The sequence below is a fragment of the Megalobrama amblycephala genome, linkage group LG12 (genome assembly GCF_018812025.1).
Source record: "Megalobrama amblycephala isolate DHTTF-2021 linkage group LG12, ASM1881202v1, whole genome shotgun sequence".
NCBI classification, from domain to species: domain Eukaryota; kingdom Metazoa; phylum Chordata; class Actinopteri; order Cypriniformes; family Xenocyprididae; genus Megalobrama; species Megalobrama amblycephala.
This window is the reverse complement of record NC_063055.1, coordinates 37,285,940-37,430,118: the sequence shown is the minus strand read 5'-3', so window position 1 is coordinate 37,430,118 and position 144,179 is coordinate 37,285,940. Positions and strand designations below refer to the sequence as shown.

At 36.7% G+C, this 144,179-nt stretch overlaps 1 protein-coding gene across 1 annotated transcript; it reads left to right on the top strand.

Moving 5' to 3' along the window:
• The first annotated feature begins 45,266 nt into the window (after positions 1–45,266).
• tcf7l1b (transcription factor 7 like 1b) lies at positions 45,267–117,862 on the top strand. The gene is made up of 12 exons (XM_048210977.1): positions 45,267–46,085; positions 46,191–46,263; positions 48,063–48,190; positions 95,422–95,505; positions 106,908–107,040; positions 107,124–107,226; positions 108,647–108,730; positions 113,367–113,507; positions 113,747–113,906; positions 114,608–114,715; positions 115,557–115,608; positions 116,962–117,862. The coding sequence occupies exons 1-12, from the start codon at positions 45,900–45,902 to the stop codon at positions 117,426–117,428; spliced, it is 1,719 nt and encodes a 572-aa protein (XP_048066934.1). The 5' UTR covers positions 45,267–45,899; the 3' UTR covers positions 117,429–117,862.
• Positions 117,863–144,179: the final 26,317 nt, after the last annotated feature.

Genomic DNA, 144,179 nt, shown 5'->3' with positions numbered 1-144,179 from the left:
AGCCATTATATATTAGCCATTTTATATCAAACATAATATAGGCTACTGCTTTGTATAAGCTGTTTTGCAGCGCTTTTTTATTAGCCATTATGTATAAGCCATTTTTATTAGCCATTGGGTTTCATCTGTTTATTATTGCTATTTTGTTTTTCATTTGCAATCATTATATATTAGCTGTTTTTATCAGCCATAATATGTTAACCATTACATATTAGCTGTTTTGTATTAACTGTTTTGTAGCAGTTTGTTATTATCCATATTAGCCATTTGTATTAGCCATTTATATTAGCTGTTTTGCTGTAAAATGGTCACAAGTTGGAAGACGTGAGTCGGAAAGTCATAACTATGTTAATTTCAACATGGCGTGAATGCACCTTTTATTAGATAATATATATTAGCTATTTTGAATCAGCTGTTTTGTAGCAGTTGTTATATAATAGCCTTTTGTTTTAGCTTTATATATGTATTAGCCGTTTTGTTTTGCTGTTTTGTTTTTCATTAGCCATTATGTGTTGGTTAATATATTATAGCCCTTTTGTATTAATTGTTTTGTAGCTGTGTTTTATTAGCCATTATGTGTTAGCCATTTTGTATTAACCATTATAATAGCTGTTTTATATTAGCTGTTTTGTAGCTGGTTGTTAGGCCTGTTAACCATTATACATTAGCCGTTTTGTATTGCTGTTTTATTTTCATTAGCCATTATCTGTCAGCCATTTTGTATTAGCTGTATTGTAACTATTTTTTTATTATGTTTTAGTTAGACATGTGCCAATATTCAGTAATACGATGCACGATATTGTTATTGTGGGAACTTCAAAATACCGTGAATAATTATTATTATGAATTATTAAGATTTTATAATACATTTTAAGAATACTTTACCCATCAACCATATAAAATGCACAAAACCGCTGTGTGGTCAAGCTCGAGGTGCAAGAGAAGCACATGGCGGAACGAGTGAAGGAGACGCGCTGAATGAAAGTGCACGTTCACTCTCTGACAGCAGAGGGCGCTGATCGAACAGCAGAAATGCAGCGGTTACCCCGGAAACAACACAAACAAAGCAGCTGCTACTGAACAGTAATTAAAATGCTTCAAACAGCCATTCACTTTTTTGTATTCGCAATGTTGTTGAACACATCACCAAATACTTAATACTTAAAGACTTAATAGGCTATTTACTTTCAAACTTAAACATTTTTATATTTTAATCTGGACAACATGCCCTATAATGATTGAAAACGTTCTTATTATTTATTGTTCGGTAACAATTAGTGACATAAAGCTTCATTAGTTAACATGTTAATTCATTATTACCAAACTGACAATGAAAAATACTTATAAAGCAATTATTAATGTTAATTTCTTAGTTAAAGTTTAATAACATTACTAAAATCAAAAGTTGTTGCTATTGTTTAATGAACCTGAGAAAAAACTAACAATGATCAGTTTTATTTTTTAACTAACATTAAAACACTAACTAACAGTTAATGCATTAACTAACGTTAAATATTGAGATCTCATTGTAAAGTGTTACCTGTTGTTCTTTATAAATCTTTTGCACTTTAATCTGTTTGAAACATTTTATTGTATTTAAATGTTCAGAGTTCTTTTTGTTATAAGAAAAAGAATTCTTAAACCTGTTATAGTATGACAACATTGCAACTTATTTCAATATCGTGATACTACCGTATACCGTAATAAAAGCTTCAGCAATTACCGCAACATGAAAATTTGTTAAAAAAAGTTTTAGCCACTATATATATATATATATATATATATATATATATATATATATATATTAGCCGTTTTGTATTAGTCATTATATATTAGCTACTTTGTATTAGCTGTTCTATAGCTGGTTTTTAGTAGCCGTTTTTTATTAGATGTTTTTATTAGCCATTTTGTACTAGCCATTATATATCAGTCGTTTTGTAGCTTGATATTAGCTGTTTTGCTTGTGAATGTGTATTTTGATGTGTGTGTGTGTAAGAGAGGTCTTCTCTTCTCATCCTGTCTCACAGTAAACAGTTGCTTTCCCATGAGCACCCTCGTGTTCCTGTTGTTGGCCAGGTTTGCGCACACTGGGAAACATCCCGGTCCCTATTGTCCTAAAGGCCAAAGGTCAGAGAGTTTTTCTAAAGCGTTCAATGAGTGAGGTGAGAGGTGGATGCAAGTCATGATAAAGAGGCCTGTCCAGCCCCCCATGGAAAAAATCACATTAAATGTATTCTTTTTCTCTCTAGTCTTTCCCTCTTTTCTTTCTCCTTCATTGATTATCAGATTCTGCTCTTTCAAGAGGATGCTAGGGTGGGGTCCTGGTGGAGGACAAAAACAGGGGGTCCTCTGACACAATAGCACAACTCACCAATTCACCATAAACTTCCTGACGGGCCACAGAATGTTTTCCCTCTCCTCGCATTCCGGTTGGATGTCTTTATTATAAAAAATAGGATGGACTTCAGCTTTCCCACTGAGGAACATGAAGAGTACTTTGACCTGTACTTTAGGAGTATCAGAAGTTCAACTAAAACATCTCCACCCCTCACTGATGTTCTGTCAGAGGACACCACCAACAAATAATCACTTTATTTGAATATATGCATATGAATTCGTAAATAATGCCCCAAAACGAATCCAATCTCTTTCATGTAAATGAGTTTTTGTCATAACCAGCCATGATTATGACAAGTAATGAGTGACGGCACATTTACACACTCTCGTGGCAATTCAAAACTGTTTTATGTTTTGGAGAATTCGTTCAATCTTATTTATTCGTTTCTTTATGATCTGCTTACATCAAACTGAGGGTTAGGTTTAGGTTTACTTATTTATAAGTTGAAAATTGTGTTTTCACTACCAGTTCGGCAACAGTGAAGACTGGCTCAGACTTTAGGCAACTATTTTTGACTCGTAAAACATTAACGTTTGTTTTTGGCAATGCTGTTCTGAACGTGAGCATGCCGTTTTAAATAGACTTAGTGATTGTAGAAATCCGGTGTGGAGAGAAATCGAGCCCATTTTGAAATGTCATGCCAAATATTGGCTCATTTTGGATTTCATGAGAGCTACACATTCCAAAAAAGTTGGGACAGGTAGCAATAAGAGGCTGGAAAAGTTAAATGTACATATAAGGAACAGCTAGAGGACCAATTTGCAACTTATTAGGTCAATTGGCAACATGATTGGGTATAAAAAGAGCCTCTCAGAGTGGCAGTGTCTCTCAGAAGTCAAGATGGGCAGAGGATCACCAATTCCCCCAATGCTGCGGCGAAAAATAGTGGAGCAATATCAGAAAGGAGTTTCTCAGAGAAAAATTGCAAGGAGTTTGAAGTTATCATCATCTACAGTGCATAATATCATCCAAAGATTCAGAGAATCTGGAACAATCTCTGTGCGTACGGGTCAAGGCCAGAAAACCATACTGGATGCCCGTGATCTTCGGGCTCTTAGACGGCACTGCATCACATACAGGAATGCTACTGTAATGGAAATCACAACATGGGCTCAGGAATACTTCCAGAAAACATTGTCGGTGAACACAATCCACCGTGCCATTCGCCGTTGCCGGCTAAATCTCTACAGGTCAAAAAAGAAGCCATATCTAAACATGATCCAGAAGCGCAGGCGTTTTCTCTGGGCCAAGGCTCATTTAAAATGGACTGTGGCAAAGTGGAAAACTGTTCTGTGGTCAGACGAATCAAAATTTGAAGTTCTTTTTGGAAAACTGGGACGCCATGTCATCCGGACTAAAGAGGACAAGGACAACCCAAGTTGTTATCAGCGCTCAGTTCAGAAGCCTGCATCTCTGATGGTATGGGGTTGCATGAGTGCGTGTGGCATGGGCAGCTTACACATCTGGAAAGGCACCATCAATGCTGAAAGGTATATCCAAGTTCTAGAACAACATATGCTCCCATCCAGACGTCGTCTCTTTCAGGGAAGACCTTGCATTTTCCAACATGACAATACCAGACCACATACTGCATCAATTACAACATCATGGCTGCGTAGAAGAAGGATCCGGGTACTGAAATGGCCAGCCTGCAGTCCAGATCTTTCACCCATAGAAAACATTTGGCGCATCATAAAGAGGAAGATGCGACAAAGAAGACCTAAGACAGTTGAGCAACTAGAAGCCTGTATTAGACAAGAATGGGACAACATTCCTATTCCTAAACTTGAGCAACTTGTCTCCTCAGTCCTCAGACGTTTGCAGACTGTTATAAAAAGAAGAGGGGATGCCACACAGTGGTAAACATGGCCTTGTCCCAACTTTTTTGAGATGTGTCGATGCCATGAAATTTAAAATCAACTTATTTTTCCCTTAAAATGATACATTTTCTCAGTTTAAACATTTGATATGTCATCTATGTTGTATTCTGAATAAAATATTGAAATTTGAAACTTCCACATCATTGCATTCTGTTTTTATTCACAATTTGTACAGCGTCCCAACTTTTTTGGAATCCGGTTTGTAGACTAAACTAAAAGAGAAACAACAAATGTGGCAAACTAACAGATTTATGAATCAAACTTAAGGAATGGGATTCTTCTTTCCTGGCCTCAATGTTAAAGGCAATGTGGTTTCTCTATTGGCCTTTCAAAGCGTCTTCCATCATAGTCATGAACAGACCAGATCATCATTTATTACCCTTGCCATGAATGTTGTCAATGTTGAAATTTACTGCTGGAGTGTGTTCATCAATCTGTCTTAAGCTTAAACACACACACACACACACACACAGCTGGTTATGGTAAAACACACACACCAGAACAAATGCTATGAAACAGGACTATATGATAAAGTGCTCTATGTGAACTTTACTCATTTTAAAGTAAATAAATATTTGAATTATTAAATAGAATGAATCACACACAGAATGTACAGTGGCACTGATTGACAGGCAAATAATTCTCCAGCATGACTGTAAACGGGAGACTGCTGGGACCTTTTGCTCTAGTTCTGACACTAGTCAAAGCCATTGTGTGTGTGTGTGTGTGTGTGTGTGTGTGTGTGTGTGTGTGTGGGCCTCTCTACTACTGTAGAGTGTTAGTAGATGCCTGTGGAGTTTCACAGAGCTGCACAATGCAGTGCCACATTTACTACAGAGAGAGAGAGACAGGTAGAGAGACAACCGCAACTCAACATGTGTCTAACCCTCAGCACTGGGAGCATTTTAAGAGCTATGTTTATTCCCTGTTATTGTAAAACACTTTTTCTTGCAGTCTGTACCTGTTTTCGTTCTTTCTGTTGCTTAGAGGTTGATCTTTCATAGCTCAGGAGAGTTTTAGGCCAAGGCTATTATTTTTAACTGAACTAAAGCCATAAAAAAAACATTTTTGTTGCTTTAAATAAACTTAATAGGTTAGTTCACCCAAAAATGAAATTTCTGTCATTTATTACTCACCCTCATGTCGTTCCACACCCGTAAGACCTTCGTTAATCTTCAGAACACAAATTAAGATATTTTTGATGAAATCAAACCGAGAGGTTTTTTTATCCCATTGAAAGAAATGTAATTACCACATTCAAGGTTCAGAAAGGTACTAAAGACATCGTTAAAATAGTTCATGTGACTACAGTGCTTCAACCTTAATATTATGAAGTGACAAGAACAGTGTGCAAAAACAAAAATAACGACTTTATTCAACAATTTGAACTGTTGTCATACGCAGTTGACACTGTGAGCGCAGTGCAGAGCTTCCATGTTTATATCCGAATGCCGGCATCAGAAGCTTTACGCCAAGTTTGGATACCAATGTTGTCCTACGGAAATCTTCAAAATACTCAATTTTTCATTTTTCCTCATAAACAATCTTACAAAATGAATCACAAAATAACATAATTAGATGCCTTTAGCACCATAAATAGAATCATCTCACATCTGCATGGTGAACTCTTCAATATTTTAACTGGACTTTATTTATGTTCGTGACCGTGAACAGACATACATGGTTTACTTATAATGGAGCATATTCAGTTGACTCAAACTGTTTGTGTTCCCAGTTGGTGTAGGTTATCGATTGCTAGAGAAGTTATTTTTGAGAATAATCTGAGATTTCAGTTACTATTTTAGTTCATTTGTGGAACGGACCGTTCAATTTTGCATTGCATTTTCCAGGTCAAATGCATAAAATGCGAGAATGATCTTTTGCTCATGATTTTGTGAAGATGCTCTTCAGAAGATAAGAGCTGAGACAGCCTGGGTTTTAAAGACACTTCTCAAGGCCAATGGAAATACTTTAAAGAGATAAACATCTTTTCACGGCTCATTTTGATGCACACTTTAAAGACTAGGAAGAGGTCATTCGGCACATTGCATCTATGGCAAAAAGTCCAAATTGGCAAAACTGGAAATACATGTTTGTCTTCATACAGTGAAGATATGTAGAAGTGTGAATAAGTGCTGATGACATCATTTTTATTTTACTGTTTAGGTAAGTACTGCTCGGTTTGCAGTTTAGGTGTATTTTAAAGTTTAGGAAAGTACAGAGCATTCAATCCCAGAAGAAAACTCTCAAGCAGCTGAACCTTCAGAATCAGCATGAACCAAACCAAACCTCCTATAGACATGTTGGAGTTTCATGATCCCTGAGGACGGTGAGCTCAGCGCCTCGCTCTGTCTGCTCGCTTCAATATGGACATTCTCAAAGCCCCATTTATCTTTTTTATGGCAGAGGGCTGTTTGATTTCCAGATGGGCCGTTTTTTAACAGGGGAGATTGGGAGCTTCCTGTAAGGCGGACCCTTGGACTGGATGTTCGTTGGCTGACGCAACAGGCACCCTGATTTGTTAAGTTGTATTTCATAGTGTGGGAGTCTTTTCATTTTTGTTGAAAACGTAAACTTGTTTTTTTTCATCTAGTTGCTCAACATTTCACATTCAAACAATTCGCTAATGTTGCTGTTGCCTTAATGACTATAACTCGACCGGTGGTGTTGTGAAATGAGGCGGCAAAGTCCTCGCGTATTTTATAAATCAAATGTAAATTCATGTCCCAGTTACACTTAAAGGTGCAGTAGGAGATCTGGGAAATTCTAACGTTAGCCTGATAGCATTGAAAGCGTACAATCCCACCCTCACTGATAAACGAGTCAAAAGCCACGCCTCCTCCAAAACACAGCAATGCACCATAGACTGTAGAACAAATATGGACGACGCACTTCCACTCTCTTCCAATGTAGAAAAGTGAAGCCGATGTAGTGACAAATTGAGTCTCCATTATGACCCCAAGTGATCCCATTGGTTCAGATTGCTTTAAATAGGTACTCTCTTTAGTGCCTGATTACAATTCCTACAAAATCATGTTACAACAAATGCTGATTAAGTTACATTATAATGACTAGGGGTGGGAATCTTTAGGCACCTTATGATCCGATCCGATTCCGATTCTGATTCTGGGAGTCATGATCCGATTCCAAATGATTCTTGATCAACTTTGTTTCATAACCTTATTTTTTTGTTTATTTAATACATAGTCTATGTAATTATAAATACTTTTTAAATAATTAGTTTAAAAAAATAATAAAATTACATGTTAAGATTTTTCCTTTCCTATTAACAGCTTCAAAACATAAAAGCAAGTAATCTAATAAATAATAATAAAGAGGAACAACGAAACATTACAAGCAACAAAGAGTGCTCTCAGTATTTAAGAGTATCTGAACATCTTCCATTCAAAAGCTGTGAGGGATTTTTCTCTTTCTCAGCTTTACGGTTGTTTGATTATTACTGATCATCATCTGAAAATTATTTCTGTAGAGAATCTCCTATTGCAGTGGTTCCCAAACTTTTTAGCTTGGAGTACCCCCTGAAGGGATTACATCCTTCTGCATACCCCCTCTCTTCCACTTCGACTGCAGTCACACCATTACTATTAAGGGACAATATTTGCCCCCTAAATTGATTTTCCAGTGCATTTTTTTTACCTTTATGAATAACTTTAGAAAATAAATAATGTTTTAAATAAAAAATGTCCAATAGAGAAATATGCAATGATGGTAAAACGAAGTAAAACTTTTAAATATTAAACTAAAACCGCCAGTAGGTGGCAGCAAGTCACTGTTTTTATGAGTGAGTCATCGAGTCATTCATTCAGTAACGAAGCAAGTGGCTGTGAATGAATCATTGAATCATTGACTCTCACGATTCGTTCAAAGCCGCAGAATTGTTCGTGAAAACAGACGTGTGTTGTAGTTCTGCTGTGGTTTTCGTTAGAACTATTATTTCATTGCAAAATAGTAAATACTGACAGTACTGTGTTTAAAATGCACATTTTATTTTTTGACCTGTTGTATAATAATGTCATGTTTGCAGTCATGTGGATATTTGGGAACAATTGCATTCTTACTCGTTATCATCATTAAATACAAGAACTCACTCAAGGTATGTTTTTGTATCGGAGAAAGTTTAAATCGAAAATTAATCCATTATCTGTGTCTATATTTGTTCTTCATGCAAGTAAGTGCCAAATCCCCACCTTTACAAAGGTGCATTGTCGAGAACGACAGTAATTTAGCGCGATTTAAAGGTCCCGTTTTTCGTGGTTTTTTGAAGCTTTGATTGTGTTTATAGTGTGCAATATAACATGTGTTCATATTTCGTGTGTAAAAAAACACAGTATTTTTCACATAATTTACTTATCTGTATACCGCTGTTTCCACTGTCATAAAAACGGGCTGATGACTTCCTTGTTCTATGAAGTCCCTCCTTCAGAAATACGTAACGAGTTCTGATTGTGCCAGCGGTTCCTGTGTTGTGATTCGACAGCAGTTTAGCGCATCTTGCCCGGAAAGGTCACGCCTCTTACCATAACGTGGAGATGCACGCGCTCAGTGTTATTGTAAACATGTCTTTAATTTTACCCTATCAATTTGAGCCGGAATCAGACCCGGTGATTGGACTGCGGGATGAAAATAACAGCGTTTCGACGTCGTGGCGACAAACACACTCTACAAACGCAACTCTTGTGTATTCCTGTGGGCGGAGGTTAGTCAAAAAACTGTTTTAGTGACGTCATTAAAGAAGGAAGTAGAGGGATGTAGTCCAAACTGGCCGTTCGATGTAGGCGACTTCTGTTAAATAAAATATCTCGCTTGGCATTGAACTTTGAGCTTTAAAATTTTACTGATTTTATTTATACTCTAACAACAACATTACACACTAACTAAAGTTTGAAACGTGGGATCACGAAGAACGGGACCTTTAAGGCAGCAGAATCTGCATTTCCTGCATGTGATCTATCATATGCATGCTGCTTGTGTGGATACAATCATTTTTGACTGCAAATGATGAGGTAATTTGATTAAATGTACTGGATTTACGACATTTTGGCAGTTAGAAATACATACTCGATTTTAATATTATTTTAAGTTAGAATTAAATGCTACTCAGCATTCGCGTACCCCCTTTTGTCACCTCACGTACCCCAGTTTTGGAACCCCTGTCCTGTTGCACCTTTAATGTTGTCACATTTTCCTGGTTAAATATTAAATTGCATCAAAAAAGGCTACATATTGCATTATAATTATATTAAACTGTACTATAAATTGTGGTAACTTGCAATTGTTACTTTAAAGATGTATTTTCACCTGATCTAATGCATAAAAATTAGTTTTGTTGGTACAAATGAATATATTTAAGTGAATTCAGTGATGTTAAATAATATTTTTGACTAATATTTAATATTTTTAATCTAAATTAGATTTTTAGTTTATCATTTTTTTAGTGTACACTGTAAATCTTTTAACATTGTTGTTTCATTCTTTTTTTGTTTGACTCCAACAGTTTTACCCAACAAAATAAGCAAATAAATATTTACATAAATATTTTTTTCAGTGCTGCATTCATTCACCATCATGGAAATGCCAACAAATGCCAGTTCTCGCTATATCTGGTGTTGTTTAGTCTTCCCCAGTGCTGGACTTTTCTGTTCCACTGCTCATTTTCAAAAAGGAGGCAGGAGTTAATGCAGAATAAACCCAGTACAAATACAAGTCACCTTCATCATCAGACCATCACAAATCACAAACACAGACCTTATAGGAGACGCGTGCATGAGGTGATTTGTATTGTGAGGCCACGGAGACATGAAATGTGATGTGTTTTGTAGTGTGTGCCGGTTTCATATGGCTGAATGCGACACGGGCGCTGCAGCACAATGAGAGCCACTAAAGTTTCGGCTCCAAAATCACGCCGGAGGCTTAACTTATCACCTAATCTCGCACCGCTGGCATCAGATGGTAATTACACTGCGTGTTTGTGTGGGTTCGAGGACAGCTGGAAGTGGTTTGGTGTGCGGCACAGAGTTTGTTTTCAGATCAGCGCTGAGGAAAAAGATCTGGCTGTTATGCAAGTATTGGTTTTACTCGTTTCTGACAGTGATGGATATTTCATAAGTCACCAAGACAGAACGTGTCTGTTTGTGGGAGTCTTTAGCTCAGCTTACACTCAATTATCACTCCATTAAGTCGTCTGAGCGCCGACTCCAAAATCACGGCGTCTTCAGACTCCAATCACAGTCATCCGAGTTTATGGGAGGCACGTGTGCGTTTAAAAGACCTTCCTGCGACGTCCGTTGTGCTCCTCTAAAAAATACAAATTGTGGTGAGGGGTCAGTTCCTCCAGCACCCCCGTCTCCATCACCTCTCCTTCGCTGCGGATGGAGTGGGTGATTTTCTCCTGGTTTTATGAGCACATAAATCTGACTGGTGCCAAAGAACAGAAAAACAGTGGATTAAAATTCCCCTTTCGCCATGTTCAGGCGTCCAGCTGCACTAGGCTGTTTGTTTAACACAGCTGCATGGAGAGACAGACAGAAAGAGAGATAAAGACAGACACGTTTGCCAACCAAAATGCCTTGTTTTCATTGGCAGGTACTCAGGTTTTCTCAGAATTATGATTGCGCTGCAGCGCACTACAATGCAGACTGACTAAACCTCCAAAATAAAGATGAAGCGCTGATGGAAAAGTCCTTCCAAAGGCACCTGATGGAACACAGAAATCACACTGTTAGGTGCAAAAAGTTCAAGAATACTCTCATTAGAATCAAATATTTGGAAATGTTAAAGGAACACTCCACTTCTTTTTGAAAATAGGCTCATTTTCCAGCTCCCCTAGAGTTAAACAGTTAAGTTTTACCGTTTTCGAATCCATTCAGCCGATCTCTGGGTCTGGCGGTACCACTTTTAGCATAGCTTAGCATAGTTCATTGAATCTGATTAGACCGTTAGCATCTCTCTCAAAAATGACCAAAGAGTTTCAATATTTTTCCTATTTAAAACTCGACTCTTCTGTAGTTACATTGTGTACTGAGACCAACGGAAAATGAAAAGTTTAGATTTTCTAGGCCGATATGGCTAGGAACTATACTCTCATTCCGGCGTAATAATCAAGGAACTTTGCTGCCGTACCATGGGTGCAGCAGGCGCAATGATATTACGCAGCGCCTGTGACCCCCTGTTTGCACAGGGAGCGTGCCTTGCAACCATGGAGACGTTTGTGAGAGACGCTGCGTAATATCATTGGCCTGCTGCACCCATGGTACGGCAGCAAAGTTTGCGATGTAACTACAGAAGAGTCAAGTTTTAAATAGGAAAAATATCGAAACTCTTTGGTCATTTTTGAGCGAGATGCTAACAGTCTAATCAGATTCAATTAACTATGCTAAGCTATGCTAAAAGTGGTACCGCCAGACCCGGAGATCGTCTGAATGGATTCGAAAACGGTAAAACTCAACTGTTTAACTGTAGGGGAGTTGGAAAATGAGCCTATTTTCAAAAAAAGTGGAGTATTCCTTTAATGTTTTGATTAGTTTTTCTCTGTTAAAGGGGCTTTATGTAAGAATCTTCATGTATTATTCCAGGAAGATTAATACTGCGCTTTTAAATTTGAAAGTCTATTATTCCAGCACTTTTCATATATCACAAATATGCAGTGATTTCAACCACATAATGTTTATTTTAGGTTTCATTTTTAAAATACACATAAGTACTAGCAAAACAATACATTTAGAGTTGTCATGATCACTAGTGAGAGTGCCCTATCAGCCACTAGAGGGCACTCCATCCCGGACTCTTGTTTTCACCCCTTGGACTTCATTACCCATAACACACTTCCCGGACTCATTATCCAAAATCATCATCCAAAACACAGGTAAGGGTCAAACTCCACAGTAACAGTCCATAAAGCAGAAAGCCAGAAGTACTAGGTGCACATAACACGAATTAACGAACCAACAACCAAGGACAGAAACAACTGAGTATAAATAGACAGACACTAATGAAGAAATACAAAACAGCTGGGTGTAATGACATAGGATAATGAGTCCGGGAAGTGTGTTATGGGTAATGAAGTCCAAGGGGTGAAAACAAGAGTCCGGGATGGAGTGGCTGATAGGGCACTCTCACTAGTGATCATGACAAGCGTTTGTAAAATACACACTGATAGAAGCGGCGATAACAATCCTTTACAATATAATTAGGCAACACGATTTATTCATATTAGATACACATTGTGTAAATAACTTTAAAGTTTACTCTATTCTTCTCTCAGTTCACCAGTTCACTTACTTTCATGTATTTCTTGAGAAGTGGATGAATTCACGTGTTGTAAATGCAACAGATCCGATTCTCTGTTCTCCGGCACAAACTAACATGGCGCATATAGCTCAACTAATGTGATCGTTATAAAGGTGTTTAAACAGCAAAACACAACCTCTTGCATATATTCGACAATCGGAATATCAGATATTTCAGATATTAGTTAACAAAATTGTGAATATTTTGAATAAAAAAGAAAAAATGAAATAAAACCATCAGTCATACAGTGGCTGCGGTGTGTCACGTGACAAGCAATTATGTGTCACAATGGAAACAATAAGACGAAGCATTCTAAATAAAGGTCAACTTGAAAAACTCAGACATTTTTATTGCCAATATATGAACAGCTTGAATCAAAGCTTTAAAAAAATGAGATCTTCCCTGTCTTCCTAGGTTAGACGGGATGTTTTTGCAGGAAAAATAAAAATGATATGATGGATGCTTCCGAGAGCCTCTCTTCCGTTCAGTGACACATAAAATAAATGCTTATACAAATATTCAGGATTATGCTGAAAGAGCCATTCAATGTAATTGCAATGTGTCACGCAAAGAAAAGGGATTCATTCAAACTATAGTCTGATATGATATAGTCTATAGTCTCAAATATACTTTATATTCAAACTTCCTTTTTGACTTCTAATCGAAGACTGAAAAAGAACTCCGCCGGTCACCTTGAATCACGTTCAGTCTCTTGTGTGTTACGTGTTTGCAAGGCTGCAGTTCACTTAACGGCCACCGGTGTCGCTAATAACAATGGTTTCTCAATTCTATATACAGAATGGCAAAATTTCACTTTTGTCGCCCTGCTTTATGCCGTAAACTGACACTGTGTGCATACTTATCCTTTATAAATAATATAGAAGATAATAATTAGAGTCAAAATAGTATTCCAAAGGTGCCATCTGTGCATGTTTTTTGGTTAATATTGCCCATAACCCTTGGTACATCAGGTTTTTTCCAACCTGGTCTCATGGAAAGACGTACTTGTGGGAACATTTTTGCAAGTCGCACCAATACGTACATATCACTGCAGTTTCCAACAGAAATGAACACTAGAGGCTGTAAAACAGCAAGCACCGTTTTCATACACAGCTATGATTACAGGGTCAGATTATGGATTAATAAAGACTTGTTTACACGTCTCCTTCCACAATATTATGTTATGATTTCAAAATGTTTTTACCAAAGGGCACGATTTGTAAACAAATACATTTTGGACATCTGATATGGAGTTGATGTGGAAGGCTTGGGTACGAATCTCATGATAGACGAGTCATGGTAAAAGAGAGATGTAAACAAGCTAAAATGGCATGATTATGAATGCTTTTTATGTCATATTTGCTTTTGTTAACACTATCGGGTAGGTTTAGGTGTAGTGCTGGTGGTACGTTATTTTTAAATGTAATGGAGCATTAGCACCATTCAGTGGACATTCAAATCAGAACTGCAGTGATACGTATAAAACCAACGTAATAAAAACGTACCATATTCACGTTAATCTGTTTTGGAAAAAAACTGAACATGCTTTTAGCGCCACTCAGTGGACATTTCACATTGAAACGTACATGGCGCTACGTATTTTTTTGTTTTGCAAAAATGTTCCCACAGGTATGTTTTTCTATTGAGACTGGGTTGGTTTTTTCTATGTTGACACAAAGTTACACAGTAAAAAATGACCGTTATTTTAATGGTAAAAGACTGTAAAAATGCTACGATGAAAAATTGTTAATTGGTTAACAGAAAGTTTCTGTACTATAAGGGAATAACTGTAATAGATATAATCGTATGTTTAATGTAATTTTACAGTAAAATACTGTTAAATTAATACGTTTTTGGAAGTGAAAAAGAATAAGTACTTCCCATAATTCCCTGCGTGACACTTCACTTTTGATGTATTTTTGTTGAAATAACTGTTTCTTCTTAGTTTTTTCTAATCAGTTATGCAAATTACACTGTAAAAAAATCCTTGTAAAATTTACGGTAAAAAAAATGGCAGCTGTGGTTGCCAGAACTTTACCGTAAAAAATATGGTAGCAACATTTTAGGTTTTACTGGACAGCACTTAGTTTACTGTCTATTTTACAGTTCAAAAATGTATAATTTAAAGGCTTATATTGTAATAATTACGGTTCATAACTGTTTATTTTACATAATAATGAAATGTAATTTTTGATATTTAGGTGGTAATGTTTACATGTAAACGCATTCTCCAACTAAAGTGTCTGTGGTGTTTATGATGCTGTGCACACTTCATTTGCATTTTGGCTTGTTTTGTATTACAAATTATTAATAAAAGTATTTTAATTAAATCCTAAATTTACAAGTATATTATATGTTATAAATCTTATAATTAGGCCTATATTTCATTTATACTTCACATTTTTGATATATATATTTTTTCTGAAGTATATCTTTATAAAATTCACTAGAAATTTTGAAAAATATCCATTTCTTTCAGCTCTTGGTGTGGAGGTTTGGTGAACTTATTTGGCAGTTAAAGTGTAATTCACACCCATGTCTACCACTCCTACTTCACCTTTACTAAACACACACACACACACCGCCCTCATGAACGCTAACTGACCGATGCCGCAGCGATAGACGAGCATGCTGGGCCTGTTCATCTGCATTCTTGCGTGCAGTTTTTCAGCTGCAGGATCCTGCTCTTATAGGTTTGGCTCAGGGATCGTCAGACAGAGCAGCTCGTCTTCAGGTGCCTGATTTTGCGGTGATTTGTCTCACTTTTATTTATCGTTGGGTGTTGGGTTTCACCAAACAGATTCTTCACAGAGAGCATCTCCAGTGTTGCAATAACAACCAGGCATGCAAGATTTAAAAAGGCTTACATTAAGGCAGCATCCCAGTTTACATGCTTATACTATGCAAGTTAAGATAGTAACATACACATTAATAAAAGTTAAGTTAAACTGCAAAACATATTTTCTATTTTTTTTTTAAATGTCAGTATCTATTATTTAGAGATTTTTAAATGATAATAATAATAATATGATAGTAAATTATTATCATTTACTATATTATTATTTAACAATTCATATTTTTTATTTTTATAATTTTTTGTTATATCATTATAATGCATGTATATTATATTATTATATGTATTATATAATCAATATTTATTAAATATCTAAACATCCAAACAAGATAAATTTACTTTACTAATTATTATTTTTAAATCTCAGAATTTATTATTATATTTATTATTAAATTATATAATCAGCATCTGTTTTAGTTGTTTATTAAATATCTAAACTTTCTTTAAATGAAATAAATGTATTTGTAATTAAGCCTCAGAATTTATTATTATATTAATTATAATGTATTATTATATTATATATTCAGATTTTATTTTAGTTATTTATTAAACTATCTAATCATTCTTTAAACTATGCAAATGTTTTTCTAAATCTCAGAATTTATTATTATATTTATTATTAAATTATATAATCAGCATCTGTTTTAGTTGTTTATTAAATATCTAAACATTCTTTAAACAAAATAAATGTATTTGTAAATAAGCCTCAGAATTTATTATTATATTAATTATAATGTATTATTATATTATATATTCAGATTTTATTTTAGTTATTTATTAAACTATCTAATCATTCTTTAAACTAATGCAAATGTTTTTCTAAATCTCAGAATTTATTATATTATCAGTATTTATTTATTAAACATTCTATAAATAATATAAATTAATTTGAGAGGCAGAACTGAATAAATATTCCCAACATTACTGATTGATATAGTTCATATAAAGATATTAAGTTAAGTCTTATGATGCTATCAAATGTGCTATTATAAAACTTACATATAATATTATTCATTTAATTGTCCACAGATAGACATCCTTTTCTTTAAACTGGACTAATTTGTTTGTTGTGATTTTGGGGAGTTAAAAAAATGACCCGGACGTGTTCTTGGAAGGTTTTGTAAGATTCACCCATTAGGAAAACAAGCGACATGTTTCTTGCACAAAGCGTTTTATTCTGCCGTGTCAAAAATAGCCGTACTGATATAATCAGAACAGTGCCCAGCGAGAATGTTTGTTTCCTGTTCTGTCCCCATTAGTGTTTTCCAGAACGATGACTCGGAGAACACAGAAAGCGGGAGAGCAACAGGTTAGTGCTGTTTTTCCCAGCTCTAAACAGAAAGTGCTCTCAGAACAGGACTACAGGCCTCAATCTACCCAATGCCTGAAAATGGTTGTGTTGTAATCGTGTAATTTTATGGTCTTGACTTTTAACACAGCAACACATAAAAATGATGGTTTCCAGACACGCTGCTTTATAGGGCAGGTCTGCGTGCATGTTGGGAATGATATGCTGCGAAACCGCGCCAGAGAGAGAGAGAGACGGCATGGGAACAGGCATCGGGGTTGTGGTGGTGGCTCAGCGTTTCCCAAGGCCAGCGGTAGGAAACAGAATATCTGGATCTCCCTGACCTCCTCAACTGCCCCCCGACATCCCCTCAACTGCCCCCCGGGGGGTTCCTGTCTCAATGTTTAAAACAGACGGTCCAAACGCATCCTGGAAAGGCTAAACCCAGTGTTGGGGCGAGCAGAAGAATAGAGGGCTGAAGGGAAGTTAAGCCGGGTCTAATCTGAGGACCACACAGATGAGGAGCAGAGTTCATTGTGTCTGAAGAGGCCAGCTGGGAGGTGGACGCTCTTCAGTCCCACGGCTGACCTAAAGGGCAGGTGCGAGACCCCGAAGTGCTACACATATACCTTCGTTTGCCCCTTACACAAACTATTTCGCAAGAACCATTCACAAAATGTACAATGGCCCTTTCCAGCAATGAGGATGCATGGGTTTTATCAGTCTGCTGGAAATCCAAGTCGTTTAAAGGGTGCGACAAACTCACAGCTCTGTGCAGTCACTTCATATAGACTCTCTAAACAATCAGTCCCTCCAGGATTTCACGATTCTGCGATTGCACAATTTAATGCAAACTCTGCATTATTTGTGGCAGCTTGCATTTTTATTTTACCTGAGAGGGGTAAAGCAATATTAGCTAATAAAAATCCATAATCCAGACAAATTAATTGTTCAATTGTCACTTTGCAGGGATGGACCAACCATACGGAGCAACGGGAGATGGTTATAAGTGTTTGAAAATGTACAATATGAGGCCAATTTGAGGAAATTTCAGTAAAATGTACATAAAAATGTACAGGTAATTTTACTCTTGCTGTCACCAACATAAAAGGGATAGTTCACCCTAAAATGAAAATTAAGTCATCATTTACTCAACCGGGTGTTGTTCTAATGCCATATTCTTTATTTTTCTCACCACAAAAGGAGAATTTAAAAAAAAAAAATGTCCCGCTCGTGCTCTTCCATATAATATAACCGACTATATGGAATACAGGACTTCATCATATACAAACCGGATTCCAAAAAAGTTGGGACGCTGTACAAATTGTGAATAAAAACAGAATGCAATGATGTGGAAGTTTCAAATTTCAATATTTTATTCAGAATACAACATAGATGACATATCAAATGTTTAAACTGAGAAAATGTATCATTTTAAGGGAAAAATAAGTTGATTTTAAATTTCATGGCATCAACACATCTCAAAAAAAGTTGGGACAAGGCCATGTTTACCACTGTGTGGCATCCCCTCTTCTTTTTATAACAGTCAGCAAACGTCTGAGGACTGAGGAGACAAGTTGCTCAAGTTTAGGAATAGGAATGTTGTCCCATTCTTGTCTAATACAGGCTTCTAGTTGTTCAACTGTCTTAGGTCTTCTTTGTCGCATCTTCCTCTTTATGATGCGCCAAATGTTTTCTATGGGTGAAAGATCTGGACTGCAGGCTGGCCATTTCAGTACCCGGATCCTTCTTCTACGCAGCCATGATGTTGTAATTGATGCAGTATGTGATGGCATTGTCATGTTGGAAAATGCAAGGTCTTCCCTGAAAGAGACAACGTCTGGATGGGAGCATATGTTGTTCTAGAACTTGGATATACCTTTCAGCATTGATGGTGCCTTTCCAGATGTGTAAGCTGCCCATGCCACACGCACTCATGCAACCCCATACCATCAGAGATGCAGGCTTCTGAACTGAGCGCTGATAACAACTTGGGTTGTCCTTGTCCTCTTTAGTCCGGATGACATGGCGTCCCAGTATTCCAAAAAGAACTTCAAATTTTGATTCGTCTGACCACAGAACAGTTTTCCACTTTGCCACAGTCCATTTTAAATGAGATTTGGCCCAGAGAAAACGCCTGCGCTTCTGGATCATGTTTAGATATGGCTTCTTTTTTGACCTATAGAGATTTAGCCGGCAACGGCGAATGGCACGGTGGATTGTGTTCACGGACAATGTTTTCTGGAAGTATTCCTGAGCCCATGTTGTGATTTCCATTACAGTAGCATTCCTGTATGTGATGCAGTGCCGTCTAAGAGCCCGAAGATCACGGGCATCCAGTATGGTTTTCCGGCCTTGACCCTTACGCACAGAGATTGTTTCAGATTCTCTGAATCTTTGGATGATATTATGCACTGTAGATGATGATAACTTCAAACTCTTTGCAATTTTTCTCTGAGAAACTCCTTTCTGATATTGCTCCACTATTTTTCGCCGCAGCATTGGGGGAATTGGTGATCCTCTGCCCATCTTGACTTCTGAGAGACACTGCCACTCTGAGAGGCTCTTTTTATACCCAATCATGTTGCCAATTGACCTAAAAAGTTGCAAATTGGTCCTCCAGCTGTTCCTTATGTGTACATTTAACTTTTCCAGCCTCTTATTGCTACCTGTCCCAACTTTCTTGGAATGTGTAGCTCTCATGAAATCCAAAATGAGCCAATATTTGGCATGACATTTCAAAATGTCTCACTTTCAACATTTGATATGTTATCTATATTCTATTGTGAATAAAATATAAGTTTATGAGATTTGTAAATTATTGCATTCCTTTTTTATTCACAATTTGTACAGTGTCCCAACTTTTTTCTGAGTTTAAACATTTGATATGTCATCTACTGTATGTTGTATTCTGAATAAAATATTGAAATTTGAAACTTCCACATCATTGCATTCTGTTTTTATTCACAATTTGTACAGTGTCCCAACTTTTTTGGAATCGGGTTTGTATGTTGGAAATGAACATTTATTAGTATGTTTAATTAATAATAATTAAACAATAAACATTTGTTAAATTGCTTATTAATAAATGTTCACCTTTTGATTATTATTGTTGCCTCTAGTAATTATGAATCTGATTTTTAATTTCCAACATATTTTAGATTCATTTTAAGCCAGACATATAATAATTTTTGAGTTAAATAAAACAATAGTGTAGTTTTAAACAAGAAAAAACAGTCAGTTTCTTTTTCAATTAGAATTAAAACTTCAATTTGTACTATAAAGCGGCTCTCCAGTGTCCTCATGATTTTACTCTCGTCTGACCTCGACAGAAATTAACCGGAGAAGATTTCCACGTCAAAGAAGGCGGGGCCTCAGAGCCACACCCACCTATTACATCATCACCATGGACTAGGGTGACCAACCGGTTATTGCATCTTGTGGGACAGTCCTTAACAAATGACTAGTTTATTTTCCTTTATTAGACTATGCAAACATTAGATGCATTTTATCGGATTCAGTGCATCAGCATCTTGAAATTTTTTGTTGGATCTGGCAGGTTTGGTCAGGATGTTACATGTCTAGATGAAGTCCTGTATTTAATAAAGTTTTTGATGAGGTCCACACTGTGCTCTTTCCAGTCACCATCAGTGGAAAAATCCCTCTCTGCGAATGGATTGTTTGGTTATTTTCCCCACCCTAGCTAGAACATGATGGCTGAGCAAATAGATTTTTATATATAATACAGACGTAACTGAAATGTGGGACACTGCCTACATCTTGCAGAATGCGAGACAAAGCTCCCAAATTTTCCACGGACCAATGCTAGTTAAATGATGTTTACCAGCCGGAGCGAAAGAAAGTTTGTTTTTGGCAAGCTCCAAACAAACTTAGTTTTAGCCTGATTTTGTTTGAAATAATGTCACACACATCAATTTGTGCTTCAGTTTCCCTTGAAGTATGTCAGTGAAACAGATTACTGTCAAAGAAAAATGTAGGGCGGGGACATTGTTCAGTGCATTGATCACTGATTGGATGTTGAGATGTGGGCGTAGCACTCTATAGTGGAAGCAGATGAACGTGAGATTTCATGGGCGGAGCTTAAGCTCAACGATTGGTGAAGTCCTGCACACATCACCAGAGAGAAGATCAGAAGATCCAGTCATGACATTTAAAAATAATGAAATGGCTGAATTGTTCACGATAAAATCTTTAACATGCATTTTTCAAAATAAATAGGGTGAATTTTCATTTTTAATGATTATGCCAACTGTGAATGAGCTCATTTTGGCTTCTGTTACAAGTCAACTAACAAACATCTTGCTACCATTTCAGGGATATCAGCTTATCTCACCGGGAGGAAGATCAGATGATCTAATCACCCATATTCTGGATCTATCTGCATAGCCATTAATGTCGGAGACAAAGGGTGGATTCATAAGTGCGGCGATGGGAAATAAGAGAGAGTGGCAGAGCAGAGGAATGAGAGATAGAGAGAGAAGTATAGAGTTACTTCCAGCTGTCCTCCGTCATCCATGCTTTCGCTTGGACGTATGGCCACTAGTTAATGCCAAACATCCTGTGTATGTCAGACCCATGAGGTTCTGCACAGGACTCAAATAAGGTCGACGACCTCTTGCACAAGCGGCCAGTCCATCATCCTATGGCAACTTTCAGATAGAATGAGCTCAGCTGAGAAAACACAGATGTAGCTGACGCTGTAATAGACAGGAATATTTACATCAGCTCTGTCTGTGGTGACAGGAACTATGTGTCAGCTCAAGATATAAGACAAACTCAAGGACATATTAAAAGTCTCTGCTGCAAATTATAATTTGTGTTAGATTCAATTTTGCATAGAACACAAAGAGATACATTTTGAAGAATGTTCACGCTGCTCTTTTACAATGAAAGGATATAATGACCAAGAGCTGTCAAAAACACTAAAAGCACCATAACATTCAGTCTTGGTGTGTCAAAACCAGGTTTGACATCAGTGACACTAGCTATGATTATTTTTATGCGCATTTTAGGATATCGCATAAAAAAGCTGGATGGAAATGGCACTATGCACACAAATTCTAAAAATGCCCATAAAAGCTTAAGCGCTCAATTGAGATGGATTTTTTTTTTAATCCAATAAGAAGAAAAACAAAATCCCTCAATGCCCAACAAAAAACTCACTTGACTTTGCCTCAGTAGAGGCTGTGATTGGATAACTGGAGTCTGTCATCAGACAGATTTGGTTTAATTCCCTCTCATGATTCACAAACACCTGCATCCGAACGCAAGAGAACATGACAGCATTTATTGAGTTTCGTCTGAAACTCTGAGATGCGGGTGGAGGGAAAAAATAGTTTCTTTCCCGATTGCAGCAACTTCCATTTTTACTAAAGATATTTTGCGTCAGTTTCCCAAGAAGTGAAGATTTTGTTCTGTGGAACGCATGGGATGGAAACGCTGCTTTATTCACAAATGTTTTATGCGATATTCCATTTCCATAAGTTAAATTCACAACTCTGGATGGAAACATAGCCATTGTTCCCATGTGTCTTATAACGCACCAAATTTTAATATGCAAAAGCATGAAAACAAGAGCGAAATGCAAAATGTCAGCGAACAATACAAAGCTATTGTATTGGCTTCAGAAAACTTTGACACAAGTCGTATGGACAACTTTTTTGAGCTTTACAGCACCAAGTCACCATCCATTTTCATTGTATGGAACACAGCAATGTTTCTTCTTTCCACAGAAGTCATAAAGGATTTGGAACGACGTAAAATTTTAACAGTAAAAGACTGTAAAAATGCTGCGGTGAAAAACTGTCAATTGGTTTACAGAAAGTTGCCGTACTATATACGGTGAATAACTGTAATAGATCTAACGGTACATTTAATGTAATTTTACGGTAAAATACCGTTAAATTCACAGTTTTTGGAAGTGAAAAATAACAATTCATTGTAAAATTTACAGTGAAAAAACGTAAATTGACATTCCCACAATTCCCTGCGTGACACTTCACATTTGATATATTTTCATTGAAATAACTCTGTTTCTTCTTAGTTTTTCTCATTTTTTTCTAATCAGTTATGTACATTAGGGTTTTATGTTACATCTAATGTTAATGTTAAATTAATGTTTATTGCATTTTTAAAATTTCATGCATGTTACCATGATGGTGTTTAGTGTGTGTGTGAATGACACTGTGTGCACCTTCTATATATTAGTGTTGTCCTTCTCAGATTGTGGAAAATCTGCTTGTGATGAACTTTGATTCATCATGTGACTCTTATCACCACTGTGTTTGGTGACTGTCAGTGTATTATAAAGGTACAAAACAGATATTAGTACTTCATTAGGTTGGTAAATTAACATTATATCAGTTAATGAAATACGTTATTTTACCGTAAATTTAACAGATTTTTTTTTACGTTGCTACTGTATTTTTTACGGTAAAGTTCTGGCAACCACAGCTGCCGTTTTTTTACCGTAAATTTTACTGGGATTTTTTTTACCCTTTTTTTATTTTAAATGACAGAATTTTCATTTCCTGGCGAACTATCCCTTGAAGGATCTTTATTTTGTTTTCAAGGAATCTTAAGTATGTTCTGTTTATTTAATATGTATTTATGTTGTATTTATGTAGTAATTCAAAGAGCACAACCTACTCTGGCTTACTTGGAAGAAGATATTAATAGATGAACTGGGCAAAAGAACGCATGACAAGGTGCAAGTCCACAATGTTATGAGGGAAAACAAGCTGCGGGAGCGCATTAGCAAAACTGCAGGTACGGCAGCCGAACCTCTTTGCGTCCATTTGGAGAACACAAGAATGTTTTCAAGTGTCCTTGCGTTCGCACACAGCCTGCATTTGGCAAGCTTTGAAGCCCCAGAAAATAATGTATCTTAAAAGCAGCCCATGGTATGTGAGGAGCACAGACTGATGTTTCAATCAAACAGACCCTGAAAGACTGCTGACAAACATACATTACTTCATTTTCCTTTTTCTTCTTCTTCCTGTCTTTCTTTCTCTACATGGCTTCAGTACATTTGGCCCAAAGTTGTTCTTCTTTTCTTTTTTGGTTGAAGGATGTTTTTTTCAGTCAAATGAAAAGCTTCAAGACAACCTCAGAAACATCTCTTTTCGCCATCAAACTGCTCCAAAGTTCAATCGTTTCAACATGATTTTTTAACACTTTACATGTCAACAGCATGTTGGATCAAAGCATCTCACTTGCGTGAGACACGTCAGCCACTAACAGAATATAGCTTCTCATATCTCAAAACACTCGATGCAAGAATAAAACTAGAGGATAAAACTTGTCTTTTTATCTACTTTAATCAGTTTTCTCTTATACCCTTTAGATTGTAAGAGCTGTCATCTAATATGACACTAGTAACGTTAAAAACCCCACAGGTCTGGCTTGCCGAGAGTGAAACGGATGTGAAGTTGTTTAATAAAACACATGATTGCAGTTCAGTTTGCCTCTCAGGATGGCTGTCAGCCTGTGGAAGAGACAGGAAGGAAAAGCCTTCATGAGCTCAGATGAAAGAGATACTGAAGTACAGGTGCACAGCGAGGAAATGTTTTATTGGCTGATTTGGGCTTCATTTAATGTTTATACAGTGATATTGGCACTGAATTAGCTGCCAAAACTATAACTGACTAACACAAATATTTATTTCTTTAATTTTTTTAATATTTATTTCTACCCCCGCTGTTATAAAGGCAAATGCTACAGTTAAATCCGGTTTATTTGGTAACTGTAAGATAATTTCCCATATACGGTAAAAAACTGTAAATGGTTTAACATCACATTGAACCAGAATATACATTGTAAAATAATGTCAGATGCATGACACATCACATCTGATTATATTTTATAGAGGTTGTTTTTATCAATAATGTTTTGTGTTACATTTTGTTATTTAGTTAATGTTTATTGCATTATTTTAGTGCCATGTGTGTTTTTATGACCCTGTGCACTGTACACAAGTATTGGCCATGTTTATGGATAGACCAGTTACAATGAACTGTGATTCATCATGTGGCTTTCTATTGTACCACTTGTATTATCATGTTGGACATTTTTACAAAGCAGATTTTGGTAGCAAGTAGCAAACTAAACTGAATGCTGACTGCAAACAAAGAAAAACAAAGAAAAGGAAATGTTCAATTTGACAAATTTTAGGTTATGTAACATAATGGCCTGGTTTCACAGACAGGACTTAGACTAAGCCAGGATTAGGCCTTATTTCCATTAGGGCATTTAAGTAGCTTTTATAAACATGCCTTAGAAAAAACATAAGATATGTCAGTATAAGTTGCTTTCAGTTAAAATAGCTCAAATAAGCATTTTTAAGCCTTGTCTGTGAAACCGGGGGGATGTGATATGTGATAAGCAATTTAAAACACACCATTTTCATTGTTAAAACAAAATACACTGTATCATTTCTAATCAGGGGTAAAAGAGGCCAGTTAGTTAGAACTTCACTCCGTTGGCCTCAAGAGGTGCACTAATGTTCTTGTTAGCGTGCATAACTCCATGCAGGTTGACGTTGGTTTAAAGGTGCCATCGAACGTTTTTTCACAAGATGAAATATAAGTCTAAGTTGTCCCCTGAATGTGTCTGTGAAGTTTCAGCTCAAAATACTCCATAGATTTTTTTTAATTAATTTTGCTGCCTATTTTGGGGCATCATTAACTATGCACCGATTCAGGCTGCGCGGCCCCTTCAAATCTCTCGCTCCCTGCCCTCCTGAGCTCTCGACTATAAAACAGTGCATAAACAAAGTTCACACAGCTAATATAACCCTCAAAATGGATCTTTACAAAGTGTTCATCATGCAGCATGTCTAATCGCGTAAGTATGGTATTTATTTGGATGTTTAAAATTTGATTCTGACTGAGTTTGATAGTGCTCCATGGTTAAAGCTAACATTACACACTGTTGGAGAGATTTATAAAGAATGAAGTTGTGTTTATGAATTATACAGACTGCAAGTGTTTAAAAATGAAAATAGTGATGGCTCTCTTGTCTCCGTGAATACAGTAAGAAATGATGGTAATTTTAACCACATTTAACATGCTACATGCTAACGAAACATTTAGAAAGACAATTCACAAATATCACTAAAAATATCAAGTAATCATGGATCATGTCAGTTATTATCGCTCCATCTGCCATTTTTCGCTGTTGTCCTTGCTTGCTTACCTAGTCTGATGATTCAGCTGTGCACAGATCCAGACGTTAATACTGGCTGCCCTTGTGTAATGCCTTGAACATGAGCTGGCATATGCAAATATTGGGGGCGTACATATTAATGATCCCGACTGTTACGTAACAGTCGGTGTTATGTTGAGATTTGCCTGTTCTTCTGAGGTCTTTTAAACAAATGAGATTTACATAAGAAGGAGGAAGCAATGGAGTTTGAGACTCAACATATGTCTTTTCCATGTACTGAACTCTTGTTATTCAACTATGCCGAGATAAATTCTATTTTCCATTCGATGGCACCTTTAAATCCCATTCGGAGCAGTGATAATAGGACCATTTAAATTGGTGCCATGACCCAGATGAGAGTGAGGTTTGGGGGGTGAGTGTAACAGAAGCCAACTAGCATTTAACGTTAGGGGCTATAGTCTTTAGCCTCATTGTTAGGGTGCTTGCCTCCTACGTCGGTTGATACTGGTTTGAATCCCGTTCAGAGAGGTGTGAGTAGGACTAGTTACTTTGGTGTCATGACCCGGATGAGAGTGAAGTTTAGGGGGGTGAGTGTAACGGAGGCCAGCTAGCAACTAACACTAGAGGCTGCAGTCTTTAACATCTTTGTTAGGGTACTTGCCTCCTACGTCAGTTGATGCTGGTTTGAATCCCGCTTAGAGCGGTGCGAGTAGGACCAGTTACATTGGTGCCGTGATCCGGAAGGGAGTGAGGTTTAGGGAGGTGAGTCTAAAGGAGGCCAACTAGGGGCTGTGGTCTTTAATGTCCTTAATAACACGCACACCTCCTATGCCAGTTGACGCTGGTTTGAATCCCTTTTGGAGCCAGATGAGAGTGAAGTTTAGGGTGGTGAGTGTAATGGAGGCCAGCTAGAAACTAACCCTAGAAGCTGCAGTCTTTAGCATCCTTATTAAAGCACCTGCATTCCATGCAGGTTGACAAAAGTTAGAATCCCACTATGAGTGGTTCAAGTAAGACTAGTTACATCAGTCCTGTGACCTAGATAGGAGTGAGGTTTAGGCGTTGAGTGTAACAGAGACCAGCTAGAGACTGCAATCTTTAACGTCCTTATTAGCATGCCAACCTCCCATGCTGGTTGACACTGGTTTGAATCCCGTTTGGAGCGATGAGAGTAGGGCCAGTTGCATTGGTGCAGTTACTCAGATGAGAGTGAGGTTTAGGGGGTGAGTGTAACGGAAACCAGCTAGCATCTAACATTAGGGGCTACAGTCTTTAGCGTCCTTGTTAGGGTTCTTGCCTTCCACAACGGTTGACACAGGTTCGAATCCCATTTGGAGCGGTGCAAGTAGAACCAGTTACATTGGTGCCGTGACCCGGATGGGAGTGAGGTTTAAGGGGGTGATTGTAATGGAGGCCAGCTAGAGGATGTTGTCTTTAATGTCCTTGTTAGTGCATCCACCTCCCATGCCGGTTAATGCTGGTTCGAATCCCATTTGGAGCGGTGCAAGTAGAACCAGTTACTTGGTGCCGTGACCCGGATGGGAGTGAGGTTTAAGGGGGTGATTGTAATGGAGGCCAGCTAGAGGATGTTGTCTTTAATGTCCTTGTTAGTGCATCCACCTCCCATGCCGGTTAATGCTGGTTCGTATCCCGCTCGGAGCGATGCAAGTAGGACCAGTTACATTGGTGCCGTGACCCGGATGGGAGTGAGGTTTAAGGGGGTGATTGTAACGGAGGCCAGCTAGAGGCTGTTGTCTTTAATGTCCTTGTTAGTGCACCCACCTCCCATGCCGGTTAATGCTGGTTCGTATCCCGCTCAGAGCGATGCAAGTAGGACCAGTTACGTTGGTGCCGTGACCCGAATGGGAGTGAGGTTTAAGGGGGTGATTGTAACGGAGGCCAGCTAGAGGCTGTTGTCTTTAATGTCCTTGTTAGTGCACCCACCTCCAATGCCGGTTAATGCTGGTTCGTATCCCACTCGGAACGATGCAAGTAGGACCAGTTACACTGGTGCCGTGACCCGGATGGGAGTGAGGTTTAAGGGGTGATTGTAACGGAGGCCAGCTAAAGGCTGTTGTCTTTAATGTCCTTGTTAGTGCACCCACCTCCCATGCCGGTTAATGCTGGGTCGTATCCCACTCGGAGTGATGCAAGTAGGACCAGTTACAATGGTGCCGTGACCCGGATGGGAGTGAGGTTTAAGGGGGTGATTGTAACGGAGGCCAGCTAAAGGCTGTTGTCTTTAATGTCCTTGTTAGTGCACCCACCTCCCATGCCGGTTAATGCTGGTTTGTATCCCGCTCGGAGCGATGCAAGTAGGACCAGTTACATTGGTGCCGTGACCCGGATGGGAGTGAGGTTTAAGGGGGTGATTGTAACGGAGGCCAGCTAGAGGCTGTTGTCTTTAATGTCCTTGTTAGTGCATCCACCTCCAATGCCGGTTAATGCTGGTTCGTATCCCACTCGGAACGATGCAAGTAGGACCAGTTACATTGGTGCCGTGACCCGGATGGGAGTGAGGTTTAAGGGGGTGATTGTAACGGAGGCCAGCTAGAGGCTGTTGTCTTTAATGTCCTTGTTAGTGCACCCACCTCCCATGCCGGTTAATGCTGGTTCGTATCCCGCTCGGAACGATGCAAGTAGGACCAGTTACAATGGTGCCGTGACCCAGATGAGAGTGAAGTTTAGGGGGTTGAGTGTAATGGAGGCCAGCTAGCAACTAACGCTAGAGGCTGCAGTCTTTAACGTCCTTGTTAGGGTGCTTGCCTCTAACATTGGTTGATGCTGGTTTGAATCCAGGACCAGTTACACAGGCAATAAATACAGTATACCCATAAAAATGTCTCAGGAAATGAAATAGCTTAAGGGTCCAAAGGGGGATATGACCTTAGTTTAAGTTTAAATTTAGCTTGCAACATCATGTCATCTCTATACTGTGCTTTTAAGGTCCACATGCTAAAACAGTGTCCACTAAGGTGCAGGTCTGGTTCTTGTTCTGTATCGATATGCGCATACATACACATAAGCGTGAGATAACAGAGCAGAGATATTAACGTGGGAGCTGTGGAGGTTGCTGAGACAGTAAGCAGAGGGGCAGGGACAGGAACCCCTCATTAGCACTGAATTAAACAGAGCTTTGATGAGGAGACCTACATCAGTTCAGTCTGGCAACACATGAAAGAGCAGCCGTGAGAGACAGGGACCTGCACTCGTTGTCACTCTCTCAGCGCACACTTGCGCACATTTCATCCCTGACACACACACACACATACACATGCACTGAAAACGACATCACTGCCACATACAAACAAAAGCAGTGCTTAGTAATCTGTGCACACTATATGCAAATGTCCTTTATGCAGTGAATCCCCAGATGACCTAATAAATTTGCCAACATTTCTGTGCAGAATACCCCAAAATTCAATGCACTTCGATTTAACCTTCTATTTCTAGTGTGACGGAAGAACAGGAAGTCATAATAGACATGATTAATATTTCTTACTGGACTTTGTATTCAATCTGACCAATCAAGAGAAGACATTTTTGCACAATATTGGGAAAAACAAAATCACCCTTACTATTCCCAAAAAGAAAAATGAACGCTATTTGCTTAGGTCATGTGACAAACATAGTGAGGTCATGTGATAACAAATAGAGTGCTAGGGTTTGAAATGTTCACTGTGGAAAAACAGCTACCGTTTCTCTTATATTAAAAAATAATGGTCCCACTTTATATTAAGTGGCCTTAACTACTATGTACTTACATCAAAAAATAAGTACAATGTTATTGTGTTCATATTGTATTGGTAAGGTTAGGGACAGGTTTGTTAGTATGGGTAGGTCTAAGGGTGGGGGTAATGTGTAAGGGATGGGTCAACAGTGTAATTATAAATGTAATTACAGAAATTAATTACAGATGTAATTACATGCAGGTGTTTTTAAAATATAAGTACAATGTAAAAACATGTATGTACACAATAAGTGCATTGTATCAAATGATTAATTTAAATGTAAGTACATAGTAGTTAAGGCCACTTAATATAAAGTGGGACCAAAAAAATAGTATGTACCAACCCGATCTCAGGAGAAAACATAATATTATGAAACAAGGATTTTGTATGAATTTGTACAATGTGTTTTATATGGAATTGTATGATTTTTAGAAAAAGGGTAAGCATGCGGGTCCACCATTAACCCCACCCCTAAACCAAACCTTCACTGGGAGGGGAAAGAAGATTGTAAGAAAATGTATGAATGAGATTTCATACAGTTTCACCAGCAATTCGCCAAAACGTAAAATAGTTACACATTGTCCTGAGAGTGTGTTGTATGTAGTATAAACACACTGTGTGCTATTCTGTAAATGGTAATATAGTATGTCTTTCTGAACATAACCCCAGTCTTCCACACCAGAAGGATAATGTACACTACATGATTTGCACAAAGAACTTCCAAGCAGATCAATGGCCAGCTGAATGAACTGAGTAAATAAATTTTGTGTCAGCCTTCGGCGTCTCCTCTGGTCTATTACACCCACACAACAAAAGAGAATAAGGACATAAATATGCAAGCACAGATACAAATGCTTGACTAATTTTTTACAAGCATGCTGTCCCATTGTACATACTTTGCACACAGCTCCAACATCAAACCAAATTATTATTATAGTAGTTAACTATAAACTTATTCAGAGTCCACTAGGGCTGGGCGATATATCGCATGCGATTCTCATGCGCATTTCGTCAGTAAAGCCGGTTCCCTGATTACCGCTAAATCGCCATCACCTGCTTTCAAATGGAGCACCATTTAACAGACAGAGCCGTAGTTCACTGATAAGCCACGCAATATCACTTTCATATCGCAGATGAATCGCCTTCGATAATGAACGCGATATTGCGTGGCTTATCAGTGATCTACGGCTCTGTCTGTTAAATGCCGCTCCATTTGAAAGCAGGTGATGGCGATTTAGCGGTAATCAGGGAACCGGCTTTACTGACGAAATGCGCGTGAGAATCGCATGCGATATATTGCCCATCCCTAGAGTCCACATTTAGTGACTTGACGAGTTTAGTTTTATGTCATGAAACAAAAAGGTAGTTGTGAGCCATAGAGAAGGGCTTGTCCCTTTTGTTTAAATGGCCCGTAGCCAATAGCTTCTTACAGCCACGACCCAGGATTTGTTAGATGGTGGAAAGTGATATTAGGGGCGGGGTATTTTCATTCTAGAGAGCATTTGATTGGAATAAAATGTGCCATGAGTCATAAATATTTTTGTGTATTTTCTGGGAGAAAGGACTGCAAATTTGAAATGTATATCTGCTAAAAGCACAATGCTGGCATTTTGGAGTGCACTTCGTTCTACATTACATTGATTCATTTAGCAGATACTTTTATCCAAAGCTATTTAAAAATGAGTAATTTATCACAGAACAAACAATGTTTGTAGTATACAATGCCAAAAAAACTACATTAGGAAACAAGCTAGACCAAGTGAAATATTGCATATAGATTCTAACAAATATGAACAAAAAGTGACAGCTCAATTTTTGATTTCATGGGGTCTTTAGCTCACTTGCTCAGCATTGTTTTCTTCAAATTGTTCCTCTGCCACAGGAATAATTCACTGAAAGTAGAAACACAGTTCATACTAAAGTCTGCTATAGAATATGTAGAATTGAATGCATGCTTGCTTTGCATTGCACTGTGAGTTTCACATTTCAGTGATGCACAAAACAAGCTTGTACAGGAAGAAACATCTATGTTCTTGGACTGGTGTAAGAGACCACAGTCTTTTCTGCCCTATTGTAATATCCAAGTGAAACGGCTTCTAGAACAAGAACAATTGTAGGGCGGGGCTTAATTTTGTCCGTGGGGAATTGATTGGATGGTTGTGGTTTGCTATTGGTGGATCTCATGTGAGTGACAGGTTGCCCCGCCCTCATCATCAGAGAAGAGAAGAGATGCTGCAAGAGGTCCTTGATTTTGACTTTTTTAACTGTAGTTAGTGTGTAAAGTTGCTGTTTGAACATAAACAACATCTGCAAAGTTACGACGCTCAAAGTTCAATGCAAACGGAGATATTTTCTTTTACAGAATTCTCTGTTTAAGGACTACAACAAATGGCTGGTAGGGACTACAACCAGCTTCTAAAAGTTGTAACTTCTTCCTGAGTCTCTCCATCAGTGTCGACTCCGGTTTGAACAATGTAAGGCTGAACACCGTTACTGACAATCCTCATTTTGGCTGCATGAGATTCTCCAGCTTTGTTGTTGTTGAGCTGTTGAAGCTCCGCCCTCTTCTGGAAAGGGGGCGGGAGCAGCAGCTCATTCGCATTTAAAGGGGCACACACAAAAATGGCGTGTTTTTGCTCACACCCAAATAGGGGCAAATTTGACAAGCTATAATAAATGATCTGTGGGGTATTTTGAGCTGAAACTTCACAGACACATTCTGGAGACACCAGAGACTGATATTACATCTTGTGAAAGGGGAATTATAGGTCCCCTTAAAAAAATTATGAGGCACATGAATTAAAACAAAAATAAATGATGTGCACCAATAAATCATTTATAATAAATACTGCAATATTCCATAAAAAATAAGAATTGTCTATTTTAATTTCATGGCGACTTTTAGCATGTAGCTGCAGTACAGCTTCGCATTGTTTGCTCTATTCACACTGCAGGACCAATTCGATTTTTTTGTAAATAAGGTTTTTTAAACCGTGCTTGTTTGGATTTCATTGTGTTCTCCTTTAGGAAAAACTAAAAAATGCAACAGATTTGAGTCAGACAGACAAAAAAAACCCATATTGTATTTTTGCTGCCTCTGAACATGGCTGTATTGACATTAAGGCAATGTTTGAATATAGCCTAGTGTATTCTTGTTAGGGGTAAAACCCAGCAGTTCACACAGAAGTGGGTACGTGGGATCCACCTTAACACACTACTGTCACTTCACACCATCGCATTATTTATTCTCTATGAGCACGTCTCTGGAAATGACGCAGGTGTGTATTCTTGCCAGTGTGTGTGTAAAAGAGACAAACCAGACATTCATAATTTAAGAGCAATGTCTGTTGAGTGAGTGACTACCTGAGGGGAAATGAAACATTGGATTTGTTGAATAAAATATAAGTTGCAGGAGCCCTCGTGTGGGTTGTGTGTGGGTTGTGTGTGTGTGTGTGCAGGTAATGATGTCAGTAGGGACCGAATATGTAATGATCATGCAAATATACATGGTTATTTAAACATACATAAAGTACAAGCCCAAATAGCTACATTTTCGCATGCAGACGATTTGATTTCAGACTGATATTAAAGGCTGGTTCTGCTGAGTGTGGTTTAATGTAAATGATATTGTCTAGTTGTATGATCAACAACAGTTGGAGGGAGTGCCAAAAACGCAAGGATGATCGATTACGCGTGCAGAATACGAGAGCGTGCGGGTTTGACGTTTTGAATACAATAAAAGGTATTATATTTTCAGCAGTAAATGTAGCAGTGTGAACAGATATTGGAAACTGTCCCTACAGGCTAGTTTTCACATGCCTGCAACTTAAGCTGGAGCTGACTTGTATTGTTCAGGCAAACGATCCACCTTGGGCAGAGAGGTGTGAGTGTACACACCTGCCAGATTGCATCAAGATACTCACACACATGCACAAATGTATGTATACACATAATAAGAAAACCACACACACTCGCGCGCGCGGGTGGCGAATGGTGTCCTAATGAGGCCCTGCGAGGCCCTGCTGGTCTGTCAGTCAGGCTGCTCCATGCTGACACATGGCTGACAACAGCATTGAGCTACTTCTGTCTCTTCCGCTCGGTTTAATTCAGCAAAACTACTGACAGGATTATAGAGACACTCAAATTAATTCAATTAATAATGCGCTCTGTCACTCTCTCCCTCCTGAGGAGGACAATAATAAACTGTGATTTGTGAAGGAAGAATGCATGACATGCGAGAGGAACGAACACTGCGGGTGCTGCTTTACACAATATTTACAGCAGCGGTTCTCACTCAGCAATGATACCATCAACGCAAAACTAAGATAATATGCTGATGTGAAGTGTAACTAAACGTATGATTGGTCATAGCAAAATAAAAAATTTTCCCCATGTCTTTTGTTGTTGATGTATAAGGCTTGAAAATACAAAATGTGCAAAATCTTAAATGACTCTAGTTTATGTATGTGCCAGGATCTTATAAATGTATACTCTTTGTAGTAAGTTTTAAACTAATTTGTTGGTTTTGACACATTTCTATACCATTTCAACAAATAAAGATTTCATATTTTCTTTACACTTTGATTATGTTTGTGCATCTTGTCATTATTTTAAAATGTTGTTTTACATATAATTATCAAGGTAAACTTATTTTTAAGAATTCATAGATATCATTACATTTTTTTTCAGGGGAGTCGGTACTTTTATTCTTTTTCTTCATTATCTTTATGTCCCCCAAAAATGACTAAATGAATTGTAATTCAGAAAGAAAAAAACATGTAAATCGTAGATATTGTGTATTAAAGTCATTATACACTACACTGTAAAAATATGATCAGTAAGTCATTGCAACTTATGTTCTTACATTTATCTCATTAAAATAATTTAAGCAATAAGTTATATGAGATACAACTTGATTTTTGAATGGTTAGTTCACCCAAAAAATGAAATTTCTGTCATTTATTATTCACCCTCATGTCGTTCCACACCTGTAAGACCTTCGTTCATCTTCAGAACACAAATTAAGATATTTTTGATGAAATCCGAGAGTTTTTTATCCTCCATTGAAAGTGATATAATCACCACATTCAAGGTCCAGAAAGGTACTAAAGACATCATTAAAACAGTCCACATGACTGCAGTTGTTCAACCTTAATGTTGTGAAGCGACGAGAATATTTTTTGTGTGCAAAAACAAAACAAAAATAGCAACTTTATTCAACAAATTCGTCTCGCCACTGTCAGTCTGCTTTGCGGAGGACAAAAAACTCAGATTTCATCAAAAATATCTTAATTTGTGTTCAGAAGATGAATGAAGGTCTTACGGGTGTGGAACGACATGAGGGTGACATTATTTTCATTTTTGGGTGAACTAACCCTTTCATTTAGTTTAATATAATTTAATATAATTCAAATTCACTTTTATATAGTTTTTGAACATATTTATGTGTCCACAGTGTCTTACACAACCACGCTATTGTGGTAAAAATCCATCCACTCCATTCGTTATTTCCCCATACAGTGCCCTCCACAAATATTGGCACCCTTAGTAAATATGAGCAAAGGCGGCTGTGAAAATGAATCTGCATTGTTTATCCTTTTGATCTTTCATTCAAAAAATTCACAAAAATCTAACCTTTTATTGAAGTAAAACAATTGAAAGTGGGGGAAACTCACATTATGAAATAAATGTTTTTCTCTAGTTCATGTTGGCCGCAATTATTGGCTTTTTGCAACCTCCTTTTGCCAAGATAACAGCTCTGAGTCTTCTCCTATAATGCCTGATGAGTTTGGAGAACACCTGACAAGAGATCAGAGACAATTCCTTCATACAGAATCTCTCCAGATCCTTCAGATTCCAGCTCCATGCTGGTGCTTCTTCTCTTCAGTTCAATCCACTCATTTTCTTTAGGGTTCAGGTCAGGGGACTGAGATGGCCATGGCAGAAGCTTCATTTTGTGCTCAGTGACACATTTTTGTGTTGGTTTTGATGTTTGTTTTGGATCATTGTCCTGATAGACGATCCAACCATGGCCCATTATTGGATTTCTAGCAGAAGTGGTCAGGTTTTGATTTTTTATCTGTTGGTATTTGATAGAATCCATGAAGCCATGTATCGAAACAAGATGTCCAGGACCTCCAGCAGAAAAATAGGTCCACAACATTAAAGATCCAGCAGTATATTTAACCGTGGGCATGGGGCACTTTTTATCCATGTGTGCACCAAACCCATCTGGTGGGTTTGCTGCCAAAAAGCTCTTTTTTAGTTTCATCTTACCACAGAAGCTGGTCCCGTTTGAAGTTCCCGTCGTGTCTGACAACTGAATATGCTGGAGATTGTTTCTGGATGAGAGCAGAGGATTTTTCTTGAAACCCTCCCGAACATCTTGAGGGGATGTAGGTGCTGTTTGATCATTTTTTAAAGCTTTCTGAGACTCAAGACTCAACTAATCTCTGCAATTCTCCAGCTGTGATCCTCAGAGAGTCTTTGGCCACTCAAACTCTCCTCCTCACTTCACATTAGGACGATTTAGGCACACATCCTCTTCCAGGCAGATTTGTAACATCTTTAGTTGATTGGAACTAAAATCATCTTTAGTTGATTTTCAATGCTTTCGCTATTTTCTTACAGCCACTTTCTATTTTGTGAAGCTCAGTAATCTTTTGCTGCTCATCAGAACTATATTCTTTGGTTTTACTCATTGTGATGAATGATTAAGGGAATTTGGCCTTTGTGTTTCTTCATGTTTATACTTGTCCATGGCTGGACAATTTCATGTTCATGATCACCCTGGTGTGCTAAAAAAAAATGTAAATATGAATGGGAATATACTTCAGAGATTTTTTACTCATAAGAATTTCTAGGGGTGCCAATAATTGTGGCAAACATGTATTGGAGAAAAACATTTATTTCATAATGTGATCCCCCCACACTTGCAATTCTTTTCCTTCAATGAAAGGTTAGAATTTTGTGAATTTTTTGAATGAAAGATCAAAAGGATAAACAATGCAGATTTATTTTCACAGCCGCCTTTGCTCATATTTACTAAGGGTGCCAATATTTGTGGAGGGCACTGTAAATCTGAAACAGTCGCTGCGTACGAAATCGCACACTATCTGAGTAGGTACTGCATTTTAATTTGCGACTGTTAAAAAATAACTTATTATGAATTATAACTTAAAATGAATGTAATCCGGATGTACTACATCCGCCATGTTGTCATTTTTATGTGACCTACCAGCGTCAGTTGCATCTCTTCACTGCCATTCACAAATTGTGTCCATCGTATGCACACTTCAGAATCTCGCCAGAAGTAGTAGGTCATCTTGGTACTTTTCGCCTTCTGTTTTTTTAATACTACGTATTCAGACATACGACTCTTTTGCCGTACTGTTTTTCGCATACTATATCGTAGGGAAGTATTTTGGACGCAGCGAGTGTCTCAAAATGAGCCGTTCAAGAATCTACTCTAATGTGACGTCACATTAGAACAAGCCCCGCCCACGACTGGTGAGGGAATCCGCCCTATTAGCTTAGCTCCTCCCCTGAGTGAGCTGGACACAGTCCGTCATGTCCAGAGCATTTAACAGCAGCATTCAAGTAAGAAATGTATTCTTATTAAAGCTAAAAATGAGTTACTAAATTAGTTTAATACTCACAGGATGTGCCATCTGACAGCCAGCTTTATGTGTGTGTGCTTCAGATGTGTGTGCTCAGAGAACCACACAGTATATCAGATATATTTAGACTGATACGGCTTTAAAACGCATGCAGATAATAAACTGTCATGATGATGAAGAACTGCAATGTCACGTAAGCGTGAGAAGATAATCAAAACCAAACAGATCGTCGTACACTAGCCGTACAGGCTCCGCCCTCTTCTGGAAAGGGGTGGGGAGAAGCAGCTCATTTCCATTTAAAGGCATGCAAAAAAACAGCATGTTTTTCCTTCCACTCAAAAATAGGCATTTACAACATGCTATAATAAATGATCTGTGGGGTATTTTGAGCTGAAACTTCACAGACACGTTCTGGGGACACCAGAGACATCTTCTGAAAAGGGGCATAATAGGTCCCCTTTAAGTTAAAATTACTTATACATCCAAGTTAATTATACTTAAAAAATGTAAGGCAGCAACAGACCTTAAGGTTTTTAAGTTAAAAGGTTTGGGGTCTGTAAGATTTTTTAAAGTTTTTGAAAGAAATCTCTTCTGCTCACCAAGTCTGCATTTATTTGATGAAAAATACAGTAAAAAGTAAAATTGTGAAATATTATTACAATGTATAATAAGTGTTTTCTATAAATATATTCCTGGGACGGTATATTTTTATTATCAATATTGAAAACAGTTGTTCTCATTAATATTTTTGCTGAAACACATTTTTTCGGGATTCTTTGATCAATAGAAAGGTCAAAAGAACAGCATTTATTTGAAACAGAATCATTTGTAACATTATAAATGTCTTAAAGTTAATGCATCCTTGATGAATAAAAGTATTAATTTCTTTCAAAAGAGAAAAATCATATAGTGACCACAAACTTTTAAACAGTAGCTTATGAATCACGTTTTAATAATGATATTTAGTTTTAATAGATCTGGACAAAAAAAACTAAAGAAAAAAAGCATCATGCCATTGATCTGGGTACTTGAAAAGACTTGAATTTTGCTTTGTTAAATCAACTAACTAGCAGAAAAACAAAACGCCGCGTGTGGAATCAAACAACATGAATCATTCAGAGCCTCCTTTCATTCTCTCAGTCTAATCAGTGAACCTGGTGGGCCAAAGCGTCGTCTTCCAGCAGCGGCTGAGTTAAGCAGTCCCGTGATGAGCAGCGGACACAGAATACTCTGGATTTGCTAAAGAAGCACTACGCTCCAAAAACCAATGACCCGTACGGAGTAATCACCTCAACAAACACCTCATCAGCAGAGAGAGAGAGACATAAACCTGAAGCTGAGATTTGCATAAACACTGGAAGGCACAAATACAACAAGAACACAATAAAACACACAACCACTGACACGTGTTTGTGCGCTTGCACTCAGACGCACCCTCCAGTGCTCATTTACAGCAGTTAGTCCAAACGAAGTGGCGTCGTTGCATTCTTTGAGAAGGCGGATTCTTATATGCCAGCTTATTCTCCATTTTTAGCTTCTCAAAACCGCACGGGAGAGTTCCCATCATGATTCTTAAGCAGATTTACTTTCATAAAAAGCAGCTCAGAGGAGGAGCCTGTAACTGAGAATGTGCTTAACTTCACACACGATTGTGACATATCATCTTTGTTTTTGTATTACGGATCTGAATGTACAATGACTCACAATAGGTGTGCTTGCATAACAGAGTAAGTTCTTTAATTACCGGAATTAACTTTTATTATCTCCTCTTTCTATTCTTTCTATACACTTATGGCCAGCAGATCCCACAAAACTGAACAAAACTTGTGCTCCTTAAATACATATGTGTAAAAATAAAAGCTCACACCATATTAACAAATATGCACATTTTAATGAAAGATATATGGAAAAAGAAGCTAATTAATTTGTCTTTAATCTCTTTTTGTATAATTATATTACTTTGAATATAAGTGTCCTCTGAGCACTTTAACTTATTTTTGTAACCTTTGTAAGGACTGATCTTAAAATATCAACCCTGTTACTATGATTTTATGTGGTAAAACTGATCATTGAAAAGTGGATATTTGTAGAATTAATATAAACAGGCATTAAATAATCTTTCTAAGAGGCATGTTGTATTTTCATTAACTTTTATCACGAGACTTAAAGTATTAAAGTCAACTGTAAAACTGTCAACCCTGTTGCCATAATATATACAACTAGTAATGATCAATGTTTCATTCTCTTTTAAAGGGGTTGTTGATTATGATTTCACTTTTTTAACTTTAGTTAGTGTGTAATGTTGCTGTTTGAGCATAAACAACATCTGAAAAGTTACGACGCTCAAAGTTCAATGCAAAGGGAGATATTTTCTTTTACAGAAATCGCTTTTTAAGGACTACAACAAATGGCTGGCAGCTTCTTCCCAGGTTAGTGACATCACAAACCCCAAAATTTACATAAACCCCGCCTTGTAACTTCTTCCTGAGTCTCTCCATCAGTGTCGACTCCGGTTTGAACAATGTAAGGCTGAACACCGTTACTGACAATCCTCATTTTGGCTGCGTGAGATTCTCCAGCTTTGTTGTTGTTGAGCTGTTAAAGCTCCGCCCTCTTCTGGAAAGGGGGCGGGAGCAGCAGCTCATTTGCATTTAAAGGGACACACACAAAAACGGTGTGTTTTTGACAATTTGACAAGCTATAATAAATGATCTGTGGGGTATTTTGAGCTGAAACTTCACAGACACATTCTGGAGACACCAGAGGCTTATGTTACATCTTGTGAAAAGGACCATAATAGGTCCCCTTTAAAATATCAACCCTGTTACTATGATTTTAAATGGTAAAACTGATCATTGAAAAGTGGATATTTGTCAAATTAATATACCAGCATTAAATAATCTTTCTAAAAGATTACCATGTTGTATTTTTTATGACCTTTAGCACAAGACTTAAAATATTAAAGCCACCTGTAAAACTGTCAACCCTTTTGCCATAATACATATATAGTAGACGAGGCAACTGTAGTAATTATCAACATTTCATTCTCTTTCTAATAACTTCTAATTTTAAATGTAACTTTCAACCGTGCTGCCTTTATGAATATAGTTATATCCCAACATATGAAAATGATTAAAAATAAAACTTAATTTTACTGATAGTTCATTAAATGTTCTTTTCAAATTTTCCTTAAAAATCACCCTGAAAAAATGTTATAGAATGAACTTAGTGCACCTGTGTGTGTGTGTGTGTGTGTGTGTGTGTGTGTGTGTGTGTGTGTGTGTGTGTGTGCGTGACTGGCCCTCGGGCTCTCTCTCAGTGGGAGGTTTGGTGATCACTGTTCTGAGAGGGGATTTTATCACCGATGAGGGTAAAGCCTTCACTAACAGACCTATTTATCCCTACAACAAGCCCTACCTTACTATTCCACACTCTCACATGTACACACTGCCCCACACAGCAGTAACCAGCAATTATGAGAACACCATGTCATTAGAGACTTACACAGACTCCTATTATTACACCCTCACAGACAGGGAGCATTAAAGTGAACTATGAATAAGATACACAATTCTGAAGAAAAACAAACAAATAAAACCATGAACAGTGCTGCATATGGACCTGTCTGTGGAGCTTTTTTATCAATCAAATCTGCATGACTTCACAGGTCACTAAATGTGTTTAAATATGTTAAACTGAGCTGAGAGTATTACACTCATATCGGTAGCTGAAAGCATAATCAACTTGGCCCGAGTGTTTAAAATTAGGCACACCTGCAAGAGATGTTTATGATCTTGTAAATGATAAGCATTCCAGTTCTGTGGAAATATGTGGATCTTTCTGGAGAATTCTGAGGGTGCAGATTCTGCGATTCCACTTATGACTGTTGAGGCTCCATTAAGTATTTGGATGGGGGTGAACGTTGGTGTCTGGCTCCTTCATTACTGGTCACGCCCTAGTTGTTCTTTTGTGATGGGGGCGACCAGTGACACATGAACTGACAGTCTGGGAAAGCTTGACATCATTGATTTTTTTCTCACATATCAATGGACCATGACATGTGAACAAAAACCTCATTTTTATTGTAATAGGGCCCATAATCTAAAAAAAAACATCCCTCTTTCAATGTAAGCTGAATTTTTTTCTTAGTAAAGTAATAGTACTCCTCTTCTCAAAAAGCCGCATGAGTCGGAACTGATAGACTTTTTTGGCAGAGCTCTGACATGTAGCGACCCATTCGGGTCAAGTCTCAACTTGTGTTCCGTTCCCAATTCTGTCCCGTTCTCTTTCCCACTTTGCTTTCTGTCAGTCCTCTGTATACTTTCCTGTCCCAACAAAGGCAAAAATGGTAATATATATATATATATATATATATAAACAAGCTGCATGATTTGAAGCATCCATCACTCATGTCAGTAGCAGAAATGGTGCAAACTTTTAATACTTTTTGTTAAAATCCCTTACCTTAAACTTTGACGATTTTCAACCCGCTTTGTATTCCTACAATGTCGGTAGTATATGTAAATGAACAATGTTTACTTGCTCTCTGTTACCTGGACCAAGAAATTCACATTTATTCGCTATACGAGTCGACAGCATTATGACTAAAAGTTTGCCAAGAAGTATTTCCTACTAAAGCAAGGCGGTATTTGATTCTGGTAAGCGTATCCAGAGCAGACTGGTGGGAGTGGCCTTGGATGGCAGCATGCCCAGTGCATTATGGATGTTGAAGTTTTCCTACCTATTTGACAAAAGGGAAACAACAGCCTTTTTTTCAGTTTTCTCTAGTCAGATAGCACCTTTTTTTTTAATTGCCTTTCTACTCTAGAAGAAGTTTTATTGAAAGCGCTTTTTGTCAGCGGTGAATTACACCTTTAAGTATAAGCAATAATTATACACTTCTAACTAAGTACATGTATGTAATTGTAACTATAACATATGACTGCTAAAACCACCAAGCCATATTATAGGTTTCACTCCATAACATTAACTCCAGAGATAACTTAATAAATATGATTATAACAGTTCAAGTAGCTAGGTTTTTGAATGCCAGCACTTTGGTGTTTTCTCTGGCATCACAATCACTTATCTATGCATGGTATCTAAAGGTGCGGCTACATAAGTGAAATTTTGCAGACAAGAAAGGTCTATTGTGTATTGTCAAAAATGTAGCGATGTATGAAGCACAGCTCACACAGAAGTCTTTTCTATTGTTATTTTATTAATATGTTTAATAAGTCTTTGTTTTTAAACATATTAATAAATGTTAATTTCCAACATATTTTGGGTTCATTTTAAGCAAGCAATACAGTAATGTTTAAACAATAACTGAGTTAAATAAAACTACCCAGCAGGATGGTCAAACATTTAACCCAACCACTGGGTTAAAACAACCCAATTGCTGGGTTTGTCCATTTTTAAACTTGGGTTGTTTGTAACTCAGCATTGTTTTTAGAGTGTATGATGGACACTCTACTATCCCATGAGGCCACGGGAGAGGATTTGTGAATGGCAGTGAAGCATGATTCGATACGCTGATTCATTACGCTCCGAAGCTTCCTGAAGCAGTGTTTTGAAATCGGCCATCACTATATAAGTCATTATTTTGTTTTTTTGGTGCACCAAAAATATTCTCGTCGCTTTATAATATTAATATTGAACCACTGTACTCACATGAACTGATTTAAATATGTTTTTAGTACATTAATGGATCTTGAGAGAGGAAATGTCACTACTGGCTATGCAGGCCTCACTGAGCCATCGGATTTCATCAAAAATATCTTTTGATAATTTGCGTTCTGAAGATTAACGAAGGTCTTACGGGTGTGGAACAGCATGAGGGTGAGTAATAAATTATAGAATTTTCATTTTTGGGTGAACTAACCCTTTAATCTTCTAACTCCTGAATGCTTTGTCGGACAAAATGGCAGATTAAGCATTATGATTGGTTAGATCGCTTGTCAATCAAACTCCCGGCGAAGGGTCAATTACTTATTCACAATAAGTAGCCTACTCAAGAGAGTATGCGATTTCGGACGCAGCCAACTTCTCGAACAAGAAAACACGGCGGGACTTGATTTTGTCCATGGGGAATTGATTGGATGGTTTGCTATTGGTCGATCTCATATGAGTGACAGGTTGTCCTGTCCTCAAGAGATGTCATGTTTTGTTTAAAGATTACGAGGTCACATGAATTGAAAAAAAAATATGTGCACGGTTAAATAATTTATAATAATGCAATATTGTGTAAAAAAAAACATGGCAACTGGCGGGTTTTTCTAACTATAGCGCAAAACGGAAAACGAGGAGTGGAGTTGGAGTGGAGTGATTTCAGAACGCTTTGAGTGGAGAGAGGAATTCCTGCCACTCCGGTCCAGTCACACACACTCATCCAGTCTGCTTGGTGAGGGAATAGACGCTTCATTTGCAACTTTTAGTTCATGAAGAAGAAATATACAAACTTGACAATTTTGTCAGAAACGTAAGTTACTTGATATTAACCCTCTAGAGCACACGGAAAGTTTTCTTAAGGCCCATGTTTTGTACATTTTTCTATAAATGATTACAACCAATTAGAAAGGTTGAGAAAGTACCAAAGAACAGTCCAATAAGGTGTTGGAGTCAATATCAAGAACCATTTAAAGGTGGGACGTCCTGTTCTGACACATGGTCACAGGAGCACATGGTGTGAGAAGAAGGCAAGATCATTTGCTTTAGTAATCTTATTTAAAACGACATGAACTGTACATAAAAAAAATGTGTGCGTATATGAAGGTATAATGAAGACTTTTGTCAGGTTTTATGAAGTTTTTTTTTATTTGCATGTTCAGAAATTCAGTTTTTCTTTGTGCAATAAGGGGTACTTTTCGAGGATGTTTTGGACAATACCTCACATTGGCCACAATGTATTATAAGAAGGGAAGATGCAGGGTTCCCGGGGTTTGCAGGAACACCCAAAGTGATGTGCAAAAATTGTAACATACACCACTATTTCACAGCAGAGAAGAACTGCTTTTTGAAGTTTTGTATGGAGTGAAATTTTATTACATGAAGTACATTATATCCCAGCTGAAAAAAAAGTACATTTCTATAATGTAGCTACTTAAAGTGCTCTATTTTCGTGCACTATTTTTGTACTTAATATACTAAAAATTCTTCTTTAGTACTTCTTAAGATCATCTAAGTGTACTCAACTGTGCAGCATGAAATATGAACTTAAATGTGCTTTTAATATACTATCTCTGTATTCAAAAAATGCATTTAGTTACCACTTGTTGTAGTACACTATGGGTTCAAATGTACTATAAGTAGTATCTAAATACATTTTTTAAATATAGAGATATTAGTTCATATTTCATGCTGTCTCAAAATACCACAGTTGAGTACACTTAGATGTTCTTAAGAAGTAATTTTTGGTCAAATTAGTGCATGAAAATAGAGCATTTTAAGTACATTATAGAAATGTACTTTTTTTTCCACCTGGGATGGCATAGCACACTACATGATACAGACCTATGCATGTATCAAATTCAATATATCAATGTCTTTCAAGTGTTTTCCCTTTTTACTTAATGATTTCTTGAATTTTTTTTTTTTATATTTTTGATTATAATTTTCTCTATGATTCTGTACCATTGTTGCACAACGTTGCAAAAATATTTTGGGGTTGGGGGAGGCCAAACTTTTTTTTTTTTTTTTTTTATCAATAAAATGTTCCCAAATGAACCAAAAAATGATGTGGAATATTTTTGTTCCCCTGTGCCATCAACATGTGTGCATTAGAGGGTTAATAACTTGTTTACTGAACTGTTTTATAAAAAAAACAATCCTGCGGTTATTGAAATTCTGAAGAACAGCGCTTGTAATATTGCTTAAATAACACAATCCCAAGCCCTGGTGTCACTGAACTATTTCAAGAATCAAGTCCTGAACAAACTGTTCCTTTAAACTTCTCTGAGAGAGTGTGTGTGTGCTGAATGGAGTGTCGTTTTTCAGCGCTTAACTCCTCCTCTGCATTCTGCTCGTCCAGCGCGCGCACACACACACTCTCACGCGCTGCCGCTTGCGCATTCCCCATCAGCAGCTCAACGCACAGGAGCCTCTTCGCGTCCAAACGCACCGTTTTCAGTGTCCGTGCTTCAGTTGATCAAACATGACGCTTGCGATTCGAAACGTGGAAGAAACGAGCAGCTGATCCGAGGAGGAATCTGTGTTTTTCGTGACTAAAACACGTCTTTGGGATAGAGACTACCGGAGGCGCCGCGACCGTTGCAACTTTTGTTGCAATCAGCACGCGCGTTTACTGACGGTTGCGTTTTTTAAAGAAAAAGTCGCTCAACTTTTTGCGCTCGATTTGTGGATTGTAGAATCGCGTCTGTTTCTAGTTCTTTTATTCGTGTTTGGTAAGTTTGTCAGGACGACAAGCAGCATCGCTTCACTGGAGTTTGCAGAGTTTGTTGCAGGGATACCGATGAAACTGTCGAGCTTTGTGTGATCGCAAGTAATCATGGACAAATTGGATTTAAATTCATGTGTCAAGGATTATTTCTGAAATATCTCGAGTGTTTTTCCTGCACTGCACCGTTCTCGTCAACACAAACTCTAGATTTTGTTACTGCTACAAGACGCTCGTAAACATGCCACAGCTTAACGGAGGTGGAGGGGATGAGTTGGGAGCGAACGATGAAATGATCTCATTCAAAGATGAGGGCGAACAAGAGGACAAAATCTCCGAAAACGTGTCTGCCGAAAGAGATCTGGACGATGTGAAGTCCTCTCTAGTGAACGAGTCGGAAAATAACAGCAGTTCATCCGATTCTGAGGTAAGTCAGACACAACCGCATGTTGACAGACACATGGATGTGGTTGTTGCCGACGGAAAAATAACTTTCTGCTTTGTTTTTCTCCGTTCCTCGTCTTTCCTTCAGCAAACCGAGAGGCGACCTCAACCAAGACCTGATCATGAAAGTTATGAGAAAGCCCGAGAGTATTTCGCTGAAGGTAAGAGAAAGAGCTGGTGTTATGGCATTCCGATTTAACAATTATTCTTTGAAAAGTAGTTTCTGTTACGAGTACGTGCGCATAAAATACTTGGAAATAATCTAACTCTGAGTAATTTCACACGGTACTTTTTTCCAAACAGTATAGTAATTATTCAGATAGTTTAGTATCTTATTTCAGTATTTCTATTAGCTTTTTTTTTAATGTGCATAAAAATTCCTAGCAACATTTTTCTGTGAAAATGTAAATTTTAATGCCATTTAAACTAATATATTATATATTATAAGTAAAAAAACAACCAAAACTAGTGAGAGAATAAGGATAGAAATTAGATACTAATACATATCTTTATGACTCCAAGTGTAAAACTAGTTATTAGTCATAACAAAATAAGTACTATTGTCTAATGAACATTGCAATGCATGACCATTACAATGCATACTTGTTGGAAGTGAATAGGTGACATCTAAGTGAATAGGTGATATCTGAACCACAGGTATACACAGAATTCATTGGTAAAAAGTTTGTTACCAGTAACAATGAAATGGTCACTAATGAGTACTAGTGTTACTAGTGATATTGAAAAAGATACTAGATTAGTTACAAAAATAAGCACTAGTTGCATTATCAATAATAGGAATAAATGTTAAAACGGCTTGCCATACTTGTTCTCTACTTAAATAGTATTGTAACTATTCAGACAGTTTAGTATCATATTTCAGTATGTCTATTAGCTTTTTTTTTGTGCATAACAATTCCTTGCAACATTTTTCTGTGAAAATATAAATTTAAATGCCATTTAAACTAATCATTCTATATATAATAAGTAAAAAACAACCAAAACTAGTGAGAGAATAGGGATAGAAATTAGATACTAATACATACCTTTATGACTCCAAGTGTAAAACTAGTTATTAGTCATAAAAAATAAGTACTATTGTCTAATGAACATTGCAATGCATGACCATTACAATGCATACTTGTTGGAAGTGAATAGGTGATATCTGAACCGCAGGTATACACAGAATTCATTGGTAAAAATGTGAAGTTTGTTACCAGTAACAATGAAATGGTCACTAATGAGTACTAGTGACATTGAAAAAGATACTAGTAGCCACTAGTAGCATGATCAATAATAGGAATAAATGTTAAAACGGCTTGCCATACTTGTTCTCTACTTAAATAGTATTGTAACTATTCAGACAGTTTAGTATCATATTTCAGTATTTCTATTACCTATTTTTTAGTGTGCATAACAATTCCTAGCAATTTTAAATCAGTTTTCTAATCTATTTTTTTCTGTAAAAATGTGCATTTAAATGCCATTTAAACTAATCATTATATATTATAAGTAAAAACAACCAAAACTAGTGAGAGAATAGGGATAGAAATTAGATACTAATACCTATCTTTATGACTCCAAGTGTAAATCTAGTTATTAATCATAAAAAATAATTGCTACTGTAAAAGTGCTGGACTAGGAAGCAGAAACCATTACAATGCATACTAGCTGGAAGTGAATAGGTGACATCTAAGTGCATAGGTGATATCTGAACCGCAGGTATACACAGAATTCATTGGTAAAAATGTGAAGATTGTTACCAGTAACAATGAAATTGTTGCTTGTCACTAATGAGTACTAGTGTTAAATAAATAGTTATTAGTGATATTAAAAATGTTACAAAAAACAAGTACTTGCATTATCAATAATCAGAATAAATGTTAAAACAGCTTGCCATACTTTACTTAAATTTTCATTCACACATGGATCCCTAATCCTTCCTCTCTCCACTGTCAAGCTTTAAGAAGACAGCAAGATGGAGGATTTTTTAAGAGCCCCCATTATCCAGGCTACCCATTTCTAATGATCCCAGATCTTACCAATCCTTACTTGTCCAACGGCGCCCTGTCTCCAAGCGCAAGAACGGTGAGTGCCATTAAACACGCTGTCTGTCTCAGTGCATCTCTGGAGTTCTTTGAGAGTTAATAATGGCCCTCGTGTGGATAGAAACCAACATGTTTCCTTATAAAGGATCCCTTTTTGAGAATCTATACAGGGTCAACCACTGTTTTGAATATTGTAAGGTTGTCTCCTTCACTGTCTATTTTACTACCACTTTCCACAACCACCTAGTTGAGAGCATAAAAAATGGAAATTGAGTTTTAGCCCTTTCAATGTAGACTGTGTTTTTGTAATTTCATGTTATTTAAGGAATATGCATGTGGAAGTGGATTGCGGGGACTTGATGTCACTTTAGCGTTAGTTCATGTGTGAGTTTTAATTGGTTTTAATTGTGTACTCTAGCTGTGTGACTTGCATTTGACAGATTTGTATTCACTTATTTGTGGTCCAAGAGATCATGCCACTGGTTTACTTGATCAGATTTGCAAAATTCTGCGTCTAAAGTGTTTTATGATGTTCGGGCGCTAAGGATTCCTCATGTTTGTCTGTGAAATGGTTGGCTAATTGATCTAATACCCAGTGAATCTAATTTAGTGCTGTCTGCCACTGGGCTGTAATTAAGCATTTTCGGGCTGCTTGTTTAGCTTTCTTTAAAATAAGATTAGTCTGGCCGAGAGAAGAGGTCTGTCACACTGAAATTCTATCTGGGTGTTCGTTCTTCTTCTCCGAGGGCTGCCGAGTTTGCCTATAGATGTGTTTTGAGTTTTGTGTCCGTGTCTGGGAAAGGTTGACTGCCCTTTTAGCCCCAGCGTTGGGTCTTTTCAACCCAATTTGCAAAGAACTCAGCAGGCATTCATGTATGGCTTTGCTGTGGTGTTATGCGTCAGCGCTCTGCAGAAAAAGAGAATGAACGGTTGGGTCTTTGCACAGGAAAAAAAGGAGAACGCCTCTACCGGGAATGTTTTTTGGCTAAACCGTAAGCCATCTCCCCAAATCAACACGTTTTACAGCCATTGTTTATTCCGAAGCTCAAATCCTCCTGCTTTGCTCTGAATCGCAGTGTGATTTGATTGGACCCGGCCAAGCGTTTGAGCGAAAAGTTGCGATTTTTTTTTTTTTTTTTTTTTCTTCCCCCGCCTCCTCCCTCCAGACACTCGCGCAAGTTTTACTTGGCCTCTCCGTTTCTTTTCACTCGTCCGTACGAGCTCTCCCTCCTTCCCAATCCCTTCCATTCAGTTCCTGAGGCGTTAGTCTTACATTGTCATTCTGAGTGAATGCTGATGGCTTCATTGGGATCTCCATAGGCCCTCATTAGCCTAATGGCTGCTCCTTACAGGCTAGATGCATAGTAGTAGTGGTACCCAGATCTCTTTTGTTCCTCGGCCTATGGAGTGTTGTTGTGGGAAGAGCCTATTGCTTAAATGATCCTGAAGGAACATGGTTCGTCCCACCCTCAACATCGCCGCGGGCAGTACCTGCAACTCGCAAACTTTCGCGAGATTTCCGTTATGATTCGTATACCATGGCCAAGTATTTGCAGAAGGATTCCCATCATGCTTGACTCAAATTTTGGTGAATTAAGCCAATGTCGGGCAAATCTCGCAAACACAGAAGCCCTCTGTTAGCGCTAATATAATGCGCATTAAAGAGCCAGAGGCTAATATGAGCTTCCTAGCAAACATTCAGATGATGTCATTCAGGATAAGGATTATAACTTAACTCGTTTAGCTGATTGGAGACGGTCAAAAGATTTTGTTCCCACAGAAAATGGCCCTACATCCAGATGTACGAATATCTAATCTTTTCCCTCATCCTGTTTTGAAAAAGAGGCATCTAACTCTTATTATTCCTCGCGGTATTCGCGTCGCACAAGTTCATAACCTCCAGAACCCGAGCAGATCGGTGCTCGTATTTTATCTGAAAGTTCCTGAAAGTTCATCCCGGAGTAAGCGATATCTCCGGCTCTCGTCCTTAAGCCTATCAGATCTAGCCCAGTGCGGACCGAGTAAAACGGGAGGTCATTGAGGCAGATGGGCTTAGCCTGTCAGTCGGCACCTCTAGAGTGAGCTGCGCGTCAGACAATGAGTAGTTGGCATACTTCAGATATTTACACACTAATCTTAAGCTCTCGCTCAGACAGCCTCAGCCACAGCTGTCAAAATCACATAAGGAAGTTTCCAAACAAAGCTGAAGAACTCGAAGGAGCCCGTCAGAATCGGAGTGATCTTCTGTGGTTGCGCTCCAACGTTTAAACAAATGCTCAAATGTAGAGTGTTTGCCAGGAAAAGCATAAGACTGTGCCGTTTCCCCTTTTTCATTCAGAATTTGAGTAATTTGACAATGCCATCCAGGTATTCAATGGGTTCAGCTTTTTTACAGACGGCTGGATGTTTTGTAAAGTGGAGAATTTGAATATATAAAAGGCTTCAGAGAATGTTCTTTGTCAGGATGAAAGCTATTAAACATTTACCACGGGATGAAAGATTGAGTCTGTTTCAAAAGAAACATTTTTTTTTCCAATTTTTCCAATTTTGGTCTCTTGCATTTATATGATGCATTACATGCATAGTGTTTGTAACAGTGCAAATGCAATAGAATTGGTCTCGGGTTCTGTGAGGTTTGTTTATATTTATACTTTTCTAACCAAACAACTGTGTGGTTACTACTATAAAGTGCAGAAATCATGTTAAAGGTATCTGAGGTTGCACAACACTCAAGGCAGGCCTTGAATGCCAAAGTGAAGCCTAAAGCAGTCGCAAATACAGTAAACTTGTCACTTCTAAACTAATATGTACATTTCTTGTGCTGTTGCTCTGATATCCCTGAGGTGGAATTGAAAAGCTCCTCTGAATTCATAGACTTCATGGAATATTTATAGTTTTCCTCTGCTGTGTATAAAAAGGGGGAAATGTGAAAAAAAGGGAATGTGGAGTTTGGAATACCTGTGGCTTTAGTTAAAGGGTTAGTTCACCCAAAAATGAAATTTCTGTCATTAATTACTCACCCTCATGTCGTTCCACACCCGTAAGACCTTCGTTCATCCTCAGAAACAACTGAAGATCTTTTTAATGAAATCTGTGAGATTTCTGTCCCTCCATTGACAGTCCTCACAACTACCACTTTGACGCTTTATAAAAAGCTCTAAATTTAATTTAGTGGACTAAACTGCTCAATTCATATAGATTAGTTTTACAATCTCTTTATGAACTTTTTGAAGCGACAAAGTGGTAGCTGCGAGGACTGTCAATGGAGAGACAAAATATCTTAGTTTTTGTTTCATGGATGAGTGAAATTGTTACAGGTTTGGAACGACATGAGGGTGAGTAAATGAATTTTTTTAACTTTCTTCAGAAATACGTAAAATTTCATCCCTCATTGTGATTGAGGTTACTGTTGTTGAAAGACAGTTGCATTACATTTAGTGTACGATGTGTTTTGCGATAGGAACTGTCCAAATAGTCATTTAGATGGATTGCCTAGCTGTAGTTTATTTATTACGAACTTAGTAAAAACCTAAATTTTTTGCAAATATTTATTTTTCATTCACTGTGCTTTCCCCATCTGTCGACGAACGCAAGAATGTGTCTTGTGTAAACGCGGCACCTCTCCAACTGGACGATTTTTGAAAATTTGTCATTTTGCTCAACCCTCCTTTGGGGCATTTAAATATCAGTCTGAAATCTGTTGCATCCATTGGTGAAAAGTGAGTGTGTGTTCAGACCTACACTTTAATACAGATAAATAACCTTGAATGCAATTGTGAATGCTAAAGGCCTTCATCACATTAATGAAATAAATTGGTAAAAAGGAAAAAAATTGCCACCCCCACCAAAACCTGAACTTTTCTTTGAGTGTTTTGTGGCCTGACAGTCAGATGTGCACAAGATTAGCCAAAGTTGTTTGATATTTCTCATTCCTATTCACCTAGCCTTGAGGACAACCGTCCAGATAACTTAAAAAAGCATTGTGTAAGAGATGCTTGAAACTGAGATTGGAGAAAAAGAGCTGAAAAGAAGACAGAAATAAGTGGAAGATGGAAAGAAACAGAGGTATGAAGTGACAGAAGGGAAAGATATGGGGAAATGCAGGCGTGCAGATTTCCCATAATTGATTTAGGGCCTGCTCGGAGCTGACATTCCTCAATAATCCAGTGGGACTGTTTTTAAGGATCGAGTGTGTCGGCCAACCAGCTCTACTCTTCTCAATGCTTGTCACTGTGATGAATGCTCAAGCTTGGCCTGAGGAATCGTCTGCTAGGGGCTCGTGTTGTAAATCGAGAGAAATTGAGAGTATATTTACCGTGCATTTGTTGCAAAATAAAATGAAGCCACATTGTAAATATATTAAAGGGGACCTATAATGCCCCTTTTTCAAGATGAAGCTAATATAAGTCTCTGGTGTCCCCAGAATGGGTCTGTGAAGTTTCAGCTCAAATTTTCAAATTTGCCCCTATTTGGGTGTGAGCAAAAACACGCCGTTTTTGTGTGTGTCCCTTTAAATGCAAATGAGCTGCTTCTCCCGCCCCCTTTCCAGAAGAGGGCGGAGCTTTAACAGCTCAACAACAACAAAGCTGGAGAATCTCACGCAGCCAAAATGACGAAAGTGTTCAGCCTTACATTGTTCAAACCGGAGTCGACACTGATGGAGAGACTCAGGAAGAAGTTACAACTTTTAGAATGAAACTGGACGTTTCTGAATGTGCCGTCATGTTCATCTTTTGTGCAAATCCAGCATTGAATTGACCCTCGTTTGTGAAGCAGTCCGGCGTAAAATGACGGCATGACAACAACACTCTACTACAACAACTCTTCCTCTTCTCTAAAGCAGCCCCACAATAATGGCTACACCCCCTTTGTTGTGTGTTCTTGGGGGTGGGGTTTATGCAAATTTTAGGGTTAGTGATGTCACTAACCCAGGAAGAAGCTTGTTGTAGTCCCTACCAGCCGTTTGTTGTAGTCCTTAAAAAGCAATTTCTGTAAAAGAAAATATCTCCGTTTGCATTGAACTTTGAGCGTCGTAACTTTGCAGATGTTGTTTATGTTCAAACAGCAACTTTACACACTAACTACAGTTAAAAAATTAAGTCATAATCAAAGACCCCTTTAATTTTAAATGCACTTTCATTTGGTGTGGCATTAGATTTTAAACCCCTTCCTTGTTTTGTGAATTGCAGGTATATAGAACATATTGAACTTTGGTGCTCACTTGGGCGAAATGAGTTTGAATCCGGCTCGCAACATGAAGAAAAAAAAAATCTGTCAGTATAGACTGTCAAAGATAATCTCATATCAGTCATTGTCCTGTATTACAACCTGTTCCCTTTTCAAGACAAAGCAATGCCTCTATTCATTTAGATGACAGGTTTTGACATGTAGCATAATCATGTGTTGTAAACGCACCGAATGCATTCAATCCTTAATGTTTTTGAAGGGCCTGTGGCGGTTTCTAACATTGTATTTTAATGCACATTTACATGCTGAAATGATTTTCTGGTCAAGTCTTCACTCTCCTGGAAAAGCCATTGAAGCACATGGTCGTAATCGGTTTTCAGGCTCCTTTTTCATTCAATTTTGGTCTCTACCTCCCAGCGCAGAAGCTTTCAGCGCAATCTCGTGTTATTTTAACGCAGTCGGGTTTTGGGCCCTCACGTCTGCAGAACAAGGAACCGAGCGACTCGCCAAACCTTGTAACTGCGGCTTTTGTGTTGCGCCACCCACACCGGGAAACAAACACACCTCAGTGGAAACACTTTTTAAACTGTTTAGTCTTGTCTATTGGGGAAGAATAGCACAGGGCAAACCCGCACACAAACACACACTTTTGTAATGCCTGAGCATATCATCATAGTTCATGCCACATGTCTTTGACGGCATTCCAGGCCTCCGCTGGGCATTTTTCCACATTCAGGTGTTCTTACTCTGCCAGCAGCTCTTAGCACTTAAAATCTTCGAGACACAGTTGAGTCAATAGTGCTATTGTGTGTGTGTGTGTGTGTGTGTGTGTGTGTGTGTGTGTTTATTTTTTAAATATCCTGTCCTTGTGTGAGTAAACTGTTAGTGTGTGTAAGTGGGCCCTACCTGTTTGGTTCTAAAAAGGAAAAAGGCAAGTTGTCGCCCATTTTCTTTTTTCCTCCAACACAAATAGCAGAATGTTCTCTCTGCTCTTTTCTATACAATGAAAGTGAATGGAGATGGTTGCTTTCAAATTCCAAAAATGACAAAAACATCAACAGTAATCAATAGGCTTGGAATATGGCATATGTGTCATAGACTATTTTATGATACTTTATGCTGCTTTTGTCATTTTTGGAGCTGTACAGCCCCTGGCCACTTTCACTGCATGTAAAAGAGCAGCGTAAGCATTCTTCTAAATGTCTTCTATTCTATATTGCATTCTTCTAAATGTTTTTTATTCGATGAAATAAAGCTTACACTGGTTTGGACTGACATGAGGATGACCGAATCATCACTTCTTGTTGAACTGTCCCTTCATGTCTTCAGTGTTGAGTGTAACTGTAACTTCAACAGACTGACTGGCATGATTATGCACTGTGTGTGTGTGTTTGCTCACCAGATCTGTCAAAGGCGACCTGAAAGGTAGTTGCCAAATGTTCTCTTTGTTGATGCTATCACAACTGTGTAAACAGTCTTGACTGACTTCTACATGGTTTTTCACCCTTAAAAACAAGCGAATGTCATTTGGTAAACATGTGACCTATGTGTAAAGGAACATGCATTAGATTGATGTTCATTTGTGTCCTGAATCATTTTGTACTCCTCATTTAATACAGTCCTATGCCATATTATGCCCTTTTACAAAGTCTTGATTTTGTTTCTGGGCTCTACTAGAATAAGTTTTCACGTTCTGTTTAGTTTCTGTTTAGTTTCTCCTTCTGATTGGATGGTGACTATTCCTTTATTTTGCATATACCTTGGGAGGAAATTATTTAAATGAGGAATATTGTGACGTGTTGTGCCCCCCCCATTCACAACCATTATAAACCTTGGAGGACTAAGGATATTTTAATGTATCTTCGATTGTGTTTATTTGAAAGAAGATGGTCATATATGCCTAGGATGGCTTGAGGATGAGGTCATCATGTAGGGCCCTATAATTTCCGCGATCACGGAATCGCGGAATCCAGTCATAAAAACGGAATTTACTATATAACGCGGAATGTCACGGAATTTGTAAAATTTTTGATGAATGAATTAAAAGCAGGTCAGTACACGTAAATTAAATCGCGATATAGACTAGTGACTGAATATTGAACCGCAAAAAGACTATTTAAACATGAATCCTGCATGCCTGTGTGACTGAAATGAATGATGCGGAAGCGCGGTTTCATTTACCTCACACCGCCTCACACACAATCGCGCCGGCGCACGCACGCTGAAGCGCGTGACGCTCGCGGTGTTTTCGTCCTCTGTCGCCTCACTATATGAACGCACGAATTCATCTCCAGAGCTGCTCTGAAAGTCACTTCATCAGCATTTAACTGCTTCGTTTGAGAAAACTACCGTCATAAACACAGAGAAACTCAAAGCTTTAGACAAACCGTCAAAATAAAAGTTTGATTTAACTTGACAGAAGCATATTACTGTTGTACAGTAGAATTTAGATAAATTAATTTAATAATAAATTATTAAAATATATTTTAAACAATAATCTCAGTGTTTCTTCCATGTTTTAATTTTAACAGTAAAGCTCTGTTGTGCAGCACATTGTTTGACAAAAAAGTTTAATTTCATGATTAAAAGATAAATTAAATGGTATGCGTTCATTTGATTGCCAGAAAAATTTAAATACACAACAGAACTTCTGAAGAAAAATATGTTTTAATTAATTAATATTGTTGTTTTTAAGAATTCAATTAATTAGACATGCTTTTTGATTATTAAAATGGAATTAAACCATTAAAATGGAATCCAGAAAACAGAATTTGGTAAAAATAAAATTTGAGGGGAAAGAATAAAACGTAGAGCCCTAAAATAATGTAATTTTTTGGTTAAACTTTTATTAAATTGTTGGTAAATTGGACAAGATTCATTATTTCAATAAATTAGACATGCTTTTTGATTACTAAAATTTAATTTAACCATTAAAATGGAGTCAAAAAATAAATAAAACAGATTTTATAGGGCCCTAATCATGGGATCATTTTCATTTTTGTGTGAACTATCCCTTTAAACACTAAAGAAAGATGAACATGTAAAAAAAAGTCCTTTTTTTGATTGTCTTAAGTCGTGTTTTGGAAAATGGTAGCTGGTTTTTAGTCGGTCATTAGTTGGCAAGTAAATGCCAGAGTTTTCGTGTTTTGGTTGAACTATGTCTTGATTTCAAGAATAATGAGGCACAATGTACAAGTTGTTTTTCTGTCTTTCACAGCTCCATTTTCGACCATATTCTTAGCTATACATTTGCATAATTGTGAGTGTGTGTGTTTTACCTTAGCACTGGAATGCTGACTTCCTTTGAAAAGACATTTGAACTCAGCAGAGCAGCAAACTGCTGGTGAAAAAACTTTTTCAGGATTTTCCTCAGTGACCTCTCACATTATGTTAGATGGTTGGGGAGTCAGGAGGATGTTGAAGGTTCTTGTCAAACATCTCTATAAACCCATCAACCATTCAACTCGCGTCCTAGAAAAACTATGAGTGCACTGCGCGAGCTCAATACTCATTGAATTGTGTGAAACACTGCCAGCCTTGGCCTTCCCTCCTCCTTCCTTTCTCTTAGGAGAGCGGGAGTTGGCGTCAACCCCTTCTGCCACCCATAGCTTGCCCATCATCCCTCCCTCTGTTCCGTCCCTGCCATTACATATTCTGTTTATAGCCTTCACTGGCTTTTCAAGAGCAAGGCCCTTCAGGAGAGATTCGACCCCCCGTGAGGACTGGCAAACCAAGCAGCCCTCCTTACGCACACACACTCGCTGCGTTCAGTGACATCAATGAAAAGGCCTTTGAAGCTGCTTGGGATGAGCATGTGTATAAATGTATTTTTTCATCAATTTATTAATCTGAGGCAGGCGCTTCGGAGTCGGCCAGGTTCAGACAGAAGCGCGCCCACTTTAATTCCGCGCTGGGATGTTTTTGACAAGACAAGTTGTTTATCCCATCTTTAAAGTTTCTCTCGGACTCTCAGCGGACTGTGGTGCTGATTCCCACTTACATGTATGTATAAGGGAATCGTGTAGAGATACAGTAGCTTGAGTTTTTTTTTTTTTTCTTGAGCTGTTCGTAAACAAGTTCGTAAACAAAATCTGTAGTATTCTTAGCCGAGGCAGATATTTGTCATGTTAGGTGTCCGGATGACAAAAGTGGTGTGTTGAATCTTAAGGCGTGGTCATATTTACCATCGTTCAGTACATTTTTGCAGGTGAAATCTGGTTATATCAATAGGAATTGACGTGATCTGGAATTTCTCGTGAATATGTACGATTTCCCCATGCGTATTTCAAAGCGGATTCAAGTTGGTCATGTTGGATTCACTGTGTTGACCAACAGATAACAGCTTGGTCTGAATTTTGAGGGTTTTTTTTGGAGATATAAACTTGCAATTGGGAGTTATAAGGTTAGATTTGTGTGATATAAACTAAATTTTTGTTCTCATTGTTGGGTATAAACTCGCAATTGGGAGTTATAAAGTCAGAATTGTAAGCTGACTTTTTTTCTTGCAAGTTGTAAGTTTCTTGTGATAGAAAGTTACAACTGCAAGTTTCTACCACAATTTTGAGGGAAAAAGTCAGAATTACTAGATATAAACTCACAATTATGAGAAAATAGTCAGAATTGTTAGATCAATCGCAATTATTACGTTTAATTTTTCAAAATTCCATGGCAAAATAAGCTTCCATATCTATTAGTGTTGTGAAAAATATTGATATTTCCACATGTATTGATACTGAAATACCTGAAACTGTTCCAATACTCCTTTTCTGCAGTATCGATACACCAGTACCAGCTACGCATTCACTCTCTCTTCTCTCAGATGGTGAATTGACACACACCCGGCTCCTCTCACTCGCTCGTCTCTTTCGCTCCGTTTGAATAGGGCTTGTATTGCGTGTAATGTTAGTCATTCCCTGCAGGTTTCGTGCAACAAAAGTGTGCGCACCACTGATAAAAGTGGCACTTACATAAAGCCGCCTCTCAAACAGTGTGCGAGTTACCAAATTTGCTTCACTTAAATGGTCAAATGCATACAAAATAATGTCAAAATGCCCATCTTGCTGAGTATTCAGGTAAATACAGTCAGTTTTGGAATCTAAGTAGTTGAGAGAAAACGCATGTGTCCTAACTACACGCGATGCGATAAGATTCCAGCGACGAGCAATTTGACTGTCCACGCTAGATGCGACAATGAGAAGTGATAAAATCAATCAAATCACAGCCAATCAGAAGAGAGTGTGGGCGGCTCTCTCAGCAAGAGCACAGCAGACACAATGAAATATGCAAGTAGATAGTAAAATTCATAAATATTACACCATTTAAACATTGTTTAAAGGACATACGGAGTGACTGAACCAATCTTTGTCATAGAATACACTTGTTTGTTCGCATTGAGTTGACCGTTTGAATGTTCTTGTGCCCATTTATTTATTTTCAAGATCTGAGGTGAATTAGCCAGTTTTCATTACAGCTAAAAAGCCTTGAACACAGAATGATATTCACACTCACATTAGATGCTTTTAACATGAAATAAAGCATCATTATCATTGCCATACTTTTGTGTTGTTGTTCCAGCCGTGACGTCGCGGAGAAATAGAAACCGTTTCTAAACTAGAATTGTTGCGTGTCTCCGCCGTGGCTGTTTAGGACAAAAAACACTCCGATTAACATGGAAAACACACCTTTTATCGTGTTGCAGCGTCGCATGTAGTTAGGACATGGCGTAACAGTGTATTGGATCAGTGCATAAGCTCTTAAAGTGACAGCAGCCTAATAAACCTGCTGCTGTCTGTCATGTTAATCGAACAAAAGACAAAGAGAAAATCACTCGGTGCTCTTAACTGAATGTTACGTTAATTGTAAGCATTAATCTATATTTAATTTTTACAATGAAGACTATCCAGTGTTATTTTACATTTGATTAGCCTACTTTAATTTCTGTAATAGCCTATTTCTTACCTGAATACTACTGTTAGACCCACCTAATAAACTTATATTTGTATTTATTTGTGCTATTGTTTGCATATTGTTGCATCCTGTTATGAGTGTAAGCTTATTGCAACCAAATTATCCAAAAATTATGAGATGATAAATTATCTAGACGTTTTCCCTTTGGTATCGAATATCGATATTTTTCAAGGTATCGTATCGAAGTTGTGCTTCATACATTGATACACTATAGACAATCGACAATGGACTTTTTTTTGCCCGTGAAATTTCACCAAAATTTTGCCAATGTGACTGCAGCTTAACTATTAACTCAACTCAGTGTTAGTTTTGCTCAGTTTAGAGGAGCTGGCTAAAATCAACATTAGCTCAGCAAATACACCCACTAACCGCTATGATCTAACATTAAAAAATACGGCTAAAAACAGGACGAGTGCAAAAGGATGCAGTGACTTTAGAGAGGCCTTCATTGCTGTGGGAGTTGATTTGTTAGTTCAGTGTCTATATTTGTTAGCTGGTGGTGTTGTGGGTGTTTTCAAACAGTTTACTTCTTGTGATGGTATGCTCTCATGGCCCTGTCTCACTGATGGAATATTCCAGATGCGTTTCTGCTAACGGTCTTGTATGAGAGTGATGCTTTTATTGAGTGTGATTTGAAGAGCGAAACTCCCTTGAATTTTTAGACCTGACTTCGTTCAGGGGTGATGTCATATTTAATGAGATGAACAGAAACCTATGGAGGACTAATAGTATCACTTAATAAATAAATAAACTATCATTGTATTCAAAAATAAAAATGTAAATCAGTTAAAATTGACTATAAACAGACATTAAAACCTAAAGATGTTTTAGTGCTACATGTAATTGCCTTTATTTAAAGGGACTGTTCACCCAAAAAATAAAATTCTGTCCTCATTTACTCACCAAACCTGTATGAATTACTTTTTTCTGCTGAACACAAAAGATATTTTGAAGAATACGGGTAACCAAACAGTTGATGGACCCCTTGACTTATATCCCTATAATTTGTTAAAAACTAAACCTTTTTTCAACAAATTAAATTTAGAATCTTAAATTTCTATTTATTCGTTGTTACATTTATTGACATTGTTACTTTTAACTACATTTTTAAATATGTCTAATTATTGAAAAGTGCCTTTTACTTTTGAATAAATTGCATTATTTCTTGTTCTTTTAAGTGGTGCTCCGTCTTCTATTAAAAATGAGACTCTGAACAGTGCTATTTTAGTATTATTTATTTAATACTATAGTATTTATATATATTTTTGATTCTTTATTTCTTAAACAATTTAAATTTATAACTATTTACATCAGAGCCCAAGATCCACCCATATTCATAAGATACAGAGGTAAGAAAGAGAATATTTCCAAAATTGTATTGTCCTTCTGGTGGCACTATGCACTTTGGCTGTGGTACACTCCAAAAGGGCAATGTCCAGCAAATAGGACATCCAAATAGACATAGCTGGGGTAGATGGTTCCAACCAAAGTTTCAGGATAACCTTTTTGGCAGCAGACAGAATCCTCATTTGATTGACAGACAATGATAGCGAAGAATCATCCAGCAAAAGAAAAAGCAGTGGATCCTTTTGGATCTGAGTCTTTAGAAGATCAATCAATATGTCCTGCACTGAGGACCAAAACAACTCGATTCTAGAACAATCCCAGAACATATGCATATATGTACCTTGATTTGCGCTGTTGCATACGTGACATAAGGGTTCAGGCTTTCTTTTCATTTTATATAATAAGAAAATTTGTGCTTGTCATTTTGTTATGTTTAATTTTTATAATTTTAGTCATTTTCAGTAGTTCTCCGCCTGTTTATATCTCATTTCAGCTTTATTTCAATTAAAAAAGAGTTTTATAGACAATAAAAACTCTTGCTATAAGGGACCAAAACACATGACCAAATCATGACCTACACTCGGCGTTTGCCATCCACACCCACAGAGAATGCATATACCTCAGTGCGCAGCCTAAGCACTAGTGCTATACAATGTGGAAAATGCTTGGGAAAACAATGCAATGCACTTTATGTTGGTCCAGCAAGATATCGCAGCTGCTCGCAGGTCAAAAATAAAGCTGACCATGATGAAATATAGGCTTGTTTTTCTGTGCATGCTTGTCGTATGTCAAACTAATACCATCTTGTCACGTGCCCTTTAAGTATACAAATATGCGTGCATGCACTTATCATATGTCCCACTAATGCCCACTTGCCCCTCTAGGCCGTGCGGTATCAGTGTTAGACCAGGCTAAAGCCCCCGACCGGCGGGCCAAGGTTAACCCCCTGTGGCCCGGCGGGGTGTGGGGGTCATCCGTCTCTCTCCAGGGTGATAAGGGCTCTTTGGCTGATTGATAGCAGGGCTCCGCACGCCCTCCACCCCCTCGACTACAGCGGGCCCCCTCCGGATCATGTGTGGCCCCTCACGTGGAGACCAGGGTTTTATTTCACATTAAGAGCCATCAGTGCTCTTAAAACCAGAACACTAAGTGCTGGAGTGTACGCTAATAAAATCTGATTGTGCAGAAAGAGAGCGAGGGAAGGGGGGCAACTCCCAACCAGACCTTCATCAGTCTGGTATTCCAAGCAGATGGTTTCAGTTAAAGCTTAGCGGAGAGAGTTGGAAAGAGGAGGCAGAGCGGGGCTGACATGCTGCACAGTTGGTGGGTGGAAGGAGGGAAAAGTGATAGTGATGATAAGGAAATAAGTAAAAGGGAAGCGGGTGGAGGAGAGGAAAAAGTGGAGGTGTGGACGGAAGGATTATTAAGCGTAGTTGTTGTTTCACAGTTGCATGAAAAAAAAAAAGATGTTTTTAAATGAAAATTTGGTATGATAGTACATGGAAGTTGTGTATTTGTAAATATGTGCATATTTTTATATTGTCCTGTATTTCTTTTAGCAGGACTGATCTAAGTAATTGCTCAGGTTAAGTTAAGGTAATTTGCTGCATAATTTAATTTAAGTTTCCAGGCACCTTGTATTCCACTAATCAGAGAAGCTGCTGTTACCTTAGATATGAGAACCATGCTAAAACACCTCAATAGCGACCTACCGCTCCCATGATGCATTGCGAATAATGTAATCGAATGATGTTTCCAGGAGCTTCTAGACTACTGTTCAGAAGGTTTTTAAATATTCTTGAAGTCTTTTATGTGCACCAAAACTGTTTATTTCAACTGAAAATACAGTAAAACTGTAATATTGTGAGAGATTATTGCAATTTAAAATAAATAAGTACATTTCTATTTTAATATATTTTCAAATGTAATTTATTCCTGTGATCAAAGCTGAATTTTCAGCATCATTATTCCAGTCTTCACTGTCACATGATCACATTTCTTATCAATTTTGAAAACTATGGAACCTTGTTTTCCGCCTCTAAATAAAAAAGGTAATTGCAACTTTTTATCTCACAATTCTGACTTTTTTTTTTTGCGAGTTTGTCTCTGACTTTTTCTCAGAATTATGAGTTTGTCTTGTGACATGCATGACTTTATAACATGCAGTTGCGAGAAAAACAAACGTCTTTTTTCGCTGACAATTGGACATTATAACACGCAATTCTGAGAAAAAAGTCAGAATTGTGAGATAAAAAGTCGCAATGACCTAAACACGCTTCCATAGAAAGCCATTGTGCTGCTTCATATTTTTGTGGATAATTTTTTTTTCAGGTTGTTCATTTTCTCATAAACAATGTTAACTATACAGCCTGCTATTTTTCTTTCTCGGATTAAAAAAAATTCAAAATACTTAAAAAAAAAAAAAAAAAAAACTTTTTCAAGCCAGTGCTTCCTTTCAGCTCAAATGCTGTTATGATGGAGCAACCATTTAAGAAAATAATACTAAACACTAGTTTAACTGTACAGGCATCTAAAGGTAACTGAGGTTTGTTGCCGCCACAGTGACGCAAGAGCACACATCATGTACAACAGGACCGTCCACTTGAAATGCCATGCATTGGTGTCTATGTAGCTTAACCCTCTGGAGTCTGAGGCTGATTTGGGGCCTGGAGAAGTTTTGACATGCCCTGACATTTGTGCTTTTTTCAGTTGTTCATAAACATATTAATGACACAAGTGTCATTACACTGTATTCAGCACAAACTAGGCTACCATAATATGTGAGGAACATGTGTGTACATGTTTGTGTTTTTGAAGGAATAACGTTTATGCGTGGTTACTGAAAAAACAAAAAACTTAAATCACTGATATAATGCCAATAAAAGTATATTAAATCTGTGTTCACAAGACTTTTGGGTATTGAAGGTTGTAGACTAGAGTTTTTGCTTCAAAATTATGTAAAAATTATGCTGACTACTCTTTCATTTATAACAATATACTGATTTAGTTTTTGTAAGACACTTTTTGCCAAGAAACACGGTATGCGAGGAGGCGTGAATCTCCATGAATAATGGCTCATTCTCACCTGTGAAGACAAAAGAATTGAATAGTAATGACCTGAAAAGACTTGCATATTAATGAGGCATTTCAGTCAGGTAGGCTGTGAAAAAAAACTTCTGTGATGTCTCAAGCTCATCATGGTATATGAAACATACAGAAAAATTTTATTACAATATAAAATAATGGTTTTATATTATACTTTAAAATATAATGTATTTCTGTGATGCAAAGAGTCTGAATATAGGCTTTTAGTTTAAAAGCATGCACATTTGGAGAAATATAGGATTCTCATATGTTTATGTCAATTTTCTATACAGAGGAGTTATTTTTTATTTAATATTCATTGTTATCTCTATGAGCGCTGGTGTTTGCAATTCATACTGCAGCCGGAGGGCGCTCTGTGCATTTTAGTCCACAAATTCACCTAAGAAGAAGACGATATTCCATGAATGGTGTTTACCAATTCATACTACAGCCGGAGGGCGCTAAAGAAACAAAAACTCACTTAAAACTTATCAATAGAAGAAAACAAACAGGAATTTACTGAATGTCTTCCAGAGATCGCTAACCATGGCTTTTTCATCCAGATAAACAATTTTCAAGGCAATAAATACACGATTGAGATGATGAATGCATGTGTTGTCTCTGAATTTGCCTGTGAATAGCGCTGGCTCCGTGGGCGTGGCCGCATTAGTGGGTAATGAGCTGAATCACGGACTTCTGACATGGCTCTCTTTTCATACAGATTACATAAACACAGAATGTTTGTTTTCGATTTGACTTGCACGATTTAAAACCTGACATTTCAACGTTTTGTTAGACATAAGTATGAATTTTTTGTGATTAGTATTCACTAAGTTACACTTCATTTTCTGAGAACTATCAGATTGGACTTCGTTCAGAGGGAGATGAGAGATCACGCATCATGTTAGTTTTCTTTATTTTACAAAAAGCACAACATTTTGTTTTTACTCTGAGTGTATACAAATAAAAGGAGATATTCTATAGTTTCAATTGATGTATTACTTATGTTTCTATGACAAAAAATGACGGAGTATTTTAAGTCTGTTTTGCTGCAATGTGAAAAAAAAACCTGCAAAACGCGCCGGCGCGTTTTTAGACCTCAGAGTGTTAAAGACCCACTGAAGTGCCTTGAAACACGCAGCATTATTCAATGTGTTGACGTAATTTCAACTGAAACAGGAAGACAGGACGGGACATATCGATCAGCTCCTCCCCTTTTTTAAATTAGCCAATAGCTTTTTGTTTATATCACAGCTCGGTAAGGCCGCAGTTTCCTCAATCTCTAACCGTTTCTCCTCCTAATCTCCTCCAAATCGCTTTAAAGTACAGCATTCTGTGCAGAATTCAGTTGGGTGACACTTATGTGAAACCAGACTTCATTCGCCTCAATGGAAAGCATATTTACATTGTCTGAATCGTTCCCTATCCCCTATATAGTGCACTTTGTGCCATTCACCATGTAGAAACTAGTAAATGTATGAACAAATGACCGATTTCAGCTTCAGCGTCTGTTTATAATGTAGAAGGGCGGAGCTTCAGATTCTAGAGAGAATTTGATTGGACAGAAAATCTGAGAAGCTGAAGTGCAGTGATGTCATCAGAATCAGTTTTGAACACTAATATCTTCTAAATAGGAATTTTGTCATTGTTTTGGGGCACACTAGCTTTTAGATAACAGTAAAGCTAACATATTCATACTAAAAGCCAAAAAAAATACTATTTTGATTTCATGTGGACTTTAAAGTATGTTTCTGGCCTAACATCCCCCAGACCTCTACTTTCACTACTATCAGCGTTGTCTCCATGCCCAGCAAGAGCAGGTCATCGTATGAAAACACGTGGCCCTCTGGCTCCTGGACACAGTCACGTCCAGATGAGGATCTCTGATCACTATCATATTTGTTTTAAGGGCCTTCCTCGGCCCACAGGTCAGACGGAGGCCATGAAAACACTCGAGAGCCGTGGCACTGATATTCTCCCGCAAAGACAGCTGAAGCACAGCAGTGCCAGCATACTAATGATAAGACGACACCTCCAACGTTGCACGTAGAAGAAAGAATGAAGCTATTCTTTCCCTCTCGCTTTATTTGTTTTGTCTTGCTCTCGGTATCGTCACAGGATATGCCTCTGTGCTCATGTAGCACCTCCTGAATATCCTGCTCTGTTTTTCCTGCTTCGTCCCGACTCCCTCCCCTCCTCTCCGTGCAACTCCAGATGTAAACGATTAGCTCGTTTAACAAGGCGGCTCCAGGCAAGACGCTTCGCAACAACAACAGTCCCAAACAGTCGACGGACTTTCTGTGCAGCTTTACAGAGTATCAAATCATGCTAGTCACCATTTCCATTGGATCCGTGAGATCACGGGGAAGTGGTTGTGAATCTGTACGTCACATGGAATGACATCACTGGACTCTTGATTTGATCAGGATTAAGTGTGACTTGGGTGAAATGCATTCAGTTAACTAGAATAACATCACAATCAAACTGCCATCACCTCATTGACTCATTGTTTGAACAAATATCAGGGTGCTTTTACACTTGGTTCGATTGCTTGGTCTGAACCAGATTTTCATTACTCCCCACTGCCCCTGCTGGATTGTGTTCACACTGTATTTATTTTGGGTCACATGCCCCCATCAAAAAGTTTAATGTTGGATATAAAATGTCTTTATAAGACGTCTCTATTGTGTGTGAAGCTTGCGTACTGGAGGAAATGTATCCTGTTTATATTTTGACGTGAGAAACCCCTGCAAACGATTCAGTGCATGTTTGAACTGTCTGAATGAATCAAACTGAGTCAGTTCAAAATGAATCAAACCAAATCAGTCAAACTGACTTTTTTGCAAACCTGTTAGATCAAAGGAGTGATTTATTCGCAAATCTGCCGTTGCAATTTACGATTATAAAGAGTTGATAGAAAACATGCAACATGATTGATGAAATATTGATTATGGTCTGTATAAAAATCTCCATTCAAAAGGTAATATCAGTAATATTTGACTGGGGCACAGTGGTATTTCAATTGACCCTTCGCCGGGAGTTTGATTGACAAGCGATCTAACCAGTCATAACGGCGAATCCACCATTTTGTCCAACAAAGCAGTCAGGAGTTAGAAGATTAACCTCGGTAGATTTGAACTTGAAAAATGATGTGTAATTGCGTCTTTCTGCATTTTAAACAACATTCATTCTCATGTTCATTCATGTTTATTTGATGCTATAAACGAACTATTATAGAGATGATCGGTTCACGAGTCGCTTGAGCTGATGCACTACAGCGAAAGAGCCACAAAACGGTTTTTATTGTTCGAATTTCTTAAAAAAATTACATAATTTGAAAGCTGGGACTTTGTTTAATATCATAAGTAACCTGCTCTGTCTTGTCTGTCGACGTGTTGTCCGTATCTTCTTTGCTCCGCGATGTATTTTTCACTGCGTGTGGCGTGACGGCGCCACGGCTTGTCAGACAAAGCAACAGTAACTAAGGGGGGCGGATCTTTGCGAAGGGTCAATTGGGTTCGTGCCCCAGTGAAATGATTTGGCGGCCATCTTGGTAGGCAAACAAACACAGTTCCTATATTCCAGAATGATACTTTAAATCCACGAACAATGGTATCATAAATTTAGCTTATTTAGCTCAAATTATGTTAAACAAACTCATTAATACTTTTAAATTTGGCTGTAGCTGCCATATTGAGCATTACCATTTCTCTTAATCGTTTTTCTACAAGTGGTCCGTTTCTTCCTGTCATACTTCCTATGATATAAAGGTTGGTTTAGCGCGTGTGTTCGAGGCCCTGGGATTCCCCACACACGTGATGCTCCATTGTTAATTTCTGAGATGGCATTAGCCTGCATTTGAGTTTCTAAGATCATTTTAGCAGAGCAGGAGTGAGGCGGCCATGGTGTGTTGTCCACACAGCACTTAAAAAGGAATGTGTGTGTTACGTTGGAGTGTAGAGAGGAAAGGACAGTGTGTGTGTGTGTGTGTGTGTGTGTGTGTGTGTGTGTGTGTGTGTGTGTGTGTGTTGGCAAGTGCAGCACTGGTAGTGAATGGGCTCTTTGAGTGTTTTAGACTGGCATGTTTGACAGGACAAAGAAACCAGAGCAGCAGCGCAGAGTCTTACAGCTCAGGCCTACACACACACACATAATACACCTTACTCTCATTTAAACTTTACTGCTAGTACTGTCTTTTTCTCATCATGCACGCACACAAACTAAAGTTACTCCCACTCACTCAATTATGTAGCAATTATATGCCTCAATCTTGGATGTAATCATACAAACATAAAGATTAAATATGAATTTGAAAAATGATGTATACTGCATATTGTTTTTGCCATTGGACCTCTTTTTTGTGTCTATTAAAGTCAAATTGAAATCAAAATTGATCCTGTTTACTTTAATAGACATTACTGGTCTTATTGATTGAGCATGATTCATCAGTGTATGTTATTCCAAAGAAAAAATTAAACAACTTTACAAACATCTCTAAAATTACTTTTTCGGATGACGTCTCCAATCCCTGATGGATTATTTTTTTTTTTTAACTGCTTCAGTCCAGCCATCTGACAACATTTATAGTCTGTAACTTTTCACATTTTAGATTGAATCAAGTCCTGATGGATATAATCAAAACCCTTCCTAAACTCACTGAACATCCTGCTTCAGTCATATGAAAGAATTAAAATAGACTGAAAATAGTTTCATGCTGATGTAAAGTTTAAAGTTATTTTTGTTGGAAACAGTTGTGCTGCTTAATATGTTTGTGGATACCTTGATACATTAAAAAAAAAAAAAAAAAACATTTATTTGAAACTTTTGTTACATTATAATGTCACTTTTGATCAAATTAATTCCTCCTTGCTGAATAAGCGTTCATTTCTTTAAACCTTACGGACTCCAATGGTACTGTAATAGTCTGGATAATAGTGATTTATCTGCCAATTAGCCGATAAATCATCCAATATTTGGCCTCTTTCTGTTTTCAAATATTGTTTCAAGTTAATGTAATAATTTTGCGTGTGTGTTTGAATGCATCAAACGAGTGTCTGTTTTTGAGATGTTAGGGGCTGTTTACACGACACCGTTTTCACCCAAAAACTTTTTATGCGTTTTGGTCAAGCTTGCTACACGAGTCCTGAAAAGCAAAGCCAAAGCTTCTATATCGCCCCCAGGTGGCTGGATGCAGTATTGGTCATAAACCATGCCCTCTCCATGTAATGAAATGGGATGTGAGACAAACTAAACAGTCAAATTACACATCAAATATTTCATTTCCAAAGATGGTTTCTGTCATTTTAGGCAGTTTTTATCACACTGATGTTAAAGTGTTCGTTCTTTAAATAACTTTGATTTAGTTATTTGATGCTATAAAAACGCATGTTTTGATGTCATGATTGACAGCTTCTCTGAGCGAAATAATCATTGAAGCACCAACTGACTTTTTTCTAGGTCTTCAGGAGGAGATTGGAGCTTTAACTTTAATTACTACATTTCCAGAACTGTTTATTTCACACCAACATAATGAGTTGTTCTGCTTCTGCGGTAATGTGGGCGGCTCCACTTCATGCTCACTACTGCGCAGACTCTGGCTCCAAGTTGACTATGCCCAGACTCGAGACTCAAGATGTCAGCACCATATTGGCACACTGGCGGCTTCACTTACTACTCTGGAAGAGAGTGAAGATGCATCGTCCAACTTTCTTTTTTTTTTTTTTTTTTTTTTTTTTACAGTCAATGGTTTTGGCCATTCATTTACATGACAACAGCCTGAAAATGATACCATTAATAGTCTCTTTGTAAACTACAAAAATGTGAATTTGAAAACGGTGATGTCATGCAAATGCAAATTACGTGCATGCGTGAGTGTGTACATGCGTGCAAATTACGTGCTTGCGTGAGTGTGTGTATGCGTGCAAATTACGTGCATGTGTGAGTGTGTGTATGCGTGCAAATTACGTGCATGCGTGAGTGTGTACATGCGTGCAAATTACGTGCATGCGTGAGTGTATGCGTGCAAATTACGTGCATGCGTGAGTGTGTGAATGCGTGCAAATTACGTGCATGCGTGAGTGTGTGTATGCGTGCAAATTACGTGCATGCGTGAGTGTGTGTATGCGTGCAAATTACGTGCATGCGTGAGTGTGTGTATGCGTGCAAATTACATGCATGCGTGAGTGTACATGCGTGCAAATTACGTGCATGCGTGAGTATGTGTATGCGTGCAAATTACGTGCATGCGTGAGTGTGTGTATGCGTGCAAATTACGTGCATGCGTGAGTGTGTGTATGCGTGCAAATTACGTGCATGCGTGTATGCGTGCAAATTACGTGCATGCGTGAGTGTGTGAATGCGTGCAAATTACGTGCATGCGTGTATGCGTGCAAATTACGTGCATGCGTGAGTGTGTGAATGCGTGCAAATTACGTGCATGCGTGAGTGTGTATGCGTGCAAATTACGTGCATGCGTGAGTGTGTGTATGCGTGCAAATTACGTGCATGCGTGTGTGCGTGCAAATTACGTGCATGCGTGAATGTGTGAATGCGTGCAAATTACGTGCATGCGTTAGTGCGTGCATGCGTGAGTACTTGACAACCAAAACTACACTGGCGAACTACAGGACTGTGTTTGTGGCGCTCAAGATACTGATTTTATTAACGCTTCTTCAAAGCGTAGATTCACTGCATCACTACTACGACTAGCGGAGACGCATTATTTACATACGCCACATTCTGACATCAATAATTATAATTCTGACATCGCCATCTACTGGTCAGACAGCATGATGCAGTCATTTTTTGTGGATCCTTATGAACGGGGATCTTTTTGACAACATTGTCGTCTATACGTGAAACTTTTCAGAAGTACATCATTGTCGTGTAAACGCACCCTTAGTTTATAAGATTATAGCGCACATGCTCGTGGAGTTGAGTCAGTGGGAACACACTTGTGTTTTATAGTTTTTTCCCTTCCAGTTCCCTGCTGTGTTATTACTTATATTAGCTTAAGCTCAGTAAAAACCCTAAACAGGAACAGCACTGTTTTAATAACAACTCATTCCTCTCTCTCTCCTCTTTCTCCGTTCTTGTCTGTTTTTCTGCTCTTTCTTTAGCAGTTAATCTCTTGACATGTTTCGGTTAATGCAGAATTGTTGCCAAACAAATGTGATTAAATGGCACAGAGACTTTGACCCAGAATTAGTCTCACTGAGTGAGAATTCACTGCTGGGGCCGCAGGGGGAATGTAGCACCTCATAGGGCTCCAGCCTGCTGCTCCCGTGCCAACGGCCTGTACACACACACACACACACACACACACACACGTACACACACACACTAGCTGTCAGTCACTACTTTGTTTGCCCTTTAGGTTAACAGTGAAAGGTCAAGGTTCAGGGTCAGAAGCTGAGTGGGTTTCTCGAGACGTGTGTCTGAATCGATCTGTCTTGTTAAGATGGAACATCCACATAAATGTTTGTTTTCTTTTCTCCCACAAAGCCTTTTCCTGAGCACAAAGCATGATGGGTAGAGACTCGCAATGAATCGACTAATCTTTGTAAACATTTCTTTCATGTATCGGTTCACTGCGGTTCAGTGTTCCTCAGTCACAGTTTTCTAGAAGAAAACTGTTCTTGTTTTACAATAACATGACCATGAAGACGATCTCAGCCGTTCCTACATAGGCTTACACATGCTTGCATCCGATTCTTCTGAAGTTTCTTTAGAAATCGCATGTGCCTTTGTCCTGTTGAAATTGTGTCACTTGAAGTGGAAGCTTTACCTTGATTTCAATACATCCTTCTGTCACTTGCACAGTTCAGCTGAAGTCCAGATCTTGTCATTCTTCAAATTGATGAGGTTTGGCTCTCTGAAGACCTTCATGTCAGAGTATCTATGTAATTGGTTAGTAGAGTTAAATAGAGTGAAGTGTATTCATGTAACGTTAGAAAAGTGAGCCGCTCACAGCCTTGGATGCGAAATGCTTTCTGACCTCGAAATAAAAGAGCTAAAGGTGAAAGCCAGAGCTAAAGACATCAGCCCATTTTGCAGTGAATATGCTGTAGAAATCTCTCGACATGTGCTTCATGATGACTGTGTAGGGCACATAGTGTCATGAAGCTCATGTGGAGCCTGAAACTCAAAAGTTTTTCCTACACTTTTCCCTCAAAAGTTTGAAGAAATTCAATTCTGCAAATTGAAGAAATCACGGCAGAAATAACGATGGTTACTTTAAGGTCTCATTTGTTAATGAACTAACAATATATTTTTACAGCATTTATTAAACTGTTAATGTTAGTTAATGCACTAACATGAATATTTTTATTAAGTTAACAGATACAACCTTTGATTTTAATCGTGTATTAGTAGCCTAAATGCTGAAATTAACGTTAACTAAGATAAATAAATGCTTAAAGTATTGTACATTGTTAGTTCATGTTAACTAATGTTAACAAATGAATCCTTATTGAAAAATTGTTACCCTTAAACATTATGAAATATATTAAATATGACTTATTCCATAATAATAAACAATATAATTATAATTAACGTACTACTAATACTACTAAGACTACTACTAATTATTATTAGAATTATTATTACAACAATAAACAGTAATTTATTAAATTATATTATTTATTAGTATTAAACATACTATAAGTCTTAATATTATTGAAAAATTTAATCTACTACGAATAACAATAATAATAAATTAAATACTACTATTATTATTATTAGTAGTAGTAGTAGTAGTAGTTTTATTATTATTATTATTATTATTATAAAAACAATATAAATCTACTACTACTGTGTATAATAAACATGTAAATTATTAAAACAAAATAAAATTTAATACAATTCAATAATTATTTGTAGCAGTAAATTGTTAAATATACATTACTGCCACTATTACTTACTACTATTCCTACTACTAATAAACATAATATAAATTATTTTTTAAAACCAAAACAATTTTTATTTTTATTTGTAGTTAGTAGTAATAATTTACATTATATATACATTATTATTATTTTCATTAATTATTATTGTTATTATTAATAAAGAGAACAAGTGTGTACACCCTAAGAGAGTAACTTTCTACTGGCATCAGAGCGTTGGGGAAAAACTTGACTTTATTTGAGCTTTATTTGTCTTTTCCTGCTCGTTTGTAAACCCTGTTCATCATGAGACCGTCTGTTTCAATTTGATTTTATGCCTTTTTCTTCTTTTAGCCTTGATATCTAAGCAACAGCAAAACAAGATATTAAATGATTTCTCATATTGCAGTTCAAATCACAATTACTGTATGACATTGACCAAATCTTGCAGGTTGACGTTATAAATTCTGGTGTTTTTTTTGTCTCACGTGGCTTCTGTTTCTTCTCAGTTCCTCTACTATGAGCACATTGTGTTCCATTCTTTGTCTCGCTGTGTGTTTCATGCCCTCTTTCTCTTAGTCAGACTCTCTGGATGGGTTTGGTGTAAATACCTGCAAGCTGGTGCAATCGTAGTTTGTCTGTAGTTGTCGCTGTAATAGGGTGTTGAGGAAATTTAGGAATCAAAACTTCTAGACATCTTAATTCCTTCTCCATTGTTCACACCTCATTTTAATAGTGTGACACATTCTTGCTTTTCTATACAATAACAAAATTCCACCTTTACATGACTTCACCCTGGTAGTTCAAGTCATAAAATATTCTCTTTTCCAATACGTTATGAACGCATGAGCAGTGGTTTCGAGAGAGTTACTTGGCGCTTTTTTTACGAGAGCTTCAGGATGCCAGTGTGTTGACGTAAATGTATTTATTAGCCGTTTACAGTTTATGGCATGGATGTGTTTCATTCTTTGACTACTTGCAAAGTTTTTTTGTGCTTCAGAGTCCGTTTATTTTGACTCCGATGATGGAAAAATGAGGCCAAAATAGCATTTGTGTTCCAAACGTTCTCACTATTCAAATCCACCTTGCGACACAATGAATTTCCACTTACGCTACGCTTCTAATCCCATTCAAAGTCTTCAGTTGTGAATAAAAACAATGGACTTTGTTAGCTTGTTAGTTTAACTTGTCCAGCTAATTTCTCAAACGTGTCACGCACACAGTCGGCTCCATTCGACCAGCGCGTTCTCCGAAAACTCGATTCCGGCCGTGCTTGGTTTCCCCTCCATTATCCCTGTCTTAGGGTGAGTTTTTGAACCGTGTAGAGGTGAGAGGGCTCCTGACCCCTCGGACCCTCCACCTGGTCCACTGCCACGCTACGCAAACCCTCTATGGACTTCATCAAAACCTCACACAGTCACTGGGGCTGGATGCTGTTTGCTTTTCTCATTGTGTTGCGAGCTTTCCTGTTTGTTCTGCTCTAAAACAACACCGATGATGGAGCGTGTTTTGAAGAAGGCCTACTGGTGTTGACAGCCAAAAATTTTGCCCTGGGCGTTATGAATAAAGATTATCTTACTCATGAATGAAGAGATCAGCGGGTTACAAAAGGAGTAGTTCATCCCAAAACTGGTAATTCTGTCATCATACTCACTCTAATGTTTCTTCAGTGGAAGAAAAACACGTTTTGAGGGACGTTCGTGCTGCTCTTCCATACAATATCACTGGATAAGGACCAAGAACTTTCAAAGTCTAAAAAAGAAAAGTAGTCTAAACAACACAAAAGTTGTGTTTAGTAGTCTTTGGAAGTTATATGATAGCCTTTTGTGAGGAACAGATTAAAACTTAATTCGGGAAAGCCTAAAATATGAAAAAAGTCAGAGAAATCAGTTTGAACCTGTTTTTAGTAGAGTATCATATTTGATGCATCAGGCTTTTATGGCTCATACAGTATGATATAGTGAGAATATGGAGCTCAGACTGGAGAAAAAAATACCTAAAAAAATGTGCAATTTGGTGCAAATATTTATATGGCCAAAAAGTGTGATGTAAATCAATGAGATGTTTAAAACAGTATAGCTAGGGTTGGGGATCGAAAATCGATTCCAGTTCTGGAATCGGATACTTAAGGTCAGGAACAAGACACTTGTTATAAAATTTAAAATTTTGATTCCACCATTAAAATGATTTGTGTGTGCATTTTAATGTGGTTTTAAACCATTCAAGCACAAGACGACGCAGAAGAGAACTCAATTCGGCACACCGTCTCTCATATGTGTCCCTGGACCACAAAACCAGTCATAAGGGTCTTTTTTTAAAAATTGAGATTTATACATCTAAAAGCTGAATAAATAAGCTTTACATTGATGTATGGTTTGTTAGGATAGGACGATATTTGGCCGAGACTCAACTATTTGAAAATCTGAAATCTTGAGGGTGCAAAAAAAATCAAAATATTTGGAAAGTCTCCTTTAAAGTTGTCCAAATGAAGTCCTTAGCAACGCATATTACTCACAAAAATACATTTGATATATTTATGGTAGGAAATTTACACAATATCTTAATGGAACATGATCTTAACTTAGTATCCTAATGATTTTTGGCATAAAAGCAAAATCATAATTTTGACCCATACAGTGTTGGTTATTGCTACAAATATACCCATGCAACTTATGACTGGTTTTGTGGTCCAGCGTCACATAAAGTGTGTGAATAGTGAATTGAGTTCTCTTTTGCATCTTCTTGTGTTTGAACAGACAAAAACGCACACAATCATGTCAAAATATCCTCATAAACACAGTCGGTTATGTCTTTGACAGTTGAAGAAAACGCATGTGTATCAGTATATTGGATCAGTGCATTCAGTCTTAAAGTGACAGCAGCCTAATATACCTGCTGCAGTAAGAAAAAGAAAATCATTCGCTGATCTTGACTGAATAACTTCTGTAACTTTAATAAGGATTCCTCTGTATTTTATGTATTAACAGAAAATGATGCAGTGTCAGATTACATTTGATTTCAGTTTCTGAAGTATTTAATTGTGCTATTTATATTAGTCTATTAGTATATTACTGATTTTTGTTCATGTTATTCAGCTGCAAGAGAATGTTTTGCAAAAATGTTTGATATCTAAATATTTGACTTGGTTTAATTTTTTTTTTTTTTCCCATATTGGGATCAAAACTGGGAATCGATAAGAATTTAGAATTGAAATTGCAATCAGAATCGCTAAAATTCAATAGATACCCAACCCTAATGCATATAAATGTCAGTTGTCTCTCTATATTCCCAAGTAATGTTTTAGTTTAAATGCTTAGTTTTATGATCAAAGCTCTGTAGTTTTAAAACCCATAATGCAATACAATTATGATTGAGAGCTGAACAAATAAATGTTTCTCAAACACCTGATGGATCATATTTGATACTTGTGATTTTTTTCTAAAAAATTATGCATGAATAATGAAGTAAACCTAAGTTGCTTCGGTCCAGTAAGCGTTCATCATTTCATAGCAAAAAGACACATGAACCACGAGCTGAAGGTGGATGTTTTTACAATTATACTAAAAGGTATTTTATCAGACGACAGAAGGCGTAGTAGATTGTGTGGACAGGTTTTTCAGCAACGTTTTGATCATGTTGATAATTAGAGGCCTTAGAAATTTAGTATCAAATATGATACATTAGGCTTTATAGGGTTAAATAATTTACTGAAACATTGCTTGACAGTCGTGGTCCCCATTCACTTTCATTAAATGGGAAAAGAGCAGCTTGGACATTCAGATAAATGTCTCTTTTTGTGTTCAGTGGAAGACAGACAGACAGACAGACAGACAGACAGACATGTGGGTTTAAAAAAAATGATTGTCATATTTGTGCACATAGTTTGTCTCTCTGTCATGACTTTATGTGCGTGACTACAAGTACACATGTTTTTTGCGGCGCTAGAGCTTTACTGCTGTGTGTATGTATGTTTTGTGGATGTGTAGAGGCTGTGTTGGGTTGTAAAGCTCAGTCTGAGCACACAGGAGGTCTGGACCTGTTTCTATATGCCTCTGCTGCTGAGCCAAACATACATCCAGCCCTCTATAGACAGCTGTGTGTGTTTCTGTCAGAGGGGCTTAAGAACGAACACAATCAGTGCTCTGTTTTCATAAGGCTTGTGGTATGTGTGAGCAGAAACAAATGTGTTTAATTTAGCCCTGTCTGTTCCTTCCACCATCTCTGTCTCTCTCTCTAAAATGATGTGTCATAGCAGTGAAAAGACCAGTTTAAATGGTAGCAGTGTGTGTTCAGCCTCTCGTAGCACAAGCCCTTATTGAGGAGCTGCACGATCAGATTTACACTCGAGCAAATATTTATTTTCTCTTTTTTCGGCCTTTAGAAGGCTTTTTTAAAAAGTTGAGGTTTAAAAGTGATATTTGTGCATCATTTTGCAATCTTTAGTCTGTGTAAGCTTTATAAATGTGTATAATTTGTGTTGCTGACTGAGCAGGCGTGTAGAATGAACCCCATTAAGTTGCCTCGTACGGTCACATCTGGACAGAATTTGTCAGGCTGTAAATTAAGTTACAGCTTTTATAGCAGAATTGTACTCTATTCTAGTATTCAAATATGTGTAGCCAATGCATGCCAAGTGTGTTGACTTGTTTTATGTTCTTATTGTTCATTTTTGCATTTTTGTGATGGATCTGTTTACCCAGATCTGTTGTTATTCACAACTAGCTATAAATGTTACGTTTAACTAACAAGGTTAACTGAGCTAACTTGCTCAGAACCATTATGACAAAGAAACTGTATTTGCCTATGGCCAACTTTCTTTTATTAAACTTAAAATATAACTTTCACAAAAAAGTAAGCAGCAAAAATTAAATAATGTGTGTGTGCCATAAATAAAAATCTTACAGGCTCTGAGTAAATATTTCACGATCATCTGCCTATAATTTATCATCTTAAATTAGGGATGCACAATTCTGGATTTTTGTGATATTTTTCAACTGCTTTTGGCCGATTACCGATATTTTTCAACTCATTTTGGCCGATTACCGATATTTTTCAACTCCTTTTGGCCGATACCCGATATTTTTCAACTCCTTTTGGCCGGATACCGATATTTTTCAACTCCTTTTGGCCGATACCCGATATTTTTCAACTCCTTTTGGCCGATACCTGACATTTTTCAACTCATTTTGGCCGATACCGATATTTTTCAACTCCTTTTGGCCGGATACCGATATTTTTCAACTCATTTTGGCCGATACCGATATTTTTCAACTCCTTTTGGCCGATACCTGATAATTTTCAAATCATTTTGGCCGATAACCGATATTTTTCAACTCCTTTTAGCCAATACCCAATATTTTTCAACTCATTTTGGCCGATACCCGATATTGTTCAACTCATTTTGACCGATAATATTTTTCAAGTCATTTTGGCCGATAACAATATTTTTCGAGTCATTTTGGCCGATAACTGATATTTTTCAACTCATTTTGGCCAATACCGATATTTTTCAACTCATTTTGGCTGATAACCGATATTTTTCAACTCATTTTGCCCGATACCTATATATTTGAACTCATTTTGACTGGTAGCCGATACCAATATACATAGTTTTTTCCCCTTTGTTTGGTAACAACACCATATATGGAACAATTTCACTTTTATTATCATCATAATAACGCATAATCAACACATTATCTTATCGGCAAGGCATATCGGCATAATTTTTTCATATCGGCGGATGATTACATTTTTAAGCCTCTATCAGCCGATTCCGATGTCAGGCTGTAATAATATTATGCATCCCCTAGCTTAAATATATCAGCCTAATTTACTTATCAGACTGATACTGATAAAATCTGATATGATTATTGGCTGATGCCGATATATTTTTTTGTACATAAATTGCATTCTGACACACATTCAAATGTAAATTGAGCCAGAAGTGTTTGTATTCACATACAGTCCTGTTCAAAAGTTTGGAAACATTACTATTTTTAATGTTTTTGAAAGAAGTCTCTTATGCTCATCAAGTGCAGGCTTGATGATAGAAAATATAAATAAAAGTCTTTTGTAACTATATACACTACTGTTCAAAAGTTTGAGGTCAGTAATTTTTTCCCTTTCTGTTTTTTTGGAGAAATTGATACTTTTATTCAGCAAGGATGTGTTAAATTAAAAGGATGTTAAATTAATTCATATCTATATATCTTATATTCATCAATGAGTCCTGAAAAAAAGTATCACAGGTTTAAAAAAAAAAAAAAATATTAAGCAGCACAGCTGTTTTCAACTTCGATAATAAATCATCATATTAGAATGATTTCTGAAGGATCATGTGACACTGAAGACTGGAGTAATGATGCTGAAAATGCAGCTTTGATCACAGGAATAAATTATATTTTAAAGTATATTAAAATAGAAAAACATTTTAAATTGTAATAATATTCGACAATTTTTCTGTATTTTTGATCAAATAAATGCAGCCTTGATGAGCAAAAGAGACTTTTCAAAAACATTAAAAATAGTAATGTTTCCAAACTTTTGACTGGTACTGTACATGTTTCTCCCCAAGAGCTATCAATATAGTTTAATGGTCTTTATCCATCAGCATTAAGGGTTAAAAATGTTGCCCTTCTTGTGAGCTTAGCATCTGTAGAAGAATCTGTAACGAGATATGCCAGGTACTGAAAAATCTCAGAACATGCTGGTAATTGACTTAAACAATATGGCCGCCTGCCCTCAGCGCTGACAGAACGCCAGCTCTCGCCAGATGCCCCGATTATTTTCTTGTGCTTCTGATTATGCGTAAGGTTTCGATTGACCTTGTGTTGTGTTCTTGAATACAATAGTTCAATTATTCCATAGCGCTTGACTCCATTAGCTCTGTCTGTCTTTCTACGAGAGTGGTGTGAATAAAAGCCCTTCTATAGTCAATGAAATGGTATTATTCAAACTATGCTATTTTCCTTTTTAAAAATAAAGTCTTAAGTGTCTTCTGATTCACTTCTAGAGGAAGTCATAGATGACGATCAAATCACGGCTACATTTCCTCCTTGATACAACCGTGCGATAAGGACACTAAAATGAATGGCAATGAAATGACATGTTTAATATGATAACATGGGCATAAATATCAGAATTGGTTATTCAAGTTTCCAACCATTATATATAATGTCAGATATATAACTCATGCAAATCTCCACCAGAACTTTGCATTTTTTTTTTTAATATTCAGTGTATTCATGATGATTTGGCAGGCAGTATAATTATGTGACATTTTGGGAATGTATTTTAATGCACTTTAATCTGACCATTATTTTACTCAATACAGAGATGCATATGGTTGAAACTTTAGAGCACTGTGTATAAAAAAAATGAAAAAAGAGATTTTGAAAAAAAAAACAGATTATTGGAGTTACAAGAAAATACTATATCAGTTTTTCTACTTGAAAATTTACATTTCAATCAATGTGTTACTTATGGAAGCTGTTTCCGCCACTAAATAAAGAAATAAAAAAGGTAATTGCAACTTTTTCATCTCACAGTTCTGACTTTTTTTCTCGCAATTCTGAAGAATTTTCTCAGAATTGTGAGTTTATATCGCAATTCTGACTGTATAACATGCAATTGCGAGTTATAAAGTGAGATATAAACTCACAATTCTGAGAAAAAATCTTTTTTCTCTCCCAATTTGACATTATCATTTGCGAGTTTGTATCACACAATTCTGACTTTATATCACTAGGGATGCACCGATACCGATACCAGTATTGGTATCAGCCCGATACCAAGCTCATGTACTTGTACTCGTAAAAATACCCCCGATACCAAAGACAATACCTCACGTGACGTAACTGGCAGTATTTTCCGTGCACAGAGACACCAGTGGCAGCAGCAGCAGAAACAATGTCAGCCACAGAGGTGTGGAAATAATTCAAAATTAATTGACAACCAACACATTGCAAACTGCATGCAAATTGCGCTGAATGACACAGACCAGAAGCGCTCTCTCTCTTTCTTGCGCGCGATCACAGTTCTCCTTGCACCTGAATGGTCAAATGCACAAATAGTTGTCAAAATGTCCATTGTGTGGAGTATCTCACTTAATTACAGTCGGTTATGGCTTTAGTGGACGTAAACAGGTGGGTGAAAAAGGATACGTGTCAGTATAATACATCCATGGATTCGGTCTTAAAATGACAGTAACCTAATTAAATATTTGTCTGTCATTAATGTTTATAAAACAACAAAAGATGTTAATGTTAAATGTGTGTGTGTGTGTGTGTGTATATATATATATATATATATATATATATATATATATATATATATATATATATATATATATATATATATACATTTATACATATATATTATACATATACATATATGTGTATATATATAATATATATATATATATATATATTAGTGAAATAAAATTTCTCATATCATGGTCATATTGCCCACTCAAGAAATCTGGTCACCCTAGGTTGTTTTCATTGGTTCACAGTGTTATGTTATAAACATTTGTTCTGTAATATTTGTTTAGCACCTTTTGAAAGGCAGGTTAAAAAAGACTTGATGTTTGTTTTTGTTTTTTATTATGACTTTGGTAATTATGCCCTTTGAAGGTTATTGGACACAGTAAAATTTGTGCTTTAAGTTTATGACAAGCACATAAAAATGATTACTTTAATAATAAAAAAGCTGTCCTACATTCATTAGTCTCACTGTATTCTGCATGGAAAACTGCTTGCAACATCACTGAAAAAGAAAAAAAGTAATAAATGTATAGGCATCAGAAAAAAAATATCGGTACTCGTACTCTGTCCTTAAAAAATGGTATCGGTGCATCCCTATATATCACGCAATTCTGACTATAACTCGCAGTTGTGAGTTTATATCTTGCATTGTGAGATAAAAAGTCATTACCTTTATTTTTATTTCATGGCCGGAAACAACCTTCCATAGCTACTTACAATTTCTTTGTAATTATTTGTGAAATTCTCTAGCAAATTCCAAGTAAAATGGTTTCAAAGGCATTTCAGCATGGCATTTTTTGCATGTTCACTAAATGGTTTACTAAAAACTTCATTTTGTTGAGGATCTTAAGAGAAGACACTGCAAGTACACTCTTATATCCATGCTAGAGTGTACAAATGAAGGAATGCTTTTTAAAAGGATGCTCTCAATGATCGTTGTGTTGCTTCGTAGCTATAATAAACAAAAGTGGTCTTCAATAGAGTGGGAAATGGGCTCTCCATGCTGTCCTGGCCCCTTTTGATGGACTGTTGGTTACCTTAAAAGCCCGATCCATCCATCAGTCCTGGTCAGACCTTGGAATCTCTCAATTGTTCGGTTAAACCTTTGCCCCGTCTCTATGCTTCCCTTGCTCTCATAGAAGCTCACACGCATCTCCATGCGTCCTTCCTTACTAATAGTTCTTTTGTGCACAAGAGTGTGTTAAGAGGCCCGTGAGCTCGGCCGTAATAGGGCCTTGTTGCCATGGAAATGTGTGCACTGTGGCAGGTTGACCTTTGACTTGGTTTTTAGTGTTTTCAGGCAATGAATGGAAGTGCAAGGAGGGCGCGCAGGTCACAATAGACGCCCGACGAGAGCAGCAGAGCCCTGTCAAAGCCACTTAACTTCACTCGGGCCAAAGACTCAGAGATACTTCAAACATGGCAGCCATTACCCTAGTGCTAGATACATACTTCAGATGTCGGACTGTTGATGGTGACCTCAAGCCAAACACTTGAAGTCTATAGTTGTAATTTGCCTCCTTTTAGCATTCTGCATGGATTTTATTCATTCATGCATTAAAGGAAATTTTAAAGAGGAAGGAAATTGTCAAAAATGTGGCGGATGGTGCTCATGTGATGCAGTTTAAATCCACCATTTCCCGTTTATGTCCCTCATTCCTGTCATGTCTCCACAAGTGGCAAAATGGGAAATTAGATGAAGTGCGCATTCAACCAGATTTGTTGCATGCTATATTCAAAATAATTTCTTGCGGTGTCTCTTATAGTTTGGTGTTTGGCACATGGTCTGAAAACAGACCGTCTCTCAAAACCTATTGAGCTGCTAAACTAGATTTGAGTTTAGTAGGTGGCCTAAGTTGTAAAGGCGCCAACAAAATGCAGAAATGCTGCCAAGGAAGGCAGCTCATAGATTTTGAGACGAGCTAATGATTCTCTTCTCCTGACCGTCAACTTGCAAAGGAACTCCGGGAATTGTTTCATAAAGTATGGGGAAATATGGGTTGCACTTTAGTTTAGTGTCTATTAAAGGGATAGTTCACCCAAAAATGAAAATGTGATGTTTATCTGCTTACCCCCAGCGTATCCAAGATGTAGGTGACTTTGTTTCTTCAGTAGAACACAAATGATGATTTTTAACTCCAACCGCTGCCGTCTGTCAGTCGTATAATGGCAGTAGATGGGAACTTCATCTATAAGAGTAAATAAAGCTTGCTTAGACAAATCCAAATTAAACCCTGCGTATCGTGACGACACATTGATGTCCTAAGACACGAAACGATCGGTTTGTGTGAGAAACTGAACAGTATTTATATCATTTTTTACCTCTAAAACACCACTATGTCCAACTCGTTCATGACTCCTTTAGTGATGTCTGATCGCGCTCTGACAACGGCAGTGATGTCTCGCGCTTATACTTCAATGAGTGTTAGACATCACTGCCGCTGTCAGAGCGCGATCAGACATCACTAAAGGAGTCATGAACGGAGTTGGACATAGTGGTGTTTTAGAGGTAAAAAATGAGATAAATACTGTTCGGTTTCTCACACAAACCGATCGTTTCGTGTCTTAGGACATCAATGTGTCGTCACGAGCCGCAGGGTTTAATTTGGATTTGTCTAAGCAAGCTTTATTTACTCTTATAGATGAAGTTCCCATCTACTGCCATTATACGACTGACAGACGGCAGCGGTTGGAGTTAAAAATCATCATTTGTGTTCTACTGAAGAAACAAAGTCACCTACATCTTGGATGCGCTGGGGGTAAGCAGATAAACATCAAATTTTCATTTTTGGGTGAACTATCCCTTTAACTACTATTTCTGCCTCAATAAACTGCTAATTAATAGTTAGTAACGTAGTTGTTGAGTTTAGGTATTGGATTAAGGGATTAAGAGATGTAGAATATGGTCATGCAGAATAAGGCATTAATATGTGCTTTATAAGTACTAATAAACGGCCAATATCCTAGTGATATGCATGCTAATAAACAGCTAGTTAGTAGTGAGAGTTGGACCTAAACTAAAGTGTTAGCGTTTTATGAAATGAAATGGTGAAATGCTGGTGATGTGACTCGAGCAGCTCTGGAGATGAAGTTCACTAGCCATGCTTTTGATTTATTAATCTATGATTTTGCCAAATTCTGTGATATACAGTAAATTAAATTTTTCTGCATTGTGGAAATCATCCTGTGGAACAAGGAAAAAGAGGTGGAATCAATTTTGGGTAGGAACAATCAGTCGAACCGTGTAGGAAAATAGTCTCAGACGTTGTTATGGTGTGGAGAGCATAAATAAATAGTCTCATTGAAATGTTTCGTCTAGCCACGCTGGTAAACAACTCCAACGGCCAAAACAAACATACCTGCATGCTGAGCGGACTCACTAATGTGGCAGAGTTTACCTATGGGATTGTGTTACTGTCCAGGGAAATCGCTCTGGGATGCGGATCTATCGGCATCCGGGCCAGTGAAGATAGACCGGTGATTTTATTATTAACCCTACACCTAGCGTGCCAGCGAGCGTGTGTTTTCTCGTCTGTGAATGCCAGACTCTTTTACCCAAATCGCTATCATTGCTCAAGTTTAATCTCTGAAGTTTGGTTGCATTCCTTCAGATCTGACAGATCTTTGTGTGCTGATCTAGTGCTGCATCAGTTCAGCCCAGTTTCACTGATAGTTAATCTCTGCTTCCAATTAGCATGATTGTTTCTTGTTTGCTTAAGAATGATTTATATAATTGTTTAATTACCCACAACGCACTTAAACAAAGGAGCCCGGTTTGAAGCAGGCGGCTGTTCTCGCCTCTTTTGTGTGAGGTGTGTGGTCAGGTTGGACTAACAGTAGGTGTAAATGACTAGTATTAAGCTGATGGCATGTTCTGACAATAGGCTGTCATGTGGGGAGGGACGGTGTGTGTGTGTGTGTGTGTGTGTTATCAGTGCTGGGCTGCTCAGATTGAGAGATGTGATTAACACTTTAACACACCGGCCACAGGGAGGCCCATTTGGGTTCATCAGGGGGTCCTAAATAAGTACAGGCCTCACGCTGGGTGATTGGCATGATCCACGGGTGCTGAGCGCATGTGTGCAGATGATCGCTTTCTGTGCAGAATAAAAGTATGCTATTACATTATATTATTTTTGTGGTTTGATAATAGAATTATACTATAAAACTGTGGTTACTTGGCATTATTACTTGGTTCTCTAGAATATTTGATTTTGATAGACATCTATTTACACTACCGTTCAAAAGTTTGGGGTCGGTTTATAATGTTTTTAAAAGAAGTCAAGGCTGCATTTATTTGATCAAAAATACAGTAAAAACAGTAAAATTGTGAAATATTATTACTATTTAAAGTAACTGTTTTCAATGTGAATATCTTGTAAAATGTATTTTATTTCTGTGATCAAAGCTGAATCAAGTCTTCAGTGTCACATGATCCTTCAGAAATCATTCTAATATGATGATTTGTTGCTCAACAAACATGTTTGATTATTATCAATGTTGAAAACAGTTGTGCTGCTTTCTGTGGAAACCGTGATACATTTTTTTAGGAGTCTTGTAGTAAATATAGAAAGGTAAATCAGAAGAACAGCATTTACACTCTTAAAAAATAATGTGTTGGCTTGACAAAAAAAAAAAGCTTGATTGCATCAATTTCTTTGAGTTATGACAACTTTGAGTGAATTTATGTTCAACCAACAAGCTACATTGAGTTAGAGGAACTTAATTTGTAGCATAAACACACATTTTAGGTTGATTACTCAAAAAATTAAGCCACTCCAACTACTAGAGTTGTAGCTCTGGAACCAATTAATCTATTTGTTCAAATCAACATCTATCATATGACATGATAACATAACTTATTTAACATGTATATTTAATGATCAAGTAAGATATTATTGTCACTGGCATTAGCGCAGTCATTAGTGTTTACCTTCATGTTTGTACTCTTCTGCACAATGATAACCACAAAAACTTCAACAATATAAAAAAAACTCTTTTAAATGTCAAACATAACGGCATTAAACACTAACAGGTCTTTCCCTTCACTAAAAACAAATACATTAACACTTAATTTTAACATTTATTCTTCTTATCCAGTCCTATGCAAAGCATGCTGGGAACTAGAAATCCAGTGCCTGATTTCTGAAGTTATCAACACAATTTCATTACCTTACTAGATCTTAATTTTTTTTAAAAAGCCGATAAACAGAAATTTGAGTTTAAATTACAGACGATATTAAGTTGATGTAATGATCAACATTATTGTGTCAACAGAACTCTACAAAATAATGTTTGCGACTTTAAAAGGTTTAATTAAAACAATACATTTAAAATGTTTAACTTGCAACCATGCATTATTTAAGTTGTGGTAACAGATAACCTGAATTACTTTTTAGAGTGTATTTCAAATTGAAGCCTTTGTAACAACATTATAAATATCTTTACTGTCACTTTAGATCAATTTAATGAATCCTTACTGAATAAAAAGTATGAATTCTTTTTTTTTTTTTTTTTTTTAAATCCTACTGACCCCAAACTTTTGAACGGTAGTGTATCTATTAATGGTTTTGATGTCACCAAAATTGCATGTAAATGCTGTTTGCTTTTTAAAATGAGCTGATTTTTGTTGGTTGAGTTTAGATGTACAACAAAACACTGTATAACTAGCTAAATATTTTCTCTCTTTAGTCTTTATTTTTGCTCTCGTGACTTTTTAAAGTCATTTATATGTAAAGCACTTTGCATTACCACTGTGTTCTGAAATTGTGCTATTTATGTCTATCACTTACCTAGCCAGTGTTGTCATATTAAAATACAGCTGTAATATTTAATGTAATAACTTATTTGAAGTATGTGCATTAAGAAGCTAAAGTTATTAAAGGCTGATGGTAAAACTTAAAACAGATTTCATCATCACCCAGGCTTTTAGACTTAACTTTTTAGCCTAAAAACTTTGTGAAGCGAGCGGCACAGATCTCGAGCGAGTAATTGAAAGCATGTCAGCTCCTCATTACCTCAACAGCAGAGCTGTAAGTTTGTCAGGCCGATTCTATTTGGGTGCTGTTGGCAGCTGCCGCGCTTTCCCTCAGTAACAAATGTCCCTCACATCTGCCTCACAGCATCCCTGGCAGCGCTGCCTCGTCTCCTCCGAGCTGACAAAGCCTCCTGGCCCCCCGTTCGCGTCTCTCTCTGTGAAAGGAGCCGAACAATTGGACTCTGGCGCTGGCACCTAGCGGGCCCAAGAGCATATGCCATATTCTCTCTGTTCACCAAACCAAAGGGCCTGGTGCTTGGCTTTTCTCTGGAAAATTCTCCACCACCTTTTGTCGCATCTGTGTTCTGCCTCTCATTAGGAGAGCGCTCGACTGATGTTCGCTCTGAGCGTTGGAGGCCGAGGCAGAGAGCTGGAAGACAATTAGAGAGGAGAGAGAAATGGATCAGATAGCTGGAGGATGACGGCCTGTGAGAGGCCTAGTTTTGAAGTTGAGACTCTATGTAGGATGAGGAAACGGGGACCCACTGCATGGAGTCTGTGCGGCTTGGCGAGAAACTTTCAGGCACAGTGTTGGGTCTCTAATGCGACGGTGGAAAATGTTCCAGCATCCAAATGCATCGGAATCTTTGATTCAGTTTAGAAATGTAATGCGACGTCAGCGAAAGCATTTTACATTTGTAATGATGATCCCTTATGAAAATTAACCATGGTTTCATCATAGTTAAAATTATATGTTTTTTGGCGCATTGACTACCATTTGTTTAACCACAAAAAAAAACATAGTTAAACTATGGTTTTTGTAGCAAAACCATGGTTAATTTGTGGTTACCATGGAATAACTACAAGAACCATGCAAACCATGGTTATTTAATATACAGTGAAATATAATAAAATATAATTTACATATACGTGTATACATGTACAGTGTAATATAATATATAATATAGTTTGTTGTAATGTAAAAAATTATCATTATAAACAGTTCTTACACCTTGTGATATAGTTTGTGTAACATATATTTAGTGAATAATTACATTTGGGATGATGGTGATGATAATACTAATAACATTTCATTTTATATACAGATTGTAAAATTCACGTTTGCTTTACAGAGCCAAATTATGATGTAATATAATGTAATGTAAAAATTAATAATTTTATTCACTATAAACAATTCTTCCACCTTGTAATAGTTTGTTTAGCATGGATATTCAGTAAATAATTACTTTTGTAATAATAATAATAATAAATAAGTAAATATATTTGATTTTATATTCTAGATTTTAAACTCAAGCTTGTTTTACAGAGCCAAAAAATATAATATATCATGTAATATAATATATAATATAATATAATATAATCACTATAAACAATTCTTAGACCTTGTAATATAGTTTGTGTAACACAGATACTCATGATATTTAATAATAATTTAAAAATAATAATAATAATAATAATAAAATAACAGTAGTAAATACAATTTATTATATATACCAGATTATAATATTCAAGCTTGTTTTAAAAGGCCAAAATATAATATAATGTAGTGTAAAATAATGTTATATATCATTATAATCACAATAAACAACTCTTCCATACTCAAAAAAAAAAAAAAGTTTAGGCCTTTTTTTCAAGATTTACACATTTCAATTATTAGTAAAATGTAATCGAATTGAACAATACTTACATTTTTAATTGAATAATTAAATAAACCTTACATATTTTTACATAAGGATTATTCTATTCAATCTGGTGAAATTTTACTATTAACTGAAATGTGTAATTCCTAAAAAAAAAAAAAAAAAAAAAAAAAGTACTTTTTTTGAGTGTACCTTGTAACATAATTTGTGCAACTGTGTATAAATGCACCTTGCTGCCTATTTTCAAAGCCAGAACTGTCCATTTTATAACATTTCAGTTGTATAATAGAAACATTGCCTGCATATGACCACTGTATATTGCTAGATTTTTTCCTCAAGGTCGTGTGCATTTGATAACATGTTAAGGTCATGTTCATATCATCTCAATGCAGTGTTTGACAGATGTTTGCGGTGCTCCTCCTTCGCTCTCCTCTTCTGAATCTCTCTGTTTCATGCCAGGTCTGTCTTGTTTTAAGCTCAACTCAAGGGCACCTGCAACGCATTAGCACAGCGCCTGAAGTGTACTGTAAAAGATAATTGGCAAATTGAGTTTGTGTGTGTTTCAGTCCCATGTCATTGTAAACACTTACTACAGGATTGCAGCGCAGAAACGCTCCACTTTCTCGTTCCGCCCAAAGCACTTTTCCGATTGTAAGCACTCTTGTCTTTAGGAGCTGAATTCTGCTGACCAGCACGAGAGGGCTTTTTTTCTCTCGCTCTGAGCCAACTTGAGGATAGTTTTAGTGGGCCAAGGTTCTGACCACAGCGGCACCAGTGTTTGGATAGAGCTCAAGTGCTAAATGGACAGGATGCCAGCGTACAACAGCGACAGGAATTGTTTTGGGCTGAGGTGTTGAGAATGGCTGAAAAGCCCAAAAAAGTAGAAAAGAATTAATTTTAGCTGAAGACGGGGGTGATGTTGGACACATTCCGAGTACTCTTGGAATCATCAAAGTCAACTGCAGCCATCACACTCTTAGAAGAAAAGGTTCTAAATGGAACCTTCAAGGGTTCCGTCAGGCGCTTCATATAGAGAACCTTTAACATCCTTGTTCTTAATTCATGCCTGTTATATATTTAAGTATTTGTTAGAGAAAAGTTTTGTCATTCTCTTTACTGTTGTAATCTTTAATCCAAATATAACGTTCTCCACCTCTGAAACAATGTCTTCTTTCACTTCTCTGTTTTATAATTTAGTGAAATTCCATTCGACTAAATTGTGCCCTACAGAATTTCCTGCTGAGAATTTATTTCAAATGAAAATGGTACAATTATGGAAATCTAATCATTTAAAAATGACCAAATTTTACATTTAAAAATGATTTATTTTGAATATGTCATAATTATGGAAATCTTACATTTTAAAAATTACCAAATTTCAAAAAAAGTGCATTTATTTATTTAACATATTTTAAAAAGTGACCTATCATGGAAATCTTACATTTAAAAAAAATACCAAATAACATTTAAAAATATTTTTTTTTTACAATTACATATTTGAAAGTTGCTATTGTGAAAATCTTACATTTTAAAAATTACCAAAATGTACAAGTTAAATATGTATTTATTTATTTAACATAAATGAAAATGCCAACTATCATTAAAATCTCAAATCTCAAATCTTAAATTACCAAATAACATTAAGATTTTTTTCTTTATTTATTTACCATTACATGACCGAATGACCGAATTTGAAATGTAAAAAAATGTGTATTAATTTATTTAACATATTTTAAAAGTGACCTATCATGGAAAGCTTACATTTTAAAATGTGCTAAATAACGTTTAAAAATAATTTATTTACTGTTGAATATTTGAAAGACGCTATTGTGAAAAATCTTACATTTTAAAAATGACCAAAATTTACAAGTTAAATATTTATTCATTGAACATATTTGAAAGAGACACAATAATGGAAATCTTAAATTTTAAGAAATGACAACGTTTTACGTTAAATATTTATTAATTGTTGTTTCTGCCTTAAATTAATACATTGTTTAAATTAATAGATTGTTAGCTAACTGCGTGATTTGTACATGTACATTTCTGAAATTACATAACTTGCACAGACTCACCTCTGATAACAGATCACTCATGTTGACGTGCATTTTCTTTATAGCTTCTTTGAAACGATATGAATTGTGAAAAGCGCTTTACAAATAAATGTTATTGAATTGAATTGATTTATTTGACTGATTGATTAAAAATGTCACTATGGAAAACTCAAAATTTCTCAAGTCTTTCAAGTTTTCTTTCACTAAACCATGTGTTTTTAGGCTTAAGAATGTAGCATTTTATGTCAAATCAATGTAAAATCGAGTTTAAAGCACTGGTAATGATCGGAGACAGATCTAGAGACCTTTACTGGAACGAGGCATCTTTACTGGAAGCCACTGTAATGTTAACAATACTTTTTATGACTTAATATGTAGATCTGTGAGTGTTTATATCTTGGCCTGGAGTCCTGTGTGGGATAATACAAGAGCAACTAAAGAGAGTAATAATGGCGGCCTTCTGTTTCTCTTTAGCAGTTGTGTGGCCCTGTGTTCCTTCCCTAACATCAGCTTCAGGGATGTGTGTGTGTGTGTGTGTGTGTGTGTGTGTGGCAGGGGATAGTAGGGCAGATGACTGATGTCGACCCCAAGAATTTCCTCTCTTGTGGATGGGAACGAGGGGCCCGATCTGCCCCCCCGACTCACCCAGCTGTCAGGAAACAATACCCTTGGCCTGTTCAGACAAAACTCATTCCTGAAAGTGTTTTTTTTTCTTTCTCTGTCGCTCCCGCTCCCTCCCCTCTTCCTTTTGTGCTATAATGTCTTTTCCATTTTTAACCATAGCCGTGTAAACTTCCTTCCTATGATCGCTCTGTTTGAAAGCAAGGTCAAAGATGTAAAAGTGGACCGGACCCCACATTAATTCATTAGCAGCACGGATGAGGCTTCACATTTTCCGGCTGGATTTGCGGTCATGAGCGACATCCAAGATCGGTTTATTGAATCCAATTATCATATTTACATCATATTAACATGGTGCGGCGTGTTTATTTGTGCTTAGAGTTTGTCTTGACTAAGTCAGATGCTGATTGCACAAACAATGTGGATAATTAACCTATAAACGTTAAGAAGAATCACAATTGGCTTGATTTTAAGAGAGGCCATCATCCAATCAGTGTGCAGCGAGCTGTTCTTGATAACTCCAGTGTGTTTTTTGCATATAACCATGCATAATGCAATAAATATGTAATTTTTTTTTGTCTTAACAGCTTTGACTGCAATTAGGGATGCACCGATATTACATTTTTGGCAGATACCGATAATTCTTTATATTTAAAAGCCGATAATCGATATATTGGCCGATAAATCTGAATCCAAATTTTTATATAATTTTTAAGAGCCTGATTACAAAAACAAAAGTCTCACCATTTAAAAGCCATGTCTCAAGCACACAATTATGTTCTCATTATAATTTTTTGTAGTCTATATGTCAGATTTGCGCTGTACGCTGCACTGTATTTTTCCTTTTCAAAGTGATACCAATCATATTTCAAGCGATTCAAAACCATCATGTGAACAGTGTCTGAAGTGTCTCAGCTGAAGGAAATAATCCATTATTTATGGGCTTTAATATAGCAGCCAAATTTACTTATCAGATCGATAACGATAACATTAAAAAATGAACATATGGTGGCCGATATATCATGCACCCCTAACTGCTATAGGACAATGCAATAGGCATAAAATAGTTAATTAAGAGCATTTTATTAAGGTTGAATGATATATCACACAATTTTGGTCATTTATATTGAACAAATATCAATATGCATCTTACATATTTTCAATTATAAAGTGAATCCTAAATTAAATTGTAGCATTAAAAACTATTAATTTTTGAAATGTATTTATTTATAGACAGAATTTAATATTAGCCATTTATCAGTAACCTGAAAATAATTTTCACGTTATTGTTGGCACTGCTCCTGTGGCTCTATTCATTTCTAAAGTAAAAAAAAAAAAAAATCTTCTGTAGTGTACACTGTAAAAAATGATTTTTCAAAGGTTATTGGAGTATGTTTTACAAGAGAATACTATTTCAGTCTTTCTAATTCAAAATTGTACTTTACATGTCATTTCCCTGTAATTATTTGTGAAATTTACTAGCAATTTCTGAGTGAAAGTAGTTTCAAAGTAAATCCCACACACTTCTCAGTTCCAGTGTACCTTTAGGAGCAGGAACACGCGTTAAAGTAAACAGGATCAGTTTTGATGCGCTTTAATGCACTCTGCTCAAACACTAGTAGGAGAATATTAACTTTGACTAAATGTTTTTAATGAATTTTAAATTCCTGAGCAGCCTAAAGAAATTCGTGCACATGAAAATCTGCTGTATCCGGCAGTTAAAAGCTGATATACAAACCAGATGTCTGAACTGAACTCCATTGAGACTTCAGCTCTGACCATAAGACCAAATGGAGCAAAACAAGAAGATCTGAACACAACCTCTGCATTCATTACAAGCCGCATTGTGCATTAGTGACCATCAGCGCACCTGTGGAATAGACACGGGCCGCACGAACAGAGTGGGATGGTGTTAGCTCTGCTCCTGATAGTTAAAGTGATACAGAGAGAGGTCAGAAGTGCAGGGCTATTCACTTGAGCATTATAGATGTGGCTGTGTTTTTACCACGGTCCAGTTTTTCCCACCTCTCTCCATGGGATTTCCTCTCAGCTGTCCCCTACACGACACACACACACACACACACTCGATAGACGCCCACAGCTGGGCTCTGGGAGGAACACATTCTCCAACAAACACAGATTTCACACTCTCACTCTCTCTCCATTACACTCACACACACACGTACAAGATACAGACACAGGTGTCTGCCAGAAGAATTGCTCTCCGCTGACCGTTCAACTTATTTATGACCCTCTGAGAGGCAGATCTCATGCTGGAAGATTCTAAGTCTCTTTTCAATTTGACATTTGTTTCACTCATTCAATCACAGTTAGTCATCAGAAAAAACCTGTCTAGACACACAAACACACAGACTGCTCTGTTTTAAAAGGTGCTTTTGCAAACAGGTCTTACAAAACGTGTTGGTTAACTTTGCCACCCACTGAGGTGAAGTTTCTGCACCTGTTTTGTACCAGAATTTTTCCATTGAGCTTTAAAGTCACCATGAAGTCAAAATTGACCTTTTTTTTTTTTGTGGAATATGCAGTATTCATCACAAATGATTTATCTGTGCACATCATTTATTTATTTTTTTTAATTCATATGCCCTTGTAATCTTTAATCAAAATCACTTTGGCTACACTTTTGATAGTCCACTTTAGACATTATACTAACTATAAGTAACTTTGCAACTACATGTCACAATACTCTCATGAGAGTATTGGTAGACTGATAGGTTAGGTGTTAGTAGAATAAGTTGATGTAAAGTCCACGCAATGTTACTTATAGTCAGTAAAATGTCTTTTGGGGGACCATCAAAAAAGTGTTAACAGATATTAAGCAGAGTTAGTTGACATGGTTGACGTTCTTTGAGAATGAGTTGACGTAGTTGATACGTCCTCTTGAGAGTTAGTTGACATATAGTCGACATGTACTTTGAGAATTAGTTGACATGTAGTCGACATGTCCTCTTAAGTGAGTTGACATGTAGTTGACGCACTCTTTAGTTGACATCTACTTTGAGTATTAGTTGACATGTAGTTGACATCCTCTTTAGTTAGTTGACATGTAGTTGACGTACTTTGAGAATTAGTTAACATGTAGTTGACATGTCCTCTTGAGTTAGTTGACATGTACTTGAGTATTAGTTGACATGTAGTTGACATGTACTCTGAGATTGTTGACATGTATTTGACGTCCTCTTGAGAATTAGTTGACATGTAGTTGACATGTACTTTGAGAATTAGTTGACATGTAGTTGACATAGTATGAGAGTTAGTTGATAGTTGACATATAGTTGATGTACTTTGAGAATTAGTTGACATGTAGTTGACATGTACTTTGAGAATTAGTTGACATGTAGTTGACATAGTCTGAGAGTTAGTTGATAGTTGACATACTTTGAGTGTTAGTTGACGTATTCATAGTTAGTTGACATGTAGTTGACGTACTTTGAGAATTAGTTAACATGTAGTTGACGTCCTCTTGAGTTAGTTGACATGTACTTGAGTATGTTGACATGTAGTTGACATGTCCTCTTGAGTTAGTTGACATGTACTTGAGTATTAGTTGACATGTATTTGACGTTCTCTTGAGTTAGTTGACATGTAGTTGACGTACTTTGAGTATTAGTTAACATGTAGTTGACATGTCCTCTTGAGTTAGTTGACATGTACTTGAGTATTAGTTGACATGTAGTTGACATGTACTTTGAGAATTAGTTGACATGTAGTTGACATAGTATGAGAGTTAGTTGATAGTTGACATACTTTGAGTGTTAGTTGACGTATTCGGAGTTAGTTGACGTATTCATAGTTAGTTGACATGTAGTTGACATGTACTTTGAGAGTTAGTTGACGTAGTTGCAAAGTTTCTTATAGTGGAGTGTCTAAAGCAGACTATCGAAGTAGTGTAACCATAACTTCCCTTCCTCTTGCAGTGACATCTCTTCTCTGACGTGTTTACTGGCATGAGGGCGGGACAACCTGTCACTCACATGAGATCCACCAATAGCAAACCACAACCATCCAATTAATTCCCCACGGAGAAAAAAAATCAAGCCCCGCCCTACATTTGTTCTTGTTCCAGAAGCCATTTAACTCAGATATACGTCACAATAGGGAAGAAAAGACTCGTGCAACTTACGTTTCATGCCGACTGTAAAAGGAAAATGTGAATTAAAACATAGTATTAGTGTCTAATCTGTGTCTTTTCGTTGTTTTTCACAGTATTTGCAGATGAAATGGCCTATTCTGGATGTTCCAGGCACGGCAGCACTCAAAGACTCACGGTCACCTACTCCAGGACACTTAGTGAGTATCTCACAAGTACACAAACCACACACAGGCACACACACACACCGGCCACAGAAAGTATTAAGACAATGTCAGTGTATCAGATAGAAAAATCTAAAACTAACAGACATTTATTGTACAAACAGATGACACAAATGCCCTTTTCAAGCATTTCACAAACATTAGGTTGGTTTTGAATAATGCAACAATGGATATACTGTCTGAAATTAAGACACTCAATTCAAAACTTTCTGGTTGTCAAACCTAAAGGGTAAGTTCACCACAAAAATTTTAATTTCTCATTTAATTCACCTTCATGTCCATAGGACTTTCATTCATCTCTGAAACACAAATGTTTTTAATATTCTGTCATCATTTTGTACATCTAATGTAAGTCCACACAACTTAAAAGCTTGAAAAAGTTCATAAAGACATGTGAAGTAATCCATATGAATCAGGCGTTTTATTCTGAAGAGGTTTAATATAGGATTTTATTCATATTAGATGTGCTCTCTGTATGTATCTTTTAAATTAATTTAAAATTTGTATCTTTTCAGAATAAAACTCTTAATACATGTGGATTACTTTTACTTTCAAGCTTTAAAATTTTGGTTGCGTGGACTTTCAAAGGAGGGCAAAAGTAATAATAAAAATATCTCCAATTGTGTTTTGAAGAGAAATAAAAGTCTTATGGTTTTGGGATGATATGAAGATGAGTAAATAATGACAATTTTAATTTTTGGGTGAACTAATCTATGGGTGTTGTCAGCTAATCTTTATTGACTACCTGAGCTTGTATTGATTTGTGTAATTGATGCGGTTGGCCATGCAAAGCGATTGATAGTGCTGCTGTTTGGTGTGCACTAAGAACAGCCTTTCTGAAGAGGACAAATTAAAAAGCCCACTTCTTCCTACCTACAATGTGTTCGAAAACAAAATGAATTAATTTTCCACATGGTCACTTAAAGTCAAGTTTTAAATCAAGTCTTAAAATCAATTTTGGTTGCCTGCAGGTACATTACAAGTAATGAAAGCTATATTTCCAAAATGATTCTGGCTCAAACCAGAACGCGTGGTACATCTTTGCCACTCCTTAGTGTGCAGTGATCGCTGTGGGATAAGAACGAGCTTCCCTGTTGGCCAGATCTGTGTGAATCCAGTCAGGCTGGTTGGAGTTCAGAGGGTTTGCATGATGGTAGTTTGTGTCCTTAGCTGACATGTGTGGTTTGATTCACCTCTGGTAAGCTGATGAGAGGTGATAAATTTAAACCGAGCGTTACATTCTTGATGTGGTGGAGCATGTATGTATGTGTCAGGATGAAACATGCAAACACACAACATGAGGAACCTCAGATGGCGAGGCAGGCAGACTGACCCGTACTAAACCGGTTCATGCAGAGTGGGCGGAAGAGTGACGTTTTTCATACAATAAAAATATGTGAATCAAAGTCTCATGACATTTTGAACAATTTGATTATTCCTCTATCTGATAATAAATCAGTTTAAATTGCGTGACTAAATAAAGTAATGAAACCGATTAAAGCGTTACCTAATTATTATACCCATTAAATAATACCCAGTTATTTCCAGCCTTTAAAGAACGGTTCAGCTACTTAGCAGCTATTAGTGGTTTTTAATGACTGATTTGTTGCTCTTACTTAGTCTGAAATCCCCTCTGACAGGGAGACATAATAAATTGTGACATAATAAATACAGAAGGATGACTGACAATGTCATCATTGACTCTTGGCAGCCAGAGGGCATTCAGTGTGTGTGTTTGTTTCAGTCTCCGCTACCCGGTTCAGACTCGCTTTGCCACAATAACCCCTGAACTCTCTCTAACCTCTGAAGCACCATGGGATAATCCTTAAAAACACAGCATGCCTTGTTTCACCACCCAGCCGGGCCATTAGGCCTTTATTGTATTTACTTAATATAACGTTATAAAATGCATGCACTCGCATTAGGGGATCAGCAGAAAATGCGAAGTGTAGATGGGTAATGGCAATCAAATTAGCTGTGTATGAGAACGCAGTCTTCCTTCCTGTGGCGTTCCTCCACCCTGACGCCCCTTTGGCTTTTGCTTAACCTTGGCGTTGGCTGGAGGGTTGTTTGAGAACAACATCTGATGTTGAACGTCAGACTGCGATGAGGGAAATTTGCGTCAAGGTGAGAGTAGGGTGACTGAGGGGTGAGCTCTGGTGTGTCTTTATGGTTTTTATTTAAAGAGCAGACTGGCGCCATGAATACGACCTGCTCCGGTGAGCGAAAACTATCACCAAACATCAAGTGTCCATTGCGAACCTGAAAAATATCACATGTAAGATACTAAAGATGGAGCTCAGTTCTGATGTGATACATGTGTATCCATCTTGTTGATCATAGGTTGACTTTTTATCATTATTGAAATTGTTAGCTATTCAGCAAAGAAAAATAAATTATTGTATTATGTATTTCGGCCATTAGAATTTATTGTCGCATTCTATGGAAGCACGTCTGCCTCGGTTTAAAAAAAAAAGGCAATTGTGACTCTTTTTGTAGTTGCGACTTGAGAATTTCTTGTAATTGTGAGTAACTTTAATTTTCTTGTAATAGCAACTTTATATCTCACAGTTGCGACTATTCAAATTTCAAGTGCAATTAAAGGAAATTAAGTAACAGATGTGAGAGAAATTATGCAAAAGTTGCGATTACAGGAAATTCGCAATTGTAAGAATGTCTCGCATTTACTTGTAATAGCAACTTTATATCTAAAAGTTGCAACTATTTCTCATAATTGTTACTTTATATATCACATGCAAATTACAAATGCAATTAAAGGAAATTAAGTGGCAGATATGAGAGAAATTATGTAAAAATTGCGATTACAGAAAACTCACAATTGTAAAAATGTCATAATTGTAACTCACATTTTTTTGTAATAGCAACTTTTTATCTCATATGTGACTAGTTCTCCAAGTTGTAACTTTATATATCACATATGCGATTAAAGGGAATTAAGTGGCAGATTATGCAAAAGTTGAAATTATAGGAAAATCGCAATGTAAGAATGTCTCGCAATTACTTGTAAAAGCAACTTTTTATATAAAAGTTGCAACTATTTCTCAAAATTGTTACTTTATATATCACATATGCAAATTACAAGTACAGTTATAAGAAATTAAGTTGCATTTGCGAGAAATTACATGAAAGTTGTGAATTTTCAATCACAGATTAAGATTTCAATCTTAAGAATTTCCTGTAATTGTGACTAACTCGCATTTTCTTGTAACAACAACTTTATATCTCTGTTGCGACTATTTCTCATAATCGTTACTTACATATCACGTATGCAAATTACAAGTGCAATTAAAGGAAATTAAGTGGCAAATGTGAGAAAAATTATGCAAAAGTTGCAATTACAGGAAACTCGTAAATGTCTCACATTTACTTGTAATAGCAACTAATCTACAAGTTGCAACTATTTCTCAAAATTGTTACTTTGTGTATCACATATGCAAATTATCAGTGTAATTATAGGAAATTAAGTAGCAAATATGAGGGAAATTATGTGAAAGCTGATTACAGGAAACTGTCGCAATTGTAAGAATTTCTTGTAATTGTGACTAACTTGCATATTCTTTTTAATAACTATCTCTCAGTTGCGACTATTTCCCATAATTGTTACTTTACATATCATGTATGCAAATTTCAAGTGCAATTAAAGGAAACAATTGTAAATGTCTCGCATTTGTAATAGCAACTAATCTAAAAGTTGCAACTATTTCTCAAAATTGTTACTTTATATATCATGCAAATTATCAGTGTAATTATAGGAAATTAAGTAGCAGATATGAGGGAAATTACGTGAAAGTTAATTACAGGAAACTGTCGCAATTGTAAGAATTTCTTGTAATTGTGACTAACTTGCATATTCTTTTAATAACTTTATATCTCATAGTTGAGACTTTCTCATAATTAATGGTGCTTGCCAAAGGCAAAGCTCCATTCTTATTATTGCTCATACTTATTATTCTTCTTCTTCTTCTTCTGGACACAATTTCTGCGCGCTACTCCTCCCGCAGTTTTTGTCCTAGACCCATGAATGAGGTGTCAAATCGACCGGCTCATTGAGGACAGGTGTGCTATGACTTTTATAAGCGATCGGACCAACGATGTTCACACAGCGGACGAAAAAGCGGTCAAAAAAGTCCCATTGACTTACATTGAAAAATTCAAATTCACGAACATTCCGTCTCTCTCAACTGTCACTTTCTCACACACACTCACACACGCAGGCCCTTAGAAGCCTTTCTCTCTCAGACACAGACACTCATTTTCTTCCACTTTTATTTCTGCGCGCTACTCCTCCCGCAGCGTTTGTCCTAGACCCATGAATGAGGTGTCAAATCGACCGGCTCATTGAGGAGAGGTGTGCTATGACTTTTATAAGCGATCGGACCAACGATGTTCGCACAGGGGACGAAAAAGCGGCCAAAAAAGTCCCATTGACTTTCAATGGCGGAATCTTCAGAAATTTGAATTTCAACTGTCACTTTCTCACACACACTCACACACGCAGGCCCTCAGAAACCTTTCTGTCACTCACTCACTATTGATCACAGTGTCATAGAGACAAGGGGGTGGGCTCATTTCACTCAGACAACCAATCAGTGTCTCAGGATCACTGTTAAGCTATCAAGCCACGCCCTAGCAACCATATTGAGCAGCATAGCAACAAGTTCCATAGACTTCCATTAAAAAAGATCAAAGGAATATCTTTGGATAAAAGTGTCATAGAAACATGAGGGTGGGCTCATTTGACTCGGGGTAACAAACGGCCAATCACAAATCACCTTGAACACTTCATAGCCACGCCCTAGCAACCATTTAGAGCACCCTAGCAACCCAAAGCATAGAGGGATATCTTCAAATTTGAATATCATAGTGGCATGGGGGTTGGTTTATATCATTCATACTGGCAAACATCCTTTGGTGTATCATCAGTGGCAGCTGCCAGGCCACTCCCTAGCAACCAAACAGAGTACCCTAGCAACCGTGTAGCGAGACCTATATCTCTGCATCAGAGCATCATACAGACATGGGGGTTGGTTTATATTGTCAAGCAGCGTTTGGAGTTTCATCATTGGTAGCTGCCAAGCCACTCCCTAGCAACCAAACAGAGTACCCTAGCAACCGTTTAGCAAGATCTATATCTCTGCATCAGAACATCGTAAAGACATGTGGGTTGGTTTATATTGTCAAGCAGCCTTTGGGGTATCATCATTGGTAGCTGCCAGGCCACTCCCTAGCAACCAACCAGATTACCCTAGCAACCGTTTTTCAAGATCCATATCTCTGCATCAGAACATCATAAAGACATGGCGGTTGGTTTATATTGTCAAGCAGCCTTTGGAGTATCATCATTGGCAACTGCCAAGACACTCCCTAGCAACCAAACAGAGTACCCTAGCAACCATTTAGCGATGCCTATATCTCTGCATCAGAACATCGTAGAGACATGGGGGTTGGCTTTTTTGACTCATGCTAGCAAACTGTACTTGCAACATGCTACACATGCTAGCAGTTAATAGCTACATGCTAATAGTGATTAGCTAAGTGCTAAAGTGGGCTGAGAACATGCTAAGAACTCTATAGAAACTCCATAGTAACTATCTGTGGCAACTACCAACCACCTGGTAACACCATAGCAACCACCCAGGTTACCATAGCAACCGCCCAGAACACCCTAGCAACCGCCTAGCAACACCTTAGCAACCACCCCAAGTACCTTAGCAACCGCCTAGCAACCGGTGCCGAATTTTGCCACTGCAAGCACCATTCACATTTTCTTAAGGAAATGTACATTCTAGTATTGTAATTACTATTCACCTGAACAAAATTTTGGCGCGTAACTCGTCCCGCACCGTTTGTCTTAGACCCACGAATGAGGTGTCAAATCGACCGGCTTATTGAGGAGAGGTGTGCTATGACTTTTCTAAGTGATCGGGTGTACGATGTTCGCACAGCGTACGAAAAATCGGCTGAAAAAAGTCCCATAGACTTAACATTGGGACAAAATCTAAGATATCATATCTTTGGATCAGAAGATCTTAGAGACTTGGGGCTGGGATCTTTTTACTTGGCCTATCAAGCAACCAATAAGTAGCTCATAGCCACGCCCTAGCAACCAATTACAGCACCCTAGCAACCGAGTCCGGTGTTTTGCCACTGCAAGCACCATTCACATTTTCTTCAGGAAATGTACATTCTAGTTGTTACTTTTTATTGCACATATGCAAATTACAAGTGCATTTATAAGAAGATTGTATAACCTGAAGATTGTACAAAACAAAAGAGTTAGATTAAACAAACATTGTCCGATGTTAGTATTCATCCTCCCACAAATACACTCACATGCTAAGCTTTGTCAGATTGAGCCCATAAGGTCAGTATGCTAATGTGTTATTCTGTTCACTCCTGAACGTTCAATAATTCAGGAGACAGGTTTGCTTGGTATTCTGCTGCACCACCTTTAGTGTGTGTGTGTGTGTGTGTGTGTCTGTGTGAATACAACAGGGCCCTCACTGTTTAGTGTGTGTCAGCATGTGATAAGCTAGGCCAGTTGATTAAGTTAGCATAGCGACGAGGCCTCAGATGGGAAAGCTTTGTGGCTTGAGGATTGGGATCCATATTGTACACAACCAACCACCGACTGCGTGGGAGTTTTTCAATACAACTCAGTGGAGAATTGTGGCTCTTGAAGTAAGAAACAGTTGTACATTTCCATGATCCTCTGTCTCTCTCACTCATGGAGTCCCATCCAGAAAAAAAGATGTCAGTGGCATGTAAAAATGTATATGCAATCTTTTACATTAAGTCAAGTCACCTTCATTTAAAATTCTGATCCAAATTCTGTTATAAAGCAGCTCTAAAAAGACAATAGTGTCATTATTCAGCTGAAGTCAGTTCAGTAACTGTGTAAAGTTCATTGATTATGAAACAAGTTCATTTCAGCTATAAGCAGCTCTACAGAAGACAAAAGTGTTGTTATTCAGCTCGAGTCAGTGTTGATTCAATTCAGTTCAGCCAACGTTCAAATAGGGTGGATTTAAAGGTCATTCTGGGGGTCTCGTCCCATGGCCTAGTGGTCCATGACTTTAAGCTTTGATGCTCATGCAGGCAAGACAGGTTCGAATCTGCCCTCTTTCCTTATCAAAAATGATTAATAATAACAATTCTAAAATCTACAGACAGTCTTGTCAGTGAATACTTTTTCATTTCTTTTGGTGAATTTCTCCTAAATATTGTTAAAAATAAATGCTCATTAATTTTTGTATTATTTACATTTACATTATATTTGTATTATTTTGTTTCTGTGTGTGAAGCTTCTGTAATACTAAAAAAACCTAAGTCCACTTATGCTTTTTGTATAAGTGTGTTCCTACTTAACCATATTTTGGGGATAAATAAAAAGCTAAAGACACCAAATATAAAGTGTGACTAGAAAGTTTTCTCTTAGGGTTAGGTTATAGTATTTATAACTAGCTGCATATAAAAACAATACAAGCCTATGCAATTTAGATGTGTGTGTGTGTGTGCTTGCCTCTAAATGCTGATGTCATGTTCTGCCCACTCTTACATCCGCTTCCTGCCTTGGTGACAAACAAGCCTCAGCTATCCCAGCATGCCATGCATTGTCCTTTTTTCCTTTTCTTTTTCTTTCCTCCTTTTTTGAAAGGACTCCACAAAGACTCAGAACCTCCCACTGGAAAGGAGAGAAACACACACACATACACACACACACAGAACTCAGGAGGTTGTTGGTAACTCTTGTACCCAGGGGCTGTTTGCCTAGTAATTTATCTCAGATGTGAAGGATTCAGAATCATGTTTGGCTGAGCAAAATCCTCCTACCCTCTTGAACACGGCCTCCACAGCCAACAGCAGGCCGGTCTCCTTTGCCCGTCCCAGCAGAGCCGTGCCCTCTTGGCCAGACCGTCATGGATTCAGTCTGCGCAAACCCTCTGCCAGCTCCAGACTGACACTAATGCCATTTAGCTTTCCTTTAGCTCGGGTATTTATACGTACTCTCTCACACTCGTGTCCTGTAGATAGTGAATACCAAAATGCCCTCAACTTGGCAGTCTGGGAATAGTTGACAGCTTGTTAGTGAATTTTAAAAGCTGTTGAGTCTTTCAGCGCCACAGATCGACCGTCCCCACTGTAGTCTGCCCCCTATTGACAGGATTTTGATCAGGACTTCAGAATGTAAGATATTATGCTTAGTTGACATGAAATTAAGACACATTCCCGGTGGTCTTATAGTTAATCAATCAACTCATTCCAAAGAAAAAAAGCTTGTTTTCATCCGAATAACTTTCTCTGCCTCTAAAACAATGTATTTTTTGTCTCTCCCCCAGCAGTGGTTCTCAACCATTTCGACTCCAAAGCCTCCACTTTAAATAAACAATAAACAAATAGTTTTTCCAGTTGTTCGTGATTTACTGCATAAGGATTTAAAAAAAATATATTTTCTAATTGCAATTTCTACCCAATAAAATTATGTAAATGTATATTGAAAATGCCCATGGAGCTTTAAGATTTTATTAATTTACATGTCTTTTTCCCATTTAGAAATCAAGCTTTTAAAATAAGGCCTCATATTCTAAGGATTTTATAGATTGTGGGAACCACTGTTGTCGAGTGGGAGAATTTAAATGAGAGAGAGATTGATTTTGTTGTTGTTTTAGCTTATATTTTAATCTTTGTTTTGACTTTTTGTTTTAAATAATAGCCAGTTTCACTGTTAAATGTAATATTTGAGCAGATCTCAAAATGAATATCCATACGTTTATCCAATAATGCCTAAATTCACTTCTAAATTGTCTAATATTTGAATTGTTTTATTTTTCACAATATTTTAAAAACTGGCCATTTTATCTGTGATAGTCTATAACATCAAAAATAATTAGTGACTTCAATATCCTTATTGTTAGTTTTTACTCTGCATTACACTGGGATATCAGTGTTGTAACATTAAAAAATTAAATTAATGTTGTAACATCCGATAATACGTAGTACTTTTGATATTCGACATTATCTTTGCCACCACGTAGTGATAGAAATAAAGGTTGTGAAGTGACTGCACATATAAATGAGTGAGGTAGTCTATAGTGTCTCTCCACACCTCTTAAAGCAGTTCTGCTCACACCCAAACTCCAAAATCAGTTCGCTGTGGTTTCAGCAATGTTTTCAGGATGATGAAATATTGATGCAGTCATTCCCCAGTCCTACAGATGTGCTGCCCGAACCACAACATCTCACTCGCTTTTACTAACAAACAGACAAATGTGAACTAGTTTGTGCAACTTCATTAGTTCAGAGATTTGGGTTTCGTTACCTTAAATGAGTGTTATAATTACATGCCGTGCATGTATATCGTGATCTACTGGTGTGTTATGTGTTGGAGTTGTCAGTGCATTGAGTGACTGTTATATGCGAGGTTGTCAGGTATATTTTGTGTACACGGGGCTTTGGTGTGGCATTGGGTGTGAGGCTGTCTGGCACAGCGCTCAGCTCTCCCAGCATTCCTTGGTGCATGGCCAGATTGCTTCATGCTTGTCATTAGGGCTGCACAATATATCAAAATAGAGCAAATGTATAATTTGTGATAATGGCTTGTGATAACTGAATGATTTTAATACTTAGTTATGTAAAGTCAAACTTTTAGGTTGATGCAGATAGAGGATAGACTGATCCCATGACTGTTACATATGTGTGATATGCATAATGTTAAAAAAACGTTATGCGCAATAAGCCGCGTTAGAGAACTCAATGTGGTACTTACACGCAACTCTCGGACAGTGTTCAATCACAAATTCAGTTCTCTTTTGTAGCTTATTGCCGAATACACACAAACTTATGTCAAAATGCCTGTCTTGGTGAGTATTCACATAAGCAGTCATTTATGTCTTAAGTGGATGTGTAACAGTATATTGGATCCGTGCATTCAGTCGTAAAGTGACAGCAGCCTAATAAACCTGCTGCTGTCTGTCATTAATGTTAATCAAACAACAAAAGACAGAGAAAATCACGCACTGCTCTTGACTGAATAACTTTTATAGCTTTAATAAGAATCAGTGTTTATTTAATTCGTACCATGAAGAATAAACAGTTTTATTTTTACATTTGATTTTTCCTTTTTTTTTTTTTTTTTTTTTTTTTGTACATTATCGTATTGCATCCTGCTTTATTTAACAAATTAAAGCGTATCACATTTTCTTCAATATCGTGCAGTCCTTGTCACACACACATACAGATAAATATCCTCATATATCCTCTCATAGATGAGCAACCACTGGCCTCTTTTTACCCAAGAACCATTGTGGTTTTACATCTGACACATTCTGCTAAATGCACAACAAATTCAATTAAAACAATGACAAGTATTACTCAATTAAGTGTCATTGCTTCAGGTTCTCAATTATTGAAGACAAGCAAACTGTCTGTAGTAAAATAAAGGGCAAAGAAACTAATTACAAGCTATAAAACAAATAGCCTAAAAACAAAAGAACAAAGATGCTAATTGAGTAAACAGTGCTTTATGGGTATCTAACATCATCAAGTGTTCGAGTCGTATGCAAATGTGAAATGTATTGCCACAGTCGGGTTCTTGGAAGTAAAAATCACATTCATTTTCTCCATAGGGGAATTGATTTTGAACAATGACTTATACTGTGAGCTCAGAGGATGTGAATCTATGGTACGTGATTTTGTTAAAGCCATCAGACCGTATGATTTTAACTTATTTTTAAAATAATTGTTGAACGGCGGAACTCCTGATTGAAAACTACATTACCCATGATTCTGCAGAGAAATCTCGACCAATCAGAGAATCATGATGCTTTCAACAGCTCTTTTTTTCTACGCTCTCAAACTACTTTAATAAATGTAATGCATATCAGCTTCTTTAATTCATTGTATTTCTTTCCTTGTTTTTTTTTCTTTTCATTCGATTGTCATTCGCAGTGCTTCATGGGATTGTAGTTCTTTCCCTCACTAAAGCGATTAAGTACCTTGTACCTTCTTTTTATCGATTTTCAAATACGTTTTTGTTGTGATTCACCTTGTGGCTGGTTGTTTAGGTTCATGGCTTGTAACTCTTAAACAAAGTATTTTTTTTTTAAATCCCTATATGAGAGGAATACTTCTGGAACAAATACCACAGGAAAAAAGCATGGATGCACTGTGTAGAACCACTGACTTGGTCTTAAATTATTAAATTATTTGCTGTAGTTAGTACTGATTGGATGCTGCTCAACTCACTAACCCTATATATGAGTAATAGTGATGCTTATGCTTGCAAACACCACTGAAAAAGGGTTGATTTTGGATTTCTAAATCATCTCGATCTGACCCTGTCTCGCTCTCTCTTTCAGTCTAATAAGGTCCCGGTGGTCCAGCATGCTCACATGCACCCCCTGACCCCCCTCATCACCTACAGCAATGAACACTTTTCTCCAGGAACTCCTCCAACCCACCTCTCGCCAGAGATACTGGACCCAAAGACAGGTATTACACAATCTACTTACATGTTTTAACTTGTGTTTTTGTCTTCCATCATGTGAATTACTGACTGTGTACCTCTGGTCCAGGTATTCCTCGGACCCCTCACCCCTCAGAGCTCTCGCCCTACTACCCACTGTCCCCTGGGGCCATGGGGCAGATCCCGCACCCATTGGGGTGGCTCGTCCCACAGTGAGTATCCCAAAGTCTTATTAGTTACTATCCACACACCCTGATTCAAGTCAAACCACCTTTACTTCTATATTGATTTATACACAGATCGTTTTAAAGCAGCTTCACACTGATAAACAGGATCAATGAATCAATGATCCAAACTTCATAAAATATTTGACACATTCTGCTGTAAAGCAGCTCTAAAAGATAATAGTGCCATTATTCAGCTGAAGTCTGTTCAATGTTGATTGTTCAGTTCAATAATTGTGTAAAGTTCATCAGTTATGAAACAAGTTCAATTCAGCTCTAAGCAGCTCTACAGAAGACAAAATTGTCATGATTCAGTTCAGTTCAAAAACTATAAAGCAGCTCTAAAAGACAATAGGGTTATTATTCAGCTCAAGTCAGTTCAGTTGATTTGGTTCAGTTCAATAACTGTAAAGTTCATCAAATATGAAACGAGTTCAATTCAGCTCTATTCAGCTTTACAGAGGACAATAGTGTCATTATTCAGTTCAATATTGGTTCAGTTCAATAACAATGTCGACATTGCAAAATTTGTAAATTAATCAGCTATAATCCATCTCTACAAAGACTCTACAAAGTGTCATTATTCAGCTCAAGTCAGTTTAGATTCGGTTTAGTTGATTCGGTTCAGTTCAATAACTGTAAAGTTCATCAAATATGAAACGAGTTCAATTCAACTCTATTCAGCTCTACAGAAGACAATAGTGTCATTCAGTTCAGTATTGATTCAGTTTAGTTCAATAACAATGTCGATGTTGCAAAATTTGAGAGTGTCATTACTCAGCTCAGGTCGGTTTAGTTGATTTGGTTTAGTTGATTTGGTTTAGTTGATTCGGTTCAGTAGATTCAGTCAAGTTCAATAACTAAATTTCATCAATTATGAAACAAGTTCAATTCATCTCTATGCAGCTTTATAGAGAACAATAGTGTCATTATTCAGCTCAAGTCAAGTTAGCTGATTCAGTTCAGCTGATTCAGTTCAGTTGATTCAGTATAATAACTGTAAATTTCATCAGTTATTGAAAGTTCAGTTCAGCTCTATGCAGCTCTACAGAGGACAATAGCGCCGTTATTCAGTTCAGTTCAATAAGAGTGTTGATGCTGCAAAATTTGTCAATTATTCAGCTATAAAGCAGCTCTAAAAGACAATAATGTCATTATTCAGCTCAAGTCAGTTCAGCGTTGATTTAGTTCAGTGCCTGTTAGGTTCATCAATTATGAAACGAGTTAATTGCAGCTATACAGAAGACAATAGTTTTGGTGTTCAGCACAATGCTGAGTGTCAATGTTGCAAAATTCTTCAATTATAAATCAAAATAAATTCAGCTATAAAGCAGCTCAGCGGAAGACAGTAATCATATTGTCTGATTCATACTGATTCACACTCTCTTTTGGTCTCTGTTCATCTCAGGCAGGGTCAACACATGTACCCCATCACCGCTGGTGGTTTCCGTCACCCTTACCCAACTCTTGCCATGAACGCATCCATGTCCAGGTGAGTGTGTGCTTCCAGATTCATTTTCCCATACCATATCATTCTTCACACTACACTTTTATTTCCGGTTCATTACATACACACACACACCCCTGTGGACAAGAGAGTGAGAGTGTATTTTACCTCTGTACGTCAGCTGCGTTATTTACACTGCTACTGCAAAACCAAGTCTGTTTGGAGTTCATTCACAGTCGCTCAAGATGAAATGGATCTGAATTGATGAAGAACTGCTCTTCCTATAGTGGAAGCACTGGATTAAATAAAAGTCATCTGTACTGAGCTTCTCTTGTTGTGTGCGTGTGTGTGAGTAATTTGTTGAATTATTCATACGGAGTTCATAGTGATCAATAGCCCGTCTTCCAGACCTTTACAACGGTTGTCAGTACAAGTGCAAGCCCAGCCGTGCTTGTCTCTCCATTGGCGTTTGTGGGCTACAGAAGGACTACACTTTCTGTAGCTATTTTGAGAAGTGCCCTATTCATAGTGTTTGATTAAATCCCTCCTTCGTTTGGTCCTTAATGGAAAAGGTTTTGCTTTACAGTAAAGATAGCCTTGTGATTTAATGGTACAGTCAAGAAGTTCTGGTAATATTTCACGAGAAATAAAGGTATATCGTTGAGCGATATGTGAAGCTCACACAGCAGCCACTTTGAAAACAAGTAGCTTTCTGTTTGTCAACTTGAACCTGTTGCGAAATCTGCATGGGGAAATCTTCACATGAAATTTCAGATTTCTAATAAAATTGATTTTGTCTACGAAAATTGGCCGAACAAATGTAAATGTGAATGCACCTTAAAGCAGATATCTGAAAGTCATACTTTCAGTCTAAATTCTCCTTTTGAGGTTTGAAGAGGAGGGCAGAGAAAACATTAGTCATTTTTTCCGGTTCTGGATGACGACAGTTCTTTATTGTGTTCACCTCAGTAGAAGCTCTCAGCGCTGGAATCAGAACCGTGTTCCATTCATCTGGTTATAGGAAGTGGTTTCCTTGGAATTTGGAAAGTGGCATATGTGTTTGGTAAGGGGGGAATGGACTTGAGTGTGGCACACTTTTTGTTACCACAGTAACCCGGCACTTTACCTGTAACAGGAGCGGATAAAGGAGCTTTTCAGCTGGTGCTTTATTTGGACCATATATAACATTTGAACAGGAATAAGAGTGTGTTGTGGCACAGCATTAAGACCCGAGTCTTTGTGTATGTTGTTCAGGGATGTTTAAAGGCCCTGATATACTTCAAGAGAATTTGTAGAACTAGTGTGATGCCATTGTGAACAAAATCAGGCGAAAACAAAGTTCGTTTGGAGTTTGCTTCTGGAATTGTCCGAAATAGCTTTCTGGAAAAGTTCACTCTGGCTGATAAACACCTTTGAACTACCATTGGCCTGTGGTGTTGATGTCATAGGTGGGTGTGGCTCTGAGGCCCCACCTTCTTTGACGTGGAAATCTCCGCTTTATAGTAAAAAATAAAGTTATAATTAGGGCTTAAAAAAAAAAAAAAAAAATCAGTCGCTTCACTCCAAGCAGAATCAGTATTTTAACATTTGTTCATGCGTTCCTTCTGTACCATTACCGTTCCAAAAACTTTGATTAGAAAAATACCAGTTATTTTATTTTTAGCCTATACTTTATACCAGAGCTTGAATTAAACTTTATACTAAGAGCTTGTGACTAAACCTTGTAACTCGAGTGGATCCTCAAACTGTCGGCAAACCTCATCCAGAAGCTCCGCCGCCTCATTTGGCTCTGCAGTGAGCATCACTCGTGTTTTTGGAGACTGTCTCTGCCCGTTTGCAGTGCAAGGGTAAATAATAAACTGGTTCTTTGAAGAAGTACTGCGTTTTCTTTATTCGAAACACAATGTGTGCAGAGGGTAATGTTTTATGTATTTGCGGAGCGGAGAAGCGTGTCTCAATCTGGTATTTGCTGTCTAGCCAATACACCCCGTGCGTAACACTGTGTCCTAACCAGCCGCGACGTCAAGACTGGAACAACAACACAAAGTATGGCATGATGATGATGATAATCTCAGGTACTGTTTATGTGCTTTATTTAATGTTAAAAGCATCTAAATATTTTAATAATTTATTGATTAATGTTTTCTGTGTTTTCGGCTGCAGAGATTGTCAACGATGCTGACTCGTCATCTCTGCAGTAGTGGAAGCACCTATATATGCATGTTTCATTCGGATTACATAATCTGAGTATATTTATTTTCCATTTGAATTGGTTAATTTAAAAATAACCATTTCAAGCTTTCTATAGATATATTTTTCATCTGTGAGGCAAGTTTACACTTTGTTACATGCTCAAGTTCACTGAGACTGAAACGGCAGATATCGCATCCTGATTGTTTTCATTGTTTTACAAAAGCACAACGTTTTGTTATTGTGAGTTTACAGAAATAAAAGTAGACTCTTTACAGTTTGCATTACTCTTATCTGTATGACCAAAATGATGGCATATTTTAAGTTAAATGCAAGTGATCGCACCGGCGCCTGTATGTCATGCAGTAAGCACACTCTGCACCAGTGATGGGAATAACGGCGTTACTAACAGTGTTACTTTTTTCAGTAATGAGTAATCAAATGAATTACTTTTCCCCCCCGTTACAATGCAGTTACCGTTACTGACAAAAAAGTGCCGCGTTACTATAATTGAGCTCACTGAAGTGGTTTTCATCCGAGTAGGCTCTCTCTCAGTCATAGGACCTGCAAAGTTTAATCTCTGGTGTGTGTTGGAGTGGTGAATGGTGTGTAACTAGAGATGATAGACCTGCAAAGCATTTTATTGTTAAGAAATAGTACAGGTTAGTCATACACAAATATAATTTTACACTGATAATAATGTACGATGCTCTGTGTGTGTCTGTGTCAGAACATGGGAGCGGAGCGCAAGCTCAAACCTTTGTGACATACTTGATCGAAAATATGTGTGAAAAGTTATTTATAGTCGACTAGTAGTTGTTCATTTAAGCCATTAGTTGACTAACCACATTTAAATGAATTTAATTTCTTAAATACTGGAAAGAATAAACCATAATAATGAACGTTTACGTAATATAGGCTATAGCACTCAAGCGCACCCATAAAGCTTGCCATAAAGAAATGGCAAAAGTAATGATTATGAATGTGACAAAAAACAGCAAGGAGACATTTTAATTGTTTATTAATAAACTAAAGTTTTCTGAATCAGTGTCGGCTGCAAAGATTGACATTGTTGACTCTCATCATCTCTGTGGAAACGCTTAGAGAGAGAATGCACATTTCATTTGGATTACATAATCAGAGAGTAACCTATTTCTTTTCGCTTTGAATTATTTTGTTTAAAAGTAGATATTTCAAGCTTTCTGAAGATATATTTCTCATGTCTGTGAGGCAAGCAGACGCTGAGTTTCGGTTCATTTAGCCTGTAAGACGCGCTCCAGTTCACGTGCAAGTGATCGCGCCGGCGCCTCCATGTCATGATAATGTTTTCTGCTATATTTGCTTCTTATTTATTAAATCCAGACAATTGGTTGATGAAACATTGATTAAAATTAAAATACAATTTTTACAAAATGAAATTCACTTTAAAGAAAGCCTTTCTACAAAACAAAACTTAATGAAGTGGTCAAAATCATGTGTGACCCACTCCATGTCTCCCGATATATTGCACATCTTACTCATGTTTTTCACTTTTCATAATAGATTAATTTAAAACATAACATGGGCCATTAGGTCATTTTAGATGACACATTTGATTTTTTTTTTTTTTTTTTTTTTTTATATAAGTAACGCAATAGTTACTTTCCCTGGCAATTAGTCACTTTTATAATGATGTAACTCACTTACTAACTCAGTTACTATTTGTGAGAAGTAACAAGTAACTATAATTACTTTTTTAAAGTGCCCAACACTGCTCTCCACACAAACGCTTGGACATGCGCCTTATAATAGCGCACATTTATCTAGGACTAGACTAACTTTAGAGCGAGCAGACTTGTAAAGTTGCTACTACTTACATGTTTCAAGTGATAAGCCATAATTGAGGTCGATGAATGATAGGCGAATGTTTGGATTTCCTGCCGTTAACGAACTCTCCCTCACAGACTGCGTGACTTTGCCACTTCCTGTGGAGTTTTTATTTTTCTGCGATTAACCGACTTGGTCGACCAAGCCTCATCTAGTCGACTAACGGTTAATCAACTATTAGGGGGCAGCCCAAGTCATTTCAAATAAGCATTTCTGTTCAGAATGTTTAAACTTTATTTAGTTTTTATGTTCCTGTTAATTTCATTTGTTTCTGCTTTTTGTTTTGAATCGGTTCAGAGCCTTGATTGTAATTCTAATTGAAAGCAACACTGACAAAAGTGTGTAGAGGGCTGAATTTCAGAGCTGTTGCAAACATATCCACATCTCTATGATTTCTTAACTGCTGTTTTCTCACCACTGTCATTTTTGTTGTGTTTATTTTGTTATTGAGAGGAAAGCGCAGCACATATTTACATACTAATTGTCTCAGCAGCATGGACAGTGTATGGATGTTCACTAACAGTATATCACTGGTCACAAAGTCCAAAATCTTTTAAGATAGGAGATGTGCTTTCCTTGGTCTCAGTAGGCAATAATGGTAATTTACCTCTCTATCTCTTTACAGTTTGGTGTCCAGTCGCTTTTCTCCTCATATTGTTCCTCATCATCCTCACGGTCTTCATCAGACAGGCATCCCTCACCCAGCCATTGTCTCTCCGGCTATCAAACAAGAACCCAACGGAGAACTCAGCCCAGCGGCTCACACGTAAGCACAAGCATACAACGCATTTCTTGCTTTTTCCAAATGGACAGGCATCCTATTAATGCTCCATTCAACTAAATAGCATTAGCTCCACACTCTCGCCTCCAAATATCATTTGGGAGAAAATAAGTTTATCGCTGTTTTGTCTACCAACTCTCCACACTCCTCCACATCCGTCGTTCTCAATGTCACTCCCTCGCATCCAGTACAATGACTGATGCACCTGTGGCGTGTGTTTACAGGAAGTCTCCAGGCCCGACTAAGAAGGAGGACGAGAAGAAACCTCACATAAAGAAGCCTCTAAACGCCTTCATGCTCTATATGAAGGAGATGAGGGCCAAAGTGGTGGCCGAGTGCACGCTAAAAGAAAGTGCCGCCATCAACCAGATCCTCGGCCGCAGGGTGAGTGAACAGTGTGTTTGTGATGCCGCTACGCCATTGCATTAATATCCATTTTCAGTGAACCAATCGCAACAAATGCTGATATTGAATGTGGTCCAAAATGTTTCATGAATCAAAATTGTGATGTAGTCAATATGCAGAAAAATATTAAGCATCACAACTGTTTTCAGCATTGATATTCATTTTTTTTTTTTTTTAAATCAGCATATTAGAATGATGTCTGAAGGATAATGTGACACTGAAGACTGAAAATGCAGCTTTGATCACTGGAATAAATCAAGCTGTTTCTAAAATTACGGGTTTAAAGAAAGAAATCATATTGATTTGAAGTTTTCCTGCAGTAATGAGTACAATTATATGCATTACCCACAATCCTGTGCTGAAATTCAGGCCCTGATAAAAAATCGATACTTCCCGTCCGTGTCCTGATACAATATTACCATGCAAAATATCTCAATACTGTGCTGTATAGATTTTTCCCCCGACCTCTACATGAGACTTCTGTTAAAAACATCTCCCGGACCTCATACAGTAGTGTTTAAGTGACTATTTTTACACACGTGTTGCATATACACACAAGACAGGGGTGTGTGGTCACACTAGTGTGTGTGTGTGTCGTGTAAGCAGTGCCTGTATGTACAGTATATATGTGTGTGTGTGTGTGTTTGCCCTTTGGCTGACTGTAGTGTTTGTGTTTGCAGTGGCACTCACTATCACGAGAGGAACAGGCCAAATACTACGAGCTGGCCAGGAAAGAGAGGCAGCTGCACTCTCAACTCTACCCTGGCTGGTCAGCCCGAGATAACTACGTGAGTCAGACGCTTCAGGATCCACAGCACACACACAGTTTGACACTTTCTGTGAATATGGTTCACTTTGGTGTCCCATGACTTCTTTTAATAAAACACAAATCCCATGTTTGTTTTTGTTAAATATATATATATATATATATATATATATATATATATATATATATATATATATATATATATATATAAATATATGGCCACCATAGGTCATCCTATGAATCATGAATCATAATTTTGAAAATTTAATTTATTTTTAAAAATTACAAAAATTGTAAATAACAATCCTTAGTTTTTGTTCTCCCAAAAAAATAACTTTTGAACTTTTTATATTCATTCATTGCATTTTTTACACATAATTTGTGTTTTTGGTAACATTTTACAAGAAGTTGACATTTGTTAATGCATTTATTAACATTAATTAGCAATACATTTGTTAAAGTTTTTATGGCAAGTTTAAGGTGATGTATTTACACGTTACTACATGTACTTCCCATTGTAATAACAGTTAATTACGCATAATTGCAACTAATCCTAAACCTATCCCTAATCGTAACTCTATAGAAAGTACATGTAGTTAATTAATAAAGATGTACAAATAAATTCACACCTTTTTTCACACCTTTCATCATTTGTGTGAATTTCAGGCCCTATTTTGTACCCAATTCACAGAAAGTGGACTATTATTATTATTATTATTATTATAAAACTGCACTGCTTTTTAAACCTGCATTTATCCTCACTGTATTTTTTTGACTTCCTTCTGTATTTCTGACTCTGTATCTCTGTTTCCATCTCTCTCGCCCTCTGTTTCTCTCTCTCTCTATGTATATATCAACTCCAGGGCAAGCGGAAGAAGAGGAAGAGAGATAATAAGACAGACTCAACAGCAGAGGGTGAGGACGGACACACACACACACACACTCACACACTTTTCTCTCTCGCCTTGTGCGTTTCTAACCCCGCTCTCTCCTCCTTGCTGACATGCAGCTTATGAGGTGCAGTGCTAGCGCAGGCAGGTACAGTACGTCTGCAGGCTCAGGGGCCGTTCACACAGGACGTCCTCTCTGTTGAGCAGTCATTGCACTACAAATGGACTTCTTTCTGTGCTTCCATCATCTTGCACCATTAGCAGTGTCAGCACAGTGAATCAGTGTCAGCTCCGAAACGCTCAGATGGACGTGTGGGTGAGATAGAAGCGCACTGAGTGTTTATTAGGAGGCTCTATGATGCTCTGTTGCGCTCAAGGCCATGTCCTGTGTGAACGGCTCCTCAGACGGCCGGTGTCAGCGTTGTGATCTCATCCACAGTTTGAGTACCGTGACGTCAACAAATCGACACATGACGCCATTTCCATTTTGTGTTCAGTATTGTATGGGTGAATCTCATGAAAACTGTCAAGAAGAACATGTCAAATTCATATTTCAGTCTAAAATCAGAAGAAATAAATTATATTTTGCAGAAAGACAATGAAGCAACATGACAATTAAGTACATTTCCCACTGAATTCTCATTAATACTATGCAAGAAACATTTTTTTTAATGTTTATATAATATTATTTAGTTTAAATATTTAATTAAATTTGTTGACTCTCTCTCTCTATTTTGAAGTATCGCATCAGAAATGAGTGATGGAAATGGCAAATTTCGGGGAGGAACACCATTAATTTGCAAAAAAAAAAAAAAAAAGTACACTCGCTTGAGGTGGTTTTTGACTTGTGTGAAAAAGAGTTAATGCGAATAATGGAAGATGAAAACACATTTGCCAAATAAATTAAACCCACATGACTAATCGGCTGTTTCCACTGATGGTGTTTTATTGACTGTACGATTATTTAACAATACCACCGTCATCCGCTCAACCAACTTGATGGAAACACATTTGGATGGAAACCCAGCTAGTGTGAATGTAGCCAGAGTTTACTAAACGCGGCAAAATGCGAATCATCTTTGCGTGAACTTTGCTTTTCTGGTCTTTAGCATTCACACACATACGAATGAAGTGAATAGTATCATGTGACCACATGTTAAAATTTCCAGACGCACTGCAGTAATGAGAATTTGGTGGGAAAATCGGACTAATTTGTCCCGAAAATGTCTCTAAATATAATATTTGTGATGAAATTGCAGTTGAGGTTTCTGTGAGTGTATCATGACTTCACTGTTTCTATCTTCTCCCTGTAAGTGGGGTGAAAAACTGTATTATAAATTCCCGCCACTGATCTTGTGCGATTTCCGCCCTCTTTCAGATTTCTCGCAACGGAACAAGAAGCCGTGCATGCAGTACCTCCCTCAGGAGAAAATGATTGACAGCCCAGGCTCCTCCCACGGCAGCATGCTGGACTCCCCAGCCACGCCCTCTGCGGCCCTGGCCTCGCCCGCCGCTCCGGCCCCCACTCACTCCGAGCAGGCCCAGCCGCTGTCGCTCACCACCAAACCCGATCGCCACCATCAGTCTCACTTCCCTCTTCTGTCCAAACCCCCCTCCTCATGCTCTTCATCATCATCATCCTCCTCCCAGCCCAGCATCTCTCTCCCAACCAGCTCCTCAGGCAGTCAGTCAACTCCGCCTCTTCTCTCTCGGCCACTCCCCTTCTCCTCCTTGCATCCCTCCCTGCTCTCTCCGCCCTCCCCGTTCCATCAGGCCGCTCTTCACTCCCATCATGCTTTGTTCCAGTCTCAGCCACTCTCGTTGGTAACCAAATCAGCTGACTGACTCTTCTAAAGCAATTCTTTCTTAATGTCTTTTAAATAATGCTGTATATTGCTTTTTACCTTTTTGGAGAAATAGATGTCAGGTTAACTTTTTTGATAAGTGAAAAGGAAATAAATATTATTGGTCAATATTTGATCATCTGCTTTTCTGTGTCTGTATAAAACAATGTATTTTTTGTAATGTCTACTTTGGAACTGGTTTCTTATTTGATGCATTTATTCAGTAATCTTGTATAAAGAATACATGTATTAAAAACTACTTTTAAAAGACGAGAAGGAACAAAAAAATTTAAGCTTGCCTGTAATTAATGGTAGATTTTTGGAGTTTAATTCATAGTTCTGGCAATTTATTAGACCTCTTTACAATGACCCCCTCTATCCCAGTTTTGAAGTGTGTGAACTTGATAAATAAAACTTGTAAATTGTTTCTAAAAATGGATGTTGTTGTCTTGTTTTTTGTTTTGTTTTTCTATCAATATTAAATTTAAAAATTTAAATGTAGCCTAAATTTAGCTGTCAGCTAGTTAGTTCCCATAAATGAAAAACACACTAGCATTTAAAAACAAGATTTGTAAAATGTTTTGGGGGAAAAAGTCTTTTCTCACCAAGGCTGCATTTATTTGATTAAAAAAAATACAGTAAAAACAATAATATTGTAAAATATTATTACAATTTAAAGGAACCGTTTTCTATTTGAACATATTTTAAAATTCCTGTGATCAAAGCTGAATTTTCAGCATCATTACTCCAGTCTTCAGTGTCACATGATCCTTCAGAAATCATTCTGATATGATGATTTGATGCTCATGAAACATTTATGATTATCAATGTTGAAAAGAGGATTTTTTTTTTTTTTAAAAGGAACAGCATTTATCTGAAATATTTTTGTAACATTATGAATGTCTACTGTCACTTTTGATCAATTTAATGTATCCTTGCTGAATAAAAGTAAGATTTTTTTAAAGAAATGAATAAACGGTAATGCATTTGTACTAAATGGCAGTAACTTTGAAGGACCTATGCAGTCGGCATTACATTTTGTTTAAAATTTTGTTTTATTTTCCTGTCTTCTTATTATATAAAACAAAATAAAAAAAATTTGTAATGGGGAAAAATCATGCAGTAACAGGGTTGCACTCAAAATGTGCTGAATATAAAGTAATTCAAATATAAATGTAATTTTTATTCACTATTTTACTACACTATTATCTTATTATTTTACTACTATTTTACTATTATTTTTCACTATTATTTTACTACTTATTCACTATTATCAATTGAATATGTTAAAATGATTACATTGTATAATTTAAATTGTTGAATGTATAAGGGTCAAAGATGAAAAAGGGTTTTCGAGTATCAAAACAATAAGTGTAATACAGTGTAAATTGTTGTTTTTCAGTATATCAGAATGGATCCTGTTTAATTTGCTTGTTTTTTTCTGAGCAAAAATTAAATATACATTTTTACCATGATTTACAGAAGACGCCCAATAAAGTGTCATTCAGTGTAACAATCTTGTCAGGGATATTTACAACAAGTATCTATTTATGCCATATTAAAGACTAATTACTTGTAATTTTACATTTTTAAACTTTGCCACTATCCAAGGTTTTGCCCATTTGTCAGCAAGAATTTTTTTTATTAATTTAAAATGCAATAAAATTTAGTATGCTCACTTATTCTTTTACATATTTTAATACATACAGGTCAGAATAATTATGTTGTTTCAACTTTTACATAAATATCAGTTACACTGAATGATAAAGGAACATTAGTTCACCCACATTTTGACATTTTATTCTCCCAAAACTTATTTGAAACATTAAAAGTAGACATTTTAGTTGCATTTAATGCACTTTCTATGTATATAAAATCACTTTTTTTTTTAATTTCTGTTGATGCGTACATCTAAATGTCTTTGACCCACTGACAAAACAAGGGCAAGACCTTCCAAATACATCATAAAAAAAACAAAATACTTTTCATTTTATTGGATAAATAATTATCTAATATTTCAGAACTAAAAATATTAGATTAGTTCATCTGATGATTTTTTAAAGTCAAGGAACACAAAATGTACCATATTTGTGGGAAGAACCTTATTATGTTACCTCAAAATGTTGGGATTTTGTAATCCTCTAAAAACAACATCTAGAGCCCAGAGTGAAGGCTTAATAAGCTGCTGGAGAAACCCTGCTGATATAAGAGGAATTCGAGTTAAATCTTTAATAGGTGGAATTTAGGCAAACCGCACTGGAAAATAAACAGATGAGCCAGAGCAACAAAAATTTCTGCCAAAAATAAACACGGTTTAAAAAAAATAATAGACATCTGTTCCTTCCTGGAATGCAAAGTCCCAAAACAACGACAAAAAAGCAGGTCAACCCCTGCCTTCTCGTTTTCTCGCACTTTCTCGCATTGCGTCTTTATTTGTGGTTTGGCTGGAGCTGCTGCTGGCGCTGTAATTAAGTGCGCGGTAATAGGATGGAGCTCCAGGGAGCTCATTAGTCTTTTCAATTAGTGAAAAATACACAAGGTAGAGTCCTCTGCTTTTTAGGGACTTTAGAAGCGGCCAGAGATGCCAAGAACGCTCCCCTTCACTTCCCCCTCAGCTGGGGGACGGGCGGAGGTGACACCCTTGACAGACCTCATATATTCCTGAGGGGAGCCGCGGCGGCAGCGCCACGTGAGCGCCATGACGGGTGTCGAACCCCTCGAAAACACTGCAGTGAGACCCTAGGTGTGTTCCGATTGACAGGGTCCCTACGCAGTGTTCACTGCTCCCCCACGCTCGGGATATCCGTTGAAGTGCACTTCACTGGCAATAATCGCTCATTTGGAGCGGCCTGCAACGAGCAGATTATGATTGTTACATGTCTGTTTGATTTTCATTGGTTCCCTTGTTCCTTTGTTCAGTTTCCCGCCACTCCTTAGTTGTCATGGACACATTAATTATGATTCATTCATTACCAGCTGTTTGTTCAATTATTCTTGATTGTGTTTCCTATTTAAGTTGTACTTTGGTTTTCAGTTGATGTCCGATCTCTGTTATGCAATGTTGAGTTTTTGAGTTTACTATTAAACCGTTTATTGGATTGCACCTTCTGCCTTCTTCCTGAATACACACTGTAACAGATATAACATAATTATCATAATTTAATTTTCCCTTTAAATTTAAATTACATATAATATACATATACAAAATAAATTATGTAGGCTTATCTAAAAAATATATATAAAACGGTTAGTTCCTGTCCATGATTCTGATTGGTCAATAGCTGTTTTAATAATAATAATAATAATGTTTTATTTATATAGCGCCTTTTCAGAGCTCAAGGACGCTTTTATTCATGATAAAACACAGCTATGACCGCTTCACCCAACAGTTCTGTGTATCACTATATAACACTCTTAGCAACGTAAACTGTATGTTCTCAGTTGATATTGTTCATTGAAGCTCACTGTATTATGTAAAGGAGAATTGTGAGAAAGAGATCGAGTGAGCGAGTTTATTACCTGCATTCAGATTTAGCATTTTCCTTCAGGTCAGTCCTATGTTCATAGTAAAAAAATCAGTTTAAATGTCCGCTGCGATATCTTGTCCTTTTAACAGTTAAGGGGTTTTCCCGTGACTGACAGCTCTAGTCAAAGCATTTGTCAGTTGCGTCTTGTTCCGTGTTCACAACAATTTAGTCTTTTCAATATAAAAGTCTTCGCTACTGACTGACACTCATAAAGACAGTCTTTGCCGCCATCTAATGGCGTAATAATGTAACTTCTGTTTCTGTTCATGGTCAGGGACTATTTTTTCTGGTGGTAGGAAAGCTTTTAGTAAAAGTTTACTTCATGAAAGTTGCATTGATACCTATTTTTTGACTTTAATATTTGTATTGTGTGGTACCCGTTTTATAAAAGCATTAAGGTACGAGAGGCTAGTGCTGTATCGTGAATAAGTTACAGCTTTGCGACGTGCCTAACAACGTCCATTATCCGTGACTTATTCACGATACAGCACTAGCCTCAAGTACCTTATTGCTTACTCAAAACTTAGATGTTTATTATATAGCTTACTTGTATATTTAATTGACTGTTAACAGATTTTAAGCTGTCATGCAATATGAAAATACATTTTGACTTGATTAAAGGGTTAGTTCACCCAAAAATGACATTTCTGTCATTATTTACTCACCCTCATGTCATTCTACACCCGTAAGTCCTTCGTTCATCTTCAAACCACAAATTAAGATATTTTTGAGTAAATTTGAGAGCTTTCTGTCCCTCCATTGACAATCTACGCAACTACCATTTGCAAGCCCCAGAAAGGTAGTAAAGACATCATTAAAGTAATCCATATGACTCCAGTGGTTTAAACACAATTTCATGAAGCCACGCAAGTGCTTTGTTTGCACACACACAAAAAAACCTAATTAATTTATGAAATATTGATCTCTAACGTGCTCATGAGAGCACCGCGATGCATACATGTGTTGACACAAGAGCAGCCATTGTTACGTGAATGTGTGTTGGAGATTCATATTTTGTGGATTACTTTAATGATGTCTCTACTACCTTTCTGGGGCTTGAAAGTGGTAGTTGCATAGACTGTCAATGGAGGGACAGAAAGCTCTCAGATTTCATCAAAAATGTCTTAATTTGTGTTCTGAAGATGAGCGAAGGTCTTACGGGTGTGGAACGACATGAGGGTGAGTAATAAATGACAGAAATTTCATTTTTTGGTGAACTAACCCTTCAACAAAGTGTAAATGTGTTTGTAATCCATGGTCTTAATAACTAAACTGCAGCGGTCTCATCTCGTTCACTGTTTTTTCCACATGCAGCTGCACAATAAATCCTCCTGAGGTAAATAAAGTAAAATAAAAGAATCACCGAGCCTCAGCTGTTTCTCCCCACTTTTACTTTGCCATACCTATTCATACAATAGAATGTCCAAATGTGACATTCATCGTCATAACCATTCATAAATATTCTAGTTTGTATAATAAAATTTATGAATAATATAAGTTGTACGAAAACGATAAGCGGCTCTGCTCCATTGTTTGTTCTGACCAGTGACGCGGTTCACAGTGACAGTTGGGTGATTTTTCCTCTCCTCTTCCTGTGGCCCTGTCCCAAATGGAACCCTAAACCCCTCACAATCTTCTCATGAGTCCACACATTCGTGATGAAATGCCGCTTTGACTAAGCTCGCAAGCACCCTTCTGAAACCTAAAATGACAAATGGGACACCCTATGGTCTTGTGGACTTAATGGACATGTGCACTTGGCAGCCATTGTAAGTCCACAAGACCGTAAGTGCACATGAACTGTTCCATTTGGGACAGGGCCTTTGATGCGTTGATGTTTCCTTATTCCCTATGCCGTTCGCAGTGTCCTTCAGACTTCACTCCCTTTGGATTGGAATAGGAATGTGATGGTATCAAATTTTCATGTTGTGATAATTGCTGAAGCTTTTATCACGGTATTGAAATAGTTTGCAAAAAAAGTGTTGTCATAGTTTAACAGGTTTAAGTATTTTTTTCTTATAACAATAATTCTGAACATTTAAATACAATAACACAATACACAAATTATTAAGTAAAATGTTTCAAAAAATTATGAAGAACAGGTAACACTTTATAATAAGGTCTCATTATTTAACGTTAGTTAATGCATTAACTAAGATTAAGAATGAACAATAGCTATATTTGTTACAGTAGGTATTATTTTTTGTTAATGTTAGTTAAAAAATACAACTGATCATTGTTAGCTTTAGCTCAGGTTCATTAAATAATAGTTACAACTTTTGATTTTAGTAATGTTATTAAACTTTAAATAAGAAATTAAGAAATGTTGTAAATACAAAAAACTGAATGGCTATTTGAAGCATTTTAAAAACTGTTCAGTAGAGCAGCTGCTTTGTTTCCGGGGTAACCGCTGCATTTCTGCTGTTCCATCAGCGCCCTCTGCTGTCAGAGAGTGACAGCAGAGTGACTGTCCTTTGACGCAGCATACAGTGGTGTTGTGCATTTTATACGGTTGATGGGGAAAGTATTATGAAAATGTATTATAAAAATTTGTATAATTCGTAATAAATGATTATTCACGGTATTTTGAAGTGCCCAAGATATAACAATATTGTGCATATTCATTATTGTGATATATTGTATTGCCGAATGTCAGCACATGTCTAGATTGGAATCTTACTTAAGATGGCGGAATACCGTTAAGTCCACTGTGCAGTCCACTTACGGGCGAATGGAACGCATCTAATTGCATTTAAACCTTCAAGTCTAAAGAATCCTGCTCATAAAATGTGCATTTCAGCAAACGCAACGCCTCAGAATGGAAGCTTGTTTCTGCCATGGAATAAAGAAATAGAAAAGGTAATTGACTCAATTCACAATTCTGAATCTCACAATTCAGACTTTTTTTTCCTCGCAATTGCACATTTATATCTCACAATTCCATGTTAGACACTTGTAATTCTGAGTATACATCTTGAAGCTTGCATCTTCCAATTCTGGATTTTTGTTTTGTTTATGGAATAAAAAATAAAAAAGTAACTGACAATTGTGACAGTAATTGTGGTAATTGCGACTTTTCATCTCAGAATTCTGACTTTTTTTTTTTTTTCCAATTGCAAGATGTACTGTAACTGTCATACAATATGAAAATACATTTTGATTTGGTTAAAGGGTTAGTTCGCCCAAAAATGAAAATTCTGTCATTAATTACTCACCCTCATGTCATTCCACACCAGTAAGACCTTCGTTCATCTTCAGGGGCCGGTTGCACCAGCTGGACGTACACCCGGTCGTAAGTCTAAGCTTAACGTAAAATGCATTTTAAGTCCTGCGTAGAATTAATACCTGTTGCACCATCTGGGCGTAGCGCACGTCAGAGACTAAATCTTAAGCCTAGTCAAAGGTAGGTGTGAAGTGAGAAGTCTTGACTTGTTTCCATGGTGAAAATAAAGATAAATAAAAACGTTGAGACGATGGTGCTTTCCGGTGTGAAAGAGTAATGAGAGACCGGGCCAATTCTCTCTAGATGCTATATATATTGAGACAGAGAATTTATTGAAAGGTTTCATTTCAGCAGGTTGCATTTCTTACTGAATAGCTCAATAATTTTTCTTGTTTCACAATCTGAGTAATTTATTTTTCTTTTTTTCGGCTCAGCAGTCCTTTTTGGAGCCAATAAATTCAAATTGATAACCATAGTAACGCGAACCGCGTCTCAACTAACAGTGCTGTAAAACACACCAGCGTGTACGTGCATCGTCTATGCAAAGCGTACCTGCGCCTAGTCGTAGTTTTAGATGGTGCAACAGGTGTAAATATTCATTGGAAAGCTGGAGGTAACTAAGTCCAGCGTAGAGCTTACACCAACCTTTTACGTCCAGCTGGTGCACCCGGCCCCAGAACACAAATTAAGATATTTCTGATGAAATCTGAGAGCTTTCTGTCCCTCCATTGACAGTCACACAACTACCACTTTCAAGCCCCAGAAAGGTAGTAGAGACATTGTTAAAGTAATCCATAATTTATCACTTTATTTATGAAATATTGTGTAACTGTGGTAACTGTGACTTTTTATCTCAGAATTCTGACTTTTTTCTTGCAATTGCAAGTTTGACTTCTCAAAATTGTTTATAAATCTTATGTTTATATCTTAAAAAAATGCAAGTTGTTGACTTATTGTGAGTTCGTAAGTTTACTTCCCACAATTTCAACTTTTTTTCTCATAATTCTGAGTTTACTTCTTACAATTCTGACTTTTTCCCTGAATTCTAAATTTCCATCTTGCAATTCTGTTTTGTTCTTTTTTTCTTTCTTTTTTTACAGTATAAAAAATAAAAAGGTAATTACAAATTTTTATTTGATATAATTCTGACTTTTTCCCACAATTGTGAGTTTATATCTTAAAAAATGCACATTTTTGCATCTTGCAATTCCACGTTTCCATCTTGCAATTTAATTTTTTTGTTTACGGAATAAAAAATAATAAGGCAATTGCAACTTTTTATTTCATATAATTCTGATTTGTTTCTCACATTTGTTAGTTTATAACCTACAGTTCTGAGTTAACATCTTTTATTTTCATCTTTTAACATCTAGCAATTATTTTTGTCTCAGAATCATTCCTCAGAATTGTGAGGGAAAAAAAGGTGAGAATTGTTTTCGTTTTTTATTCCGTGTCGAAAACAAGCTTCCCTATCTCAGCATCAGTCTCAAACGGGACAAAATTAGCCCCGCTGATGCTCATTTGTGCACAACCACCACGCTAAAATACTGAGCCGCCTATCACGAGCGCATCTGCGTGTACACTGGAATAATATTAATGTGCCATAACAAGACTCAGGCCAGCTCAGAGAGGAAGCTAAACGACGTGTTTCACACTGCCAGCAACAGCCAATCAAGTCAAGTATGAGGAAATCCAACGCATCATTATCACTAATTGCTTAATGATGTCTTACAGTGTGTGTTGGTTCCCATATGACTCAACTATGAGCGGTTTAACAGCACACTGTTGCTCTGGCCTCTCTGTCAGATGACACGCCGGCGTGCGCGTGTGTGCGTGTGCGCATGCAGACAGACAGGTTGACACACGTTGAGTGCTCATTTCCCTCTCTGCCCTCAGGTGAGGTACAGACCTGTCAGTCACACGCACACACATGCACACAAAAGCTTATATTTTATTTTGCTCTGCAGTCATTAGAGAAGCGAGAAATATGGCTTGCATCATCTCGGGCCCTGCAATGCTCTCTGGGGCCCCGTGTCTCTGTGTACCCTTAGCTCTAGACCCATCAACCAAATTAAAGGTAATGAGTTGTCAGACAACAGAGAAAGCCTGGCTCCTTAAGGCTAGGACTCTGATGCGCTGGCCTATTCTCCATACGCCCACCGTCACACACACACACACACACACACCACGTGACCCACACGAGCCGGGCTGAGTGACTTTAATATGACTGGCCTGTTAGAGAGATTGGCTGCAGAAAGATATCTGTGATTATTCTCCCAAGCTTGTTTTCTCCAAGTCAATTCTTGGAAAAGTGCTTGTTAACTCGGCTGGAGTTGCAGGCGCAGCACAATTTTGTGTTTACCTGATGAGTTCAGACATTATTTAATTGTGTTGCACTTCATTGCATTGGCAGCCATTTTATTATAAAATATCTGCTATGCTGAATATGCCTTGCTAGTATTTTAAGCAGTAATGGTATTTTTTCTTACATATTTTATAGTAATTTGTGTTTTTATTATTTAAATGTAATATTTCATTTATTATTGTCCTCATAAATAGCATATATTTTTATATAGTATAATATTTCATTGTTTAATTATAAATTTCTATTATAGTTATATATGATTATAACTAAATCTATGGGTCATTGATGAATAAGGTTTTTAAAAGTGTAAAAAAAACAATAGATATAATTCTTTTTTAAGTTTTATTAAATGTTAAAAATTAGATTATGCAGTTTTTATTATCAATTAATACTGTTTTTGTCATTTTTTACAAGATGGACAAAATTTGTTACCAAAAAACTCATTCAGTTTAACCAAAATTTCGGTTTTACCGAATGACACTTTAAGTTATACCGAATGACGATATTTTCAAACAATGCTAACAGGCTGATATCTAGCATCACACATCAAACAATCAAACATTTTATATTTAGTATAAGTTTTTAAAATATTACAACATTTTCCATGTTTTATAGCAGTTGTACCGAATGACCTGATGTTTCGGGACATGCGTATGAACAAAAACATGAATTTTTCAAATAGTTAATAGAGAGTTAGTTACTTTACTTCATGACCATGTGGTCTTTTGCAGGTGTCTGAATGATGTCACATCCTGTCACATGATACTGACCGCATGACTTGATCTAAAATGGTCACTTTATATCGGTTACTCCGAATTACATCAATGAAATTCATTTTTCCGGACATTCTTTCTCATAACAAAGTAATGACTTCTACACATCATTTTAATACCATGTTGATACATGATGTTATAAAATCATGCCAGAATAAAAAATATATACATTTATTACATTTTAAGATATTTTAATCACAAATGAAAAGGCTGTATTGGCCTTTGGACGGTTAAACCGAATGACCTTTTGACACTTCAAAATCTTTAAAATACCTTTATATATAGGAAAATATAATTAAAACCTTTTGGATTCAATAAAAGAGATCTAGTTGTTGTACCTTACATACTTTGGATGTCATATCTTTGTTTTTTATTATTATTAAGACCTTTGGACAAAAAAAGACACGTCATTGATCCATATATGTATTTAATTATGAAATTAAAAAATATATTTAATTCTAAATATTTAGGAATTTTGACTTTTTTTCTCTGAATTCTGATTTTACATCTTTCAATTTTGATATTTTATTATTTATTTAATTATAAAATTATAATTAAATATATTATAATTAAATATATATAATTTCATTTTTTTATTTCTAAATATTTGAAAATGTAATCCCAAATTTTTTATTTATTAAAAAAAAAAAAAAAAAAAAAAAATCTATTATAATATAAATAGATTTATACAACAATAATATATATAGGCACGAGGCTGCAGGTAATCAGATGGCAGATGCTGATATTCAATACTAGAAATTATTATAATACCGATATAGATAATAATATGATAATAAAAACAAGTTAATACAGAGAATTTACCGTTCAAACGTTTTGGTGAGATTTTTAAAAAGAAGTCTCTTCTGCTCATCAAGGCTGCATTTATACAGTAAAAGCAGAAAAATTGTGAAATATTATTAAAATAATTGTTTTCTATATGAATATATTTTAAAATGTAATTTATTCCTGTAATCAAAGCTGAATTTTCAGCACCATTACTCCAGTCTTCAGTGTCACATGATCCTTCAGAAATCATTCTAATATGATGATTTGATGCTCAAGAAACAGTACTGACCCTAAACTTTTTTGCGAACACAATATGGCAAGCTTTCTTGTTTGATTTTTGCTGTAATATATGTTCTTTTATAAGAAATATCAGGCATATAATAATTAAAATATTGTAATTTATTTCTATTGCCAATGTTTTTGGAAAAGATTACACTATTTTTGTTGTTGTTGATTACAAAAATTGTCTAACATTTATCTGTTGTCACTGGGATCTCTTTCATTTGGAGGATTGCGACTTTAATAATCAGGAGACCTTCTCCTTTAAATGTGTGCATTGAACAAAGTGTGTGATGAACTCTCTCTCCCTCATAAGAGACATCTGTCTGCTCCTCACAAGGTCAGAATTAATACATGTTAATTCAGCTCATTAGAGCGCACTGGCCCCTGGCCAAGCTTCTGCCGTGGGCTCGGCTTTGATCCTGAATTCATGCCAGGTTCGGCCTTTGATGTGTCTGAATCACTTGACATTGTGTTTACATTCCTCTACTCCGACAATCAATATTAAGACAAAAGAACACATAAATCAGCTTGAGGAGGTCTGGAGTGCAATGCCAAATTAATAGACCGTCAGCCTGATTGTCAGTCTCTAAAAGAGGAGGAACAGCGACGTTTCCATTTTCTGATTACTGAACGGTCGATTCATATGTGGTTGATGCAGAGTCATTGACGTACAATTGATGAAACTTGCTGTACTGTGTCATGACAGGAACTGAAGGCTGAATATGACTTCAGGTTCAGTGTGAGGGGGAGTTTGTAGCCTTTCATGGCTTCATCAATAATTTTCTATGAAGTGAGGCTGAAAACTTGACTCTATTTCAGGACTGAATGCTGGATCTTGTCAATTCATAGAAATGGTTCACAGCAATGTCAGGTTCATGGGCAGTTTATATCTTCGAAATATTATTTAAGGAGTAAATGCATGCACACTTGTTGGCTGCATTTCCTTTATTAACTACTTAAACTCACTTATTTACTCAAAAAAATAATAGTAATACAAATAATAACTTATATTACATTGCATGCATTTATACAGAAGCTTGAAATATCAAAAGTATTTAAGCTCATGATTCAGTTAAGAGTTTAAACATTTGACTGGGTTGTGTGCTGGGTTCAAAATAACCCAGGTTGGGTTGAAAATGGACAAACCCAGCGATTGGGTTGTTTTAACTCAGCAGTTAGGTTCTTTTAACCCACTGGTTGGGTTGAATGTTTTCCCAACCTGCTGGGTAGTTTTATTTAACCCAACTATTGTTTAAAAATGACTGTATTGCTTGCTTAAAATGAACCCAAAGTATGTTGGACATTAAATGAATGAACATGTATTAATAGGTTTAATGAATAATAATTAAACAATAACTGTTGTTAAACTGCTTATTAATAAATGTTCATCTTTTGATTATTATTGTTTCCTCTAATAATTATGTGTCTGATATGTGTCAACCTATTTTGGGTTCATTTTAATCCAGACATATAGTCATTTTTAAACAATAGTTGAGTTAAATAAAACTACCCAGCAAGTTGGACAAACATTTAACCCAACCACTTGGTTAAAACAACCCAGTCACTGGGTTTGTCCATTTTCAACACAACTTGGGTTGTTTTTAACCCAGCATTTTTTGTATGGTTATAAATCACAAATATCAATACTATAAGAGGTTTTCACACTAGAGTCCAGGGGCCCACAAAGTGGTAAGAAAAGAAAATGATTTTTCCAAAATGTATTTTTTTCTGTTTGGAACAATATTTACAGTGAAAAATGCTTTACAAACAAATCAGTCGAATTGAAAATTCTCTTCAGGTTCATATTTAACATTACAGGGGCTATATGTAATAATGCTCATGTATTAATCTCTTTTTTATTGCCAATGTATGAACTTCGAAACTTTCCCAGACTTCCTACGAAATCCTGTATATTGATTTTTATAAGAAGGACGTTTTTACCGGGAAAATCAAATTAACGTGACGGTTATGCGCGCTCCCGAGAGACACTCAATGACACAAGAAAAAGTGATTAATTCAAGATATAGTCTCACATAGTCAGATATAGTAGTCTCAAATAATCAACAGTCTAATTTTAATTACCTCATCTCTCGACGTGATGCCGGTGAATCACAGAGCTGGTTCAAACATATCCACATCGCTATGATCAGATGCTTTCTGGACTGCTGTTTACTCTGTCATTTTTGTTGTGTTTATTTTGTTACCGAGAAGAAAGCGCGCGTATTTACATCTAAACGTTGCTCTCAGCAGCGGTCGGCGTCTGGATGTTCATTAACAGTACGTTATATCACTGCAAAGGGAACTTCTTTTACTTCTAAGCCAACTTTGCAAGAATGAAAAGAACTTCTCTGTGAGTATATCGGGCCACTGAATCACATTCAGTCTCTCGTACGTTATGAGCACGAGCAATACGTTGCTGGCTGCAGTTCACTTAACGGCCAGCGGTGTCGCTAATAACAAAGGTTTCTCAATTCTGCATATAGTCAATGTAGCCCCGCCCCTTTTCAGCGCTGCGCTCGTTGTCTTTTGACTTCCGGCTTGTATTTCCACAGCGATCTTGTATTTATGAATGAACTGCTCATTTTAAAATCTTCCTGGTCTACTGACATTTGTTAAGACATCTGCTTTAAACATAACAATGCTCATGATAACTTTCATTGACTCTACAACAGGTGAATCCACTTCACCAGTTAATTATTCTTATTCTTATTTCCATAGAAATATACAGGGCTACCGCAAAACCGGAAGTTCAAAGACAATATTCTAAAGATGGCGGCGTGCTTGTTTCTCTGGAAAATAAGAGGTGCGTCCCAATTCGCGTACTTATGCACTATTCTATGACGTTTTTAAGTATAAATAGTGCGAGTAGTGCGTTCACACTGAAAGTTCCAAAAAGAAAAAGTACACTTTAAATACCCGGATGATGCACTAAATTAACGGAAAAAATGAAGTGTGGAATGTTGGACACTTCGTGCACTCAACTGTCGCAGCTTTAATTACGTAGTGGAGGGGAAGGGAGGATTGTACTCCATTGTTAAATGACAAAATAACCTTATACAATTCACGCACTACATGGATAAGTGCATAGTGCACAAGTACATAGTGTATAAGTGCATAGTGTATAGTGCGTCATTTGGGACGCAACTAAGGTCTATAGAATAACACAAAGATATGGCGGAATAAGTCCCGCCTTCTAAATAAGAGCCAATCGCCAAATGGTAAAGTTATCGCGTCACTGCAACGGCCGTTAGAAGCTCCGGTTTTCATAGAAACAGTCAGATGCGCGCCTCCGAAATGAGGCACAAGAGACGCGCATTTAGACTGCGCATGCATATTAGCTTGATCCAGCCTGGAAAATACTGTTTTTTGTCATGATTCGTGCATTCAAAAACGAAATTTATGAAACAGTTGTTGTCAGATTTCATTGTTGATTTCAAATATGAAATTTAATCGAAAGCTTGGCAAACAGCTTTGGAGAATTTGATGTTTCCCCATTCAAAGAGATAGGAGCTGCACTTGAATGACTGAGAGGAGTTTCAAAGATGGCTGCCGAGTGAAATGACCTGAGTCATGAAAATAATTTTCAAAAATGAAAATAATGTAATTTATTACTCACCCTCATGCCGTTCCACACCAGTAAGACCTTCGTTCATCTTCAGAACACAAATTAAGATATTTTTGATGAAATCTGATGACTCAGTGAGGCCTGCATAGCCAGCAATATCATTTCCTCTCTCAAGATCCATTAATGTAATAAAAACATATTTAAATCAGTTCATGTGAGTACAGTGGTTCAATATTAATATTATAAAGCGACGAGAATATTTTTGGTATGCCAAAAAAAAAAAAAAATAACGACTTATTTAGTGATGGCCGATTTCAAAACACTGCTTCAGGAAGATTCGGAGCACAAATGAATCAGTGTATCAAATCATGATTCAGATCGCGTGTCAAACTGCCAAAATGCTGAAATCACGTGACTTTGGCGCTCCGAACCGCTGATTCGACACACTGATTAATAACGCTCCGAAGCTTCCTGAAGCAGTGTTTTGAAATCGGCCATCACTATATAAGTCCTTATTTTGTTTTTTTGCCGCATCAAAAATATTCTCGTCTCTTTATAATATTAATATTGAACCACTGTACTCACATGAACTGATTTAAATATGTTTTTAGTACATTAATGGATCTTGAGAGAGGAAATGTCATTGCTGGCTATGCAGGCCTCACTGAGCCATCGGATTTCATCAAAAATATCTTAATTTGTGTTCTGAAGATGAATGAAGGTCTTACGGGTGTGGAACGACATGAGGGTGAGTAATAAATGACATTATTTTCATTTTTGGGTGAACTAAAAGGACTTTAAAAATTATTTTCATGGTTTGTTATTTCAGCTTTGTCAAATCAACTTAGATAATTAATGTTGTTCAGATAACATAATATTTTGAGTTTCTGTTCTCTTTTTTTGTATTAACTCAAATGTTTAGTTTCAAAGAATTTTAAGGCAACCAGGTTACTTTAAATTAAACCAACAATTTTACAGTGTGGGTACAAAAAAGCTAGCTGTAATACAGTGACAACATAAATTATAATATATTCTAATAAAAAATAATAATATTTACATTTGAAATAATAATAATTAAAAAATGTAACATTTTCCTCACACAGTATAAATGTAGTTCCAAACGGGAGGAGGAGCCTAAACATTCAGTCCTGTCAATCATCATCACGAGCGTATGTAAGCAGCAGTCACTAGGTAATCTCAGCGACAATTCTTCCAGCATCCGTTCTCCGAGCCTCCTTCGAGGACAGCAAGCCAAATTTGTTTTACCATTAACCATTCAGACTGAATGACCAGGCGAACTTGTGAAACAGGGTTTTATAAATGAAAATATAGTGCTGCCTTCATCATTTTGGAAGGGTGTCTCTCATAAGAGGAACATCAGATTTGGTGTCCTTGGCATTAAACCCTTTCCGTCAGCTGTTGCACCTGCAGTGATGGACAGTGGCCGTATGCATTCCTGCTAACATATGCATTGATTGTTTGATCAACACTCTCATTGCATTTGGCCGTGTCTCAGTTGGCAGCTCCTCGTGGAGACAGGTATCACCTGGCCACGCGCCCAAGACTGCCTCTCTTAATGTTTTATTTACGACCATTTGACCTTAAAGAAGGAAACGCAGATGAAGAATAAGAGGGATCGTTTCCCGTACTAAATGTCAGGACTATAATTAGGAGTATTTGAGGCTGCAGGGGTTTTGTCTCCGGATGAGGAGTAAAACATTGATTAACATTAACATGATTTGCATGTTGTGTGAGATCTTTGGTTGCTGTTAACAAATTATTCATGGCAGTCGTTAAGGTCAGACAAGATAAAGATTGGTTTTGCTGTTGAACATATTTACATTGGAAAAGATAATCTCACGCACGTGGTCTGAACGGGGAAGAGAATAACAAAGGAGTTTTTATGTGGTGGTTTTTCCCAAAACAAAAAAAAAAACAGAACACAAAAGCAAATATCAGGCAGAATGTGAACACTGCGCTTTCCCGTATAACAAAAGCAACATGAAAAATATGCAAAATTTTAGTGTTCCACAGAAGGCAGAGAGATTGGAACGACTTGAGGGTTAGTAATGATTCATTTTGGCTGATCTATTCCTTTAAGAACCCAGACACAAGACTTGGAGAAACATAAAGTGGTCAGTTTTGTTATTAAAATTAAAGAGGACATCTGCTGTGAAAGAGACACTAGAAAGCATTATAAATCTGCTGGACTGCTTGCATTCTCACATTCGCTCTTCTTCTGTCAGAAACACATATTTCAGAGATTGGCGTTGTGTTTCGACCGAGTCTGGCTCATTCTCGATTCAGAGTCTGTTCTGTTCTCCTGTAGGAGGAGCTGGTTCTGTCTCCAGAGAGCAATATCAATGCATGCTCGAGTTTGAGCTGAAGTTCAATCAGTTTTAAAAACATTTCACTCTTAGCCTCCAACATTGTGTTCATGAGTGAGATGATTAATTCAAATGAACTGCATTTCTTGAAGCATTTGAAGTTCAGCACAGCCTAATTGAAAGGGTCTTATTCTTGAGAGAGAGAGAGAGAGAGAGAGAGAGAGAGAGAGAGAGAAAAGGAAGAAGAGCTGAATTGGTGGTGTAATTTAGTCAGAATAGTCCAGTGAACTAAAGGCTTTTGATAAATTCATGGTCTTACAACGCCCTCTACAGGCCAGACTTGTAGCTTTCATTCATCTTTTTTTAAAACACTTTCAACACAACTCATGGTTGATTCAAAGTGCTGTACAATACAATACAAAACAACACAATACAAACATTATACCTGGTTGAAAGCTATTGATAAAAGGTGTTTTTTTAAGTAGATACTTAAAACTTGTTAAAGATGAAGCAATTCTAACTGAAATTGGTAAGTTATTCCATAGACTGACCAACAACAGTGAAGTACATGCATATTATTATTTTTTGTACTTTTTTTTTGGAATTGACAATTATTATTATTATTATTATTATTATTATTATATAATGTGAGCAGTTCTCTGACAATGAATGTTTATAAGTTTTCCACATTGTTAAAACATTTAGGATACAGTAATAAATACAAGAATTGTCTATGTAAAACTGATATTGAATCTAAATAATATATAAAATCTAAAAAAATAATGTAGATAATTTAGCCAATATGTAAAATGATTTGATGCATTTTAACCCATGTGGGGAAAAAAGTGCACTAAAATACACTTTATTTCAGTACACTTTCATATTAAAGTGCTCTATTTTCATGCACTAATTTTGTACTTAATATACCAAAATTATTTAACACTTCTTCTTCAGATAATCTTAAGAACATCTAAGTGTACTCAACTGTACTATTTTGAGACACCATGAATATAAACTAAAATGTGCTTTTTTTTTTTTTTTTTAAATGTATTTAGTTACCACTTGTAGTACACTTGAACCCATCTTTCATACACTTTTAAATAAACTCATCAGACATTGAAAATACACTTATGAATTATTTAAAATATAAGAATAATGTAACTATGTTAATATTCCCTTTATATGATATTCTTAACTACATTTTAATGGTGTCTTTAAATAGTACTGTCATGTGAAATAGCAGCAAATATCAGTTTATTAAGAAAAATAGCAGCAGGAAAGATAGCAAGGGTCAGGTGTTGTAGGCGCAGAGGGTAAAGTATTGCTTGGTAGCGCAGAGCAGGGATGTGCAGAGAGTTCAGGGGCAGAGGTAAAAAGGGGGCAATGAAAAAAAATTCCATTATATATATATAATTATAGTCTCATCAAGCCTGCATTTTTTTTAAATTTAAAAATGCAGAAAAAACCCCCCAGATAAACAGATAAAATAATGTTTTTCTATTTTAATATACTTCAAAATATAATTTATTTCTGTGATCAAAGCTGAATTTTCAGCATCATTACTCCAGTCTTCAGAGTCGCATGATCCTTCAGAAATCATTCTGCTGATTATTATCAATGTTGGAAACAGTTGTACTGCTTAAAGGGATAGTTTAAACCCAAAAATGAAAATTTGATGTTTATCTGCTTACCCTGAGGGCATCGAAGATGTAGGTGACTTTGTTTCTTCAGTAGAACACAAAACATGATTTTTAACTCCAACCGTTGCCGTCTGTCAGTCAAATAATGGGAGTGAATGGGAACTCAAACAATAAGAGGCGAAAAAACTACCATAGACAAATCCAAATTAAACCCTGCGGCTCGTGACGACACATTGATGTCCTAAGACACGAAACGATCGGTTTGTGCGAGAAACCGAACAGTATTTATATCATTTTTTACCTTTAATACACCACTATGTCCAACTGCGTTCAGCACTCATTTAGTGAGGTCTGATCGCGCTCTGACAGCGGCAGTGATCTCTCGCGCTTATACTTCAATGAGTGCTAGACATCACTTCCGCTGTCAGAGCGCGATCAGACCTCACTAAATGAGTGCTGAACGCAGTTGGACATAGTGGTGTATTAGAGGTAAAAAATGATAAAAAAAATACTGTTTGGTTTCTCGCACAAACCGATCATTTCGTGTCTTAGGACATCAATGTGTCGTCACGATCCGCAGGGTTTAATTTGGATTTGTCTAAGCAAGTTTTATTTACTCTTATAGTAGAAGTTCCCACTGACTTGCATTATACGGCTGACAGACGGCAACGGTTGGAGTTAAAAATCATCATTTGTGTTCTACTGAAGAAACAAAGTCACCTATATCTTGGATGCGCTGGGGGTAAGCAGATAAACATCAAATTTTCATTTTTGGGTGAACTATCCCTTTAATATTTTATAACCTGTGATACTTCAGAGACTGCAATGGGCAAACCAGTCCTCTGACAAGAGTCCAGCAGGTAATCCAAAACTGTCTCAACAGGGAATATCCAGAACAGGAACGAGAGACTCAGCCAGGACTAACACTGCACGAATTCGCACCAACAATCTGACAACACAGGGCAAAATGCACAGACATTAAATAGTGGAGCTGATGAGCCCCAGCTGACACTGATCAGCTCATCAGCAGCAACATGTGAACCAGTGAACCCGCGAACTGTGACAAGTACAATCAAGTACACTATTATAGTATGTCATTAGTAGCACTTTTCCCCCCACATTAAAATATATAAAATATAGCATTTTATGTACGTTATGCTAAACGTATACTCACTGTTAAATTGTGAATTTTAGTACACATTTAGTCTGCATGTTATATTTTTCATGAAAATCCATTAAAATAGAACTTAATGACAGTATAGATAAAAATCCACTAAAGCATTCAGTAAAACACTTCTGTATATTTGGTTCACTTTATCTGACTATACTATACTAATCAGTTTAAGAGTTAGTACTAATTAGTGCATTTATATTAAGTGTACTTAAGTACCACAGCTGGGAAAATGTACTTATATCTAGTACATTGGTAATGTATTTTTAATAAAATAATAAAATAAATAAAATTTTAATAAAATTAGGATTACTATATTAAAGTCTATTAAGATTGAACATATTTTTAAAGCATTCAAAGCACACTTTTAAGAAATACACTAATAAAACTGTATATTTTTGCGGTAGTATACTATATTTCAATGCGCTAAAAATCAATTTAACTATTAGAAGTATTTAGTATACTTTTTTGAGTGCACTGAATTACTACTAAAGTAGAAATATACTTTTGATTAGTTTATTTATAGTGTATAACTTTTTCATTTAGTACAAAAAATAAGAATGTAAATTTTTTTTGTATTTAAGTATTTTTTAGTGCATTCAAGTATACTTTTTTCCCACCTGGGAAGTCTTTTTAAACCCATCACCTGACAGATATCACTGAAGAAATCACACCTGTCTGTTTGACATTTGTCTAAACATTTGCTGTGTCAATAGTGGGAACAGAACAAACAAACAGAACAGTCTGTGCTTTCTAGCCACACCGTAAACTTCCCTGATCTGGTGACACATATCTTGCATCATTTTCATACTCGTCAAACCATTCAGTGACATCTGACGCCCTATGGGTGTGGCATGATCTGACAGAGAGCCGAGCGCTCCTATGGGGTTCTGGAGCGGGAATTATTTTAGAATTACCTCCATATCAGTTCATGGGATTGGAGTTAAATTGAATTAAAAAAAATTTCCCCACTATGGTCCATAAAATGATATCAAATATAATGGCATTTTCTATAATTATGACATCATTATTAAATAGGTACATACTTAGAAATCAAACATGTAAACATTAATTGATTTAAGTATGAAATGTAAAAACTGCAGCGTTGAATTAAATTGCATTTTAAAAGGAATTTTCAATTCCTCAATGATCCGTCACTGAAGTCCAGTCCACATTTTATATCTCACCATGACGCTCTTTGTGTAAATTTAATTTTCTATTTAGAAACCAAACATGTAAGTATGTATGACAAACATATATAGCATGTAAAAACTGCAGTGTTGAATTAAATCGCATTTTAAAAGACATTCGTCACACCAGAATCCAGTCCGCATTTTATATCTCACCACGACGCTTTTTGTGTAAATTTAATTTTGTTTAATTAGGTGCGTATTTAGAAACCAAACATGTAAGTATGTATGACAAACATATATAGCATGTAAAAAATGCAGTGTTGAAATAAATCGCATTTAAAAACACATCCGTCACCAGACTCCAGTCCGCATTTTATATCTCGCCACAACGCTCTTTGTGTAAATTTAATTTTCTTTAATTAGGTGCGTATTTAGAAACCAAACATGTAAGTATGTATGACAAACATATATAGCATGTAAAAAACTGCAGCGTTGAATTAAATCGCATTTTAAAAGACATCCGTCACCAGAATCCAGTCCGCATTTTATATCTCACCACGATGCTCTTTGTATAAATTTAATTTTCTTTAATTAGGTGCGTATTTAGAAACCAAACATGTAAGTATGTATGACAAACATATATAGCATGTAAAAAATGCAGCGTTGAAATAAATCGCATTTTAAAAGACATCCGTCACCAGACTCCAGTCCGCATTTTATATCTCACCACAACGCTTTTTGTGTAAATTTAATTTTGTTTAATTAGGTGCGTATTTAATTAAATTGCATTTTAAAAGGAATTTTCAATTCCTCAATGATCCGTCACTGAAGTCCAGTCCACATTTTATATCTCACCACGACGCTCTTTGTGTAAATTAAATTTTCTATTTAGAAACCAAACATGTAAGTATGTATGACAAACATATATAGCATGTAAAAACTGCAGTGTTGAATTAAATCGCATTTTAAAAGACATTCGTCACACCAGAATCCAGTCCGCATTTTATATCTCACCACGACGCTTTTTGTGTAAATTTAATTTTGTTTAATTAGGTGCGTATTTAGAAACCAAACATGTAAGTATGTATGACAAACATATAGCATGTAAAAAATGCAGCGTTGAAATAAATCACATTTTAAAAGACATCCGTCACCAGACTCCAGTCCACATTTTATATCTCACCACGACGCTCTTTGTGTAAATTTAATTTTCTTTAATTAGGTGCGTATTTAGAAACCAAACATGTAAGTATGTATGACAAACATATATAGCATGTAAAAAATGCAGCGTTGAAATAAATCGCATTTTAAAAGACATCCGTCACCAGACTCCAGTCCACATTTTATATCTCACCACGACGCTTTTTGTGTAAATTTAATTTTGTTTAATTAGGTGCGTATTTAGAAACCAAACAAGTAAGTATGTATGACAAACATGTAAAAAATGCAGCGTTGAAATAAATTGCATTTAAAAACACATCCGTCACCAGACTCCAGTCTGCATTTTATATCTCACCACGACGCTCTTTGTGTAAATTTAATTTTCTTTAATTAGGTGCGTATTTAGAAACCAAACATGTAAGTATGTATGACAAACATATATAGCATGTAAAAAATGCAGCGTTGAAATAAATCGCATTTAAAAACACATCCGTCACCAGACTCCAGTCCACATTTTATATCTCACCACGACGCTCTTTGTGTAAATTTAATTTTGTTTAATTAGGTGCGTATTTAGAAACCAAACATGTAAGTATGTATGACAAACATATATAGCATGTAAAAAATGCAGCGTTGAAATAAATCGCATTTTAAAAGACATCCGTCACCAGACTCCAGTCCACATTTTATATCTCACCACGACGCTTTTTGTGTAAATTTAATTTTGTTTAATTAGGTGCGTATTTAGAAACCAAACAAGTAAGTATGTATGACAAACATGTAAAAAATGCAGCGTTGAAATAAATTGCATTTAAAAACACATCCGTCACCAGACTCCAGTCTGCATTTTATATCTCACCACGACGCTCTTTGTGTAAATTTAATTTTCTTTAATTAGGTGCGTATTTAGAAACCAAACATGTAAGTATGTATGACAAACATATATAGCATGTAAAAAATGCAGTGTTGAATTAAATCGCATTTTAAAAGACATCCGTCACCAGAATCCAGTCCGCATTTTATATCTCACCACAACGCTCTTTGTGTAAATTTAATTTTGTTTAATTAGGTGCGTATTTAGAAACCAAACATGTAAGTATGTATCACAAACAAATATAGCATGTAAAAAATGCAGCGTTGAAATAAATCGCATTTAAAAACACATCCGTCACCAGACTCCAGTCCGCATTTTATATCTCACCACAACGCTCTTTGTGTAAATTTAATTTTCTTTAATTAGGTGCGTATTTAGAAACCAAACATGTATGTATCACAAACAAATATAGCATGTAAAAAATGCAGTGTTGAATTAAATCGTATTTTAAAAGACATCCGTCACCAGAATCCAGTCCGCATTTTATATCTCACCACAACGCTCTTTGTGTAAATTTAATTTTGTTTAATTAGGTGCGTATTTAGAAACCAAACATGTAAGTATGTATGACAAACATATATAGCATGTAAAAAATGCAGCGTTGAAATAAATCACATTTTAAAACACATCCGTCACCAGAATCAAGTCCGCATTTTATATCTCACCACAACGCTCTTTGTGTAAATTTAATTTTCTTTAATTAGGTGCGTATTTAGAAACCAAACATGTAAGTATGTATGACAAACATATATAGCATGTAAAAAATGCAGCGTTGAAATAAATCGCATTTAAAAACACATCCGTCACCAGACTCCAGTCTGCATTTTATATCTCACCACGACGCTCTTTCTGTAAATTTAATTTTCTTTAATTAGGTGCGTATTTAGAAACCAAACATGTAAGTATGTATCACAAACAAATATAGCATGTAAAAAATGCAGCGTTGAAATAAATCGCATTTAAAAACACATCCGTCACCAGACTCCAGTCTGCATTTTATATCTCACCACGACGCTCTTTCTGTAAATTTAATTTTCTTTAATTAGGTGCGTATTTAGAAACCAAACATGTAAGTATGTATGACAAACATATATAGCATGTAAAAAATGCAGCGTTGAAATAAATCACATTTTAAAACACATCCGTCACCAGACCCCAGTCCACATTTTATATCTCACCACAACGCTTTTTGTGTAAATTTAATTTTCTTTAATTAGGTGCGTATTTAGAAACCAAACATGTAAGTATGTATGACAAACATATATAGCATGTAAAAAATGCAGCGTTGAAATAAATCGCATTTAAAAACACATCCGTCACCAGACTCCAGTCCACATTTTATATCTCACCACGACGCTCTTTGTGTAAATTTAATTTTGTTTAATTAGGTGCGTATTTAGAAACCAAACATGTAAGTATGTATGACAAACATATATAGCATGTAAAAAATGCAGCGTTGAAATAAATCGCATTTTAAAAGACATCCGTCACCAGACCCCAGTCCACATTTTATATCTCACCACAACGCTTTTTGTGTAAATTTAATTTTCTTTAATTAGGTGCGTATTTAGAAACCAAACATGTAAGTATGTATGACAAACATATATAGCATGTAAAAAATTCAGCGTTGAAATAAATCGCATTTTAAAAGACATCCGTCACCAGACCCCAGTCCACATTTTATATCTCACCACAACGCTTTTTGTGTAAATTTAATTTTCTTTAATTAGGTGCGTATTTAGAAACCAAACATGTAAGTATGTATGACAAACATATATAGCATGTAAAAAATGCAGCGTTGAAATAAATCGCATTTTAAAAGACATCCGTCACCAGACCCCAGTCCACATTTTATATCTCACCACAACGCTTTTTGTGTAAATTTAATTTTCTTTAATTAGGTGCGTATTAAGAAACCAAACATGTAAGTATGTATGACAAACATATATAGCATGTAAAAAATGCAGCGTTGAAATAAATCGCATTTTAAAAGACATCCGTCACCAGACTCCAGTCCACATTTTATATCTCACCATGATGCTCTTTGTGTAAATTTAATTTTCTTTAATTAGGTGCGTATTTAGAAACCAAACATGTAAGTATGTATGACAAACATATAGCATGTAAAAAATGAGCGTTGAAATAAATCGCATTTTAAAAGACATCTGTCACCAGACTACAGTCCGCATTTTATATCTCACCATGATGCTCTTTGTGTAAATTTAATTTTCTTTAATTAGGTGCGTATTTAGAAACCAAACATGTAAGTATGTATGACAAACATATATAGCGTATAAAAAATGCAGCGTTGAAATAAATCGCATTTTAAAAGACATCCGTCACCAGACTCCAGTCCACATTTTATATCTCACCACAACGCTCTTTGTGTAAATTTAATTTTCTTTAATTAGGTGCGTATTAAGAAACCAAACATGTAAGTATGTATGACAAACATATATAGCATGTAAAAAATGCAGCGTTGAAATAAATCGCATTTTAAAAGACATCCGTCACCAGACTCCAGTCCACATTTTATATCTCACCATGATGCTCTTTGTGTAAATTTAATTTTCTTTAATTAGGTACGTATTTAGAAACCAAACATGTAAGTATGTATGACAAACATATATAGCATGTAAAAACTGCAGTGTTGAATTAAATCGCATTTTAAAAGACATCCGTCACCAGAATCCAGTCCGCATTTTATATCTCACCACAACGCTCTTTGTGTAAATTTAATTTTCTTTAATTAGGTGCGTATTTAGAAACCAAACAAGTAAGTATGTATGACAAATATATATATATAGCATGTAAAAACTGCAGTGTTGAATTAATCGCATTTTAAAAGACATCAGTCACCAGAATCCAGTCCGCATTTTATATCTCACCACGACGCTCTTTGTGTAAATTTAATTTTCTTTAATTAGGTGCGTATTTAGAAACCAAACATGTATGTATGACAAACATATATAGCATGTAAAAACTGCAGCGTTGAAATAAATCACATTTTAAAAGACATCCGTCACCAGAATCCAGTCCGGATTTTATATCTCACCACAACGCTTTTTGTGTAAATTTAATTTTCTTTAATTAGGTGCGTATTTAGAAACCAAACATGTATGTATGACAAACATATATAGCATGTAAAAACTGCAGCGTTGAAATAAATCATATTTTAAAAGACATCCGTCACCAGAATCCAGTCCACATTTTATATCTCACCACGACGCTCTTTGTGTAAATTTAATTTTCTTTAATTAGGTGCGTATTTAGAAACCAAACATGTATGTATGACAAACATATATAGCATGTAAAAACTGCAGCGTTGAAATAAATCATATTTTAAAAGACATCCGTCACCAGAATCCAGTCCACATTTTATATCTCACCACGACGCTCTTTGTGTAAATTTAATTTTCTTTAATTAGGTGCGTATTTAGAAACCAAACATGTATGTATGACAAACATATATAGCATGTAAAAACTGCAGCGTTGAAATAAATCATATTTTAAAAGACATCCGTCACCAGACTCCAGTCCGCATTTTATATCTCACCACGACGCTCTTTGTGTAAATTTAATTTTCTTTAATTAGGTGCGTATTTAGAAACCAAACATGTATGTATGACAAACATATATAGCATGTAAAAACTGCAGCGTTGAAATAAATCATATTTTAAAAGACATCCGTCACCAGAATCCAGTCCACATTTTATATCTCACCACGACGCTCTTTGTGTAAATTTAATTTTCTTTAATTAGGTGCGTATTTAGAAACCAAACATGTATGTATGACAAACATACATAGCATGTAAAAACTGCAGCGTTGAAATAAATCATATTTTAAAAGACATCCGTCACCAGACTCCAGTCCGCATTTTATATCTCACCACGACGCTCTTTGTGTAAATTTAATTTTCTTTAA

What these genes read in the sequence shown, in the direction of transcription:
- tcf7l1b (XM_048210977.1), top strand. Translation starts at nt 45,900, where the DNA reads ATGCCACAGCTTAACGGAGGTGGAGGGGATGAGTTGGGAGCGAACGAT. An exon ending in CCGAGAGTATTTCGCTGAAG is followed by an intron (nt 46,264 to 48,062) that starts GTAAGAGAAAGA and finishes TCCACTGTCAAG; the next exon opens with CTTTAAGAAGACAGCAAGAT. An exon ending in CACCTACTCCAGGACACTTA is followed by an intron (nt 95,506 to 106,907) that starts GTGAGTATCTCA and finishes TCTCTCTTTCAG; the next exon opens with TCTAATAAGGTCCCGGTGGT.